This window comes from Artemia franciscana, chromosome 15 (assembly GCF_032884065.1).
Source record: "Artemia franciscana chromosome 15, ASM3288406v1, whole genome shotgun sequence".
Classification (NCBI taxonomy): domain Eukaryota; kingdom Metazoa; phylum Arthropoda; class Branchiopoda; order Anostraca; family Artemiidae; genus Artemia; species Artemia franciscana.
Window position 1 is genome coordinate 31721142 of NC_088877.1, and position 122589 is coordinate 31843730.

General features: G+C 35.8%; 1 protein-coding gene and 1 long non-coding RNA gene across 4 annotated transcripts; one reads left to right on the plus strand and one right to left on the minus strand.

The window, feature by feature from the left end:
* Nucleotides 1–2854: 2854 nt before the first annotated feature.
* On the plus strand, nt 2855–75076 carry LOC136036353 (ATP-dependent DNA helicase PIF1-like). 2 transcript variants are annotated; one of them, XM_065718518.1, is made up of 11 exons: nt 2855–2897; nt 29400–29768; nt 32915–33107; nt 38158–38293; nt 43167–43301; nt 47928–48061; nt 51438–51679; nt 53495–53634; nt 55158–55343; nt 64976–65118; nt 69766–75076. In XM_065718518.1, exons 2-11 carry the CDS (start codon nt 29413–29415, stop codon nt 69949–69951), a joined length of 1851 nt encoding a protein of 616 aa, XP_065574590.1. In that variant the 5' UTR covers nt 2855–2897; nt 29400–29412; the 3' UTR covers nt 69952–75076. The 2 variants fall into 2 exon arrangements, with proteins under 2 accessions (XP_065574590.1, XP_065574589.1); XM_065718517.1 differs by lacking the exon at nt 2855–2897 and adding an exon at nt 7988–8086.
* On the minus strand, nt 43205–106949 carry LOC136036354 (uncharacterized). Of its 2 annotated transcripts, none has more exons than XR_010619713.1 (4): nt 106868–106949; nt 74381–74533; nt 50876–51006; nt 43205–43341 (listed from the first exon to the last, which is right to left on the minus strand). It is a non-coding gene; the product is annotated as an uncharacterized LOC136036354 (long non-coding RNA). The 2 variants fall into 2 exon arrangements; XR_010619712.1 differs by lacking the exon at nt 43205–43341 and adding an exon at nt 49684–50036.
* Nucleotides 106950–122589: the final 15640 nt, after the last annotated feature.

The window sequence follows — 122589 nt, forward strand, 5'->3', positions numbered from 1 at the left end:
TTACATGAAACTAGTCTCAATTTCAGCTATTTAAATGTGTAGGAGCTCTAGCGCTATCTACTTTATCAAAAGAGCATTGCATAAGTAGTTTTATTTATAGTTTCTTAGAAAAAATGAAAAATCAAGGGTTTGGATGAGAAGTTCACGTTCTCTGTTGATTTTCTGAGCATTCGCCTTGGGGATTCTGTCATAAGTCCATCCAAAATAAATTCCTATGCTTAGTTCGGAAAAAAAAAGTCTAAAAACTTGATATTTGTGAAATAAAAAAAAATTGACCATAGCGAATATAAAGTGTGTTTCAGTCCTTTTTTGAATTGCTAGTACTCCTGTTTCTCTCTCTCTCTCTCTTATTCTTAATGATTTCAGGGGTGGATCCACAATTTTCCTTAGGGGGGGGGGCGCATAAGAGGTTGCTTCGGTAAACTTGCGAACAAAGAAATGCCCGGAATCAAAAGGGAACTTCGAATTTTATGTGTTGTAGGTATGTTGTGAAAATGGTCGTAAAACTAATCTAAAATCTGGGGAGGGTTAAATTTCTAATAAATCTGTTAAAATTAAAATGGTATAAAAACACTAATTCAAAAAATAGTAAATTATAAAAACCACCCCGCCATAAAAAATAAAAATCTGTTCACCATCTATATAAAAAAAATATGATAATCAATATTTTCTGTATACATTTTTGCCTTTGCACTTCTGACCGCTATAACGAGTGAGTTAAGCTTTTTACTGTAAAAAAAAATTGGTATTTAGCCATCTTTTGGGGTCATGCACTCTTTGTGAGAATTTGTATTGGTCAAAGCATTTAGCATGTCACCCAACTTTGTGGCATCGCTTAGTAACTATAATAGTAAATGAAGAGTAGGAAATGAGGATAAAGACGCAGATTGTTTATTCGCAAAAGATATATTAAACATTACATACTAGTTCTTTTAGAGATGCAAGAAGAAAAACAGAACGAAGAGATAGAAATGCGTAGAAGACATTTAAAACGAGGGTTTTAAGTATAGGCAGTAAAACACTAATTAATCACTGTTTCTTTTAAAATAATGTTTTAAAAAATAGTGTCAACTTCGACGAAATCTCATAAATTGACTAATCAAAATTTTACTTTTCATAACAGCCTAGCGTATCTTTTCACTTTTTTAAAGTTCGATATATTTCGTTTTAGTTACAGAACTCGCAATTTTATGAGAAAAGTATTGCTCTATTTCCACTCCCACTATAACTATTTATTACACGGCCGATGTCTACCTCAATATTTCGGGAAACATTTATAATGGCTACTTCTACTCATATGCTTAGTTGTAAGTATATACGCATACGAACCTTTATTAAAGTTCTAAAGAGTTTGGCCTTTATTTTATTGTTTTTGGGTGAACAGAGAAGGTGATATTTCATATAATGCAGAGCTTTAATTACATGAAAATAGGCAATAAAGTGGCCACCATTTGCTCACCAAAATCCAAAACTTAAATTAACAATTTTTGCACTTCTCATGCATTTAATTTCTTTATAAAAATCCATTAAAAAAACAACAATGTTTTAAAAACCACTCTGCTTCGCAGAAAAAGCAAACCCCAAAAAACAAAACAGACAGTCAAAAAAGTAGTAATACCAATTTCTTTGCCTCAGTACCATAGCAAGATTGAAAAACAAATTTTTGACAGTAAAAAGAAGTAAAGATTTTGCTTTTCAGACAAGTTGTGACAGCACAATCCTGAAATATCATTTCGATAGCCTAAAGAAGTTAGAATTTTTAATTTCCCCTCCTTGTTATTACGAAATGGAGATTTTCGCCTCATGGTTAGCTTTTGATAAACCTAATTTTATTTAAATACTTTTTGGCGGTACGCGTTATTAGTAAAAACTAACAGAGACCACATAAAGTAACTGAAACCTTGTTTCAATCTTGTTTGCAAAAAGAAACAGTATTAATAATTAAAAACTTATTAAAAACTCAACAATTAAAAACTAATTATAAAAAAAATTATTTTCGTCCCAACCCAAACCAGAGCAAGCGGTCCCAACCATAAATACACCACTACTTCAGAGGGGAGCCCCCTGTGTCTGCCACTGAATGATTTAGACTTTTATTAGTTTTTTTCTAAATGCTTTGATTTCTATGTTATTTGACTTGAAATTCAAATTCGGTAATTTTTATGGTCTGTTGTTTAGTTTACCAATAAAGTATTTATCTTCTCTCGCCCCCGCCTCTTTAGTTGTCTTTTTTGTCACTTATTGCGGAATATTCAGTTTTGTTTTTGGGACATGTACCTTCTGGGTGGTCGATTTTAAAAATTCGTGATAATTTTTTATTGACCATTTGTATGGTTGATAGATTTCTTGTCTGATTGATTTTTGACATTTTTCTTGCTGTCCTGGTTGTTTCTGTTTTGTTTTTCACTTTGACCTATGAATCAAATTCAGCTCTATTGTGGCAGACTTTCGAAATTAACTATTATCTCATTTTATCCTCTCTAGTATTTTATTTATTGGGACGTTTTAACTTTTATACTTCTGAGAAGTATGTATTCGTTTTAACAAGATATTTCTCATCTCAATATCACTGCTGAGTTCGCACAACCTCTTTCATTAAAAAAAATAAATAAATAAAAAATAAATAAAAAATCATTACAAATGTCCGAGGAACACAATATACTTGAACACTAGCAACACGAAAAATTTTGCACATTGGGAACACAGCTAATAAAGAACGACCAGTATTTAAGTGATTGATTGTTATTTCAGGTGTTTCAGTGAAAAGTGCAGTTTGTTTGACGATTGAAAAAGCAAAACGATTGAAAAAGATGGTATACAATACCATCTAACAATCCTGTGCATTCATACTGATGACGTCGAACATATCAATATGAGAAGCCTTGATAAATTACCAGGTGAGAGTCCCGATACACTTGAGAACGATTTTAATGCTGTCGATTTACTTGTCATCGAACGATTCTTTTGAAGTATTTAACTTACTGTTGATTTTATCAACTCTACTTGACAAGGTTAATACACAGCTATTTTAACGTTTCTGCATTACAAACCAAAAATTTATGGTACTATACAAAATAAAATTCTGAATTCACTAGCATAGATTTATTATTTGCAGAATTTAAGATAGGGTAATATTCAGTGGAAAATTTGAAGCAATCGAAAGTGCTATAAATTAAAAAAAAAGTTTTAAGATTAATTGGCCGGATTCAAAATTCTTGATTCTTTTCATTTTTTTCCTCCACAATTTTTTTTTTGTGTTTTATATTTTAGACTCTTGCATGGCATGGATAAAAGCGAAAAAGTCAAAGTTTACTTAAAATTGTAGCTCTTATTTTATTTACTTTGTTCCAAACTTTTCAGCTTTCTAATCCGATTCGTTAATGTTATATATATATTTATGAAAAAAAATTGAATTTTTACTCTTTTTCTCCTGTTTCCCCTTCTGGACAAGTTGCGCATAAAATTTATCGGCCGATAACCGATATTTCTTTCCCGATATCCGATAATGATACTGAACCTCATATTGACCCGATAATATCGGTCGGCCAGTGTATCGATCGGGACTAATTTAAAGCACATGTGGAGAAACAATTTAGATTTTTTTGAAAAATTTTTTTTTGACAATGTCAATTAATTTTTAAAATATCAAAATTTTGCTAAGGTATGTTTAGGGGAAAGGGTCTATGGGAGCTGGGTAGTATAGAGCTTTAAAATGAAGTAACAATCTACTGTAACATGGACTGGGCCGTGGTCCCTACATATCGAAATGGACCCTAACCCGCCCTTTTATTTCCTCTTCCTGATTGCTGAAACACGGAAGGGAAGTCCTACAAGATGAAGGGTCACCTAATATATTCAGGGCCCAGCATAGGGAATAGGAATAATTTTAAGAATATACGAAATTCAGTCATTTTAGCCTTTAACATAATAAAATAATTGGTTAGTGTAATCAAGCCTATTTTAATGAATAATTATCAAAGAGTTTATAATAATTATTAAAGCTTTTATTATTCGATTTTTTTACCAGACAAAAAACTTATATATGACAACCCTGAATAAAATTACAAGGTAGGCCCAGTATTGCAAGATGTAGCATAATTATGCGGAACATAGCATAATTAGGAATCAAAAGCATCCAAGCATAATCCTCCTTAAGATAGCATAATTTTAGCATAATCAAAGACGATTTAGAACAACTCATAACGTCACATCAATAAAACGAACACCAAAGATGGTTTATCGAATTTTTCGACCAAACTAAAGTAAAATTTTCGGCACAGCGACAGACTACGAACCATCTGGTATTTTTTTTTTGTTCTGATCCTGTGGTTTATGATCTATGGCAAAGAAAAGCGCACGCAAGATATTTGAATTTAAAGACATGTGGTGATTGGCTGGATTCGATTGGTGAAGATGATTGTTTGATGAAATTTTGAGATTTAGAGGGGTTTCATGTTGTTGTTGGTGGTGGTGAACGGTGAGAGAATTTTGCGGTGTATTTAGGCCTATCCCTTTCAAACATAGGCAATGGTTCGTGGTTCAAGAACTGGTTGATAGCTAGTACACACCAGCTGACACCATCTAGACACCAAATTATCGCCGAAACTCCAAAAGATTTTGTGAAAAGATTATGCTGTTCAGATATTGTTTTTTAATCTACTAAAATCTATCATTGGTGGCTAGTTACAGTTAGGGATTCTAGTTTTTGGTAGACACTTCATGAATTACAAGTCTTTCCCCAAAGACAAAGGCTAGCTTAAAGGATTATCAGTGCCAATAGGAAAATATCCCTGTTTTAGGAATCTCTGGATGGCTGTCAGCCAGTTCTTCAAACTTGTGTTACTCTGAGCGAATGGCTATCTGAAATTCTGCAATTTTGTCCTTGGAGTGTTTGGTCAGCCTGCTGCTGACCATTACCTCGGTGAGGTGTAAAGATGGAGCTCCAGCTCAACATCAACATCACAGGAGATAATAAAGATCAAATTGGAAACCTTTTCATGAGCTGAACATAGTTTCTGGAAACGAACCTGTGGTGAGAGCTGCATTACCTTCCATGAGGATACCTCGCTCATGGAATTCTGTTCAGATTTTATTCTTATTTATTTTTTTCTCCAAACCAGAGGTAGGCTCAGGGTTACTTCTGTGAGGATAAATTATCTCTGACGGAATTCTAGCGTTTACCATACCTGCGCATCTTTTTGCGAACATTCACCATTCAAGGCTTTTGTTTTCATGATATACTAAGAACCTTTCATGTTTTCCATTATTTTTGTATGTCCCTTTTTGAAGGTTTAGCTGTACATTGACGAATCATTCCTTGCTGAAGTACTTGTGAAATATTTTTGGAACTACTTGGTTTCCTGATCACGAGTTTAACCCATTGTTTAGGACTTCTTAATAGATAATTAAAATTGCTTTCGCTTTCGATTTTTGTCTTCTTTCCAGGAAGCATTTTATGATGCCACCTATGTCTCCAAAGAAAAACGATGCAAAGAAGAAGAAAGACACTGGGCGAGATCAGAAGCTTGTGAAGTCTTGGATGAATGAAAAGAAATTTCAAGGAGGGTTGAAAGAAGCTACTGGAGACCCGTACAGTGCGTTTTGCCGTGCATGCAGTGTACAAGTTCTGGCACGTAGAATTGTAATAATAAAATATTCTGAAGGAATTGGTCATACGAAGAATGTTACTGTTGTGGAAAAAACTGTGTCTGTAAAGGCCTTCATGGGTAGTAATGACAAGGAAAGAGTTCACAAGAATGTCGTCAAGAGTGTGGAGATACAGCTTCCTGCTTTTTTCGTGGAACGTAATATTCCCTTTGCCACTAGTCATCACCTAGTCAAGACACTGAAAGCAATAGCAAAAGATTCGAAAGTAGTCCAAGACATGGAGCTTGGTAGAACGAAAATCACTTCTATCACAAAGAATATTTTACACAAGGATGAAAATTCTCAGATAGTTGCAAAGCTCAAAGACCCGTTCTTTAGTTTACTACTAGACGAATCTACTGACAATACATTGGATAACTTGTGTGTTCTAGTAAAATACGCCAGGAAGAGTGATGGGAAGATCTGCACAGATTTGTTCGGGATAATCAGACTTGAACCTACTAATCTTTCTGCTGATGGTATTTTTTCGTAGTTGAGAGAGTTTTTCGTTGGCAAAAATCTATCTTTGAACCAGATTGATGGTCTGGCCTGTGACGGTGCGTCTGTGATGGCTGGGGCTAACAATTCCGTTTATCAAAAGCTCAAGCACTCAAAGGACTCTAAGAACTTAGTGCTTTTGAAATGTATTTGCCATTCGGCCCATCTATGTGCTGCTGCCGCTTCAGCCGAGATTCCAAAGAATGTCGAGGAATTTGTGAGGATGGTTGTTAATTACGTTTCTTCAAGTCCAAAAAGAACTGCAATTCTTATGGAGTTTCAGGAGTACTATAAAACAATCTTGAACAGGCTGCTTAAACTTCCAGACACGAGATGGCTTGCTGCTTACCAGTGCATTGCGAGACTTCTCGATATGTGGAGTGATCTTGAACAGTTTTTCGTGCTAGCTTCAGCAGAAGACCGCCAAGTTGCTGCAAACAAAATCTTGTTAGAAATGAAAAACCCCTTCACGAAAGCTTATTTGGTTTTTCTTAAGTATGCCCTCAACGATTTCAACTCCTTCAACGCCTTTTTCCAATCGGCAAAGATTCTAATCAGAGATTTGCAGTCTGAGTGTGAAAAGTTCATCAAGACTCTATGTAGCAACTTCATCCAAGAAAGGTTTCTGAGAGACTCTACAAAGATCAATCCGTCAAACCCGAGTCATTTCCGATCATTAGAAGACGTCTTTTTAGGAGATGAGTGTGCCCAATATCTTTTCTTCAGTGCAGAGTGGTAAAATAACCCCTGAGGACGTGATCACTTTCCGAAAAAGGTGTTTAGGTTTCTACATTACCGCAGCGACACACGCTCAAGCGATTCACGCATGGTGACCATTTTTTGAAGTCCCTTCAGTTTGTAAATCCCAAGATGGCCCTACGAACTGAAAGAACCAGTATTCCGTCACTAGGTGTCGTGAACCGATTTCCAAGTCTCATGCCAAAACTCACGGATATTGACTCCCAGTAGCGCAAGCTGCCCTATGCTTTAGTGACTCCGAAAAAATGGATATGAGAAAAATTACTACAGACTTGATGTGGAGAAAAATACGCGAAATGACAAACTTTATCGACGAAAGAGTTTTTCAGATCTGGCAGAACTCGTAGAGAGGTTACTCTCCCTAACCCATTCGAACGCAGACTGAGAAAGGACTTTTTCTTGAATCAGTGATGTCAAGACAAAAAAGCGGAATAGGTTGAAGAAAAAAAAGTATTGAAGCCGTGCTGGTCACAAAATCGCGACTAAGAACAAAAGATACAGTTTGCTACAAATATGTCCCTACAGACAATCAGATCAAGCTCCACAAATCCGAGAACCTTTACGTAGCCACCCCACCTCCTGGTTAAGAAGTCGAATCCGAAAGCGAAGTTGAAGAAGATCATTGAATATGAACCGCATTTTTTCCTTCCTTTTTTAATGTATCTGAAGTAAAACTTTGATGATGATGTAAGACACTATGTTTTTCAAATGCCGCCAACCGCTTGGAGAAGAAAGACGACTTGCGAAAAAAGACGAAAAAGGTGAACCAAATTGTGAACCAAGATCCTTCCCCTGGACATAAAAAAAGCCTTTTTATTTATCTTCTATGCTATTTTACCTTTCTCTTTGCCTCCTTTGTTTATGCCCCGCTTTTCTTCCCTTAGCGAGGTAAAAAATAAATTATTAGGCTATTATTATCAGATTATATTCTATTTAGAACCTTTATTAAGATAAGACAGAATTCAACTTGTCTTAACTGATCAACTTTTTCGTGAAACCTGGGAAAATATAGAAGCGTAGCATAAATCTGTCCAAAAAAGCATAATTTTGGGCTCAAGGAAGCACAATCCTCTCCTCCGATCTGGCAACACTGAGTAGGCCTATTTCAAAATTAATTAAAGTGGCAAGGGGCTAAACATATCCTACTCATAATTATACATTTGTCTTTTCAAGAATATTGACGGTAAATTTCTACTTATGGGGCTTTTTGCTATATTAGAAGTTAGTTTAGCAAATGAAACTAACACGAGTATATTTAAGCATAGCCTACCACTCAATGCCATTTTTATCCTTTTTTTTCTGAATAGGCCTAGGCTATAGGCTAGCCTAATTGCTTTACTGATAAGTTCAATTTCAATCCCTTTATGGACCCTCAAAGATGATATCTTTTCACCCTTAGTTTAGATGCTGCTTATATACCTCTGTTAGTGTCACTCTTGTTTAAAAGTTTATTTGTAATTGAATAAGTTGCAATGAAATCAAGAACCAGACAACACGTAGGTAATAGGCCTACATATTTAGGCTAGCCTATATATTTAAACATGAAGGAGGAAGTATAGTAGAGCTGCAATTTGAATGTCTTGACTACAATTATTCTGTCTACAATAAAGTAAATATTTTTGTTTCCAACCCTTTTATTTAGCTGAAAATAAGAAAAAGGGTATCATCTTTGAGGTCTATAAAGGGCTTAAAATTAAATTTGTGAATAAAATAATTTTTTTGTATACAGAAAAAGCATAAAAATGTCATTGAATAGTATAGTTAACTTATTCCTAGATCAGTAAGGTAAACTGCTTCATATTTTGACTGCAGCCCCACCAAGTTTTACCCTTTCCCCCTTCCAATATCCAAGTATATAACCCATATTATTGGTATGTTACATCTGTTTTCTGTTTTGCTTTTGTTTTGTTTTTTAGTATTAATTTAATTTACATGTAGGCTATAAGGGTTGAAACAAGAATGACAAATATTTAACCACCCAAACCCTTGCTGACAACTTCCTAACTCAGATAATAATTCAAACCACTAGACTTAGACATTCACAACAACCATCATTACTAGACCTCCTTATTACAAATGATTCTGAGAGGATTACTTCCACTTGTTACCTTCCAGCTATTGGTGCAAGTGATCACAAATGCATAATGAATGGCATGAATATTAACCATAGTTGTGATGGTAAACTTAAGAGAACTTTTACCAATTATCCTTTGATCCATAATGAACTAGCTAATATAAATTGGGATGTGGAATTATCAGATAAGACATATGTTGAATCTAGTTGGAATTGTTTTAAATCTACTTTACTAGGTGCATGTAGGAAGCATACAAAGGTTTATTGGTCAGATAAACCAAAGACTCTTCTATACCTTCCCAGGAATATTAAGAAAATTATCAGAAAGAAAAATAGAGCATGGAATAAATATCTAAAATGCAAGTGTGACAACCTTCAGAACAAATACACCATGCTCCAAAACAAGCTGAGAAATATGACAAGAAAAGTTATCTGAGACCATGAAGAATCTGTTGCAAATGACTCAAAGAAAACCACCCAAAAATTCTGGCATTATGTTACAGCCAACAACCCTTCCTGTTGACAAACCAACAGGCTAGATAAATCAGATGGCTATAGTACTACCAACCCAAAAGAAATTGCTGATTGCATGAATACCAGCTTTTGCACAAACTTCACCTCTAAGCCACCTGGTATTACACTCCCAACCATATCCCCTGTAACAGTGTAACCCAATGCCTCCTGTAATAATTACTCATGATCATGTATTTAAAATACTAAGAAGTTTAAACTCCAACAAAGCTGCTGGACCTGATGACCTCCATCCTTGGCTTTTGATAGAATCTGCTGCTCACATTTCCCTCCCCTTTGCCAGAATATTCAACATGTCCCTGACCAAAAAGTCAGTACCAAATGACTGGAGAAAAGCAAATATTATACCAATTTTTAAGAAAGGTGACAAGGATAACCTGGGAAATTATCGACCAGTAAGCCTAACCTCAGCCATTTGCAAGATCATGGAAGGTATCATTAACCATGCTCTAATAAATTATTTAGAAGGAAATACTCTTATTAGTGATAGACAACATGGATTCCCCAGGGGCAGGTCAATCAACACCAAATTTGTTCAGTCATATGATCATGCAACTAAAATTTTGGATATGGGTAAACCAGTTGACATTATCCTACTCAACCAAGCCAAAGCATTTGACAAAGTTGAACACTCATACCTGAAGCTTAAAGCTTGCCAGGTGCATAAGGATTTGTTTGATTGGATTGGAACATTCCTAACTGGAAGATCTCAATGTGTCATGATCTACACTGATAATGGCAATCCAGTTTTCTCCTCCATTTCCCCAGTCATAAGTGGCGTCCCATAGGGAACCATCCTTGGGAACATTGTTCAGCATATATATTAATGACTTTACAACCTATCTATGCAACCTTTTAACATTATATGCTGACAACTGTAGGCTAATTGGGCCTGCTGAAACTGAAGAAGAAAGAGCCTGCATTCAGCTAGACCTTGACAGGTTATCCTCCTGTGGACTAAGATTTAAAATTCCACAGCCACACTCAGGCTCAGGTTGCAAAAGCTAATCAAGCTCTTGGACTCATTAAGCGCTCTTTTGTAACAAGAAAGTCATGTGTGGTTACAAAACTTTATAAATCCCTTGTCTGTCTCCAGCTTGAGTTTGGCCTTCCCCCAAAATAAAATGGACTGAAGAGCCCTTGAAAGTTTCCAAAGGAGAGCAACCAAACTGGTCGATGGCTTAAATAATGCCCCTTACCAGGATTGCCTAAGGTCTCTGAGACTTCCAACCCTCATGTATTGAAGATATAGAGGAGATGTGATCATGTCACACAAAATTTTCAAATCCAGTCACCTGAACTAGATCTTCACCCCCTCCCTGGCTAACAATTCAAGAGGTCACAGTCTGAAGCTTCATCTGCCTGGATGTTAGAGAAGGGAACGACGTGGCTTCTTTTCCATTTGGGTGGTCCCCCTCTGGAATAGCCTATCCAAGTCAACCATCCAAGCTGAGACTCCCAACTCCTTCAAGGCTGGAGTTGACAGGGACTGGGAGAGGGCTGAATGGAGGCTGGACTGGGAAGCTAAGCCAACATAATTACATCACTCACCACCAGTGAGAACCCACAGGAGGATCTACCACCTTATCTTGCTGGCAAATGCGATTTAAGGTAAGGTAAGATAATAACTTTGGTAAGGCCATTTCTTTTACACATAAGGTAGAGCTGTACTCAAAATGTGTTAACCATAGTTATTCTTCATATTCTGAATTAATAATTGATTTCTTATCATGTTTCCTTCTCAACAGGGTATAAATCTAGAATTAGGGGTGGTGAGAAGAGAATATGTTAAGAATACAGTTATTGCTTTATAATATGCTAAAAAATTGTAGTTAAACACTTTGAATATAGTAGAACTACACTTCCAAGATTAAAAGAACTCTTTAGCATTCTATATGAAACCTGTACAAAAAATTTCTGACAATTATCTATTATTATTTAGTACATGTGATAAATTGTTGATTAGTTTGTTTTAATTATGGGCCTAATCACTCTCTGTACCTTAATGTATTGTTTTAGGTCAGGAAAGATAAGCATGTAGCACAGAGAGTGAAGGCTGTTTTGTATTTTTTTTTTAATCTCCTTCAAATTGGCAATGTTACAAAGACCTCTAAAGGTCTAATGTACTTGGAAGAACAAGCTGATATGCTTGCAATTGTGGAAGTGTGCCCCAAATTTAGCAATACCAAACTTACAGAATCTTGCATCAGCATCAGTGGTTATGAACTTTTTTTCAAATTTCTTGGACCCTGATTATAGCAGGAGAGTGGTTATTTTTGTTAGGGAGGAGCTGCAGCCAGATGTTATTATTCCCACAAACAATTATAGACCTGATATCTTAAAAATCATATCTTTTGAGACAATTATGTTTGGTGATTTCAACCAGCCAGAAACTTTGCATCTCATCTATCAATTATCTATCCCAAACTGTGAATGAGCCTACAAGAATCAGTAGAGATCAGAATCCATCCCTTCTTGACCTGGTTATCGTTTCTAGTCCTGAGACATTGATAAGCAATGATTATCTGCCTTCCTCTCCCTTGGAAAAAGCAGCCATGTTACAATTCTCTCTAAAAATAATATTCACAGCCAAAAACCTACTCATAAACATTGCTCATTTATTGATTACAAAGCTGTATGTAGAGATTTTGCATGTATTAACTGGAGCTTTACCACAGATGATGATCTTGAGACTTCTTGGCATATCTTTGAAATTTTATTACTTGGTGCTGAATTAAGACATACTAGCATCATGATTATTAGACAGCCTAAAAAACTGCCATATTTAACTCCTTTTAGTCATAATCTCATCCAAAGAAAATCCAAACCATGGAAAAAGTACCACAGAGATAGGAACTCCTAGAATTTCAAAAGATACCAGGTAGCCAGAAATCTTGTTACAAATAACATTAAAGAAAAATTAAAATCAAATTATAAAAATAATCTGGCTCAAGAAATCAAGGTAAATCCCAAACTCTTTTGGAGGCATGCATCAAATAAAAAAAACAGGCAGACACTCAGTTCCAGATTTGTGGGAAAATGGATGTGTGGTATCTATACCTGAAAGTAAAGCAGAAGTCTTGAACAAACAATTTTCCTCAGTATTTCTTCTTGGTCAGGATGTCCTACCCCCTGCACTCTCTTCTTGCCCTGTCACTACTGCTATGCCAGATATTGAAGTAATGGAATGTGTGATGAATAAGAAACTTGCTTCAATTAATGGAAATAAATTTAAGGGTCTTGACAATGTTCATCCTCGGCTTCTCAAATATACTAAAGATATCCTAGCTGTCCCATTAGCTATAATCTTCCAAAAATCAATCAAAGCTGCACAACTTCCAGTGGATTAGAAAAAAAACATACATAACTCCTGTTTTCAAAAAGGGAAAAAGAAATTCTGCTGCAAATTTCTGGTCAATCAGTATTACCTCTTCTGTTGTCAAAGTGATTAAAGAAATATTTAATGATGCTATTATTAAACATCTTGAAAAGAATGGCATCCATCACCATTCTCAACACGGTTTCCAAAGTGGTAGATCTGTTGACACAAATTTACTGCAGTCTTACAATCTTGTTACAGATCTAATAGACAATGGAATTCCTGTTGATGTTGTCCTCTTTGACCTAGCCAAAGCCTTTGATAGCATCTGCCACAGGAGACTGATTGTCAAGTGTCAAGTTACATGCTGCAGAAATAAACAACCAAGTTATTGGCTGGATTAAGGCATTTCTTGCTGAAAGGACTCAGCAGGTTAGAATATTCACATCTCATGGAATGCTGATTTATTCCAATTCATTGCTAGTCAAGAGTGGTGTGCTGCAAGGTACTATCCTAGGCCTTAACCTCTTCAATATTTTTATAACATGATGCTGATGTTTTTCAGTGCAATATAAATAAGCTTAATAATTGGGTAAATGCCTGGTTATTGAGCTTCAACACATCTAAATGCCATGTCCTTCATTTTGGAGAAAATAACTTACGTTTTGGGTACACTCTCAATGACCTACCACTTGAGGCTGTTCACAAGAATAGAGATCCAGATGTCTTGGTTGATAAGAAACTTAAATTTGATTCTTATGCTGCTATTGCTGCTTCATCAGCTAATCAGACCCTAGAAACAATAAAGAGAACTATCAGCAGCTGCTCTCCCAGAGTCATGACAACCCCATATGTAGCTCTTGTTTGACCTAAACTTGAAGTTGGCATGATGCTTGCATCCCCTTTTTACAACAAAGACAAATTTATCCTAGAAGTAGACCAAAGGCTAGCAGCGAAATTGATTAGCAGATTCCAAACAGTCTCCTATTATGAACGTCTTTGTAGCCTCAAACTACCAAGCCTAACATACAGGTGCAAACGCTGGGATGTCATAACTGCCTTCAAACTTATTTTGACAAACATTGTCCCTGATTTATTCTTGTTTGTTGCCACCTCTTCTACCAAATGTCACTCAAATAAACTGTCTAAGATGTCATGCAGACTCCACCAGAGAAATCAGTTCTTTTCAAACAGAGTCACCAGCCTTCAGAATAGACTGTCAGAATATGCTGTCTCTACAACTGCTCTTGGCACTTTAAAATCAAGAGTGGATGCTGAATGGAATGATGTTGAGTGGAAATATGATTGGGCAGCCCATGAGTCTTCAACTCGTCTTTAATTCTTCATAGAGCCTACAAGGAGGAAATTCTTAGATTGATCCTAGCTGCAATTTAAGGTAAAGGCTCTATTTGATCCTACTCTATTATTTCCTAATCCAACACCAATACTGCCCTATCATGGGTGGTCAAACCAATCTAACTTCACTACAGAAATAAGGCTCATTTGGTGATAGCATGGCTGAGCTTGGTGCAAGTATATAAGTTAATGTTAGAAATGATTTTCCAATGATCTTCTCAATGAGCTCAGTCTGGTCTATCAAAATATTCTCCTGGAACCAAACAACCATTCAATCCCCAATCATTGGCACTTATTTAAAAATGTCACCTGAAACTCCTTTCAAGATAAAAAAAAATTGCTCTCATAAGAGTACTATAGTAGCTTTTAAAGCAATAAAATATACTTTCTGAATGAACATCAACCATGATGACATTGCTAATAGCAATCCAAGATGTTGAATCTCCAGAGAAATCATAAGTTTGGAATCACTACTAGACACTCAAATTAAATCTGCAAACTAGACTGTTTCAATTGTAAAATAGTTGTTTCATTCCACCAGGAATATTCAATTTGGAGCTAAAGAATACGCTCTCTGACTCTACTGGTTCCTCCTTGTGGATCCCCTTCAACTGGTTAAACCAGGTGCTAATGAGTTAAAAGAAGAACAGAGTGCTTTTAGGAAGGGGAGAGTATGTGTTGATCAAATTTTTAATTAGATAGATAGATAGATAGATATTTTTTATTTTCATCCAAAACATATAAATTAAACAAAGAATTTACCATTAACGGCCACTCTTAAGACAAAAAAGTCCTGACTGTGGCCGCAATTCTAACCACCATGAATCTGCTAAATCATTTCATCAAATGATTTAAAAAAAAAACAAAAACAAAATAAGGGTAAAAAAACAAAATAATTAGTATTAAATACTAAATAAATAAATACCCTTTCCTCTTATCACACTTCTCTCCTTTTTAAAAAATGCAATTTAACCATTCTCTTGAATGATGCCAGACTTACTGCCGCTCTGACCGATTCTGGAAGGTCATTCCAGACGCTGACACCTATGTTCCTGAGAACAAATCCTGCTCTCATTGTATTTCTTCTCTCGTGAGTCAAATCCTCCGAATTCTGGGTAAAATAAGGGTGATAAAACGAGTTAGTTCTAAAAAAATCATAAAAGTACTCATTTACACTTTGAAAAATAAAAAACGCTAGCTGGTAATCACGTAGCTCGCCTGTGTTCAAAATATCATTCTTTCTAAAACACTCCACAGTATTCTGCCAGTTTTGAAATTCTCCTATCAGACGCAGTGCTTTGTTTTGTATTATTTGAGTTCGCTTATAATTCATCACGAAATTGCTTGCCCAAATAGAACAACCGTACGTGATGTAAGGGTGCACAATAGCATTGTATAACCATTTGACAACTGCTACCGGGAACACTTTTTTCAGTCTCCTCATCACTCCCAATCCTCTAGCTGCTTTTGCTGACACTATTTCACCATGCTTCTTCCAAGACAAATTACAATCGAATATAAAATCCGAGATATTTACAAAAAACACCTGTGTTATGCTAACACCGTTATAAAGCATATTTTCAAGAAGTTCAGGTACACCAGTTCTACTAAACACCATAAAATTCATTTTTCTTGGATTTACTGCAAGGGAGCTTAGAGCTGTAAAAACATGAAGCCGACTAAGGACGTGGTTCGCTTTTTGCAAAACCTCTTTTGAATTTGCGAGCAAACACTGTGATAGCTGTATCATCGGTGAAAGAGGTTAAAACTGAATCATTTAGGTAAAATCGAAGAGTATCCACGTATACCAAGAAGAGTAATGGGCCAAGGACTGATCCTTGGGGAAGACCACAATTTATAGGCATAGCTGCGCTGGATATATCACTCATCACCACCTTCATTGATCTTCCACACAGATAAGACCGAAATCAACTTAATGCTGTATCTTTAATTCCATGGTTTCGCAGTCTTTTCAGTAGAACTTCAAAATCCACAGTGTCAAACGCCTTCTTCAAATCAATAAAAATAGTTAGAGGGATCAAATTATTTTTTAACGCACTATTTACACAATCTAAAGGGTGATGAACGGCATGCACTGTAGAATGACCCTTTCTAAAACCAAACTGCGAATCTGACAAAAACCCAAGCGAATTCATGTACTCGTATATTTTCTTATGCACTACTTTTTCATAAATTTTTGAGAAGAGCGGTAGAATAGATATTGGTCTCCAGTTGGAAATATCTCTTTTATCGCCTCCTTTATGGAAAGGTATAACTTTTGCCCGCTTTAGTTTGTCAGGAAACACACCTTTTTGAGCAGATAAATTGACTAGATATAATATCACAGGTAAGAGATACGCAGCAACTGCTTTAAATGCTTTAATGTTTAGGCCATCAACACCAGCTGCATTAGATTTGATAGATTTCACTGCTTGGATAATGTCATCCATAGTACATTCGGTAAAGTAAAATGAGTGATGAAGACCGCTGTTATCGTCAAACTCCTCAGTATCTAGCTGTCCGCTTTGATCTTTTGCCTCTTGGTTTATTTGCGATCCTATTTTGATAAAAAACTTACAAAACTCTTCACTAACTTCTTGCCTCCCACTCACAGTTCTTTCACCTATGGCTAACTGTTCAGTTGATGCTGAATCCTTACCATTGCCGAGAACGCTTTTAATAGTCAGCCAGGTCCCTCTAATGTCTCCTTTCTGCGATTTTAATTTCTCTCCGAAATACTCCCTCATTGCAGCTCTTCGTGTATAATTCACCCTATTTCTTGCCTTTCTGTACTCTTCCCAACTGTCGTCACTCTCACAATTGAGATAATCAGAGAATAATTGGTCTCTCTTCTTCATCATTTCCAGTATCTCTTCCGTAATACATGGCTTCCGCGGTTGGTTTTTCTTCTTAGTTGCAGTTTTTAATGGGCAACACTGATCATAGATGGGAGACAAAATACTCATAAATTTATCAAAAGCAGTCGAGTGGTCTTCTTTCTCCGCCATGACTTCTTGCCATGATACTGTGCTGTTTTCATCTTTAAATTTCCTGATATTTTCAGCTTTCATCATTCTGAATTGAAGCTTAGTAGTAGTTTTATGTTTACAGCCAAACCTTTTAATGGTGGAAAATACTGGTAGATGGTCAGACCCAGGGTGTAAGACAACGTGAGCACAGCACCCCACAATTGCATCCGAAGAAAGGAATATATTGTCAATCAGGGTTGCCGAATGATCTGTTATCCTAGTTGGGATTGAAACTGCGGGATAAAGGTTATGTGAAAGCATAAGATTAAAAAAATCAAGGTTTACTCCTTCTAGATTTAAAAGATCGAAGTTAAAATCCCCTAAAAAAAATACATTGGAGTTTAGTACTTGACATTCTTTGAAGAAATCCATCGAATTCTCTAAAAAATTCATCTGGGTTTGTGCTGGGCGGCTGGTAAACCAAAGAAATGATGAACTTTCTATTTTTCTCTAACTCTATTTCTATTGATAAAGTTTCGAGCTTACCTTCATTCCAGAGAGTTAAATCATCTCGAATTACGTAATCCAAAGAATTTGCTAGAAGAAAAGTCAAACCTCCTCCTCTCATTGAACTCCTTGATTTTGACATAAGTTTATAGCCTGGGAAAAAATGTGACGAGAGGAAAGTGTCTTGAGTTACGAACGACTCGCAAATCCCTAATACTTCTACCTTATTTTTATAAAGATCTAGCAGACGGGTGACCTCATGGTGGTTAGAATTCAGATGACAATTCCACTGAGCCACAGTCAAAGACTCCCAGGCGTTCCCAGGCGTTTCAATATCACTTAAGCGAATATATTTGCTACTCCGCAGCGGCTTAAATGGATGACCCACAAAATCATTCGCTATCGATAACGACAAAACATCTTCAGTACAAAACGTCGAATTTTGCAACAAGTCCAAACGGGACTGCTGCATATCATTATTTACTTGAACAGCCATTCATAATATAGTACAGACCGCATTTGACGGTAAGGAAATATACAGAAAAGGGATAACGAAAAAACAAAAAATATTGTAAACTCCAACAAGAAAAAGAAAAAAAAAATGAACGGAAATGAAAACGATTATCACTATCACTGATATTACAGAAGATCATCGATACCCCAAATACGTTGAATGGGACTAACACTAGACTGTCGCACAAAAACTCTCCCGTTATCTGACCATACACATCGGTTTCCAAATTTATATCTGGCAGCATTCAGTAACTCGCGCTTTTTCTTCGTGAGATTTTCAGATACAAAAATTCCCCTATTTGCAAGATTCTTCTTTGCTTTGAAAACGGCGCTTGCAATGTCCTTAGAACGAAATTTCACGAGCACGGGAGCCACCTTGTCCGGTCTTTGTGAGCTACTAGAACCCAGACGGAACCGGTGAACACTCACAACATCGGAATTTGCGATACTAGACAGGCCCATTTGGTCACGTATGATATGATTAATAGCTGGATTTAGATTTTGCGATGGGTTCTGTTTCACACCGTTAAATAAGAGAGAATCTAGCTTAGCTTCCTGCTCATAATCGTCAACTTTCGCCTCTAGTTGAGTTACCCTATTCTCAAGGATTTCAATAGCATACAAGTAACTTTTGAGCTGTTTTTCAATGATGTTAAACTTTGGGCTAAATTCTATAATGATCGCATCGTGTATTTCTGAAACCATGGTCTCTGTCGGAAACTTGGCAGTGCTAGCCGCTGGAGTTGACCCGGTCGATTTCAATTTTTCGGCTATTTTCTTTTCAATTGTCTCTGATAAATTTTTCTTTGTAGCGAGCAAATCCTGCTTGGTAGCATTAACAAGATTTCGCAATTCTGCTGCACAATCAGCAGCAGTATTTGAACCCTTCATATACTGTTTATAAACATCCGGATAATCACGTAATTCATCAAATGCAGCATCTACTCCTCTCGTTTTCTTGGCTAAAGCTTCAGTTACATTATCTTTGTAACTGACAAGCTGCTCAGAAGTAACTAATTGGCGATCATGTTTTTTTCCATAGCAGAAAACGTGATACTTTTTAGGCCCTTTCGAAGTGGGGACAGACTCCAGAATCCGAACTGGCCATAATGGGTAGCCTGCGAACCTAGCTAGAAAGAAATGCCCTGGTTTGGTGTTGACCGGTACATTTGGACTCATTTTGAAAATGGGATAAGGGAAGCAATCGTAAGGGAAGTGTTGGAGGCTGTCTACCTTGTCCCCGCAATTTAAGGGGCAAGCCCGGCGGGTACCACGGCTCTTGCAAACAACTCACTCACCCCTCTTCTGCTTACTTTTCTCCTCCCACCCAATTAATTGCCAATTGCCAATAAATATCGGAAAGTCTATAAATATCAGATAGCCTTAATTATATATATTATACAGGTCACTGATCATGAGAATATCAATAAGAAAATCCATAGTTCCCGAGGGAATTTTCACTCAAGAAGAAAAATAATCCGCTTATTCAAATTATAATCCCTTGGTCACTGAATTAAATATTAGCTTTAGGTCAGGTAGAGACTATAATCCTTTAGTATTAGGTTATATCCAAAAAAGGTCCTCACACCATGAAACCCCTTTCACACCATGAAAGTCATCAAACCCCTTTTCCTCTGTTCTATATATTATGAACCGATCCGAGTGGATTGGTGTGCTGGATTCATGATCCTTTGTCTGAGAGGACGCAGCTTCGAATCCCAATGCTCCCAATTGTTCAGTTAGAGACAGGGGTCAGTGGCGTGACTCTGTAACCTTAGCCAGGGTCGACCCAGCTCTGAGTGGGTACCTGGAGAAATCTGGGGAAGGTAAACAGGAAGGGTGTGCGAAAGCACAGGATGGTTGGCGCCCAACCCCCCATTGCACTTCCTGGCTGAAGGGCCAAGAAACGGAGATCAGCACCGCCGGTAGGGACTGTAAAGTCTAATGCCGTATCCTTTACCTTTACCTTTTTTTATATATTATGAACTAGTGTTTGATTCAGCTGATTGAGGATCTTTAGTGAAGGTCCTATTCAGGGGAATAGCTCCAGCATTTTCGTTTGGGGGCAAGAGGGGGTCCACATCTGGATAGTCAATGGGCATGGGCTCTCCATGAGGAGAAAGCAGTGGTGGTTCTGACCTCTTCAATTTGCTTACACTTACAGTAAGCATTAAGTATTATTATATAAGTATTACAGTAAGTAAGTAATTTACTGCCAACTGTAGCTTGTACTTTATTTTAAGTAGATACAATTTTGAAAACTACAAAATGACTATGAATGTTAGATTATTTATTTCAAATTTGCAGCTGGGGCAACTGTCCCCTCGACCCCTCTCCTCTAGAACCACCTGTGGGGAAAGGGGTGTTAGAAAACTTATAAAAATACAAGCATAAAAGTGCTTTAAAAATGTTGGATTTTTCTATTCTGAATTTTCTTCCCTTAGTCTTAGGGAAAATTAAGTCTCTTTGTTGAAAGGGGCCATCACAAATATGAGCCAAAATTGAGGTTTCCACTTTCTGTTGCCTTATAAAGTTGGTTCTTAGCTAAAGAAAGAAAGTATGGAGCTCTGCCTTTTATTGGTTTTATCAGCCTGTTATAACCAGTTAAAATTGATATAGTTTATATGCTTAATAATGTTATAAATCACATCAAAGTTGACAGCTGGACAAAGCTGTTTTTTACAGAACTGGTTAAGGAACCAAAAGTTTAGCCATCTTACATCACTGAGCCTACAAATGCATTTATTCTGAATTAATAATTTACAGAATATGCAGCAGCCCAGCTGTCCCGATCCTGGGGTTACAAGTGTATGAGCTGTTCCATCTGATAGTGGGGGGATATACCAAGTGCTTAAAAAGTATAGCTCTATTTGATCCTACTCTATTAATTCCTAATCTAACACGAATACTGCCCTATCATGGGTGGTCAAACCAATCTAACTTCACTACCTAAATAAGGCTCATTTGGTGATAGCATGGCTGAGCTTGGTGCAAGTATATAAGTTAATGTTAGAAATGATTTTCCAATGACCTTCTTTAATTCTAGGAGGGGGGAGGAGGAGGAGGGGAATACATTAGAAGATAAAAGGTTACGTGCAAAATAAAATTATCAAGGAAAAAAGAAAAGTACTACCAAATGAAGCAAAATTCAAAAAAAAAATTTAATGGTAAAGATTCCTGGCAAAAAGATCAATTTCTTTAATCGGTACTTATGTATTATACAGCCAACAGTCATGAAGTGGAGTTAGGTTAATTCTAATGAAAAATACCAAAACATAATGAAAATATAATGCTTTAGAAACAAATTTAGGCTATATGTTTGTACATTAGGGAGGAGGTGGGGGTAACCTGACCTAAACTAATCTAACCCCCACGCCACATCCCTAATGTGTAAATATATAGCCCAAATTATATAATTCAATGTATTCTGTCACCCACCACTTGTTTTCCACTGAGCGTAGGCTTATTGTTTCTTAATACAGACAGATAAAACCAGTATGTTCTCGAGTTTTTCACAGCATAAACTCGAGTGTTGGCAGTATAATACATAAGTAGGTACCCTTTAATCTGTCACGCATTCAATTATTATGCATTTATGCATTTATTATGCATTTTTTGAATAAAAGAGATATTATGCCCAAAACCTTGAGTAAAAGAAAATAAGACTCAATATAAATTGCAGAAAATAAGAAAAAAAGGTATGACGTTTATTTTTTGAAAGAGCATAAAAAAACGGTCTCGAGTGGCATTTTCATCTAGTTTATAGGTCGTTAATGAAAGTATATCCAAATTTATCACGGAATCTCCTCCCCCCTCTCTACATAAGTACCATGCTTTACCTTTTTCATTTTTAGAATAATTTTTCAATCAAACTTATATTTTAAGACCTTTGAAAATTAAACAGATTTGCAAAAGAAAAAAAATATAACTCACGATCCAACTGTCTAAAATAACGCTCTTACACTGAATACACTGATGCTCAGAATTAACCTGAATATGGACGTGGTCAAATGAAATTCCTTACCCTGCGTCACAAGAGAATATTTCATGAAATGGTATAGTCTTATAAAAATTATGCTTTTACTAGAATAGGAAGAAAGGTCAGTAATTCTATGATCTACTTTTGGTTAAGTGTAGTAAATAATTGAGACAAAAATTTTGGAAAGTAGTGAAAAAATAATGTCAAGTGATAGTTACTAGGGATGGATTGTCACTAGTGATAAATCACAAGGGGTGGCAACCTTGGACGAAAGGGGATTTTTTGGGAACCGATTTTTTTCGAGAAGACAGATTTTTGGGGAGATCCCCAAAAATTCGCGGATAGTGGAAGCACCGGTATTTTCAGACAAAATCTGCCAAAAAATTTTACTAGGTCATGCAAACTGCCAAATAGCGCTGCTACTATGCTACCCCACTTTTTGCACGGCAGAGCACAACTTGTGTTTTGACAGCTTTTCTTTGAGCAAAATTATTTTTATATGTAAAAATGGTATTTTTCAGGCAAAAACTGCCAAGTAGCAGTGCTACACTTTTGCACAGTGGCCTGAGGGCTGTGGGGGAAAGGGGAGTTTTCATCCTCAAATACATAATTTCCGGTCCTTTCAATTACGTTGAACAAAATGACTATGTCAAAATTTTGATTGGGTGTCCAATCGAATGAACTGTTTTCGAAGTTTCTACGACAGCAAACGGTCGTCTCGAAATTTCAATCAGATGTATTTTGGGGAAATACGAGGTGTGGGGGAGGGCATCCACCCTCCGATCACTCTGAGTCTTAAAAAGGACACCAGAACTTCTGATTATGAATCCAATTAGCCTCCTCCGAAGTTTTTACGGTCACCCTTTCTATATATATATATATACCTTATATGCCCCAGGGCATAACTTAGAGCTCTTGCCCTGAGGGCTGTGGAGGGAGGGGGTAACCATTCTCAAAAACATAGTTTCTTAACCTTTCAATTACGTTGAGCAAAATGGCTATCTCGCCAATTTTATTTAGATAACTTCGAAGACCACACTGCCTTTCCATGACGAAAGTAAAACAGTTCAAAATAGGGATGATACCTTTTTGTTGACAGTGAAATATAAAATTATTTAACTGGATATTTCGAACACATATACGGTGTTCATCATCAGCAGTAAAACTGCTGATGATGAACACTGTATATGTGTTCGAAATATCCATTTAAATAATTTTATATTTCACTGTCAATAAAAAGGTATCATCCCTATTTTGAACTGTTTTACTTTCGCCAATTTTATTGAATTTGTTTGGGGAAATGGTGGGGGTAGGAGGGGGGCTAGTTGCCCTCCAATCTTTTTCGACTATTAAAATGGGCACTGGCCTTTTTAATTTTCAATCGAATGAGCTGATTCCACAACAACAAATGGTCACCTCAAAATCAGATGCATTTCTCGGGAAAATACAGGGTTTGTGGGTGGTTATCCACCCTCTGAACACTCTGAATCTTAAAAAGAGCACTACAACTTCTGATCACCAATTAAATATGCCCTCTCCAAAGTTTATACGATCACCCTTTCTATATATGCCCCGGGCATAACTTACAATCCTTGCCCTGAGGGCTGTGGTGGGTTGTCATCCTGGAAAACATAATTTCCAGACCTTTCAATTACATTGAACAAGATGGCTATCTAAAAAAAATTTTTGGATGTGTTTGGGAAAATGGTGGGCGTTGGATTGGGTTTAGTTGCCCTCCAATCACTTTCAACTATTAAAAAGAGCACTGACTCTTTCAGTTTCCAATTAAATGAGCTGTTTTGAAGTTTTTTCGACAGCAAATGGTCATCCCAAAATTTATATCTGATGTATTTGGGGAAAATACGAAGTACGGGGTGGTGTCCACCCTCTGATCACTTTGAATCTCAAAAAGGGCACTAGAACTTCTGATTACCAATCCAATGATTCCCCTTCGAAGTTTCTCCGAGCACCCTTTCTATATATATATATACCTTATATGCCGCAGGGCATAACTTAGAACTCTGGCCCTGAGGGCTGTGGGGGGGGGGTTACCATTCTCAAAAACATAGTTTCTGGACCTTTCAATTACGTTGAGCAAAATGGCTATCTTACAAATTTTATTGTATGTGTTTGGGGAAATGGTAGGGGTGGGAGGGGGGTTAGTTGCCCTCCAATCACTTTCGACTATGAAAAAGGGCACTGGCCCTTTCAATTTCCAATCGAATGAGCTGTTTCGATGACAACAAATGGCCACCTCAAAATCAAAATCAGATGCATTTTTCGGGAAAATGCAAGGTGCGTGGGGGGTTATCCACCCTCCAAACAATCTGAATCTTAAAAAGAGCGCTACAACTTCTGATTACTAATCCAATGTGCCCCATACAAAGTTTATACGATCACCCTTTCTATATATGCCCCAGGGCATAACTTACAACCCTTGCTCTGAAGGCTGTAGTGGGCTGTCATCTTCAAAAACATAATTTCCAGACTATAAATTCAATTACCTTGAACAAAATCGCTATCTAAAAAAAAAAATTGGGAAAATGGTGGGCGTGGGATTGGGTTTAGTTGCCCTCCAATCAATTTCGACTGTTAAAAAGGGCACTGGCTCTTTCAGTTTCCAATTGAAAGAGTTTTCTTCTAATTTTCTTCGACAACAAATGGCCACCTCAAAATTTCTATCAGATGCATTTGGGGAAAATACGAGGTATGGGGGGGGTATCCACCCTCTGACCACTTTGAATCTTAAAAAGGGCACTAGAACTTCTGATTACCAATCCAATGGTTCCCCTTCGAATTTTATCCGATCATTCTTTCTATATATATACCTTTTATGCCCCCAAGGCATAACTTAAAACCCTTGCTTTGAGGGCTCTGGGGTGAGGTTGTCATCCTCAAAAACATAATTTCAGGACCTTTCAGTTGCGATGAACAAAATGGCTATCTGAAAATTTGGGTTGGATGGATTTGGGGAAATGGTGGACGGGGAAGGGCGATTAGTTACACTCCAATCACTTTTGAGTATTAAAAAGGGCACTGGCTCTTTCAACTTCAATCGACAGAGCTCTTTTCGCAGTTTCTACGACAACAAATGGCAGTCTCAAAATGCCTATCAGATGCATTTCAGGAAAATAAGAGGTGCAGGGGGGGGTATCCACCCTCTGATCACTCTGAATCTCAAATTGGCTATCACAAAATTTTGATTGAATATGTTTGGGGAAATGGTGGGCGTGGGAGGGGTTTAGTTGCTCTTCAATCACTTTCGACTATTAAAAGGGGCACTAGCCTTTTCAATTTCCAATCGAATGAGCCCTTTTCGAAGTTTCTACGACAACTCCTTCGATACGGAGTGCCTTGTTCTAAACAAAAAAAAAAAAATAATGCATTGTGCCCACATCGCTCTTTACTTAAGCAGCGCTATTTTGCTGCCTATGAAACTCATTTACCACACTATCAGCACCTGGGGCCTTATTATTTTAAAATACTAGAACTTTTTGATTACCAATCCAATGATCCCCTTCGAAGTTTATCCGATCACCCTTTCTATATACCTTATATGCCCCCAGGACATAATTTACAGCCCTTGCTTTGAGAGCTCTGGGGTGGGGTTGTCATCCTTAAAGACATAATTTCCGGACCTTTCGTTTACGTTGAACAAAATGGCTATTGGATCGATTTGGGGAAATGGTCTCCGTGGAAGGAGGGTTAGTTACCCTCCAATCACTTTCGACTGTTAAAAAGGGCACTGGCTCTTTCTATTTCCAATCGAATGAGCTCTTTTTGCAGTTTACGCGACAACAAATAGCCGTCTCAAAATCCCTATCAGATGTATTTCCGGAAAATAAGAGGTGCGTGGGGGAGGGTATCCCCCCTCCGATCACTCTGAATCTCAAATTGGCTATCGCAAAATTTTGATTGAATGTGTTTGGGGAAACGGTGGGCGCGGGAGGGGGGTTAGTTGCCCTCCAATCACTTTCGGACATTAAAAGGGCACTAGACTTTTGAATTTCCAATCGAATGAGCCCTTTTCGAAGTTTCTTCGACAACTCCTTCGATACGGAGTGCCCTGATCTAAACCAACATAAACAAATAATACATTGTGTCCACATCGCTCTTTACTTAGGCAGCGCTATTGTGCTACCTATGAAACTCATTTACCACACTATCAGCACCTGGGGCCTTATTAATTTTTCGTACTGTCATTTTAGTTGTCAGTAATTCTTCCTCACAAATTATATCCTCCTTCATGTCTAAAGTGTCATAAACTTTTTCACTCTCCTCTATATCTTATGTACAATAAGGTTCAAGAACAAATATTAGATTCCACGTGAAAAAAATTATATTGGTACTCTGTATACATACAATTTAAATTATATACAACAATTATTCTTATCTAGTTGATTAAACCTTAGCTTCATGTGCTTTTTCCAAAGCAAATTTTTTTTATAATCTCTTCATATGAAAGCTTTGAAGCCATAGCATGCTCTATGTGGATAATACACAGGTTTCTCAACTGCTGTTTCATCATCTTGTTTCTAAGGTAGTTGTATATTAACCTTAATTTGCTGAAGCTCTCTTCATTAGAAGGAACTCATACAGGCATAATTAATACATCTTCAAGGTAAACGTTGCCTAGTTCTAGAGCTGGGAAATTAGGGTTTAAATTTTATTTAATCTATTCAGAAAGTGCCTTACAAGCCAGGGTCCCCTACAACCCAGGATTCAGGGCAGAATACCCTCCCTCCCCCTCCCCTACATTCGTTCCTGTAAATACCAGCAGATAAAGTCCTCAACAACAGCATTAGCGTAAGCTTTGGAATTTTCCATTGGCTATAGAGCCTGAGAGGAATGTCTTATAGCTAGCCTGTCACCCAAAGAGGTAGGGGTGGGGGGGTAGACACATGATATAACTTCACTAATGATTATCTCTTTAATGGCAGAAAACAGTGACATTTTGCCAGATGGTAGATAATAACCATGACACTTAGTCAAATGACAAATGAAAAAAATGACAAGAAAAACAATGCCAGTTTATCCAATGACAAGAAACTAATCCCCCCTTCACGGGAAACCCTTCCGTGAAAATTACATCCAACGTATAGTGTATCCCCGTCCCCCGTAAAATTCCCTTGAGACAGTTCTATCCTTGCTGAAATCCCACCCCGGTAAAATGTCCCGTAGACGATTCAGCATGAAAAATTCTTCTTAGTATACTTTCATTTGTAAAAAGACTAATTTCTAATCAGTTTCTCAATCACGGTTGCTGTTGAGTTTCCGTTTGCTGTTGAGCTGAGTCGCTCCTTACTTACAGTTCCTTACCACGAACTGTTTAATTTACCCCGGACAGTTATCTTCAACATCTCTACGCGTAAAATTGAGTTGGCAAAGAGAAAGCAAGACATAAGGCATGTAGGAATTATGGCGAGTTCCCCCAGTGTAAAACTTCCCCTGAAAAATTCAATCCCTGTAAACTTCCCTCCCCATGGAAAGTTATCCTCATGAAAATTCCCACCAGTAGAAAATTCACCCCACCACCCCACCCGAATAATCTATGCATACCTCCTAATAACAAATACTATAGCCTACATAAACAATGGGCAAATTTTGGAACTTAAAAACCTTTCCCCGGGGGTTGTGTGGAATCATGATATCTCCAAAGCCAGTGTTATTCAGCTTTTCAAATATGCTGAACAAACTGGTTAGCTTAAAATTTGGTCGGACGATTTTGAGAAAAAAGAGGTGTGGAAGGGGACCTAGTTGTACTAAATTTTACACATTTTAAAGAACGTGTGCACATTTTTTGTCTAAGAGGGCTTGGAGGCAGTCATGGGAATGAACTTTTATGCCTATATGCTTATACAAAAAAAATCTTAATATATTAAGTAAATGGTAGTTCCGTTGCACCCAACTTTATTTTGAAAATGCTTGTAAAGTAAAAGTTTTTTACTGCAAAATTACATCATTATGAGCATAATACATGAAATGCTTGCAACGAGGGAGAAAAACATTTTGGAGGATGCTTGCAACAAGGTTCATCTACACTACTCAATGCAAATGCCTGTGATATAATCCATGACAATTATTAGGTTAGACTTGGAACTCAATATAGTAATATGTAACCATAATGTGTATAATAATGTTGTAGCCAGTGTTTATGCAAAATATCCTTCATCTCTGCTTTACTTTATGAATAAATAATATAGTAAACTGATTGTATTATGGTTCTTCCTCCTTAGTATAACTCCTGATATTTCTAAATTTGAAAAACTGGTCAAAGAACTTGTCATTGTCTAGCTTGGTGTCTGGTTAATCCCTCTGAGGACAATTCCCTCTGGGAGTCTCCTCCCCTCTTTTGACAATTCTTCCGTCTGGAAAATTCCTTTCTTGCAGCTAATTATTATCTGTCTATCTGATGTACACCTAGTGGAAGCATTCACAATTACAAGAGGTGAATTGGTGTAACGTAATATGTATGTTGGTGCCAAACCAAGTTCATAGGAAACAATCAATTGTGTTTTTAGTTCTAGCCGAAATTTCTGTACAGTTTCATCATACAACATCCTTTCTACACTTACCATCAATTTCTTATTTCCAGATTATTTTATTTAACCTTTATACTACCTTGCTATGATAGCACCCCCTTCCCCCCCCCCCAAAAAAAAGAAGAACTAGTAGAAATCAATACTGTAGGACAATCTACAGTAGGATATATAAATCCATACTGTAGGATATACCAAATATTCTACGAATATTTTGGAATATGTTTAATGTTTCATGATCACTTTTTCTTCACTCTTTTCTTTTGTCTTTCTTTCTGCTCAATTATTCTTTTTTGCTGCTCAATTATAGATGTTGGGTGAATTTACCAGGAGGCTAATTAGCCTTGAACACTGTAGCTAATACACTTATACAATTAAGGAATGGGGGCTTTGCCCATTTTTCAGATGTTTCAAAGTCTCTATTATTTCTCCATATTTCTCTATATTTTTTCCTTGATTCATCTGCTATGACATTGTCACCACGTCCTGCCAACCTTACAATTCAATTTAGGTCCATCCATAAACCAAGAAATTATCTAGCAACTTGCAGTAAAAGAAAAAAAAATATTTTCTTCAAGTTCCTGATTTATTTTGATAGCACAAATTATGTTAGTACCAAATGGTTCAAGACAAAGTTAAAACTTTTAGTTCATACTATAACAGAATTAAAGTTTATATTTTTTTCTATTTTGTGTTGTTCTTTTTTTAGTTGAAGCTTAACCATGGACAGTTCACCTAAACTAATATGTCCAGAAGTTCCTTGTATTGTACAAGTTCAGCCAGCAAAAAATCCTGGATCAAAAGGCAGAATAATCAAAAATGCCAAAATTAATCTTGGCCGAAATCAATTTCGAGATGTCATTCTCCTTATTACTAGTCAAAACAGTGAGGTCTGTTCTTTCACATTGAATGCAGTGAAAGTACATAAAAACTTTATACACGAAGGAAAGGCTACTATTCTTCTAATTAATGAATCTCTAATGATCTCAAATGCACCTCCAAGGTCTTTACAGCTGTTTGTCAAGACTCTGACTTTCAAAGTTGCTTTGCAGGCAAAGAAAACACCAATTGCTTCTAGGTAAGTCATGTTTGCATAGTTATTGTAATCAGTTTAAAATGTATATATTTTGTCAAATCTCTCTACCACTCCCCCCCTCTCTCTCTCTCTTTACCCGTCCCTACCGCAAGTTTCTTTCTCTACCCTCCCTTAGTACCAAATTTAAATCTTTGTTGTCCCTAAGCTCAGGTGTTTTGGTGCCCCTAGGCCCAAGTAATTTTTTTGGGAGACATAGAGATTGATGGGGAAATCCCCGCAAATTCGGGGACTGTGGAAGCTCTGAACAGAAGGCAACTGATGAGTGATTGGCCAAAAGTAATGCAAGAGAAAGGTGATACTGAACTCTCAACTGTCATTCTTGGGAGACATCTGACAATTTATAAGTGGCCACGTAATTCTGTGTTGTTTTAAAATGACTTAATGTGAATAGGCTGAACAGCAGCAAAGTGCTCATGGCACTTTGACAATAAATCACATCAGTCCTATTTTAGTAAAGAAAAATTCCTTGGTGGGTTGTTTTACGCCCCTAGGCTCGGACCTGTGGGGCCTATGCGTAAATCCTGGCCTGTCCCTTCCCCTTTTTGCTCTATCACGTATTTCTTTGTTTCTCTTGTCTCTCTTATGTTCTTTCTAGTTCTATCTCTCCTCGGTGAGTCTTTTTCTTTATATCTGTTTAGTTCAGACCGCCAGCTGTACTAACAGGTGCAAGGGAGGGAAACCTTAGACCGAGTAATTTTTCCAAAACAATGTAACTTTTTTAAAAAGCAAGCTGACTTTTCAGTAAAGTGGTAGGTTTTTAGAATTCCACAAATACGAGGAAATATCATGGCCCAGTTTCTTTGAAATTTATTTGCAGTAATTTTTTCCTTTTCGATTTTCAACTTTCCCTTTACTTTCATCCGAAAAAACTTGGCTTATTAAAAATTGATTTGTGTGCAGTTTTTATTATTTAAAAGCATAGACGAAAAATCTTGTAAAAAAATCTTTGTTCATCTTATACAAAGAAAATTGGGAAGTCAAGACAGGCTTTGTGAAATAGGGCATTAGGTAGAGGTATAATTTCCCACGTCTTCAAACTTCTCCTTAAAAAATCTGAAATTTGTTACGTAAAGAGTTCATGGGCTGTATTATCTTCGAAATATTCAAGGAGCTGTGATGAAGAATTCAATTGTGTGTGAAATTTTATCACATGTGGAAAATGTGGATGTTGTAAACCTAAAGGAATTCAAAAGAATTTAAGATTTGTAGGTAATATATTTCACTGAAATTTATTTTATTGTTAATTCAATTATGCCATAATGCTTCAAAGAATTTTAAAATTCTCATCAGAAAGCATGCTTTCATTGTTTTTTTTTTTACTTGAGCTTTAACGTCTTAGGAGAACTGATCATTAGAAATAAATAGGTACTAGAAAGAGAATTTAAAAAAGTCTTATCCAAGAATCAAACTTACGATGTCATGGCCTAAACGAAGTATCATAATAGCAGAACGTCAATATGTTCTAACTAACAGTGTTAATTTTATAGTTTTTGCTCTTTCTATTCCGGCGTAGTACATGCTAGAAAGTTATGATAATAAGGTAACCTAGCTTTGACCTCAGCTTTGAATTTTGCCTGCTAATTCTAGTGGTCTTTATTGGTGGATTTTCATCAATTGACACCACCAGTTTAGTTCTATGAGTCAATAGACAGTTTTTAAGCTTATTAAGGGAGTTGGGAGGAGTATCCAAGGTGGAGAATTGTAAACCTCGGGTCAGATTTTTGACCACGGAGAATATGATAGCACTCTTTTCATGTTTCCCTGCCTTTCAAGTCTAGGAATAATAGATGTCGCGACCCATACATTGTAAACCACTGCTCTAGAGCGGAGGTTGCAATATTGCCTTGATAGTCCTATTAGGACAGCCTGGAAGTCATTAACATATACTATGAATAAAAGTGGTCCCAGGATGGAACTCTGTAGGTGACACAAATTACTTTTTTAGCGTTTGATCCATGATCACCAGCAACTATTTTGTTTTTCATAAATAATATTACGTTATAATCGAATTTACTTAAGTTCCATTATCGAAAATTTTACAGAATAATCTTATTCGTTCAATCTAGCCCTAGTTAAGCATTGGTATTTGTAATATCTCATTGTGAATGAGCCTTAAAATATTATGATCCGTGAAATTTAACAGTTTCTTTACATCAGAAGAATTGTTGCATAAATTTTGTCTTAAACTTACATTTTATTAATAAATAAAGTGAAAGGAGAAAAGGCATCCTCAGGACTGTGATAATAGCCTAGTTCTTTTCCGTCGAAGAGTCGTTTTGTAGATCTATGCAACTTTTTATGCCTTTGATTTGCAAAGCTTTCAACAAGTCTGTTGACTTGTTCAAGTGTTTGACTTATCTACACTTCAAAAGCTATCTACTTTTTATTGGTTATCTACTTTTAAAAAAGATACTTACGGTTATCTATACTTACTTACTATGCTTACGGTTATCTATATACGGTTATCTACTTTTAAAAGATGGATGAAGCAAACTTTCTTTAAAATCGAAGAAAATAGATTAATTAATATAACTTGGTTTGTGACTTCTAATGACTTGGTTTGTGTACCGGGTCAATTAATAGAGAGTTTCATGTTTAAGTCCTACATCAGTCAAATTTTTCCTTCTTTGGCGGTGCAGTGGGTTTGATCTCAGCTTGGTAGTGCGGGACCCGGGGTTCGAATCCAGCTTTAGCAACACACTATAGGGCCGATGCAAGGACCTCAGTAGTCAAGAAGTGTCATTAATCCGGTACAATAATAAATGTTCCCTTTAAGAAGGGAATTTAATTGGCTTGGTTGATATCTCTGATTTGATCACCCACCATATGTTTTGTCAACTTTTACAACACTCTTCATAAAACACTTGTATTTTAACAGTAAATTTATTCAAAACAGTGTTACACGGGGTACATTTATAGCTAGTCTGTTTCTTCAAAAAACCCTTTTTTGCTGGTTTGGGCTGTGGTTTACTCTTTACTGGGTTGAAGCTACTGCAACAAACGTGATTGCGTAAATTAAGTATACTGAACTTTTGGCAAATATACTCTGGGTTTTACAATGTTGATGAATATTTGTGATTAAGCAATAAAGTTGACTGAACTTGAATGAAATCATCTTTTGACCTCAGATGCAGACTACTTGCAACGAAGTTGAATCTCACTGAAGAAATAAGTCCTTTAACCTCTAAGGACATTGCTGCTCTATCCAATAAAGTAGGAACTGAGACTACGCCAACGAGGAAAAAAGGGCAACCGTTAAAGCAACTGAATACTCAAGAAAATTGCAACAGAATTGAAGCAATAAAGAAGAGAAGACTGGAAGTGAGTATACAAATCCAATTGTGAACTAGTTAATTCGAAATAAATTTTTGAAATGAATGTCTAAACGGTATGAATGCAAGAGAAAATTTATTTAATATTGAGCCAAAAAAGATTTATTCTGTTTGGTATTACTTTTTTCAAAACCACTTCTTGGGTGTTTTCTTTTGCCACACATGACTAGTCTTAGATTGCTTGGTATCTGATGATAATGTCACTGCATACCAGAGACTGGACATTTTACCAGAAGCCCGAGACCGTAGAAAAAAAGGCTTACATTTAAAGGTGTAGGGTTTCAAGGTCTCTGTAAAACCGCTAAATACCACCTCAAAACGTATTATTGTGAAAAGTCGACTTTTAGGGGAAGGGGTGTACTCCACGGACCTTTCCTGACTAGTGATCCTAAAGGGATAAATTATAAGTTGATAAAACAGTTTAGTATTTACTTTATTGGCGTAAAAATCATCAAATAAATATTTATATTTGCCGTAATTAGGAAAATGTTGACATAATCAATTTTTTGGATTTGTAGAAATTAAAAGACTCCAGTATGACAACCACAATTCAATTTATGGTCCAAATGTCCTGGTTTATGGAAGAAACACTTCGACATACTGCTCAACTCAGATCCACCCGATTGTATTGACCCAGGGCTTGTTGCTTCTGCTGCAGAAGCTACCGCTGCCCCCGACGGTGACAAATTTTCTCCTGAGGAGATCAGATCGGCTGTAAAGAAACTTAAGAACAATAAAGCAGCCTGCAATCGTGGCATCGCTTCTGAGCTACTCACAACAGGCGGCCCTGAAATGATACTCTAGTTGCAGATGGTGTTCAGCATAATCTGGCGCACTGAAGTTATACCATCAGACTGGAAGAAAGGAATCCTTGCGCCAGTGTTCAAGCGCAAGGGCGGCAAGACGGACTGTAGCAACTACCGCGGTATCACCCTACTGTCTGTTCCTGGAAAGCTGTTTGCGATGCTGCTGCTGAAACGTGCAAAAAGTTTCCTACATGCTTTGCGCCGCCCCCAACAAGCCGGATTCATGCCAGGAAGATTGACAACTGAGCAGATTCACACGGTTTGACAGATCGTTGAGAAGACAGTGGAATTTAACAAAAAGCCTACATAGCTTTCATTGACTTTCGCTCTGCCCTCGACACTGTTGAAAGACCGTCCCTTTGGCTAATCCTGAAAGCTCTGGGCCTACCCACAAAGATAGTCAGTCTATTCAAAGAACTTTACAGTAACACAGAAAGTGCCGTCCTGGTTAACGGGAAGCTTTGTTCTTTTTTCCCCATACAAATTGGAGTACGTCAAGGATGCGCTGCTGCACCTTAGCTATTTAACTGCGTCATCGACCACATCCTGAACGAGACGCACCATGCCCACCCTTTTGGGATCAGTTATGCCGGGAGGGCTCTGTCCGATGTTGCCCTCACGGACGATGTAGCTATCCTTAGTAACAATTTCGACCAACTTAAGTCTGCACTCGAGACGCTCTCTTCCTCAACTGGAAGAAAACAAAGATCATGCCCATAGAAAAGACCGCATCACCACCACTTTCAACTGTTGAAATTAATGGCCAAGCTGTCGATGTAGTAAGGTATTTCACATATCTTGGATCAATTATATCCTCAAGTGGCACACTTGACACCGAAATCTCAGCCAGATCAGCCAAGGCAAGCTCTGTGTTCGGACGACTCCTGAAAGCAGTCTTCCACAAACCGCAAATTAGCCGCCATACCAAAGCCCGAATTTGCAACGCCACAGTCTCAAGCATCATGCTGTACTCATCTGAGACATGGCCGATAACCCAGACACAGCTAAGAAGGGTCGATGCTGTTCATGCTAGACAACTGCGTCGAGTAGAAGGCTTCAAATGGTATTACAAGATCCAGAAGACCTTCAAGCTCGCGAACCTCTCTACCCAAGTAGAAGCCCCCTCTCTAAGATGGTACGACCACCTACTCCGTCTCCCACTAAATACCCCCGCAAGGATCATCCCAGACTTCGATCCCTCTGAAAATGGCTGAAAACGCTCTCGAGGAAGGCCACGCACTAGAAGGGCTTATGTAATAAACCAACGCCTCAATCGCAACATCAACCTAAATGAGGCCCATCCTTAGCCCTGGACAAGGCTGCTTGAAGAAGACTGACGGCGTTGTCAACCAGTTCCCTCCACGCTGGTGATCCTGCTGAGCAAGAGCGTTAGGTTAAGTAAGTCAAGTTAGTGAAAAAAACTATAGATCATAGATTTTAATTTTTTTTTTTACCGTAATCAATAATAACAGCGTGGTATCACCTTTGGTGTAAGTTCTAGTTAATCGATCTTCTGTTTCTCTTTTTTTAATATTTTTATTTTTCAAGACAGTTTTTAGCTTTAATTTATGTTTTTTTTTAAGTTTCTAGTGGCGGAAATTCACGACAAATAGCAGGGTGACAAAAAATGTATTTTTCAATTCTAGGGGAGTAATTTTGTTGTCGCCCCCCTTTTTTTCTGAAAAATTAGAAAAAATGAGGTATTTTTAACTTACGAACGGGTGATCGGATCTCAATGAAATTTGATGTTTAGAAGGATATCGTGTCTTAGAGCTCTTATTTTAAATCCCGACAGGATCTGGCGACATTGGGGGGGATTTGGGAGGGGGAAACCTAAAACTTGGAAAACACTTAGAGTGGAGGGATCGGGATGAAACTTGATGGGAAAAATAAGCACAAGTCCTAGATTCATGATTGACATAACCGGAACGGATCCGCTCTCTTTGGGGTAGTTAGGGGGGAAGGTTAATTCTAAAAATTTAGAAAAAAAGAGGTACTTTTAACTTACGAACGGGTGATTGGATCTCAATGAAACTTAATATTTAGAAGGATATTGTGTCTCAAAGCTCTTATTTTAAATCCTGACTGGATCTGGTGACATTGGGGGAAGTTTGGGGTGGGGGAACCTAAAATCATGGAAAACGCTTAGATTGGAGGGATCGGGATGAAACTTGTTGGGAAAAATAAGCAGAAGTCTTACATACGTGATTTAAATAATTGGAACGGATCCGCTCTATTGGGGGGAGGCTAATTCTGAAAAATTCTGGAATTAGAATGGATATTAGGGGGTTGAATATGTCATAAATACATCATTTTTCAAGCTAAAACAGCCGCGTTTATTAAGTACAAACCCATTTTATTCCAGGTGTCAAATGAAGTATTCTTTTCAGATTAAAATTCCTTCTGTTTATTTTTTAATTCTGGCTTGTTTAAGCTTGGAGTCAGACTAAATAAAACAGAATATCTCCAAAGCGGGATTTGTGGGAATACTTACAATAGAGGTCAAATGTATTACTTGACAGCCTTGTCTCAACTCAGTTTCTTCTTTCAGCATTCATGTTCTATTTTATTGAGAAAATTACTAATAGTTCTTTCACGCTACGTCTTAGAACCTTTCACACTAACATAAGACAGTGTTAGGTTATTTAATCCTAACGTTCAATTTTTGTCCGTAAGGTAGGCAATGCTGAATAGATTTTAGTTCGAATTTACGTCAAGTTACGTAAAAGTTATGTCACTATATGGAAAAGTCAATATAGAAGCAATAAAACGGAATCCCTGGATGGGCAGTTAATAAATTTTGAAAACAAATTAATGAATTGTTTGTATACACTAGATAAGAGCTTGAATCTTTATCTCCATTCCACGTTTTTAATTTTTGAACAGTACGCTTAAGATGATCTCAGTGATCATAGACGATGATTATGATGATTTTATGTATTTTTATGTTCGCCTACGTTAAAGTTGTATTCAGTGTATCTTTACTATTAAGCATAGAAAAGTACTTGCACATTATGTAAGGTGTTTAAAATGCTACCTTTGTCTAGACTGACACCCTATAGGGAGTACGTACGCATTGTGTAACGCGTTTAAACTGCTACTTTTGTCTAGACTGACACCCTATAGAGTGCAAGACCGTCACCTGAAAGTCTCCGAAAGTTTTAACTTTGGTTCCCCCCCCGTTTCCTATGACATTGCAGACAGGCTATTTTAATAGCCCGGGTGGATAGGCTGGCTTTTGATTTACCTCAATAATTGTGCCTTAGCAGAGTGGATTGACCTCTGCTTGAGGATACAAGGTCTGGTTCAATTTAAGCTGCCGCAGAAACAACGGAAGCATCTTTGCAGTCATGAAGCGTCAGCAATGCATAGACTAGAGACTAGCGACCTCACTACTTTACCGACATAGATTCAAAGTTCTACTAGGGCTTATGCCAGATTTGCCTCTCATTCAATCGGACTATCTGTCTTGGCTTTTTCTACAATTAGGCATGGCTTGATGGCCACAACTACCTGATTTCAATTCAAAACCAATGGATTCGGTCGAAGCCTTCGACCTCGACCTCGATTTCATGCAAAAACTTTATGGCAAATCGGAGACCTGTATATGTTTGTCCTCACACGTTTACTCCCTCCAAACACGTTTACTCCCTCCAAACACGTTTACTCCGCACGATAAGGTGCATTTAACCCCCCCCCCCTATTTTTTTAGTTTTAAAATCAGATTCCCAACTCCCTGTATACCTAGATATGATTTCCAGCCAATATTTACACTCATATTGTGTGAAATCTACCCTAAGATTTGAATCAAGAAAAAAAATCAAAGGGGATCCATCAGAGAAAGGAGAAGAAAACCTAGATCATTTAACTCTGTAGGCCAGCAATTTAATAATGGTGTCAACGATAAATGTCATATATATGTCATAAATAATGAGAAAAGGAGAAGATCATGAAAGGGTCAAAACTTAATCTGAATTAGATCTAACATACTTAAAATCTGTTTAAAAGTCTCCATTATGCTTATGTATGAACTTCTCAAAAGCCAAATTTCAAGATGGATAATTTCTTTTTTCGTCAGATAATACCAGCTAGCCTAGCTATATGCTTTTATCAGCAGCTTATCTTTTTTCTTGCTTTTTTCTGTTTTATGGAGTTCGTAGTTTTGGCAACTGAACTACCCATGGATTCTACTTTTACAAACTTTTTGATTTTACATTTTAAATTCTTCTGTAGATGAATAATGGAGGAATGAGCCCCCAGTCGCAGGCCAGAGCCTCTTTGAAAAGATTTTTGTCCCCGCATCAACTGACAGAGGAGCAAAAGAATGTCCTCACTATTGTGCTGTCAGGCAAGAGTATTTTCTTTACAGGTAAATATTTGCGCATGCACATTTGTGTTGAAATTGTTGAGTTTTCAGGACGTAAAAAGACTTATTATTAAAGAATATTCATCAAACACAAATAAAAAAAAAATCAAAGAAAGATTCGTCAGTGTAAATGATTTAATTGCTTTGTTGTTGACTATGAATCTCCTCTAGAACGTCAATACAATCAAAGAAGCATTTAGGAATATATGAATGTAAAGATCTTAAAAATTATCATTACTGACCTCAAATAGGCCTGAAACATAAATCAAAGTTCAAAGGAATTTCATAAATGTTTCAATATAAACGTAAAAAGGAAACTTGCTCAATGTGAACCTGATATACATATACATGTATTTCTTGGACTTTTAAAAACAGACATCACATTCCTTCATTGATAAGGCTTATTAAGTTGTATTGAACATAACTGTTAATGCAATTTTTGAAAAATTGACACGTAAAAGCTGAACAGAGGAAAACCATTTTGTGTTTGTTGGTGAAAGATGTGTGTACACAGACGAACAAGCTGTTTATCATGGAATGGTCACAGCTCAAAAGAATCCAAAACAGGAATTCTTCTTTCAAGAAATCTGGACTAATCCTTGATAGATTCTTAAAAAATAAAATTCCATGGCTTACGGAATCCTAAACCAATAAAATTACAAAATCTGCTAGATGACGACACAGTAACGGTTGATAATAACATTCTTCAAATAATAAATGTCAAATAATAGTACAATTTTAAGTGAAAATAAATCGTCAACTATAGTGAAAAGTCAAATAAAAATAAATGGTCGAATATTAGTCTCAATTTGTTTAAACGAAAGCTACCATCAGTAAATTGGCGGCTTAACTTCATGATCCAAAGGCAGCTAAATAATCAATTTCCTTGAATAAAACACGATTTCTCCTAGCTTAACATTCTGAAGGAAATATCCTGCTTACGGTTTGAAGAAGAGACTATTTTCTCAACTTCTTATGTAAGAGGGATTTTTGGAAAAAGTGCATCAAAAATTCGTTTATATGCAGTTCTATTACGTTTTTATGAGTTGGACAATTTTTTGTGGGGAGGGGGGGGGGGGTTCAAACCCTGAAATCCCCTTCCTCCTGGATACGGCCTTGCATGTGCATATAAGAACCTAAAGTATGGAAATACTTTGGCTAGAAGAAAATACGGTGATTCAAACATAATTTTGTTGGACAAGTGAGGGGAAGGTTATAAGTCCTCTCCTTCTACCGCCTATAACTGGACTAATGAGGGCTGTTTGTTGTAATATGACCCTACTTTATCTTACTGTGCAATAATTTGCAAATAAAATGTGGTTCGCCCTTCCTTCCACGAGTTGTTTTGATAACGACGTAGACTTCGATGATATTTTTTTCAAACTCCTGAGCTGTTGTGTATTTTTCTCATGATGGTTTTTAATACCACATTAATTTGGTATGAAGCAAAGTACAGAAAAATAATATTACCACAGTAAAGGTCAGGGGCTTAGTTCCAGCATTTTTAATGGGAGGGGGCAAAAGGGGCTCACATCGGGAGAGTCAAGGGGCAGGAGTTATATAATATTTTTCTCCAAATTATTGGAGGGAGATTGCCGCGCTCCCCCCAAACGACACCACTGGTAAAGGCCAAGCTTGTAATGGTGCATTGGGAAAACGCTGACAACAAATAAAAAGAAACAACAGCCTGGTAAAGTTGGATAAATTTAACAGAGGGAGTGCTTAAATTAGTTTAAGAGTTAGGGGCTGAAGCCATGGATCAGGAGCGTATCTACATAAATAAACATTAGTAAACTACTTCTTTTAAAAACTAGAAAATATTTCTCCGACTCGTAAATTGGTAAAATGCAGGTAATATTAACCTGTGCCCCGCTACATTTTCCCACCACTTCGCACATAGATTTCACTTTATTCTTTTTTAGGGGGGGGGGCTATTTTCATTGAAATGTCGTTTTTGGTATTTTCGTTGGAAAAAATGACAGATTTGCCATCCCCGCCTAATTTTTTGTGAATTAAAATCACTGCTTGTGAGCTCAAAACATAATATCAATTTTGTGTGATTCGAATTCAAATAGACCTTAATTTCTCAGCGGAAAACTTACATGAGCAACAATTTGGTACACATTTCTTTTATTATCAGAAATTGTATCAGCTTGAGAAAAAAAGATATTGACGAAAGCATCTTCCGATTATTAAGCTTAGCTTTCATACCTCACAAAACTTTATAAAACCTTAGTATTTCTTTCATTTATGAAAAAGCTTTAACGACTCCCTTTTTCTGGGAAAACATATATTCAGGAACAAATCATTCCACTCTCTATTCATTATATGCAAATTAGCTATGAAAATGCACTCGAGGTCTTCTTAAAGATAGTTTTCCTTTTTTATATTTCCTTCTGTACGTATATATTATGTCTATACGCGTCATATTTTAAACTTGCAGTGCATATGGGCAAAGCCAGATAAACCCAAAGGCATGGACGCACGTAACTTTTTTCGGCACTGATTTCAGAAGCTCAGTGGGCAAACGATAGCGGTATAAAAACAGTGCCTTTTGCGCGAGATTTTCAAAAGTAAGCATTAAGGTTACCAGTAGTCAACTGCGGTTTATCACTAGATGTATGGTTATTCTCGACTCTCTCTTTTTATTTTACCTGCTAAAGAGAAGGAAAAGATTGAGGATTGAAACAGGCCAGGACTGGGTCTTTCACTGCTCAACTGGGTCTTCCGTTACAGACATCTCTGGCTGACTATGTTTCATGTTTGGTATATTTTGCTTTGTTTTCTTCTTCATTTTTTGATGATCATGATGAAATCCGGGGCTATTTTTGTAGATCAGCATGGAAAAGAATATTTTTAAAGCTAGAGTCGCTGCTGTTTGATTTGTAATTCGGTGCAGATTCGGCAAATCGGTATTGAAAAAAGCTACGTATGACCAGCCCTTTAATAAAGACATAACATGTGGAAAATCAATTTTATCGACATTAAACGCCTAAAACTGGCCAAAAAAGTTTTTCCAATCGCCTTAAGTTACAAGCAATGTTTTCAAAATCAAAAAAAAAAAATTCCTTTGCGCAACCAATAAAGACACATAAGGTATTCTGAAAATTCGGTAAAACCGATTTGGGACACTTAAGATCTGAATTTTTATTTTATTTTTCTCTAATTGGATGGAATTTACTGAGCATGAAGGCAGGGACAACAGGAACGAAAAGACAACATATATGCTAAAATAATGGTTGTATTCATTCATGATGCCAGAATAAGCCCAAGTTTGTTTTTGTCGAATTCGTTTACAATTTACTCGCCATAAATAATAAGCAAAATAAGCTTTCAAAATATTTTGAAAAAATTGACTTGAATTAGTTCCCAGACACCAAAATGTACCAAACGTTATCTTTCTTTAGTCAACTTCATCGACGTCGATAAACCGGGTAAGAAGACTAGGCCTACCTGAACTTAATAAGTATAACAAATCCTAAAAAAGAAAACTCAGTTGCTTCGATCTGCATCGCTCGTGTTTCGACGTGTTTCGTGTCTCGACAAAGCTCGTATTTCTTCTCAGTTGATCTCTTTTAAAACTACGAAAAAACATCATTTAAACGAGATTACTGGAACCTCAATGAAAAAACGAATCAAGAAACAAATTAGGTTGTATTGATACAACTAAGGGACGTGACGACCACAGTACTATACCAAAAATTATTAGGATTTTTAAACCATAATGTCAAAAATCACCAAACCCGGTGCTTAACTAATTTATAATTATATACTTTATATAATTATTTATAATCATAATTAAGTACTGCGCGAAACTACAGCTGATATAACATTTTAATTTAACATTCGAATTTTTTTAAATATTGAAAATTTATCTTTTCAACATTTTAGCGAAGTAACTCTAATCCATGAATGGAAATAAAAAAAAGAAACTATAGAGACACTTCCACAATTAACCGTCAATGAAACCCTATCAATTAAAAGTAAATCCAATTTTTTTTTTTCAAAGGAAAGCTGATAGCAGTATAAAAACCTGAAACGAGCCGTAAAGAAGGAATATTAGACTTTGTTGGACTATATCTACTTTGTTAGGCAGAGCTTTGCCTTTGCACTCTGAATAACATAATACATTTTCAATATGTTCCCTACTTTCTTAGCATCTGTCTTTTAACCGCTCTCTCGCATACTCTCTACTCCACTTAAAAGCTACTCTAGTGTAATTCATGTAACCCAAGATTTTACCTTTTGAATCCCCCGAGGGGCTTAGAAAAACCAAATTGAACAAACAGTAGCTTTTTCATGGCTTCAGTTTAAATCCAGTCTCGAACCGCTTAGTTTTAACGGAGGCTCATCCAGCCAAACCTAGGATATCTACTCTTCTTAGTTTTCTGTTACTTGTAGTTCTTTAATTTTTTTTTCCCTAATTGCATGTTTTCTTTAGCATTATTTTTATAAAATTTTCTTCGTTGTTGTGTCCGACTTTCTCGTAGATATTCTAGTCTTCGCGGTTTTTGATCAAAATTACATCAGCTAGATGGCTTACTATTGGTTTTGTTATGGACCACTGGCAACCCTGGTCTTATATAATTGTGTCATACTATTTTGAATACGCATTGTAAGTTCAATGAAAGTGTTTGAGGGATTGCCCTAAAACTCAGCAATGTATCAGGACAAATGCAGAGGGTGATTTCCCTTCTCTTGTCCTATTTTTTAAGTTTAAATTATCTTTTTTTGGACAGGGGTGCTTAAATTAATAAATACTTTTAGAATAACTTAAGCTTGATATTCTTGCTAAAAAATAGCCTGGGTATTACACGGTTCATGTTTGATTGTCAACAGGTTAAAAAATTATAATTGTTCTTACGATTATTTGAAGGGTCTGCCGGTACAGGAAAGTCTTATCTGCTCAGAAGAATTGTAGGATCGCTACCACCAGATGCCACATTTGTCACTGCTAGCACTGGTATCGCTGCTTGTCATATAGATGGAACCACTTTACACTCCTTTGCAGGTACTTCCTTTTTCTTTCTGCATCTAATGTCGTATAAAGTCTTTAACTAAAAGTCTTGTTATCAGGGTTAATTTACTAGCTATACCGAGACTATCCTCTAGACTACAAAGATAATATGAGTTAAGCTCGCGATATGATTTTCAATTCTTTCATGCAAATTATGCTAACTCTTATAAAAATAGTTTGACAAACTTTACCTTCCTTTTTTGTTATAATGAGCTAGAAAAAAAACCTAGGCAGATAAAAGATACATTCTGAGCTACTTGAAACCCTTCTTGGCATACTTGGAGTCGACATAGCTTATGAACTTAATATATATGTACAAACAATCAACCTTAGGAAACTGATGGAAAATTGGATTCTTCATTTCCTGGTACTATAGCAAAACATATACTATTTGACCAACCAATTGTTTAATCAACTGAAATTAGAATTTTCATTTCTTGGCTCTTTGGCGGAACATGCTGGTATTGTCAACCGGTATGCCATGTCAACGCCCCAGCATTGGAGTCGTAACCAGATGTTACTCGACAGCAGAATACCAAGATCTTTTTCTTCTCCCACCTCTTGCCTTGACCCTCCTCTGATTTCGCCTCGCAGTTGAACAACATCAGTCTGACTTGCTAGTTAAGCCATCTAATAATAATTTGATGCTGATTACTCTTGGTGAACCTATGGCTAACTTTGTATTAAATAAATGTGTTTGGGCTCAAAGAGGATCGTTGTAATTAGTACTGGTAGCATATATTTGATTTTTTTTTTTTTTTTTCAAAAACTTGTGACAGTCACATGGGTTGGAATAGTAACCAAAAACGAAATGACAAATTGTCTCTAGCGAAGATGTTGCTAAATGTATAGAACGATTCTGGCATGTATGCAGGTGCATACATGTAGTGCATCTGATCCTTTGTTCAATGTGAATTTCTTGCAGTGATTTCATATTTCTGCAAATTTCGAATTCGGGATTTAAATTCCTTAAATACCAGCACGAACAAAATCTTCAAATCACAGAATTTGACTAACTGAGAACATATAGGTTTAAAACTGTAAGGCTGAAGGATTTGCTTGTTAATTGAACGGCTTATATCAATTATAATTTTGCAAAAACTATCAATTATCAACTTTCCAAAATTTAAACACTTTTTTGGCATCTTTAGTAACCGTGTTAATATATCCTCTCCTCGGGGCTTCACTCAAACACTGTGTCTGTAGGTGATGCTGTGCCATATGAACGACGAGACAAGAGTGTCTTCATCTCTTACTCTTCAGAAGGTCAGTAACTGAGCGGTTCACCGACGAACTTCCACACTGATGACCTTTTCCTGCGACGATATCTTCAGCATGTTTCCCTGTTTCCATTCCTCCTCACGGTGTAAGACACGCTTCCGAGTAGGACTTTTATTTTCCAGTGTTTGCTAACGATTAGGATTGATGCATTAGTTGGCATCAAAAGTTAAGGGTTGAAACACTGTTCTCGATGAAACAAAACTCGCCTGGAACAAAACTTAAGGAAGTCCCCGTTTACCTTCTTAAGGGAAGTTCTTTAAATCCCTCAAAATTAACAACGAAGGAAAAAAATCTCACAGTCGAAATTTTAATCCGCAATACTTTACTATAATTATGGATATATGCTTAATTTATGCATAAATGACTGTATAAATTTTTGACAGATTTAAAAAAAAACGGCTATAACTGTAATGGATTGTTTTGAATCAAAATTTTGCGAGAACCTTTTTTCTTGGGATGTTTTTGCAACTTGCTTTGATAGTCAGAAGGTCTATTTTGGGGGGTGTGATGATAGTACTCATTGGATAACAATTAAATTTAAAAGAGAAGATTTCAAACTTGAAACGCACACAAATAATACCATTGGGGTAGGGGGTGGGATTTTCTCCCTAAGCCTCTCGTTTTTTATGTTATATTGAGAATTTGATCTTGTATCCAAAACATTTTGAAAGTTTCAGCGTGTTCGAGTATCCTAAGATTACTTGTCTGCCAAGTCTGATTACTGACTCTTAGCGTTTCACGAGACGTAAATTACATCAGAGTTTAGGAGGGTTACTACTTAAATCGGTCTGGATAAGTTTTTGGTAAATTACACCTGCTAACCTCGAAAAATGAAGGATAAGTGAGGCTAAGTGGCGTCACAAATAAAAAAGAATTGAACATTTTTAGAAATAAAAAAAAAATCATGAAAAGAGCGCAACATGCTCTGTGCATATTTTGTGTTTATATATTTGTCAATAAGTTGTGTTTACGGTGGAGAGAACGTGGACGTGATTCAGTGTTGCTGCTTTCCTAGTTATCCCTAGTGCTGGAGCTAACAGCTAAAAAGGCACAATGTGAATACCATCACTGCTTACATCATATGCTACTACTGTTATTACTAACACTTCCCCTATTGCTCTTTTGGGTATATTCTTGAACAAGGTATAAAATAGTTACGGTCGTGGAAAGTTTATGTTGCTTTAAAACTAAATCAAAAGACACAAAAGGCACTGTGTGTCAAACATCAAAAACAAAAAGAACAATAGGGATTTTTTTTTTTGCAAGACAGTGTAAATCTAATTAGAATCCGACCAATAAAACTAAAATGAATTTTTTTTTTTAAACAGTCTCAGCATCCTTACTTCAGTGAAGTTCAACCAGGAATCTAGTTCCCTATTGTTCTTCTTGTTTTGATGTTTGTGATGGAAAGGCAGTGTGGTCTTCGTCGCTATTTATGGCACTGTGTGAATGCTGGTTGCCAATAAGACGTCTCAGCAACATCTCAGGAAAGACTGAGGGTTTTCAGTTGAAACTTTCAGTGCTACTTTTATTACTACTTCTGCTCATACAATTGAGCTAAATCAAAAGAGTGTTTGAATCGAAATTGTCAAAAGAGCATAGATACAATGTTTTGGGAATGGTATCAAGTTTCATTTTTCAAGAAAACTTCAAGAGGTATGAAACTAAATTAAAGTGTCTGTCAAGGTTTTCAAAACGGCGTAAGTTATTTAAAATTGTTGAAAAATTCTCTCCAACATATAAATAGTAAGCTAAACAATAGATTCTTATCGAAAAAAACAAAAGATTTAAAATATTCTTTTCTTTTCCCACAAAAAAGTCTATGTCAGTAAAAAACAAACATTAATTAATTTAGGAAACCGATTCAGAAGGAGGCGCTCCGAAAAAAGGAAGAAGATTTGATAGACGTTTTCTACTGAAATTGCTTACCGATTGTTTTGGGTACCTGACTGAGTGACGAAGTGTTAAACAATTGGCTGTAAGAAAAGTGCGGCTCAATTCCGCTTTCTACGGCTATAATGAGAGAAAGGTTGAAGATAGCTGGGACATGTTCTGCAGATGAAGGATGACAGATTGTCAAAGATTGTCCTTTTCGGCCAACCGTCTAGGGTTAAACGAAAAGCAGGTCGTGGTGTCTTAAGGAAAGATTTTAGGGAACTGTTACCTTCCTGGAGGGTCTAAAGAGGGAGGCTTTGAATAGATTGGGATGGAGAAGGAGCGTGCATAGCTGTTTAGGCCTCAGGCGGCTTGGTGCTGCGGTGGGTTGTTAGCAGCAGTAGTAGTAGTAATTCAAAAGGTGAAAGTGAAAAAACAAAGACGATATTTCAGCAAGGACCTCCGCCAAGCTGTCCTCAGTACTCAACACAGAAAAAAAACATTGACTCTTTGAAGTGAACTGTGACAAGAAGGAGGAACCACTGAAACAAATAGAACAATGAAAGACCATTCAAAATGAGACTGGGCAAAAATTATGTCCCTAGTGACTCACGCAGCCCGTCTACTAACCTGATTTTTGCTAATATGGTCAACTAAACTTTGCTTAAAAAGAGAAATAAAATTAGTTGGTTTTCTTTTGTATTAAATGATCGTAAAATTGGACTTATTGAAATATTCCCAGTATCTCTATTTAAAGTGATGTCTTTATGAATCTTTTTTTTTTAATTTCAATTGCCTTCCTATGTTGTTTATCAAACTTCATGCCAATTGGCCTTAGAACGCATTTATGTCACACCAAAGCTATGAAAACTGCCCTTTTGTAATACAAAAGATTTATTTTGGCCTGAAGAGGGCTAAATACTGTCAACTGAAATTCTGAAATAACAGATCGATACACATTATTATCAAAAACATATATATGGAATTTTCAAGTTGCACAAGCCACAAGGGAACATTGTGCTGCGCCACTAAAGATATGCAGTCCATACTGAAAAAACGGTTATTATTTACTTTTTTTAAACTTCAGTGGGCAAATTCATTCCTACTGGGCTACAATTGTTTGTTGATAGAATTGTATAGTTGCTCACTAATCACTATAGAGCGGGAGGGGGGGATTCATTGTATCTTTTCGTTTCAGGTTTGAGTTGGTTTTGTGACCCGTTTACTTTTATAGCTTAGTTAATGCATAGACTGAGTTAGGTTTTTCTCAGGGGGGGGGGGCAAATGTGTACTTTGCAGCTCCCTGCCAGACCATCAATACTGCAACTATTACATTTTTGTCAATAAATATTACAATTTAAGCTTGTCTTGTCGTCACCGGACGTGCCGCCCGGAGCGTCTGCCCCCTCTCGCCCCCTAGATCCGGTTCTAATTTGATACTAAAATTACCTATCTGTTTTTCAGGTATTGGAAGCGGCAAAGCAACTCTGGAACAATGTTTAGAGCTTGCTAGAAGACCCACTCTTATAAAACAATGGAAATCTGTAAAGCATTTAATCATAGATGAAGTATCTATGGTAGATGGCGACTTCTTTGAGGTAATGTGTTTACTTTTAAAAGAAAATATTAAAATGTCAGCAGAAAAATGTACTAAGAGGCTACCACTCACCTTACATTTCTGTTAGTGCTTGCAACTTTGAAGATGGATAAAATCAATTGAAAGTAATAAATGTGTTCATTATTTTGGTTTTCTAAAAAACATGATTAGCATTTTAATAGTGAGAAAATGAGCTTATTTGGTGCTATGTTGTGCTGGGTCTTGGCTTGATGCAAAAATGAGTTTCAGGTGTAAGAGTAGTTCGAAAAACCCTATACTTCAATATAAAATCTGGAAATACTGTTTTTTAGTTTCAAAAAGGAAAACCAGAAAAAATGTGATGGTTTTTTGCAGCAAATTTGGCTTAATCTAAACATTAGGTAAGGGGGATTAAGACCCAGAAACACCTGATTTATGTATTGAAGTTCGGCTTCTGGGTCACAACGCTTGAAAATAACGTGTCATTAAAGTTTATTTTCTTTGAATAGTAAAAGAGAAGTTTCTTAACAATAAAAGATAAGCATCCTAAATATAGAGTAAGAAGTTTATATAAGCTCGAGTCAAAACTATTTTTCAACGCTTTAAATAAAGTAAAACCTGAAGTTTCTTTCTTTGGCCTGAAATACCAAATATTTTATTACCCTGATTGCTCTAAAGTGCTTGAGTACTCTTAAGTAATCTAAGTACCCTTAGATTGCTTATTTTTTGCTCTTTCTAATTATAATGGTTGATTTTCTGTCTGTGGTCGATTTGCACAGTTTTCAAGCGAATTTTTTGAGCAAGTCTTTTTATCGGAATGGTGTTCTTTTTTATCGGGGCTGTTGATAAAAAAATTTCAAAAAAAATGTCAATTTTGAAATTTTTTATCACCAGCCCCGAAGGGCCGAATTGGAATTTTGGAGTCTTAAAAAATAAGCGAAAAAAATCATAAAAAAAAACGAAATACTTTAACTTATTACCATATAACTTAATGCTTTAACTTATTCAAATAAATTATTTACTTTAATAATAAGAGAAGAGAACCGAACTATCAGTAGAACTTTAAATATAATACCCTTAACTTTCACGTATACTTGAAACAACAAAAGAGAAGTTTCTGAACAATCAAAGAGAAATTTCCTAAATGCATATTTAGAAGTTTACATAAGTCGCAGTTAAACTTTTTTCCGAATGTATATATATAAAAAATGATTTGTAATAAATAAACTATTTCACTAAACAAAGCTCTTAAGTTATCATGGCGCACATTGGGTAGTTAGTGTAGTTAGTGCAAGAAAAATTAAGACAGCGAATGAAAGTCAAATAGGTATGGATCTTGTCAGTTTTTTCATTTGGGGGTGTTAAAAGGGGATGGTGGTGGTGGTGAAAAGAAAGAACTTGTTTAAATCAAATTAAATTATCTCATTCAAGCCAAATATCCTCTCTGACTACAAGTATTCAGAAAATCATAAGACATGCTCTCTTGTGAGGATCATAAAAATATTGCTACTGACTGTATAGGCTCAGGTCCACTTATTTTTCAAATATATACACATAACATACTAAATATACAAAGACAAGCTCTGGCAGAGAGACAAGCTCGTTTTGCACAGATAAAATGTAATAAATAACGAAATAAACAATGTAATGAAGCGAAATAATAACGAATAATAATAATGATGAATATTATATCATATTATATAATAATACTAATAATAGTGAATAAATAACGAAATAATATTACTAATGTAATAAATAACGAAATACATAAATAATCAATCATAGAAAGAAGAAGGAGAATAATAGACATAATAATATAAACACTTAATATCAAGTTGCTTCGAGTACCCATTACAAAGGTTCTCCAAACAAAATCGATTTAAAGTTGAGTCTCTTAGGGACCAGATTAAGGACCAATTTTCCGTGTAAATAACTGAAAATGACCACTAATGACCAGCACCTCCATTCTAGTGAGTTGCCTGTCAACCTTATCTTGCCTGTAATACAAACAAAAAAAGAGACAAAATCAAACGGTAGTACACCCAAAGCGTCGCTTGCGAGGGTGGGTTACTAACAAAAAGAAAGAAAAAGCAGAAAAACAAATAAATTCTATTAGAAACTGGAGGGTGAAACCGTATACTGAACTAAAAACTTACATAAATATTTCATACACAATAAAAGTACAAAATATCATAATCCCGAAGCAAAAATAATAGAAAAGTGACTGTTGGTCTAAGAAAGGGGAGGTAAATTGACAATGGATGTTAGGAATTGAAGGTTCACCCTCAGAAAGTGTTGATATGCTTTTACTGATATTACCACATCTATCAAGGATATTATGTCTTTGGCACACAGCAGCGCTTCGACTGAACGTCAGGTTTCGGCAGTTAAGTTAATTTGGATACCCCTTCAAAATAAATTGTTGCCAGAAACAGTTTTATTATTAAATATCTGAAACGCGAAAATCCTACTTCAGAGGCTTTGAATTTTCCTACAGAGCTAATCTGGAGACCTAAGAAATTTAAGGCTAAATCCTTCAGCTATCTTGTTTTATGGCTCCCACATTTTTTGCTTTGATTACATTTGAAATTGTTTCAACTATTGAAAAAAAAAATTATGTAATGTTAGTTGAATTAATTGTTTAATTTTTATTTGAAATCAAAATTTGTAACTAAAGTTACAGTGTCCTTTCATTTGCGCAGTTTGTCTTTGCCTTCTGAAGAAAATCGAACAAAACCTTTTATTCATATCATAAATTGAGGATAGGTACTTTCAACTGACTGAGTTTGAAAGAGCTTGATAACTGTAAATCATGTAGTACTCAAAATGGACTTACCTTTGTACTATTCGCGTTATTCAGACATGTGATAGGCTCAAATTAGATATGACCTCGGCTGACCATTCCTCAGCAAGATTTGGATGATAATTGACTATTTTGCGACAATCCAGAGGTGAACACAATAAACTCTGTGGAAATAAAAAAAAATGCTCTTAGAATGTGTCCAACGAAAGAGAAATTTGCGGAATCACGTGCACTCGTTGTTTTTAAATTTTTGGAAGGTCGTACTTTTTTCAAAGTAGTACTTTTTGATGATTCTTATTTGTGCTATTATTCTATTTGAGTGCTAACCCCAAGGTATAGAATGAATTTCGTAAAAATATCCCAAACCCTCTCAAAAATTATATCAGATCGAAATGAAAGCTACATCATAAAGAGACTTTCGATGATGATAATGCTTTATGTAACCAAAAATGGTCAACATTCAGCTAAGGTGCTAGTAGTTTTCAAATAGATCTGTAATCAGCGCACCGCATCAGTTCCGGCATTCTAGCTGCTGCAGCACATCCACTGATCCCTAAGTCTACCAGTGAAATAATTCATTTCTTATTTTTTCTAGAAACTAGAAGTTGTTGCTAGAAAAACTCGTGATACTGATCTCCCTTTTGGAGGAATACAACTGATATTATGTGGAGATTTTCTCCAGTTGCCTCCTGTGGTCAGGCGTGGAGAGACACGACGGTATGCTTTTCAGACAGCTGCTTGGGAAAATTCAGTATCAAAAATTGTTGAACTAAAGCAAGTGCATCGTCAAGCTGACAAGGAATTCATTAAAATCTTGTCTCAAATCCGATCAGGAAGGTAGTGTAATTATGGCAAATGTTTCTATTCTCCATTTTTGTGTTAAAACAGTAAGGACGTAGTATAATTGTTCGATTTTAGGGAGGAGAAGACTAAATTATGAAGGATAACATAGTAATAAATAAGATGAGTAACCAGCTTATGCACCAAGGGTCAAAAAAGATTTCAGGGAATATGTCTATTAACATAAAAATCGCAAAAGCCAGGCTGTGAAAGAAGTCGAATTTCGCTTTGGCAATCGGTTTTTACGTCCAGAAGCTGAAAAATAATTCCTTCTAGTGAGTAAATATTCTGTTTGCTTTCTCTTGATTGAAATGGAAAATTAATTTCTTCGGCTTGGGAAATTAGTTTTTACAATAAATACCTGCTTCCTTTGACCGCACTGATTAAACCTCAAATTGACGCTGCATTTTGAATATCTATCTAAATATAAATGAAATTTTAATTAAGTTTAAATAAATGTAAAGAGTGAAGTATTGAGGAGGGAGCAACCCCCCTCATATACGGAATAATTTCTATTCGTTTTAAGTTTAATGTTGCTCCTTACTTTCAGTTGAAAAAACGTGTTTTGTATTTAATTTTTGACCGCTTTTTAAATAATACCGGGAATTAAAGGTCCCCTCCATGGAAAGTTCCCTCCCTATAAAGATTTCAACCGTGGAAAGCTCCTGCCACCTGAAATACCCCCCCCCCTCCTGTGCAGCAGAAAGAACCCTTTTTTAGCCGAAACTGTGTTTACCAGTGTACCTTGCTATTGCTTGGTTGCATAAAACCTGCTACTTTGACAGTCTAAGAACTTTGCTTCCTTTTCTCGTAAATATATATATCAGAGCTTTGTTCAATTCTAGCTCAGCCTGTTGAGATAATTTGTTATACATGGTTATCAATGATAAGTTCACCCGAAATACACACTTGTGTATAGCTCGGAAAAAAAAATCAATAAACTCAATATGTTTGACAACTAATAAAATTCGAAATTCTGACCTTTTTTTCTCTCTCTCTCTCTCTCTCTCATATTCTTTATGATTTTGATTTGTATTAAGTTTTGATTCCAAATGTTTTGATTTTTACATTATTTGACTTGGAATACAAATCTGGCTATTTTTTAGTTTTTTATTTAGTTCGCCAATAAGATATTTATCTTTTCTCCCCCCCTCCACCCCCTTTCGATTTTTGCGACTAATTGTAGGAAGTTCATTATAAGTTTTTTGGACTTACAACTTTTAAGTTTTACTAATTTTCTTTTTTATTGATTTATTATTATTTTTTTATTATTCTTTTTTTTATTATTATTTGATAAATTTTTTTATTTATTTTTTTTTGTGTTTGATTGATTTCTTGTTTGATTAATTTTAAGTATTTGTCTTGCTATCTTGGTTGTTTCTCTTTTTTTCTTTTTTTTTTTTTTACTTAGACCTATGAAGGGAACTCGGCTACATTATAGCTTGTGAGAGACTTTAAGATTAAGTATTATCTTATTTATTTTATTATCTTGTATTTCGTTTATTGGGGCATTTCAACTTTGACACTTCTCAGAAATGTTTGTTCCATTTCAACCATTTATTTTTCAGCTCAGTGTCACAGCGGAGCTTGTACAGCCTCTTTCATTTAAAAAAAAATTCGTTGCAAATGTCCGAGAAACACGGTACACTTGATCATTAGCAACACAAAACACTTTGCACATTTGGAACAAATCTAATGAAGAACGACACGGTACACTTGAACACTGGCAACACGAAAAAATTTTGCACATTGGGAATGGGAACACAGTTAATGGAGAACGACCTGTATTTAAGTGATTGATTGTTATTTCAGGTGTTCCAGTGAAAGCGCAGCTCGTTTAAAATCCACAGCAAAACAAACAATTGAAAAAGATGGTATTATCCCAACAATCCTGTGCACTCACACTGATGACGTCGAACATATCAACATGAGAAGCCTTGATAAATTACCAGGTGAGAGTCCCGATACATTTGAGAACAATTTTAATGCTGTCGATTATTATCGATGTATTATCATAACAATCCTGTATGTCGATGTAACAATCCTGATGTCGATGTATTATCATAACAATCCTGTGCACTCATACTGATGACGTCGAACATATCAATATGAGAAGCCTTGATAAATTACCAGGTGAGAGTCCCGATACATTTGAGAACGATTTTAATGCTGTCGATTATTATCGATGTATTATCATAACAATCCTGTATGTCGATGTAACAATCCTGATGTCGATGTATTATCATAACAATCCTGTGCACTCATACTGATGACGTCGAACATTTCAATATGAGAAGCCTTGATAAATTACCAGGTGAGAGTCCTCATACACTTGTGAACGATTTTGTCGTTATCGGTTTTCACTTTTCATATTACGATTCCTTTTGAGGCATTTAAGTTACTGTTGATTTTTTGAAATCTACTCTAAGAAAGCAAATATACAGCTATTATTCAATAATTATGCATTAAAACCCATTAATTTATGGATTTATATAAAATAAAAATTTGAATTCATTAACATGGATTTGCTATTTGCGTAATGCAGGAAGCGGTAAATTTGAATGAATTTGTCATTTGTCGATTATTGAAGTACTGAATATAAATTTAGTTATTATATTAAAGTTTTTAAATGGATTTATAAAATATTGAAACCACATACACTTAAAAATGATGATGACTATGATTATTGTACAGATATCAAGGCAAATGTTAAATATTTTGAATCCTTAAACTTTCAATGGCAACTTTTCAAAACACAAGAAAAATATAAAGCACATGATGCCACATAGCATGAGAACAAGATGTTGAAATCGGCGAAAATTTACTGCAGCACTTTGAAATACGAAACAGAATCGTTGAAGAGTAGTAAATAATGATTTTAAATAAACAATGTCAATAATAAATAATGTTATAATGTTAAGAGGTAAACATTTTAATGCAAGAAATAATATTGAAGAGTTGCTTTTTTTCAAGTCGGGTTAAACAGCATGCAGAATAGAAAGGAATATAAAATATCATTGGTGTAAGTTTTTGTTACTTTTATACAGCTTTCCATTCTTTTATGATTTACTTTTTATTTTATACTGAAACAAAATTTTAATTATTTGGACTGTTCTGTTTTGGACTCGGTCGCTTCTAAAACATTATTATTTATTAATTCTTCATTTTTATTTAATCTTCAGTTTTATATCTTTCTATAAAATATTTGATTCAATAATATGAGAGAATTCGTTAATCTTTTATTGTTCCGCTACCGAGGAGAGCATCATTTTGGTCATGTCAATTTTGGTCATATATTTCCTTCTTCGGAATTTTCGTTAGATCTGAAAGCTCACTATTATTTCTTGTTACTGATTTCGTTCATTGCTTGTTGTTACTGACTTCAGTCTTAAGATCAGCCTACCCGTCGATCCACCCCTTATTAGAAATGTTTAACTTTCACCCTAGTCTTGTTCAATTTATATTTTAAATGTAGGAACTCCCACTGTCTTCAAGGCCGTTGATAGTGACCCCTACCTTACGAAACAACTTGACCAACTTACTTCAGTGCCATCTACTTTGTGTCTTAAAATTGGTTCTCAAATAATGTTGATGAAGAACTTGGATATTTCCAGAGGATTAGTAAATGGAGCTAGAGGTGTTATTGTTGGATTCGAAAAAGGTATTTTAGCTGCTTATTATCATTTAATTAATTGCATTTTTTCAAATGCCACTAACGTAGTTCCCACAAAACTCACTAGTCTAATTTTTATGCTTCTACAATCTAAGGCATATAATTAAAAAATATTTACTTCTAACTTTAATTCAAATGAAACAAAAAAAAACGGGATAGTTTGTGTAGTTGTCTGTACATGTGTAGGTATAGCTAACACATACCTGATATCGTGTTTCTTTTCTTAGATATTCTTCAATTAGTTCTTCTGAATCGGAGGGTGTTACCTAACGATGGAATATTGTCATTTATCTTCAGATTATGTTTAATACTCTCATTCTTAGACAATAGTCCATCCCTGGGAAATGCTAACCAACCTAGGAAATGTACATAAACCAATCAAGCCATCAAAGTCACCTGCATGTTTAGTTCTGCTAAATATATTATCATTGTAATTTAAATAGCCTGGTTTGCCTTTTTGAGTATTTGATTATGATGCAAATTACTACCTTTGCGCTATATACAATTAACTGTATTCACTTAGAATACATTTTTTTTTTGTTTTTTTTTTGGGGGGGGGGGTACAATATGTTTTTTTAGGAGGGGGGTGCAAAAAAAATTAAAAACCGTATCAGAAATTTGTGAGCAAAGACATGCTCTGCTTTCCTAGCTTTAAGGTCACTGACCCACTCGGTATATTCCTTTTTTTTCGTTCTGAAAAGCTGGGACAGAAGGCCAGATCTTGGCTTATCACAATCACACCAAAGTGAAACTAAATTTGTCGTGAACGGTCGTGGGAAGAAATAATAAGATTAAACTAAATGTTTGATATATAACGATATCAGCTGCTGAAAAGCCCATCAGTTTATTTTTTTCAATGTTGTAATGAGCTCATAAGAAAATATTTGTAATATCATTCATTTTAAGTAAAGGACCAGTGACGCAGTTGGTTTTGGACTTTTACAGTTAGGGAAGGAATTTTGTTTATATCTTGACTTGGATATTTAATTAAAGTTTTGTTCCTTTTAATATCTTTATTCATTTATATCAGCACCTCTTGTATGTTTGTTTGCTATAATTGTTTATTTAATTTCTGTTCGTTATGGGTTTCGTTTGTGCTTCAATATTTTTGTTCATTTTAAGCTTGATTTGCATATTCAATTTAATTTATATTAATACAACAAAAGAATAGAAACAAAAGCAATACGATTCCAGAAGAATGGAACAACAAGGACAATGCAAGAAGATATAAGAATTTTTTATATCTTCAATATTTTTTAAGGAAAACCAAAAGCGACTGACCCCGTCTTCCGCACAAAAAAGCAAAAAAATGTATTATAGCTACTCCAACCCCATCCAGGTAATAAGAGTCTAGCTTCATACAGGTTAGATTTTAATTATTTTTAGTTTTAATGACGAAAAATTTTTATTTTCACCTTCTCTTCTTCACTTGATTAGTTGCAATTCCTTTGTTTCGTATTGTTAGACATTTCTGATCTTTTCTGGTTTTTATCGGCATTGAACATGCCTTGTTTGACGTGTCTAAAGATATTAGCGTTCTTTTATGTCTTTGCTTGTCCCTTTTCGGTGGCTAGCTTGAACCCTCCTGTAAATACCCCTCACCCCTCCGCAGAAAATATCCTCCCAGAAATTACCCGCCGCAGAAAATACCCCCCACGGGAAATGCCCCCCCAGAAAATAGAACCCCCACGGACCCCTTCGGAAAAAAAAAACCCTGCGCCTTTTACTACCTTTTTACTGGGAAATTTTTCCACCCCAGTTTTTCACCATGATTTTAAATCAATCAGAAATTAAAGTGTTTTTCGAATGAAAGTGTGCTAAGAAATTTTTTTTACCCAAGATCATCCGCAAGGAATTTTCTGGGTGTAATTTTCAGCTAGAATAGAATTGTCTTTGGGTATTTCCCTGAGAGGAGGGGGGGGGGGGGTATTTTTACTTGAAAATAATTTTCCATCGTGTAATTTTTCCGTGGGGAAGGAATTTTTCATGGAGGGGGGAGCCAGGTTTCCCGGTGTTATTTAAAAGCAATCGGAAATTAAATTAAAAAAAGCTTCTTCAACTGAAAGTAATGAATAACATCAAAACTTAAACGGACATAAATTATTACGTGTATGAAAGGGTTGCCCCCTCCTCAAGACCTTGCTCTTTATGCTAAAAGTTTGACTTTTTGTCTCATTTCCTTAAGAACAACCCCTGAAACAAAATGTCCGTTTAATAAGAATAATAAACTTTTTTTTATTTCCAATCACCTGTTATGAAAGACTGTCGTTAGGTCCAGACTGGGGAGAGGGGATGGTGCCTGAAACCAATTCTTGGGAGCTGGATTTTCTGGCATGATCTGATTAACAATCAGAAATTAAAATTTTTAAAAATTAAGTTTTTTCAACTTAAACTACAGAACGACATTGAAAAAGGCAAAAATTAATCCATATATAAGTGGGGCTGCACCCTCCTAAATCCCTTGCTCATTGAACTAACTTCTCTATTACGTTGATAAAGCTTTTTATTCTAATTAAACGGCCCTAATGTTTGTGAAGTCTATCTGAAGGAATTTGGAATAAAGTCTTAAGCGTACTTAAACTTAAGCGTAAAGAGAGAGGGGGAAGCCCCCTCATATATGGGAAAAATATTTTTATTTAAAGTTTTAATATAGGTCCTTACTTTTAGTTAAAAACGTGTGTTTTCCATTAAATTTCGTAAAAGGGTTACTGTATTGAAATAAACGACCAAGTATTCGCACAGGATTGTGGTTAGTGGATAATTCTTCTGAGCTTGGTCTATTTTGGTAGGCGTTTTCGGGCTGAAAAAAAATTCTTTGCTAATTTATCTACTATGGGATGCCTCCCCGTAGTACCATAATATTTGTAGGCATGAATATATAATGAGTCGGAGGTAATAGGGTTGAGACTCTGTGTTCAGGATTTTGACTCTTGTTGATAGAAGAGCATCGCCAAGTGCTGAAAACCATGTTGTGACCAAGAATGGGCCAACGATTGTGCAAAGACTCCATTCATCCTGGAGGTTTCAGGGACTTTTTGCTGTCCGGTTTTAAGCCGGCTTAAGCAATTCGATGTAGACTTGGGAAGATGTGGTGGTCACCGTCCTGTATTGGTATCCAGGACCATTGCTTTCTCTGAGGTCAAAATTATTTCAATGATTTGAAGAACATGAAAATTGGAACTTGGAATGTTACGACGTTAATAAAGATTAAATAACTATTGTATGGACATTTTGATTGACGAATTCGAGCTGGACTTATTAGGAGTTTCAAAAGCTCATATCCGAGGGGTAGGAAGCATGAAATTAGGTGATATAGAAGTTGTTTATTCAGGCAGGATGGATGGGTACACAGATAGGGCGTTGGGCTCATGATGAATAAGGAAGCTTCTAAGTCTTGTTTTGGGTGGGAAGGTATTAATAATTGAATACTAATCGCTCATTTTACCATAGGTAAAATGAATAAAGAACGACGATGAGGATGTTGGCATAAAGAACTATGTACGATTTATTTATTTTTGGTCTTAGACCAAGGCACTTCGTATCGAAGGAGTTGTCGTAGAAACTTCAAAAATCGATTAGAAATTGAATGGGCAAGTGCCCTTTTTAATAGTCGAAAGCGATGAGAGGGCAACCAACCATCCTCCCTCGCCCACCATTTCCCAAAACACATCCAATCAAAATTTTGAGATAGTCATTTTGTTCAACGTATTTGAAAGGCCCGGAAATTATGTCTTTGAGGATGACAACCCCCCACAGCCCTCATTGCAAGGGTTGTAAGTTATGCCCTGGTGGCATATAAGATTTTTATAGAAAGTACTGTCGTAGAAACTTGGAAAAGGGCTCATTCGGTTGGAAATTGAGAGAGCTAGTGCCCTTTTTAATAGACAAAAGTAGTCAGAGGGCAAATGCCCTTCCCCTGCTCATCATTTCCTCAAACACTTCCGATCAAAATTTTGATATAGCCATTTATATTATATGTGTTGATACATATAACCACACACACACAGCCCTCAGGGCAAAGGTTGCAAGTTATGCCCTGGGGGCATATAAGGTTCTTTATAGAAAGCCTTGTCGTAGAAACTTCAAAACAGGCTCAGTCGATTGGAAATTGAGAGGACTAGTAACCTTTTTAATAGTCATGAGTGAGAGGATGGCAAATGCCCTGCCCATGCTCATAATTTCCCCAAACACTTCTGATCAGAATTTTGAGATTGCCATTTTGTTCAACGTAGTTCAAAGATCCAAAAATCATGTCTTTGAGGATGAAAACTCCCATAGCCCCCAAGGCAAGGGTTGTAAGTTATGCCCTGGGGGCATATAAGGTTTTTATAGAAAGCGTGGTCATATAAACTTCGGAGGGGGCTCATTTGATTGGTAATCAGAATCTCTAGTGCATTTTTTAAGAGTCAAAGTGATCGGAGGGCAGCTATCCCCCCTCCCGCACACACACACACATACGCATCGTATTGTCCATAAATGTATCTTATAGAAATTTTAAGGTAGGCGTTTTATTTAAAATAGCCATTTTATTTTATTTAAAAAACCCCAGAGTCTGAGGCAAGGGTTGTAATTATGCTGCAGGGGCAAAAGGTAAGAGTAAAAGGTGATAGAGGGCAGCTAGACCCTCCCCTGTATAGCCCTTTTTTTCACCAAACGAATCTGAAAAGCTTTGAAGATTTGCTAGATGTTTCAAGAGAAATTGCCTACGAATTGTTCTGGGTACCCGGCTGACTGACCGTATTTCAAACAGTAGGCTGCACGAAAAGTGTAGTTCCATCTTGCTTTTTTGGGCTATAATGAGAGAAAGGTTGAGATGGTGAGGGTACGCTTTGCGGATGAAGGATGAAAGATTCCCAAAGATTGTCCTTTTCGGCCAGCCGTCTAGGGCTAAACGGAAAGCAGGTCGTCCACTGTTGGGGTGGGATGATGTCATAAAGAAAGATTTAAAGGAAATGGGAATTTTCTTGGAGGTCTAAAGAGGGCGGCTTTGAATATTTTGGTATGAAAGAGGATCATGCGTAGCTGTGTTGGCCTCAGGCAGCTTGGTGCTAGCTAATAAATTCACCCTTCCGCTAGCTAAGGGGAAAGATGTTTACTCAAGGAAATCGTTCTTCTAAGGATGAATAATTCTCAGTTGTTGAAGGCTATTAATACAGACATTAACAATTTTTTCTCTATAATTCCCTCCAATCAAGACAATAATGGCTTCTCGTGACTTTGGATATGGCCTGATCTGTGCTATGTGTGACCATCTTCAAAAGAGGAAAAACGTTATTTTCAAACGTCGCAGGATAAAGGACATGCAAGTCATTGTGGAAGGTTATTGGCAAGAAACTGAACCATTAATTAGAGAAACACCAATTGCCTTTCACGTCAAGGAGAAGTTTCAAGGAAGTTTCATGGAGAAGTCTTCGTCGGTAAAAAAAAAGAAGAAAAATCGAGTTTGCTATCTGCCATGCAGAATCAGACCAAACAATTCTTTTCTACATTTGGAAGATTGGTTCCAGTTCAGATACGAAGTGTTTCCGTATCGTCACCAGTGATACAGATGTTTTCCTTTCTTCGCTTCTGGTTTTCAGAAACTTCGATGAAAAGTGTCATGGCATCAATATTTCCATCGATTTTCTTGACAACGCTTGGAAACCTCTATACGTCAAGAATGTTTAACGCAATGCATGAAATATTAAAAAAAAATTACTTGACAATCGAGTTACTTCGTTTCAGTTTGCACCGGAGTCTGTTGTAACTAGTTTGGTGATAAGTGGAGCTGCAGATTAGACCACTCTTTCAAAACCCTCGTCGAGCACTTTGGAAAAGATTTGGTCTCTAGATTCCCGACCAGGGAAATCTCTATTAATAAGGACGAGTTCCTTAACATGTTGCATACAGTCAAAAATCAACGCTTGTTCCTGGAGATTTCCCTAAAGCCTGACGCAGATATTTGAAAATGGAAAGTGCTGGAACCTGGACAAATTTATCAAAAATATTATCAAAGCAAAGGGATAAGCTGGACGAGTGAAAAAGAATACTAATGTGCAGCAAGTCATAGAATTTGTCAAGGAGGAAAGCTATGGCCTTGAACAGATTCGCAATATCCTCCCCCCCTTCTATTTGAATGTGTTGTTGCATCATATATACAAGTATTACTCTGCAATTGCTGTTTTGATACCAATAGCTACATCAAAGAATTTTGATATCAATAGCTACATCAAAAGAATCGCATTTTAATGCTGATTTTAAATATATAAGTATCATCAAATTAGTCTTACCCATCAAAAGTTACGAGCCTGAGAAAATTTGCGTTATTTAGAAAATAGGGGGAAACATTGTCATAGAATCTTAACGAAAATCACACCATCAGATTCAGCGTATCAAAGAACCCTACTGTAGAATTTTCAAGCTCCTATCTACAAAAAACGAGGAATTTTGTATTTTTTGTCGGAAGGCAGATCACGGATGCGTGGTTATTTGTTTGTTTGTTTTTTCGTTTTTTTTTTGTTTTTTTTTCAGGGGTGATTGTATCGACCCAATTGTCCTAGAATGTTGCGAAAGGGCTCATTCTAACGGAAATGAAAAGTTATAGTGCCCTTTTTGAGAAAAAAATGAAAGAAAAGTTTAGTGACCAAAAAATTGGAGGGCACCTAGGTCCCCTCCCACGCTGATTATTTTCCCGAAATAAACGGATCAAAATTCTGAGATAGCCATTTTATTCAGCGTAGTCGAAAAACCTTATAACTATGTCTTTGGGGACGACTTACTCCCCCACAGTCCCCGTGGAAGGGGCTACAAGTTACAAACTTTGACCAGTGCTTACATATAGTAATGGTTATTGGGAAGTGTACAGGCGTTTTCAGGAGGATCTTTGGTTGGGGGGAGGTGTTGATAAGAGGGGGATATGCTGGGGGAGCTTTCCATCGAGGAATTTGTCATGGGAGAAGAAAATTTCCATAAAGGGAGCGCAGGATTCACTAGCATTACTTAAAAAATAAATATGAAAAAGTTTTTTTCATCTGGAAGTAAGGAGCAGCATTAAAACTTAAAACGAACAGAAATTATTACCCATATGAGGGGCTCGCCTCCTCCTAATGCCTCGCTCTTTACGCTAGAGCATTTTTAGTAGTTTCAACTATTTATTCAACGGCTTTTGAGATTCAGGGGTCATTTTTAATGAATTGGGACAAAATTTAAGCTTTAGTGTAAAGAGCGAGGTACTGACGAGGGGGCAAACCCCCTCATTTATGTAATAAAAACATGAGAATACAAAAGTTCTTTACGTAAGCTAATTTATAAGTTACGTATATCTTTTACTAATAAAAAGATTCGTGAAAAATTAAAAGTTGTAGTTGCCTTTTTAATTAACCGAAAATCGGAGGGCAACTAGACTTCCTCCCCCGCTCTTTTTTTCTCAAAATCATTCGATCAAAATTATGAGAAAGCCATTTAGCAAAAAAAAAAAAATATGCAAATTTCGTTTTAATTATTCCTCTGCGGAGAGCCAAAATCAAAACATGCCTGATTCAAAAACGTTTAACTGAAAGTAAGGAGCGACATTAAAACTTAAAACGGATTGGAATTACTTCGTATACGAAAGGGGCTGCTTCCTCATCAATTGTTTTAAAAGAGTTGATAGAAAGAGTCAAACTTTAGCGTAAACAGCGGGGCGTTGATGAGGAAGCAGCCCCTTTCGTATACGAAGTAATTTCTGTCCGTTTTAAGTTTTAATGTCGCTCCTTACTTTCAGTTAAAAAAACTTGTTTTTTATTTTTTATTTAATTATTAGTAGAATCCATTAAACATTTTAAACGATGATTTGGTCTCTAGAGTAGGCTAGTTTGGGTGCATAGAGAAACACCATGAGTGCGTGCCGACCCTTAACTGCAGTCAAGTCAACCATAGTTTTCACTACAGTTCTGAGAAAAGGATGAACAGACCCGAGCGCTAAAAAACAGGGGAGTGTCCTATTTTGCTTGTTTTCGGGGTATTTGTAGCGTATTTTTTTCTACAGAATTAAAACAACTTTTAAAATACATTTTGGTTGGGGGGATAAAGTGAAATCTTAGCTATTGAAGGATTGTAATATTGTTGTCTAACTTTGGAACTCTTGGACTGTCTTAAAATATTATATTTTATGAAAGGATTGGAATAGCAAAAGTAATTACACAATTGAATTACTTTATACTCTCGTCAGGATGTAATAGGACTTATATCCCTGTATATTAAGTTAAAAAAAAAACTCGAATATTTTAGGGTACATCATGATGGAAAAGAGGTTTTTTCAAACCGTAGAATAATATTCACTTTTCTTTATTTGACTTTTTTAGTATGTCATTGTTATACCACAATGCGAGGCCTCTGTGTAAACGAAAATCTAGCCCTCGCCCTCTCAGTTGGTTATCCTGGCTTAAACACTTCTTTAGTGTACAGGAGGCTGCTTAAATTCAGTTTTGGTAGTATGAAAACGAATTATAATCATTAAAACGCATTAAGATGTTACATAAATAAAATATAATGTCTTTTTCTTTTTCGTTTGTGATTCTTGAAATGGGTACGACACTCAATGGCTTCTCGGTGAGCATGTGCTCACAGGGGGTGGTGGGATGCATGCTATATCTATTTGTCAACACATAAAAAACAAGAGCCAAGAGCTCATATGGCACTTATGACGAGGTCGGAACTTAAAATTAGACTCGGTACTCCGGTTTCCAAGATTTCCGTTTCCCCCAGCACCCCCCAATGTCCCTGGATCCGATCCGAATTGAAAATAGGGTATCTGAGACATGACATCTTTCTATATATCAAGTTTCATTAAGATCCGATCACCCATTCGTGAGATAAACATACCTCATTTTTAAAGATTTCCCTTCCCTCCAGCCCCCCCCCAGATGGTCTAATTGAGGAAACGATTGTTATCAAGTCAATTTGTGCAGGTCCCCGACATGCCTACCGATTTTCATCGTCCTAGCCCGTCCAGAATCACCAAACTCGTCAAAGCACTGGAAATCCCCCTCAACTCCTCCAAAGAGAGTGGATCTGGTCCGGTTATGTAAATCACGTATATAGAACTTGTGCTTATTCTTCCTACCAAGTTTCATCGCGGTCTCTCCACTCTAAATGTTTTCCAAGATTTCCGGTTTCCTCCTCCAACTTCCCCCAATGTCACCGGATCCGGTCGGAATTTAAAATAAGAGTTCTGAGACATGAGTCATTGTACATATCAAATTTCATTAAGATTCAATCACCTGTTCATAAGTTATAAATACCTCATTTTTTCTAATTTTTCCGAATTAATCGTCCTTCTCTCCCCCCTCCCCCAGATGGTCGAATGAGGAAAGCGGCTAATTCTAATTTAATCTGGCCTGGTCCCTGATACGCCTGCCAAATTTCATCGTCTGAGCTTATCTGGAAGTGCTTGAACTAGCAAAACCGGGACCGATAGACAGACAGAAATCGCGATCGCTATATGTCACTACGTAAATACCAAGTGCCATAAAAACTTCTGGTGAAAGTAATATTTGTGTCTTTGAATTTGAGCTAGGATATTTTTGGAAGATTGTGTCTATCTTTCAGTATATAGATTTCTCTCTTGAGATGGCATTATTTTCTGTTCACTTGTTTTTCAGGTGGTATCATTGTCAATTTTGCATGTGGAGTTAAAGAAAATATTTTTCGGGAACGATACGTTGTGAAATGCTCCAACACTTTGGTTACTAGAACTCAACTGCCGATTCGCTTGGCCTGGGCTTTCTCCATCCATAAATCCCAGGTAATTGTGTTATCTATTTTTGATCTTGTATTGCCAGAACATTTCGAATGGAGTATATTAGGGGGGGAGATCGATGAGAAGAATCAAAAGTGGAAAAGACGGTTGCGACTGCAGAAGGAACTAAAATGTATGTTTAACAGTTAGATCACGAAGGCGCAGATTCATGCAAAAGGCCTATATCTTGTTATAATCAATTGGTATGCACAGGATTGTCATCTTCGGCTATTTACCACCGAATTAAGAGATTTTTTCCTCCATTTGCTGATACATTGAATAAGGTATTTTTTTTAATTAAGTTTTTTTTTCAAAAATCGAAGCTGCATTTCTACTTGTTCCAAACGTAGTGTATCTCGAACTTAGAGTCACTCATCTTACTTTTTATTTATGGTTGCAAGATTTATCTTTCAAGTATAAGCTACTATTTAAGGGGGATATTAGTAGATGTATAAAAGTGTACTATTATCTTTTTATAATGACAATAGGTAATAATAATATTAGCAATGGAGTAATAATAATAATAGATCCATTCAAAACCCAAACGCTAGACCTGTCTCTAAACTGAGCGTAGTAATAGACTGTAAGAGAGAAATTAATGTGGACAAACTGAATGGTTGTTGATAATTTTAACATTTACTTCTCAAATTCAGCAGAGTAGGTTGATACTCTGCCTGGCAGTACGGGGCAAGGGGTGTGATTCCGCTGTAGTAAGGTTGAGCAAAGGTCTGCTATATATCCCTGTAGAAAAAAGTCCCAGAAACACAAACGTCGATTTTGCCGTTGCCGTCAATGGCACTGGAGATCTGTATTTTTTATGAGTTTCGAACTTTAATCGCAAAAATACTTTTGTTTCGTAAGCCGAGACACTATTTAGGGGGAGTGAAGAAGGATAGTCCCTCCGTTTTCTCATAGCTGTGCAAAACTATGTATGGAACTAAGAACAATTCAGAAAATTCTCCAAATGGATTTTGAGAAAATTCAAAATTGAATTGCGTGAAGAGCAAAAACTGGCAATTGCAAAAATATTCGTATATATTTTAACAAGAGATTATAACAGTTCAAAAACCTTAAAAAATGAAAACCAAAAGTTTGAAGCTTAGTAGGTATCGTTGTTAAAAATCGAACTTGCTTTAATAATCAAATATCTTTGGTTATAAAATTTCGAATTTTCGGAAGGATTTTTTGGAAGTAAATGCAATTTCATTTAAGTGGAGGCGCGCATTCAACGGGGTAGGAGGTGCCTAATCCTGCCCCCCTTCATCTCCTCGAATCTCAAAATGTTTAAGATTCTCGCTATAATATTATGTCCTCCGTACGATGCCTAATTGGTTTTTTAAACTTATGCATTCCTGTCTAAAGTGCCCCGCCCCATTTTTGTCTCTAGGATACCCAACATAAGTGTATGAGTCAAGTAGTCTTTTTTTTCAATGTTTATAACCAGCCCAGTCTTTGAAACCCGTCCCTTATTGCCTGATAGGGATAATGTGTACATTAACTTGATCTCTAATGTTTCCATTGGTCTACTAACGCCCTTTTATGAAATTTCAACAATTGATTCCTTTATTAATCAGTTAAGCTGGTTATCTTCATTAGTATAACCAGGTGTGCACGCTGGAAGGGGAAGGGGTTTTGACTTTCCTCAATATTTACGATTGTTGCTATTGTTTTTGTAATTCTGTGCAATTTTCAAGTAATTAAATATGTTATTATTATGATTCTTATAAAAAGAAAACTACAAAAAGTAGGTTTATCGATGATTATGTTTACGATCTCTTGAGAGCGTAGAAACTCTAGTATGAAATAGACCTAGTCTGTGTGAACATAGCATTTGCTGGTAGCCCTCTCTCATGATGAAGGTTTCCTTTTTTGGTATGAGGAATTTACACCTTATTACTCCCAATAATCTGGACTCTCTGAAGTCAGTTTCAGTAAGCATGATTCTTCTAAGATTTTGTCCCAGGCCCCATACGATAACAAAGTGCTTGTTTCATACTTAATTTTGAACATCTTCTTAAAATAAGCATTAATAACAAAAAACAAAAACTCAATTTTATCTCTATTGTTGATTTGTTGAAGCTTAATTCGACAAGTCCATATTAAAATATATTAACTACATACTGTGTGTCTATACGCATAAGCAAACTCTATATTGTCCCGTACATTTTTAGTCGGATAATTGATAGTGTGTTTGCTATCAACTCTAAGGATATATCTTCGATTCGAATTATTGTATGGCTTGTTTTATGATTAAATCAATCTAGCCTATGTTTGGCTCAGTTATCTGTTTCGTAATAGTCCTCCAACTTTGTAGTTCAATAGAACTTCTACTAAACTTCCCAATTTCTAAGGATCAGTGGAAAATAGGTTTCGTACATGAAAGGAATATTGTCGCATCTGAAACTTTTCATTTCAGTTAAAGTAAATTTCTGCTTGGAAAATGACGTATATTATCACAGAATCCTCAGTTGTCATAAGGAATGGAGAGATAGTGTTTAAGAATCTTAAAACGGCCAGATACAGGTGTATCTTATTATAGCTTTTTAGCTAGAAATTCTTGGTTGGAGCTCGTTCACTTGATCCTTTTTGTCAGTACTGACTCATTTAAGTTTTAGAGTTTGGCTCAGTGAACCAAACATCTCAAATACAAGATTTGAAGATGTAGGAAAAAAAACTTAAAAAAAGGAAAGGGATTGAAGGGATAGAAAAATTGAAGAAATAGGAAAGCATTTTAACAAGAATTAGGATAGAGTAATGCAAATGATAAAGTATGGCTCTGAAACGTGGATTTTCGGATGGGAAATGTGTAGATGCTTTGGTTACACCTGTTTACTGATATATTCAAGGGCTGTAGTATACTGACCTTGCGGAGGTAACACAATAATTAACCTGTTGATTTGAGACAGGAATGAATGGTCTTACGAGACAATTGAAGCTATACATTAAGTGAAAAAACTTGAATGTCTTGGAGGACGATAAAACTGTAAAAAGGTTTGGTTTTGTTCCACTTTCTAGAAATTTGCTAAAGTAATGTTAACAGTGTTGTCAGGTTTTAGAGATGAAGTATAAATGGTTGCCGAAAATCGTGCTTTCTGATGATCCGTGTTGAGCCAAACGGAAAACAGGAGATCATCGAGTGGGATAGTAAAAGTCATTAGAGATGATTAAAAGGAAATAAGAACTTCGTGATAAGGAGCATAGAGAGAAATTTTGAACAGATTGGGATGGATGAAGAGTGAGTGCGAATGTGTTGGCCTCGGGAGGCTTAGTGCGTGGTGAATTTTCTTTGTAGTAATAGTAGAAACATCACTGTAGACCAGACAACTCTTAAAGCTAATAAACTAGTCACCCAAAATTGATCAATGTGCACCAAGCACGGTGGTCTAGCAAGATAAGTTTCTGGTGATAAAAACCGCTACTAATGTAATAAATCTTATAGACAAAAAAAAACAAATTCAAAGAAAACGAATCGTTTTATAACAGCGAAGTTCAAAGATCCGGGTGATCAGAACCGGGGATATAATTAAAATGAATATAGTCAAAAATCCACCTCAATTATAAAAATTTCTTAGTGGTTACTTTATCAGAAGGAAGCTGTTTGATAACTAGGACTTTTTAAACCATAAGAGAGTGACTAGTTTGCGTTGTTTAAGTTTAATGAACGTGTCTCATTTTGACAGCAAGCTAACTAGAAGCTTTTTTCCATTCGGTGAAAACCTACCAAGCCTAAAACGAGCGTAAAGACAAAATGAAAATTGTTTTGTATTTCCGCACAAAGCCATTCATAATTATCCCGAATTAGAATTTCATAGACGTGGTAAACAATCAAACACAAAAGAAAAGTACACAGAGCCGGAACAGTTTGATTGTTCTAAAATGACCTCTTAACTTGAATTAGGGAGAAAAATTAACGGGATTTAATTTATGATTTTCAGGAAACCAAATTTATTAATATATTGACCGTTTTTATAACCGGATTATCTGTAGAATTTGGTAATTCGTCAAATGTATATCTCAGTTGGCTAGACTAATTATCAAATATCATTAAAATTGTGTTTTGAACTCTCCCCCCTCCTTGCAACGAAATTATATCAGTTCTAGCTCTCCTATAAGGTTTTCTAGGCTTCTAAAGGCTTTTCTACTCATTAGGGTGTCGTTAGGTTTTCTGTAGCCCTCGCGCTCATCTTTTCTATCTGGTGTGGACAGTGATTAGGGGAAGAGGGGGACTTGTCGTCCCGCCTTGTTAGGGGAGACCAGCTTTGAAATCTGTCTTCAGGGACCATGCCTTCCCCGCATGCTGGACATGCCCGAGCCAGTGAGCTGTTGCAGCTTTAGCTTGTCAAGCATTGTTTGTTGAGATGTCGTTAGAATAGTAGTTGAACATTTGGGATTTTACCACAACACATAATCTCAGCCTTTCATCATAGATGTTGAGCTTCAAAAGCAGCGCGGCAACGCTGGTCCTCACCTTTTAAAATAAAAGTGCTAAAAATTGTTTTGCTTAACATTAGTTTTAGAGGCTCGAATGCATTTAAACTTGATAAGCTATTAGAACTGATTGGACTTTTTGTGCTTGAACTTGGAGCATATTCAATTACTTTCGCTGCATATACTGCGCAAAAAATAGAAATAAGTAACAAATTTTTGTTTTAGGGAATGACCTTGGATTGTGTGGAAGTGACCCTTGGCAGAGCATTTGAAGCAGGACAAGCTTATGTAGCCCTATCAAGAGCAAAGAGTCTTAATAGCCTAAGAGTATTAGATTTTAGCACTGAATGTGTCAGAGCAGATGCTGTTGTTTTGGCGTTTTATCGTGATATATTCCAAGATTTTTATTAGTTGTGTAATTAGTGTGCACTAGATTTTACTTGGCGACTTTGTGCGCAACTTTTATGTGCCTTTCGAGTGTGCAACTTGAAAAATATCTGGTAAACTTTCTAACGATCATATCAACTATAAGTGTATTTCTTTTTTTGTGTGTTATTCTTTCTGAATCATGCTTTTTTTTATCTTAACACTTACGATGACGTATATAGGAAGATATTTCAGATTTTATATTTCATTCGTGTTCATGACCAGCGCTTTTTTTCTTAAAATTTGATAGTTTTTGGCTATAGGTTAGGAATACAACGGTTGTGATACCTTTTTAAGCATCTTCAAAAACGCAACCTCCAACGGTTTTAAAATATGTCCCTATTTGCATTTCGATTGACAATTATAAATCTTTACCGTGTAGTTTCAAAATAAAACAAATGTAATAGTTTTTTTTAATTCAAGTAATGACCGATTAAAATCTCAAAAGATTCCAAATTAAGTTGTCTTAGATTGGGGTTATCTCCACTTTCGACCCCTCTCTTAATAACCATACTAGGATAGAATTTCCCTTTACTTAAAACATAAAGTATTTGGAAACGTGTAACATGCGTATTTTAATGCATGACTTGAATCCGTCTCATATTTGGTTGTTTTTTTTATGTTAGTGTTTTAACTAAAGGTAAATTATTTTCTAGTTCATTTTATTCTCATTGATTTGTTTTATTTCTGCAGGTTTTTATCTGAATTCAAAATATGTACTTGTGTGCCATTATAAATACGCTGCTCATTTAAGGCGTATATTTACAATATACAGCGCTGTATACCCTAACTCGGGAACGGAAGCATGAATGAGGGAATCTAGCATCCCTTCATCCCCCTAGTCCTCCCTGTTTGCTCTCCTAATCTCCCCCAAATGTTAAGATTTCCGATTCCAAAAGTTTTCCGTGGGAGAAATTTCCTATGTATTTAAAATAATCCATTTTCGTTTTTGTTTCCCAAATGGCTCCCTGTATGTGGGCCAACCAAAATGCTCCTCTCCCCCTTAAAATAAATATCTGTATACCCACTTGCTCAAAGCTAATTCTTAGCCTCTTATCACCCTCTAAAAGATCAATCCACTGGTCCGCGAATGGGCTTTGTATATCCCCTTTTGAAAGAGTTGATATGTTCAAAATTAGATCAGAAACTAGAACCCACTTACACGCTATTAGTCAGGGGCTATTTAAATACGATCTTACTTATTTTTGAGAGCATCTAAGTTCGGAATGAAAAGGCATGTCATGATTTTCAGCTCAATAGCTAATTAAGGTGTTTGATGTGTTTTCGGATTATAAAGAATTTAACATCTTCTGAAATTTGACTATACCCCGGGAATGTAAACTAATAAGTGGTTTCGAAGCTGCCATGTACTCAAGGATTGAGGAATGGGCCAAAAGTGCTAAAAATAATAAACAATAGGTGATTTACATGTTGTCAATTGGAGGGTGAAGGAGTAATAACCCCTGATATGTTAGCTCCCCTTGATTCAGAATAAGACATATTAACCAATAAAACAACACCTGGTGGAATTTTCTTAGGGGTTTGTAGATTAATAATCTTAGTCCCCCTTGATTTTGAAAAATACTTTTTTTTGGTATTTTCATTCAAAGAAATCAAAAAAGTAACAAAATTATCCCCCCTCCCCCAAATTTCAAAAATATATTTTTGTGAATTGACGCCCCTGGTACGTACCTGTTTTGGTAAAAAAAAATTACTTTAGTGTTTACTTCCTCCCTTGCTAATCGTTTCATGTGCTATGCTGAGATTTATGTATTGATTAATTGATTCAGTTGTACAGTTGAGGCTAACTGTTTTATCACTTTGGTTCCATATTTTTTCTGCAATGCTTTTTATTTTGTATGTTTCATATGCATAATTGCGCACAGTTGACGGTAAAGAGAGCGTGGCATGGGGGCTCTTCTTTGTGTTGACAGTGATTTACAATTGAAGCTATGAATTAATAGATATTTTTATCTTTTTAACATTATAGATTATGATCATTATATTGGAGCATATTACTATGACTAATAACTTATCAAAGTACTAAGCTACCGATCGCATGTAGAGCTACTTATGCTCCGCCTCCATCCCCATCTAATCAGAGCGTCGCTCTTTATACCCACCTCGTTTTTGGGTAAACTCTCATACTTAATCTGTAACAGGCAATTTCACTAAACCGTCCTTCATGATTGACTTGGTCAGTGGAACCTAATTAGACTTTTTCCTAGAGCTGAACTGCCAAAAACGACAGAACACCTTGAATCTAATTTGGCTAATTTATAGCCAAACCTAAATATTATTTTTTAAACATAGTTTTATTATTATTTTAAATAAATAATATTATAGCTTGAATTTAAAAGATATTAATTTATAATAGTTTACGACTAATATACGTAAGTATGTTTGATAATGGAATGTTAATGGGTGGACTGATTTGTTCACCGGTTAAACTATCCATAAGTCAATTAGAAGCCAAATCGACTGAATTTTGATTACCTCCGAAGTAATCTTCCAATTCTGTGGCTTTTAGCCTCAAACTGCTTGTTAACCATTGCGTATTGAAAAAAAGGGATTTGGCCAAAATGGTCAGATCGGTTTTTAATTACGGCGAAGAGGTATGTCTTTCATTTTATTCATTCTGGAACATCTTCAAAGATTTTAGGCTATCTCGTTCTCTACCATTCAAAGCATTTTATCTTAAATCATGAAGTATCATAGAAAAAATTAAGTTTTTTGAAAATTCTAGGCATTTTCTAGTAGTTCCTATCTTTTTAAACTGTCATGTTTTGCTGACAGTTTTTTTTTTCTTTTATATTTTGCTATTGTAAATGCCTGTTTTGAAAATTTCACTGTATTTTTGTACTTGATAAGAATATAAAACTCTCAAAACCTGTAATTAACAGAAACTCCTTGTTTTGACAATAGGTTTAGCAAAGACGAGGCAGTCTTAGTAGAGGAAGCTCTAGTCATTTCATTGTCCTATAGGTGAATTGAGACATAACGAAATCCGCTCTCTCTATAATGTATGTGTAAACTCTGAAGTGTAAAATTTGTGTTTCCTACTCGTTTATTTGATTAGCTATCGTGGCACTTAAAAATAAACGCTAAATCATACTACTTTTACAATCACAAAACACAAAGAAAATGAGAAAAAAAAGGTCACTTGTCAAATACGCTTACAAAATATGGCACGAAAGAGTTTACAAATCTATTAACGCGGCTCTCAACGGGCTGTAGTTTATTGGGATGCCTAGTAGTTCTGCTGATTTGTACAGATGACGAAAAAATAGTTTTATCGTTTGCTAATAGCGTTTTCCTATATTTGGATTGGATAATGTGGACAAGTTCAAGAACACTTTGGTAGTTGTTGAAGCGGAGTCCGAGTGTTATTCTAATAGAACGTTTTTGGACATCATCTAGTTCTGCTGGCATGCCAGTTGTGTTTGAGTTTGGGGATTCCAAACGGGACAGCAATACTCGAGAATAGGCCTGATGTAGGTTGTATACGCCAGGAGGAGTTGGTGATCAGAGTAGCCCAACCTGCGCGTACTTGTTAAACTCTGGATTGAGTAGTGACCTTTGCGTGCAATATTGTCTGTGTTTAAGTCAAACGAACAATCACCTATAAATGATATACCTAGGATTGTTGCAGAAAAAAAAAACAGATGGAAACGGCACATCTGGTGCTGTAATGTCCTGCTGCAATATCATTGTTACTTAATCCAGTGTCTTAAGCTCCTAACAGATTTTGCTAGGATTACAGGATTTTTCATTAAATCTTGATACAGTTTCTAAATGGTTAAGGCCCGATGAACTTTTAAAAGGAGTAATAGGAGTATTGATGGAACCAGATTTATGAAGAAACTGAGTCCTCGCCAGTGCCGCTGTTAGTCTGAATTTTGCATTATTAGCAGCAATTCCATCAGGAATTTTTACATATCGTCTACTTTCTTTTCTTTGAGTAGTATTGAAGCCTCGAGCTGCCCAGTCTACAGTTCTGATGACGGAGCTTTATCATTCATTTCCTTGAAAGCTAGTCGTCACTGCTGCATTTTTGTTGCTAAGAAGACTGACACTGGTATTCTTAGCTGTGATTGCTTTCTGCCACGTCTTCAGCACACATTCTTCACTCAGTTGCACCCGAATATCTTCTTGTATAAAAAACGTGTTGAGGTTTGTTGATAACAGCTATATTGTTAGACAACATTCATCGAAGCTATATCAGACGACCTACATTTGAGCACTAAGATTCCTCAACTTCACCAAGAATTTGGGATGTATATTCACGTAGTACACTTTACATACTCAGCCCCTATTGAATCTTTCCACGGGGTATTTCCACCCTAGGAAGCGATAAACCACAGAGCTCTTCAGCCTAAATACACCGTTATATCAAAAGTTTAATATATGTTACCGGAGCTGTTTATATCTTTTGGAGTTATCATTCTCTGTTCCTTCCTTCTCATGTACGCGAAAGCAGCCTACAAGTTTGTATCTCTTTCTACTGTGCATTCATAACTTGTTCTCTTATGTTTTTACATGATATAAAGTAGTCCCCATACCCTTCCTAAAAATAAAGAAATGACTTCAGCTTATTTAAGTTTTGGCTGGCTGACTAATGAATCAGAAGAACTTTTTCAGATTCAGATTCAGATTCATTTATTCAAAAATTCATATTCATCAAAATCTTCAACTTGCCCAAATGGAGAGACAAGCTCGACTACTGGGCAAGACATATAAACAAAATTTAACAATCCTCATTGATACAGAACAAACAAAAAATGAACCACTAATTCATCAATAAATAAAAAAAAGAGTATCTTTAATGAGAGTATTTAAGGTGGAGTAAGTGGAGTGAGGCCAAAATAAAATTAAGAATTAAAAATTTTTACCAACCGTTCTTGCAAGCAGATTCCATTATATGACTTTTTAATCGTCTCTTGAAAGATCCTTTTGGTAACTCAACAAATTTATTTAATGAATATTTGTTGGCTATTGATGGGATCATATACCGGAGGTTGAAACGGGATCTTTCATTTTTCACCAGAGGAAGTTTGTATGGGTGAACACATCTAGTTGTCAGTGAATTTTGATGTTTGGACAGTAAATTCTGGTCAAAAAAGAAATTATGTACATGTTGAATCTTAAAAAACCAACTAGATAATAGGAGATGAGATTTCTGTGTGAGAGTCATTATGTCTAGAAACAGGTAAGAGGTACGTGTTTGAGAGTGGATATCTGTACTCCTCGGGTGTTGTAAAAACTTATCTAGAATTCGAATAGCTTTGTTTTGCAGGGTTTGTAGTGGTTTAATATGTGATTTAAAAGTCAGCAAAAATATAGCTGAGCAATATTGGATTTGTGCATCAATTAGGCAAAAATATAGGATTCTTAGAACCTTATATGAGAATAAAAATTTTAGTCGGTGGAGCAAACCTATATATCTTGATAATTTTAATCTCAACAACGAAATATGTGTTTTAAAATTCATGGTAGGGTCAAAAACGATACCTAAATATTTTGCTGTGTATACTCTTTTGATTTCATGAATAGTATCAATGGTAATTTCATTCAGAGAAATATTTTTCAACTTTTGATTTGATCTTCCATAAATAATAAATTCTGTTTTAACAAAATTAGGGACAAGTTTGTTAATTTGGAACCAATTTGTGACGGATTTTGTAACTTCAATCAGTTTTTCTTTCAGTGCATCTAATGTTGGTGCTTTTAAACTTGCTGCAGTATCATCCGCAAACATAATTGTTAATGCATTTTCAGTAGTAGAATTTGGGAGATCATTTATATATATTAAAAATAATAGAGGTCCTAAAATTGAACCTTGCGGTACACCGATATTATTATTCGATGTCTCAGACGAATATTCTCCATCAATATCTACCACAAACCTTCGATTGTGCAAATATGATTTGATTAATTTTAAAGGTACTCCTCTTATTCCCGTATTTTCAAGTTTTTTAAATAGAATTTCGTGATTTAAAGTGTCGAAAGCTTTCTTAATATCAAAAAACAATGTAGCTGCTAAACAATCATCATCTAAAGCATCATTAATGAAAATATGTGTTGCGGCGACAGCATCTTCTGTCGATCTTTCTTTTAAAAAACCAAACTGGAACTTCGAAAAAAAATTTATCTTTTCCAGAAATGATGTAAGTCTATATTTCATTATTTTTTCAAAAACTTTAGCCAGTGGGGAAAGGAGTGCAATAGGACGGTAATTATTGGGATCTTGAGCCTCCCCTTTTTTAAATATAGGGATTATTTTAGCCTTTTTCAGAAGATCAGGGAAAACACCATTTTTTATGCTCTTATTTATAACATCTGCAAGAGGTTCATATATTACTCCTGATATTTTCTTTAAGAGATTTGTCGATATATCATCTACTGAAGCCGAATTTCCTCTCTTTAAATCACTAATAGCTTTTTGGTATTCATCAAATGATACTGGTAGCATATACAATGATTTATCTTCGTTTTGGGGCATAAATCGTGTATAATCTGATGGCTTATCCAAAAGATCTCTAACCAATTCTTCACCAATTTTACTGAAATGCTTAGCAAATAATTCTGCGATATCCTTTTTTTCAGTTGATTCATTAGCGTCATTTCCATTATTAAGAAAAGTCGGTATTGATCTTCGTTTATTTTTATTTAATCTATCACGCAATATTTCCCACATTTTCTGTTGGGACGCAGCTGAAGATATTTCCTTCTCATAATAATTTCTTTCACTTTCTCTCAAAGTTCTAGTCAGAGTGTTTTTGTACAATTTGAATTTCTGGATGTTTTCATCAGACGGATAGTTGCATTTAATTTTGTATAGTCTATTTTTTTCATTAATACATTTTAACAGTCTCGGAGATATCCATGGTTTTTGTGGCATTGACTTGGGTGTTTTCCTTTTAACTTTCGGACATATATCATTATAAACATCATTAAATGATTTATAAAACATTTCCAATGCCTTGTTTGCATCCTCAGTACTGACTACTTCCTTCCAATCTATATCTCCTAGCTTAATAATTAAACGCGCAATTGATTCATCATTTATTATACGACCTGTTTTTTCAATCCGTTTATTTTTTTTAGATCTGGCCAAATTAAATTCAGAAATTATCACACCGTGATCTGAAATATCGTTTAATATTACAAAAGTTGAAAAACAAATACTATTAGAAAAAATATTATCAATTAATGTTGCTCCAATATCATCTATTCGAGTTGAAATCAGACATGATGGGAGCAGTCCTTGACAAAGCATTAGTTCTAAAAATTCTCTTATCTTCGAATCATTTTGCTTTGCTTGAATTTTCATTAGGTCTAGGTTGAAATCACCAAAAATAAATATTTGCTTATTCATCTGTGATATTTTATTTAATAAAATTTCAAGTTGCATCAAAAATTGATCTATACTTCCGGAAGGTGGGCGATATAAAGATATCATGATTGTTGATTTTTTATTAACTTCACATTCCAGAATACACGTTTCAAAAATCATTTCTACATTCCAAATCATTAGGTCTCGTCTTATTTTCGATTTTAACTCTTTTCTTATGATAAATCCTAATCCACCATGCTGATGGTGTTTTCTACTCTCGTGAACAAAATCATAATCAAAAAACTTCACATCATTAATATTTCTATCATTTAAGAAAGTTTCGTTTACCGCTAAAGCTTCAATTTTATTTTTATTAATTATGTCATTTATGAACTCAATGCTATTAAGTAAACCTCTGCAGTTAAAGCTAGAAAAACGTACATTACTGCATGTGGGGATAGAATCATCCATAAATGAATATTTGTTTTTCGGGCTATCTTCCAAAATTACTGCTTCATCATCCTTCACATCTTTCAAGCATTCCAGTATATCAAAAGGATTTTCCTCTAACAGTTTAGTTCTGCTTGCAAGATCAGGTAAATTATGTAAACTCAATATCATAAATCAACAAAAAAGCCTCACTCCAGTTAATCAATAATTTAACAAAAGACCACTCAAAAAAGAAAACTAAGCTAATCACATATAACAACCGCATACGTCGGAGAAATCCATTGCGTTTCGGTGGAGGTATGTTCATTCTTTTTCATTCAACAGAGAACACGCATATTTTGGCAACAATGTGGGCACACCAACACATATTTGCGGATTTATATAATGACTGTTATGAACAAATCCTAACAAATCACTAATAATGCGAAAAAAATTTAAAAAATTACACAATTTATTCGGCTGGTGGGACGTTATACCACTTCTTTTTTTGTTTCACTCCGTCTTGGTCTATGTAGCATAATGTGGGTGGTACCGTGGGTGGGATCCATGCAATAAAACCTTTCTCCTTCATTTCTTTCTTTTTTTGATTCAGCGTAGCGCGAATCTCCCTGCAAGTTTTACTAACATCATCACTGAAGAAAACTCCATTGTAATTAAATTTTGTCGCTTTATCAAGGTATTTTTTCCAGGGCTGGTCACGTAATTGTTTATTCGCTTGAAGTACCGAGAATTTGTCATCCGAGTTCATGAGTCGTATTTTCACAAATTTGTTATGTACTTCTTTAACTTCAAAATTAATTTTTAGTTGTAAGAAATTTACCAGCAAGTGTTCCATTTTCGTCGAGGCCTCCGGCACTGAAGCAGCCTTTAAATTCCAAGCAATAATGTTATCTTTCTTTTCCAAATTCTCTAATATGAGGACCTTATCAGTGAGAGGGCCTAATCCATGGGTTTCTTTCATTCTTATATCTTTTAATTCTGCCTGAATCTTTGTAATTGTATCCGAGTGGGTAGCAGTTTTAATTTCAATATCATTCACTTTGGAGGTTAGACCACTAATGTCTGAACGGATTTCGGATAATTCAGATCTCAAACCTTGTATCTCCTCCCGCGTTGCTTTAACTGTTTCTAAAATCTGATGGACCGAACTGGTCAGTGCATCGATCGAATCACGTATTGTCCCTTCGGCTGTTGAATCTTGCACAGATAATCGTGTGGATTCCATATCATTACGTCTCTTTTTCCTGGTCATAATAACTATTTACAGGTGTTCACAAAATTGGCATAAAATAAGTCAAAATGCGCGCTCTCCGATACTGAGATGTTAACTCGAGGAGAGCATTGAATGAACTGAGACGAAATAGACAGTAGAATTTTTGATAAGTACCTTTTTTGTCTACCTGAAAATGCAATGTAGTACTTGTTGAAATTGAGGGGTATTAACATTATTGGACCTGAAAAATTCATCATCTATTTATTGTTTTCTTAGTAAATACCAAAGTCAATGCATTAGCATTGCCTTAGTCAAGGGCGAAATACTTCCTATTTATTTTGTTTTCCTGGCCGCTTCTTATGGAAGGCTTGGTCGTAGGAGTTTGAGGAGGGGGGGAATCATACGATCAGAAATCGAAATTGAAAGGGGATTTGAACGTAACCAGCCAACATCCCATCTCCCCCAATGAATCAGAATGTTGAAATAACTATTTTCATCAGTATAGTTGAAAAGGTCAAATGAAAATGTCCAAACAACCAATTGGGGTATGGAATATTTTATATTAATATTGAATTAGATATATAGATTAAATATATTAATTAAGAATATTAATTAAATATATTGAATGAATGAATGGAATATTAAATATATTCAGCTTTACTTTGTTTTTAAGATATAGTTTGCATCCAACGACTTCATTTGATAATCCTCTCTCTTTGCTTTATCTATCTAATCTCACTATTTTATAATCTCTGAATGATGGATTTAATGGTTTCAAATAAGTCTTTTGAATACAGAACACGTCGATATTATTTTTAATGCAAGAGTCTAGTACTAGATCCTTATTCACTTTAACCAATAATCTTGCATCCCAAGACATAATTTTTATGTTTGATTTAACATTCATTTATTTATACACTGATTCAATATAAGGCTGCTATTCATTTACTTGATTCCCAAACTTTCAATAAAATTACAGAGTTTATCTACCTTTTCTCCGACAGGCAAGTTCTATGTTCTTAAAATTTCTGGTGACAACACTAGACCAATCACAATCTGTTTTTTTTAGTATTAATCACTATTCTTTGCTGCACCTGACTAATTTCTTTATCCCTAAAAGACAAGTTGATTTTTGCTTGTTCTTTACATACCTGTTTGTTAGTCACTTCAGCATTTGACCTATAAACTATTTCAACTCTTCTAAAACTCGTTTGAGTCTTTCCTGCAATTTTGGAATCTCAGTAATCCTTTGTCTGACACTACATTGCATTGAAGTTGATGAGTTGTTACCATAACAATTTTTGCATTTGTATAAATGATATTTTATTTTATAGATTGTTGTACTTCATTTGACACAGTCCAGATGCATGCTTTCCAGCACATCGTAGGCAAATTTCTTCTTTTGCTGGGCAATATTTCTTTACATGTCCATATCTTTCGCACTCACGACATTGTAACAATTGTCTCTTAAATACACATACAATCCGCCTCCCCCCCCCCATCCAGACCGCTGGAGGAAGGAAATTATTTTCAAATGTTAGCAATATTGCCAGACTTTCTTCCTTTTTTCTAATCTCTCTATTAAATCTTTTTTGCCTTTTGGCTCCAATTATTGCAAATGAGCTATCTAAACCATCTAAAATATCATCCTATGAAACTTCAAGGGATACTCCCTTTATTATCCCTCTTACTGTCTCTCCTCTTCTCCTCGCCTTTGAAACCCCGCATTTGACTTTGCTTCAAATTTTTCTCAGCTGCCATCTCATTTTTCATAAAAATAAACATTTTCTTTCTTTTAGCAAAAACTTCAAACTCAAACTTGTTTTCTCTTAATAGTTCTTTTATGCACTTTGAGAAATCTTCTTAATTTCTCTTCGTCCTTTACTTCAATGACCATTCCAATCTTGAAAAATTCTTCTTCTGGGATTTCAAATTCTTGGTTGATGTTAAATTTTGTAGGTTGTTGACACTCCATATCTGTAGCTCTTCTTTTTGTAGCTGATTTATTGTTTATTTCAGTATTCACACCTTCTGCAACATAGGGGTCAACACAATCTAACATGTCTATTTCCTATTCTCTATATGTTTCTCCACTTCTTGGTATGGGTGGACACTCCTGTTCAAGCAGTGGGTTGTATCTATTTTGTGTGGGTACCATTGGTACATAGGATGATACACTGGGTAAGCACATGCTATTAGGGCTATTAGAAGGTTAAATAGGTATAATCATTTGCCCATACTGGTTAACTTTTGCGTGGTCACCATTGGCACATAGGATGATACACTGGGCAGGCACATGTTATTAGGGCTATTAGAAGGTTGAAGTGGCATAAACATTTGCCCACACTGGTCAACTAGAGGCACTGTTGTTAATCCTTGCATATTTTAATAGCCATAGGGGATTTTGACCGGATTTTGACCGGAGCCCCTGAAGGCTCCATCAGTGTCCACTTTCTCCTCTTGCAAAATAAATTTTTTAAGCGTTTCCAAATTAAAAATGTTTTATCTCCTTCTCCACTACAACTCTAGTCCGTCCTTTTCATTTCTATGGCGATTGAATTGGATAACTTTAAAATATCTAAAATTCACATTCCATATTTTGCTTTAATCCGCGTAAAACCATAAGATTTTCAATTCTAAGTTTTTGAAAGGCAATCGGTAAATAAATACTTGTAAGAGCCAGCTGGATTTTTTGTACTCTAAAATACTGTTAGTTAATTGCTAGTTAAACTTTAATGGCATGCTCGGGGGCAAAGGGTAAAGAGCCCTGCACATTAGCAGGATAATTTCTTTTTTCATCTTAAGTGTTAACGCTGGTCTCCATTTGAGGAAAACCGATTTTTTTATAATGCAATAATTGTATATATATATATATATATATATATATATATATATATATATATATATATATATATATATATTAATAATGTTGCTAGGTAATGTCATCGTAAGGCAAAAGGGCAAATGTATATTCTTATTAAAATTTTGCCGTTGGTAGATTATTTAAGTTTGATGGTAACGGCAAAATTTAGATAAAGCATAAATAAAACAGAACTAATAGCAGAATTTTCCAAAATGGGATAGCGTTCGAGAGATAGATTATTTATTATCATCCATCACTTTAGATCCATATATTCTGTTTATTGGCATTCGCATAATCATAGTCAGTGCAATAGCGCTACCTAAGTAAAGAGTGGTGTGGGCACAATGTATTATTTATTTATTTTTTGGTCTTAGGCTAGGAAACTTCGTATCAAAAGAAGTGACGTAGAAAATCCGAAAATGATTTATTCGATTAGAAACTGAAACAACTAGTTTCATTTTTAATAGTTGAAAGCTATTGGAGGGCAACTAGCCTCCTCCCCATGCCTGTCATTTCCCCAAACACATTCAATCAAGATTTTGGGATAGTTATTCTGTTCAACGCAGTTAAAAGGTCTGGAAATTATGTATTTGAAGATGACAACCCCCTTCCCCCCCCCCACAGTCCTCAGGCAAGGGTTGTAAGTTATGCCCTTGGAGTATTTAGGGTTTATATAGAAAAGGGAATCGTATAAACTTTGAATGGGCTCATTGGATTGCTAATCAGAAGTCTTAGTGCCCCTTTTGAGATTCAGAATGATCTGAGGGTGAATACACCCCCCGACCGCACACACACACATCGTATTTACCCGAAATGCATCTGATAGAAATTTTGAGATGGCCATTTGTTGTCGTAGAAACTTCGGAAAAGGCTCATTCAATTGGAAATAAAAAGTTCTGGTGCCCTTTTTGATAGTCAAAAATGATTGGAGGGTAGGCTACCCTTCCCCCCAACGCCCACCATTTCCCCAAATACATCGGATCAAAAGTTTGAGATAGACATTTTGTTCAACGTGATTGAAAGGCCCGGAAATTATGTCTTTGAGGATGATAACCCCCCCCCCCCCCCCACAACCCTCTGGGCAAGAGCTATAAGTTATTCCCTGGGTGCATATAAGGTATCGGCTATATAGAAAGGGTGATTTTGGAAACTCTGGAATGGGCTCATTGGATTGAAAATCAAATGTTCTATTGCCTTTTTTAAGATTCAGAGTGATCAGAGGGTGGATACCCCTCTCCCGTGCCTCGTATTTTCCCAAAATAAATGTGATAGAGAGTTTTAGATGGCCATTTGTGGTCCTAGAAACTTCCAAACAGCTCATTTGATTGGAAATTAAAAGGGTCAGTACCCTTGTTGATAATCGAAAGTGATCGGAGAGCAACTAACCCCTATCCCACACCCACCATTTCCCCAAACACGTCCAATACAAATTTCGAGAGAGCAATTTGGTTCAACGGAATTGAAAGGTTTAAAAATTTTGTCTTTTAGGATGGCAACCCCCCAGAGCCCTCAGGACAAGAGTTGTAAGTTATGCCCTGGGGGCATATATATATATATATATATATATATATATATATATATATATATATATATATATATATATATATATATATATATATATATATATATATATATATATATATATAGAGAGAGAGAGAGAGAGAGAGAGAGGTGATCGTATAAACTTCAGAGGGGGCCAATTGGATTTGTAATTAGAATTTCTAGTGCCCTTTTTAGATCTGAGAAGACTCAGAGTGATCGGAGAGTAGATATCCCCCCAAATCTCGTGTTCTCTCGAAATGCTTCTGATATTAATTTTGAGCTGGCCATTTCTTGTCGTAGAAACTTCGAAAATGGCTCCTTCGACTGGAAATTTGAAGGGCTAGTGCCCTTTTTATTATTCAAAAGTGATTGGAGGGCGAAAATCCCCCTATCCCCTACGCTCATCAATTACAGAAACACATCTAGTCAAAATTTTGAGATAGCCATTTTGTTCAGTGTAGTTGAAATGTCTGGAAATTTGACAGCCCCCAGGGGGCATATTTCCAGCATTTTTATTGGGAGGGGGGCAAAAAAATGGCTGTGGATCGTCAGTTTACGCTAAAGCCTTACGCTCAAGCTTGGCTCTTTCTCTCAATTCTACTAGTTAAACAGTAAAAAAACTTCAGCGTAAAGAGCGGGGCGTTGAGGAGGGAACAGCCCCTTTCATGCACGGAGTAATTTCTGTTCGTTTTAAGTTTTAATGTCGCTCCTTACTTTCAGTTAAAAAAGTAATTTTGTTTAATTTAATTTCTGAACGTTTTTAAATTAATGCAAGTTTGATTTTGGCTCTCCACACATAAATTATTAAAATGAAATTTACATATTAATTTTTTTTTATAAATAGCTTTCTCTTATTCTTGGTCAGACGATTCTGAGAAAAAAGGGGTGGGAGAAGAGGCCTTGTTGCCCTCCAATTTTTTGGTTACTTAAGAAGACAACTAGAACTTTTTATTTTTAATGAATGTTTTTATTAGTAAAAAGATATACGTAACTTAAGAATTAACTTACGTAACGAACTTCTATATTCGTATATTTTTATTATGTATATGAGGGGTTTTTCCCCTCGTTAATACCTCGTCCTTTACACTAAGCTTAAATGTTGTCCCAATTCTTTAAGAATGACCCTTGAATCAGAAAGGCCGTAGAATAAATAGTTGAAATAACTAAAAATACTTTAGCGCAAAGAGCGAGGTATTTAGGAGGAGAAGAACCCGTCATATGTATAAAAATCTCTGTTTTAAGTTTTAATGCTGCTCCTTACTTTCAGTTGAAAAACCTTTTTAATGTTTAGTTTTTCATTGTTTTTTTTTATAATAATGCTAGAAAATCCTGCGCCCCTTCATTGAATTTCTCTTCCCTATGAAATATTCCTCCAGGGAAAGATCCTCCCACATAGCCCCTCCCCTCAAACCCCCGCCCTCCTAAACCAAAAAAATCCCCCTGAAAACGTCTGAACAATTCCCAAGAATCATTACTGTGTGTAAACACTGGTTAAAGTTTGTAACTTGCAGCCCCTCCCCCGGGGACTGTGGGGAGCAAGTCATCCCCAAAGACATTGTTACTACGTTTTTTGACTATGCTGAACAAAATGGTTATCTCAGAATTTTGATCCGTTGACTTTGGGAAAAAGGAGCGTGAGAGGGGGCCTAGATGCCCTCCAATTTTTTGGTCACTTAAAAAGGGCACTAGAACTTTTCATTTCCGTTAGAATGAGCCCTCTTGCGATATTCTAGGGCCACTTGGTCGATACGATGACCCCTTGGACAAAAATAATAATAATATAAATAATATAAATAAAATAATAAAATAAATAAAGAAACACGTATGCTTCATCTGTCTTCTGGCAAAAAATACTATATTCCACATTTTTATAGATAGGAGCTTGAAACTTTTAAAATAGTGTTTTCTGATACGCTGAATGCGATAGTGTGATTTTTGTTAAGACTCTATGACTTTTAGGGGGTGTTTTCCCCTATTTTCCAAAATAAGGCAAATATTCTCAGGCTCGTAACTTTTGATGAGTAGGACTATATTTAATGAAACTTATATATTTAAAATTAGCATAAATCCAATTCTTTTAATGTATCTCTTAGTATCAAAATTCCGTTTTTTAGAGTTTTGTTTACTATTGAGTCGGGTCGCTCCTTACTACAGTTCGTTACCACGAATTGTTTGATATGGCTTGTTTTTCGGTTTTCTCTGTCGTTTTCACTTGATTTGAGAAAGTTCTGGTTGGCCATTAGCCCCAGCTTTTTCACTTGAGCCATGGGGCTGAAAGTGCCATTTTAGCGCCATTCGGAAATTGCAAATGGTGGAATTTATAGGAAGGACGTAGATATGTGCAATATCTCTTACATGAGCTATGAAAAATCTGTCTAAGATACACGCAATACTAATACACCCAATAAAAATACGTCCACGCCGATACGCATAATATCGATACGCCCGATACCGATACAGCGTACAGCCCTTTCCCCAGGGACTATGAAGGGTTATATCATCACCAAAACCATAGAGATTAGACCTTTGAGCTATTTTGAACAAAATGGCTTATAAAATAAGTTTGTTGTCAGCAAAAAACATTTTACAGATCTTCAATTCTTTGTTTTAATATTTAAATAGATTCACTTCCCGGGACATGTTTTAAAAAATGAGCCTAGAAAATGACTGAAAAAACATACAGGATACCGATACCGCAGCGATATGTCCGATACGATATGTGTGATACCGACATGACCGATATCGATACTGCGATGCCAATACGCCCGATACTACGTACAGTCCCTTCTTAGGGACATCAAAACCATATTTATTGGACTTTTGAACTATGTTAAACAAAATGGCTATCTCGAAATTTTTATTGGACGACTTTGGCGGGAGTTGCCCCCCAACCTTTTCGGTCACTTAAAAAAGGCTCTAGAAAATTTAATTTTCTTTCAAATGAGCCATTAAACATCTCTCTATGATGTTCTGGTCATAGCCCTGGTAAAAAAAAGAAAAAAAAAAAAACGGTAGACAGATCAGTGCTACCGATGTAAAAGAGTGATTTTCCTTGTTTTTCAAGGAGGGGATTGTAATTTCCTCAGTTAAGGCTTTAGATCATTCTGATTCCAATGGTACAATTTTTATTTTGATCTGACACCATTTTCAAGGGGTTTTAGGCTTTTTTAAATCACCATAAATTTATATTCGCAATAAACTTTTACTTTTGAGACTAACCGAAATAGTAGCTACCATTCATGAATCAGTATCAAATGTCAATTCTTTTTCAGCAGGTAGTTTTTCTCTAAGCGCATTTTTAGCTTTTGGTTACTATGGACTTTGGTTCGCTCTTTACGAGGTTGCAGCTACCACTCCAACCATGATCACTAAAGATAAACTGTTAAACGACGGTTTACATAGTATTATGAAGCTTGATTTCAGGGTTGAAAAGACATCTTATTTAGACAAACCTCACCGGCATCCCTCATTCCTTTGACTAGGGTGCAGTTCAATTTTTCCAGTTTCTACTAACATTTTAAATAATCTGTCCCCTGCCAAGAGGGGTGACAATACTCCTGGCTAGGGTCCAGTCTAACTTTTTGCGATATTGGTACTTACGTGTTATCGCGACCACACCGAAGAGTAGAAGTTAGGTTAATCCTAATGAAATATGCCAAAATATTATGAAAATATAATATTTTAGTAACAAAATTATGGAAAATACAAGAGAGAATTATGGAAAGTTGGCTTTCCAGAAGGCATTATATTCGATACCTTACTTAACCTAACCACCTCTATATATTAAAAATGTAATTAAAAATATACCTTCATAATTACCGTTTATCTCGCTCAGGCTACACTGACTATCTCCGACTGGACACAGAAAACTGGTTTTATTACAGGTTAAGAACAAAGTGTGGTCGCTATAACACGTAAGTACCGAGGTATTTCCTAACATTGATCTGAACCGGCCACCAAAGTGTTTGCCTAGCCCTTTCCAATACCCTAGATCCGTCATGGGTACCCTCCACACCCATTCCCTCTCCTGTGTCACGGCACAAATTAAGACTTTTTGGCCACGTTAAAATCCTAAAATAAAACATCATCAACAAGAGTCCCTTCATCAGTGTTTTCAATTAAACAATCAAAATGAAAACTCAGTAGCTGCTCCATGGCCTACCCCTTTTTAATTTCTTTAACTCGATTCTGCATTCGGAAAGTTCTGATTTGTAGGCACATATTTGGACTGGTTTGTTAATCGCTGTGTTAAAGCCTACTTTAAAATTATCATCTTAAATATTCTGCGCAATATATTGATAGACTAGAAACTGTTCATGATTGCAAACAGAGCCGTTCCTAGGGTTGGTGGCACCGGGCCAAAATTAATTACAGCACCCGCTCCCGACACAAATATAAGCAAAGAGCCGAATCAAGGGGAAAAATCAGATCAAAGTGGGCAATTCTCCAGCCACTCCCCCTCAAGCCACGGCACCTGGGACAACTGTCCTGGTATCCCCCCCCTCTAGGACCGGTCCTGACTGTAAACTTAATGGTTCTTCCATACTCTGCCGTAGGACCTTTCACACTAGCACAAAATATGATTTTGCGAAAGTTATGTAATCTTGCAAAGCAAACTTGTCTGTAGCATAGGCCAGTGATAAATAGATTCGAGTTTTACAAAAAAATTACATTATGTAAATTTAGGTGTACATTATGCAAAAGTCAAGATAGTAGGAACAAAATGGATTCCTGTTTGAGCAACTGATAAATCCTGAAAAAAAAAATCCAAGAAAGCCCTTAACGATTGATCAGAACAAGAATTTCTATCTGCATTCCACATTTTCAATTTTTAGGTGGTCTACTAATGATTAGTGTGATCATTAAAAACGATAATCTCCATGGTTTTACAGATTTTTTTTTTTTTTTTTTTTTTTTTTTTTTTTTTTTTTTTTTTTTTTTTACTTTATCTTAGTGTAGTTTATACTTAAAGTAATTTAATTTAACAACATAGCATAGAAAATTGTGTTTGTAGTTTGAAAGTCACGCGAGTACTGCGCAAACTAATTTCCCTTTCTTAACCCTCAAAGGTGCATTTACATTTATCTCTTTCACCCCTTTGGAAAGATCAAGGGATCAAAAAAATTTATTCTCTAGTAGAAACGCCACGGTTCACTTCAAAACGATACAAAACGGTAATAATAATAATAAAACATGAAATAATATAAAAAAAGGCTTCAAATCCTTAGGATTTTTTCATAGTGACCACCAAAGAAAATACTCTTTATTGGCAATATCACCATTTAGGGGTTGAGCTGAGAGCCAAAATATTTTCTGGATTGTCTGTTTTTCAAGGATTCTTTATTCTATTGATCGGACGTGAAGTTGAAATATTTTTCTTTATTTCTTTATTTTTCTTTATTTTTTTCTTTAGATTTCTTTATTTTTTATTTCTTTATTTAGATTTCTTTATTTAATTTTATTTATTTCTTTTTAGATTTCTTTATTTTTCAGACTTCGTTGTTGTGTTTTCCCTTGAAAAAATCTAGTGGAGGTGAAGTCGAAATATTTGGATTTCTTTGTTATTCACAGTTTATTGTTTGTTTTTGCACTGCTTTTTTTAAAAGATTATACCCGTATTCCCTATATTTTCATTTATTAAAAGTAGATATAACGAAAAGAAAATCACCAATGCAACAGCACAAACACATTAAAAAAAAGAAAAAAAAAGGGAGACAGAAGGAGAAAAGGAAGACTGTTTTCCTAAATTAGTGTTTAATATAGACCAGCACTTGAACTAGGCCTTAACCCTACTCATCCATACAATCACGTAGGTCATACAGCATAGCCATACACAATCAACCATAAAGAATAATCCATGGACAGGCAGTCATGTCGTCAATAAGTATAAGTCGTCATTTACCAAACAATAAAAACAATAAAGACAAATAATTCAGAGGCAACAACCCAACACAAGGGCTCATCAGGAGATGAGCATATATAATATTATATTATAGGTAAAATTCTAGTTAATTGACTTCTTGCTATCTCAAAAAGGGTTTAGGTTAGGAAAATGAAACTTTCAGGGATGAATCTACAGACTAAAGTATGTCCTGGGAAGGTATTTTGAAGCAACTACCTCCACTCCTTCTCCCTCAAGAGAGCTCTGACCTTTGATGACCTTTAAAAATATGTGTGTTATGAAAGTGAAACCTTGCAAAATAGATCTTCTGCTTAATTGAAGTACAACAAAATTGTTTTCAGCTTCATAACTTTGCTCAATTCCATTTTATAAGGTTTTAAAGATATGCAAATACATTTCCTAAATTTTGAAAGAAAAAAAAACATTGATATGGCTCAAAATTCTACTAAATAAACAGGAATTGCATTTTCAGAACTAAAGACAGAGAAAAGGCAACTAGTAACTGAAAATTAAGGTAGAATGTTGTTTTGTTAAAATTTCAATAGGTATAGACCTGTCATGTAGGCAAATTTCAGGGCCCTCTAGAGGAGAAGGATTGGAGGTGGGTACTTTAAAATAGCTTGTCGGGACATACTTTAGCCTGTAGACCCATCCCTGAAAGTTTTATTTTCCTAACCTAAACCCTTTCCAAGATAGCAAGAAGTCAATTAACTAGAATTTTACCATATTATATAAATATATAATATTATATTGTAAAATGAGAGCAAGGCTATTCGCTTCAAAACATGTATAATAAGCTGTATTTGCTAGGCTTTATTATTTTTATTTCTCTCTGACATACCTGGTTGATAATACTCAGTACACTCTAGTGAGAGCATTTGCAACGTGGAATGGATGAATATCCTCTTGCACTCTTTCTGAATTTGGATCAAACTGATTACTAAGGAGACATGGACTATTATACATAGATCTAAAATTTACCTTTTATTGCCCAATATAAGTCATTAACATTAACAAGATAGAGGAGAGGACCAAGGATGGAACCTTGTTGAATTCTAAAGTAAATATCTGTCTTAAAAATCGTACCCTATATCGAAGGAAAACTAGATGGACAGTGGAATATAAAGTAGAGGAAATATAGATTAACAAAAACAAAATTATTTGTTTTTAAAATATCAACTGAGAAAAACTGATGTAAATGCAAAAAATTCTAGTATTTTTTATTTATTTTCTGAAGTTCTGTTTTCCTATGTTCCGAAACGAAAGATTTTTATTTAAAATAACTCGGGTTTTCGTAAAAATTGGTAGTTTATTTTTGAGAAATCAAAATATTAGTAGCCTGGCCAAGGAAAATCCTTTTTTTTTTAATAAAGAAGTTTCGTGTACACAGATGAACTAGAAATCAAGTACCTGGTTGGGACATGGAGACAGAAATAAAGTGACGGGAGGGGACAAGGCGGCCTAAGGCCCGAAAATGAAGAAAAAAAGAGAAAAGAAATGGCACAAATTGTAAATTCAGAACTTGTTGAGGCAGGGAAAAACAGTTCCAACACTCCCTTTCTTGTGTTCCTGCTTGGCATGATGACTTACATTATTTTCTTTAATTTTAGTTTTTACAGCATTGTCATTGCGCAGAGCACTTTTAAAATGACGTCATTATATCTAGTTGAATATTTGGAATGACGTGATCATAGATGCAACTATGACGTCATTTATCACTTATAAGGAGGTTTGATCACTAAAAATCAGCATTTTAAGATGACAAACTCAAGCAAGAACATATGTGAATTGAGGCCTCAGAGGCGATTTTCATTTTCTGACAACCAAAAAAATCCATGGGAGAATGAGCCAGTAATTTGGTCAACCCTTCCTAGTTTTATGCTTAAAGATGAAAAGAACGAAACTTCCAGTGAAAAAGACGATGGAAATATACCAGGAACTTTTTTAACTGAAGTTAACAAAGAATATGAAGAAATAGGAATAAAGGAAGTTAGTGATCAACCAATACATGAGGAAGCACTAAAATCCTACAAAAATCCTGGTTCTTCAAAAAAAGCATCTGAAGTACGTAAGACTGAAATCATTGCTGATGACCCATTTTATCCTGCTTTTATGTTAGCATTTGAGATGGAGAATAAAAAAAAACAGATGCAGAGGGAGATTAGCGCCGATTTTGCTAATAATAAGGGAAGCCATCACTTGTATTCTGAGAATCAAGGAGTTTTAGCCAGTGAAACCACTTTAGTGACTAGTGAAGACAATGCACAAACCATGACAGGTAGCGACATGCAAAAATTTTTAATCAATTCAGGTACTCCTGACCACCTGTCAAAAATAAGGGATGATAACAATGGCAAAGAAAATATGGTTTCTGAGAAAAAACTGCAGAGAGAAGAAAAGACAGCAAAGAAGGAGAAGAGCGACAGAGATGACTTTGGACTGACAGGCGCGAAAGTAGTTTCTGAGAAATCACTTTCTGAGAACCAAAGAGTTTTAGCCAGCGAAGCCACTTTAGTGACTAGTGAAGACAATGCACAAACCATGACAGGTAGCGACACGCAAGAATCTTTAATCAATTCAAGTACTCTTGACCACCTGTCAAAAATAAGGGATGATGACAATGTCATAGACACTATAGTTTCAGAAGAAGAACCGCAGAGAGGAGAAAGGACAGCAAAGAAGGAGAAGAGCGAAAGAGATGACTTTGGACTGACAGGCGTAGAATTAGTAGAAAATAATTGTGAGGCTGAACAGGTTCAAACAAATGATGACGCCAACATGGAATTGGCGAAAAAAGTTTGCTTTACAGATCTAGCTTATGTGAGAAATATATGGCAGTCAGAGATGGAAGGTGCGTATCTTCAGGAGAATGTAGTCCACAAAGATGACAAAAAAATAAAAGTTACGACTGCTAACAAAAAAGGAGATTTCCCTATCCATGTAGAAGGGACCAAAATAAAATCGAAGCCAGCACTTCTTGGTGCTTTGGAAGAAGAAAATGATCATTTAGGTCTTCAAAAGCAGTTGTTACAAGACAAGTCTTCCAGATCAGAAGACTCATTTACAAACAACAGTGACAATGCTCATAGTGGAGAACATCAGCATTCACTATGGTTTCGCTTAAAAAAATATTTATCGGACAAGGTGGGGAGTAGTAGATTGGCACAAAATCAGTCTGGTAAAGTAAAAGGAGGAAAGAGCGATGATGGAAAGTCAAGCCCGAACGGAGAAGAAATTCCTACTCAAGAACTAGGGTTAGGAGCCACCTATGACGACGCATTTTACCCCAAGTCTATTGGAAATGAGTCAAAAAGAGATGAAATGCGTGACCGCTTACTTTCTATTATTAATAGCTGTAAATCCGCTGCAAGTAATAAACAACTGGCCATTGGTGGAGCTGCTGGTTTGGTTATCCTATCAGCTCTTGTTTACAAGAGAATTCGATAGAATTAAGCAGAATCAGATCAGCACCAATAAAAAAAGAAAACAGAAGGTGCTATATGCAACTGTGCCAGAGAATGGATATACATATATCTAGTATAATCAAAGTGCGTTTTGCTATAGAGTGATATTTTATGACGGGAGCCTAATTAAGTTTGAATGTAAATTTATGTATAAAGTTTCCAATAAAAGTTTCTACGGTACTTGTGTATTCTATGAGAAACACACTCGAGAAGTTGTATCGCGAACATGAGCCATTACCCGCTTTTCACGGTGTTAGTACCGGACAATTAGCTTCGGTTCGGTGGAAAAATACATTGTAGCTATGTTTTAATTAGATATTTAGCTGGTATTTTGGTTAGGTTAGATTAGTTTAGGTTATGTAACTGGATGCACAGTGAATAATAATTTTTTTCGGGGGGGGGGGGTAAATAAAAAGAAAATTAAATGGGAGTTTTGGTTTCAGCGAGGATCTTTCCCTTTCCACCCTGTTTACTTTCCTGAGACCGGTCCTTATTATTGTCAGATTCATGATATTGGCTTACTAATTTTGAGCAGACCATTCATCATTTTAAAGTGATTTTAAAGATTCTGGGGTAAATGGAGAAGAATTACGACCAAACATATTAATCGTTCAAAAACAATGAATCTTGGGTTTTGAAAAAGGGCAGGGGGGAGCAATTGACCACCCCCTTAGACCTTGAAAAATACCCTCTTATTCCTATTTCATAGCTATTTTTTATTTTATTTATGGGCTTTGGGGAGATAGGACATTCTACTTTTAGGGATATGAAGACAGAAATAAAGTGGAGAGAGGGGACTCAAGGCAACCTAAGGCCCAGGAATGAAGAGAAAGGAAATGGAACAAATCGTAAATTTGGAATTTTTTGAGTAGGGGAACATGGTCCCAACCTTCCCTTTCTTAGCGTTCCTGCTTATCATGATGCCTGACATTCCTTTCTATGGTTTAGTTTCTGCAGAATTGTCATTGCGCAGAGAACTTTCAAAATAAAGTCATTATACCTAGTTGAATTAGGAATGAAGTGATCATAGATGCAACTATGATAGAGGTTTGAAACCAACTATAAGGAGGTTTCATCACTAAAAATTAGCATTTTCAGATAATGAATTCAGACAAGAACATAAGTGAACTGAGGCCTCAGATGCGATTTTCATTTTTTGAGAATTTAAATATGTTTTTAGATTAATTGTCCCATCCCAATTGGCGTCCCTGTTTGTAGAGCGTGATGGAAGATGGCACTTTAGCCAACATCTTGGTTTCGAGGGGCTCAACGACGTGACGAGTTCGGAGCGTGCTTTGAATTCGGTCCACTACGTCAAACTTTTCAAGAAGAAAGTTTCCGTTTGACGGGTATAATTTATATACTCTCTCTCTCTCTCTCTCTCTCTCTATATATATATATATATATATATATATATATATATATATATATATATATATATATATATATATATATATATATATATATATATATATATATATATATATATATATATATATATATATATATATATGTATATATATATATATATATATATATATATATATATATAAATATAAAATAAGCACAGGTCCTAGGTACATGATTCATAACCGGAATGGTTCCGCTCTCTTTGGGGTAGTGGGGGGGGGGGTTAATTCTAAACAATTAGAAAAAATGAGGTATTTTTAACGGGTGATCGGATCTCAATGAAATTTGATACTTAAAAGGATACCGTGTCTCAAAGCTCTTATTTTAAATCCCGACCGGATCTGGTGAGACTGGGGGGAGTTTGGGGGGGGAACCTAAAATCATGGAAAACACTTAGAGTGGAGGGGTCGGGATGAAACTTGGTGGTAAAACTAAGCAGAAGTCTTAGATATGTGATTAATATAATTGGAACGGATCCGCTCTATTTGGAGGCATTGGGGAGGGGAGGGTTAATTCTGAAAAATTAGAAAAATGACGTATTTTTAACTTACGAAAGAGTGATCGGATCTTCATGAAAGTTCATATTTAGAAGGACCTCGTAACTCAGATCTTTTATTTTAAATCTCAACCGGATCCAGCGTCATTGGGGGAGGGGGACAGTTGGGGGGGACCGGAAATCTTAGAAAATACTTAAAGCAGAGAGACCAGCATGAAACTGGATGGGAAGAATAAAAACAAGTCTAAGATACGTGACTGACACAACCGGACCGGATCCGCTTTCTTTGGTGGAGTTGGGGGGGGGGGTAATTCGGAAAATAAGATATTTGCAACTTACGAACGGATGATCAGATCTTAATGATATTTGATATTTAAAAGGATCTTGTGCTTTAAAGCTCTTATTTTAAATTCCGACCACATCCTGTGACATTGGGAGGAGTTGGAGGGGGAAATCGGAATTCTTGGAAAACGTGAAAATTGGGGTATTTTTATCTTACGAATAGGTGATTGGATTTTAATGAAACTTGATATATAGAAGGATCTTATGTCTCAGATGCTCCATTTTCGACTCGAATTGGATCCGGTAACATAGAGGGTTGGAAGAGGGAAACAGAAATCTTGGAAAACGCTTTGAGTGGAGAGATCGGGATGAAACTTGATGGGAAGAATAAGCACAAGCTCTAGATACGTGATTGACACAATTGGATCGGATCCGTTCTCTTTGGAGGAGCTGGGGGGTGTTAATTTAGAAAAATTAGAAAAATTGAGGTATTTTTAACTTAAGAACAGGTGACCGGATCTTAATGAAATTTGATATTTAGAAGGAATTCATGTCTCACAGCTCTTATTTTAAATCCCGACCGGCATTAAGCCTCTGGTTTTCCTTTTGAATCAATCTATTGATTCTTAGAATTTGGTTAAAGCTCATACCATATGAGCTCTTGGCTCTTAGCTCTTCTGGCCTCGGCACAAGTGCCATATGAGCTCTTGTTCTTAAGGTTCTGTAGGGGCAGTTAGAGTGGTCCATACAACTTTCTTCATTTTAAAACGTCTAAGTGCAGTTTAAGAGGATAGTATTCTGTTTCCTAGTCCCAGAAGTTGAAAAACTCGAAAATTTATATGAATAGTTGTCACTATGGAGAATTGTTACCCCGCCCCCTCTCCAAAGAATGAAATATGGTGACGAAAGATGTAATGGATGTGAAACCAAGACGTTTTTCTGTCCGCCTGTAGTCAAAAACCCACCCTTATCGCTCGTTAGAGTCCCGATTGGGTAGGTGTTCATAATTCTTCCAGTCTTCGTCAAGGTGAATGACCTCCTGAATGCCTCCACACTTCCGAAAGTCATTGCTTTTTTCAAAAGAGAGTTTAAAGATGTTACAAGTTAAGTATTAAAGAATTTTACCCTGACTTTCTTTGCTGCATTATGCATTTTGAGCTTTTTGAAATAGCCTTGGATTCCCCTGTGGTGGGGTCAAGAGTGGAATGGTTAGACGTGTATTACTTTGTCATAGCTCATAGGTCAGTATCATTTTACCTCTTTTTCTTCCGTAGCTAAGAGAAAGTAGGTCTAGGGTTTGGAGTCTTCTTGTACCTTTTGTTTTGGTCAAAGGAAACTGGAAGAAGAAAAGTCCTAGAGGGTAAACAGAAAGAAATATGAAATTATATCGTGTTTGCTATTTAGTATGTCCAAGAAAACTGTCAATATTGATTGATCGATGTAGCAATATCGATGGAGATTAAAGAATAATATTTTTTCGACGAGCTCACTCAAAGTTAGACAATCTACTGAAATTAACTTTCGATTTTCTATATGGTTTGTGTTCAGAAAGTACATTGTGTTCGTCTTCTTAGGCCTCTGGTTCGTCATGAATAGGAATAATCTACCAAAAAACATAGTAAGCTTCCTTGAATACATATAAGTGTAAATATCTCTATAAATATGGGTTGTAAACGCAATCAACTGAGTTGGTGTGTACAAAAATTGGATAAAAGAAAGCTGCCCGTTTAGTGAAAAAAATGAACATGCCTTTTAATGATATTTTGTGACAGTGTCGTGGGTATTTTCGTAAGATATAGAAAGGGTTATGCCATAATAAGCGGTTTGAAACCGCAAATACGGAGAAGTAGCATAAATTTTCTATCAAACTTTCAAGTACAATGAGTTACCATGACCACCACAATGTACAGTAGTCTGTGTCTGATTACGGAGTGAGATATTGTGGAAACTCTCCTCCTTCTGGAGAAGGGCCAAAAGGCTTACTTCCAATAAGATGAGGGATTAGGGTGTATAAAGACAGTAACAGAACCGTGAGCCCCGCCATGATATTGTATTGTGGTTAAATCAAATTCATCCTAATGTTGGCCCTTTTTTTCTCCGTTTCATTATAGCTATCTGTTACTTTGTATTTTTCAGTAAGTTTGAAGCAACTACCTCCACTCCTTCTCCCTCTAGAGAGCTCTGACCTTTGATGACCTTTAAAAATATGTGTGTTATGAAAGTGAAACCTTGCAAAATAGATCTTCTGCTTAATTGAAGTACAACAAAATTGTTTTCAGCTTCATAACTTTGCTCAATTCTATTTTATAAGGTTTTAAAGATATGCAAATACATTTCCTAAATTTTGAAAGAAAAAAAAACATTGATATGGCTCAAAATCCTACTAAATAAACAGGAATTGCATTTTCAGAACTAAAGACAGAGAAAAGGCAACTAGTAACTGAAAATTAAGGTAGAATGTTGTTTTGTTAAAATTTCAATAGGTATAGACCTGTCATGTAGGCAAATTTCAGGGCCCTCTAGAGGGAGAAGGATTGGAGGTGGGTACTTTAAAATAGCTTGTCGGGACATACTTTAGCCTGTAGACCCATCCCTGAAAGTTTTATTTTCCTAACCTAAACCCTTTCCGAGATAGCAAGAAGTCAATTAACTAGAATTTTACCATATTATATAAATATATAATATTATATTGTAAAATGAGAGCAAGGCTATTCGCTTCAAAACATGTATAATAAGCTGTATTTGCCAGGCTTTATTATTTTTATTTCTCTCTGACATACCTGGTTGATAATACTCAGTACACTCTAGTGAGAGCATTTGCAACGTGGAATGGATGAATATCCTCTTGCACTCTTTCTGAATTTGGATCAAACTGATTACTAAGGAGACATGGACTATTATACATAGACCTAAAATTTACCTTTTATTGCCCAATATAAGTCATTAACATTAACAAGATAGAGGAAAGGACCAAGGATGGAACCTTGTTGAATTCTAAAGTAAATATCTGTCTTAAAAATCGTACCCTATATCGAAGGAAAACTAGATGGACAGTGGAATATAAAGTAGAGGAAATATAGATTAACAAAAACAAAATTATTTGTTTTTAAAATATCAATTGAGAAAAACTGATGTAAATGCGAAAAATTCTAGTATTTTTTATTTATTTTCTGAAGTTCTGTTTTCCTATGTTCCGAAACGAAAGATTTTTATTTAAAATAACTCGGGTTTTCGTAAAAATTGGTAGTTTATTTTTGAGAAATCAAAATATTAGTAGCCTGGCCAAAGAAAATCCTTTTTTTTTTAATAAAGAAGTTTCGTGTACACAGATGAACTAGAAATCAAGTACCTGGCTGGGACATGGAGACAGAAATAAAGTGACGGGAGGGGACAAGGCGGCCTAAGGCCCGAAAATGAAGAAAAAAAGAGAAAAGAAATGGCACAAATTGTAAATTCAGAACTTGTTGAGGCAGGGAAAAACAGTTCCAACACTCCCTTTCTTGTGCTCCTGCTTGGCATGATGACTTACATTATTTTCTTTAATTTTAGTTTTTACAGCATTGTCATTGCGCAGAGCACTTTTAAAATGACGTCATTATATCTAGTTGAATATTTGGAATGACGTGATCATAGATGCAACTGTGACGTCATTTATCACTTATGAGGAGGTTTCATCACTAAAAATCAGCATTTTAAGATGACAAACTCAAGCAAGAACATATGTGAATTGAGGCCTCAGAGGCGATTTTCATTTTCTGACAACCAAAAAAATCCATGGGAGAATGAGCCAGTAATTTGGTCAACCCTTCCTAGTTTTATGCTTAAAGATGAAAAGAACGAAACTTCCAGTGAAAAAGACGATGGAAATATACCAGGAACTTTTTTAACTGAAGTTAACAAAGAATATGAAGAAATAGGAATAAAGGAAGTTAGTGATCAACCAATACATGAGGAAGCACTAAAATCCTACAAAAATCCTGGTTCTTCAAAAAAAGCATCTGAAGTACGTAAGACTGAAATCATTGCTGATGACCCATTTTATCCTGCTTTTATGTTAGCATTTGAGATGGAGAATAAAAAAAAACAGATGCAGAGGGAGATTAGCGCCGATATTGCTAATAATAAGGGAAGCCATCACTTGTATTCTGAGAATCAAGGAGTTTTAGCCAGTGAAACCACTTCAGTGACTAGTGAAGACAATGCACAAACCATGACAGGTAGCGACATGCAAAAATTTTTAGTCAATTCAGGTACTCCTGACCACCTGTCAAAAATAAGGGATGATAACAATGGCAAAGAAAATATGGTTTCTGAGAAAAAACTGCAGAGAGAAGAAAAGACAGCAAAGAAGGAGAAGAGCGACAGAGATGACTTTGGACTGACAGGCGCGAAAGTAGTTTCTGAGAAATCACTTTCTGAGAACCAAAGAGTTTTAGCCAGCGAAGCCACTTTAGTGACTAGTGAAGACAATGCACAAACCATGACAGGTAGCGACATGCAAGAATCTTTAATCAATTCAGGTACTCTTGACCACCTGTCAAAAATAAGGGATGATGACAATGTCATAGACAATATAGTTTCAGAGGAAGAACCGCAGAGAGGAGAAAGGACAGCAAAGAAGGAGAAGAGCGAAAGAGATGACTTTGGACTGACAGGCGTAGAATTAGTAGAAAATAATTGTGAGGCTGAACAGGTTCAAACAAATGATGACGCCAACATGGAATTGGCGAAAAAAGTTTGCTTTACAGATCTAGCCTATATGAGAAATATATGGCAGTCAGAGATGGAAGGAGCGTATCTTCAGGAGAATGTAGTCCACAAAGATGACAAAAAAATAAAAGACGCTTCTACGACTGCTAACAAAAAAGGAGATTTCCCTATCCATGTAGAAGGGACCAAAATAAAATCGAGGCCAGCACTTCTTGGTGCTTTGGAAGAAGAAAATGATCATTTAGGTCTTCAAAAGCAGTTGTTACAAGACAAGTCTTCCAGATCAGAAGACTCATTTACAAACAACAGTGACAATGCTCATAGTGGAGAACATCAGCATTCACTATGGTTTCGCTTAAAAAAATATTTATCGGACAAGCTAGGGAGTAGTAGATTGGCACAAAATCAGTCTGATAAAGTAAAAGGAGGAAAGAGCGATGATGGAAAGTCAAGCTCGAACGGAGAAGAAATTCCTACTCAAGAACTAGGGTTAGGAGCCAACTATGACGACGCATTTTACCCCAAGTCTATTGGAAATGAGTCAAAAAGAGATGAAATGCGTGACCGCTTACTTTCTATTATTAATAGCTGTAAATCCGCTGCAAGTAATAAACAACTGGCCATTGGTGGAGCTGCTGGTTTGGTTATCCTATCAGCTCTTGTTTACAAGAGAATTCGATAGAATTAAGCAGAATCAGATCAGCACCAATAAAAAAGAAAACAGAAGGTGCTATATGCAACTGTGCCAGAGAATGGATATACATATCAAAGTGCGTTTTGCTATAGAGTGATATTTTATGACGGGAGCCTAATTAAGTTTGAATGTAAATTTATGTATAAAGTTTCCAATAAAAGTTTCTACGGTACTTGTGTATTCTATGAGAAACACACTCGAGAAGTTGTATCGCGAACATGAGCCATTATCCGCTTTTCACGGTGTTAGTACCGGACAATTAGCTTCGGTTCGGTGGAAAAATACATTGTAGCTATGTTTTAATTAGATATTTAGCTTGTATTTTGGTTAGGTTAGATTAGTTTAGGTTATGTAACTGGAAGCACAGTGAATAATAATTTTTTTCGGGGGGGGGGGGGTAAATAAAAAGAAAATTAAATGGAAGTTTTGGTTTCAGCGAGGATCTTTCCCTTTCCACCCTGTTTACTTTCCTGAGACCGGTCCTTATTATTGTCAGATTCATGATATTGGCTTACTAATTTTGAGCAGACCATTCAACATTTTAAAGTGATTTTAAAGATTCTGGGGTAAATGGAGAAGAATTACGACCAAACATATTAATCGTTCAAAAACAAAGAATCTTGGGTTTTGAAAAGGGGAAGGGGGGAGCAATTGACCACCCCCTTAGACCTTGAAAAATACCCTCTTATTCCTATTTCATAGCTATTTTTTATTTTAGTTATGGGCTTTGGGGAGATAGGACATTCTACTTTTAGGGACATGAAGACAGAAATAAAGTGGAGAGAGGGGACTCAAGGCAACCTAAGGCCCAGGAATGAAGAGAAAAGAAATGGCACAAATCGTAAATTTGGAATTTTTTGAGTAGGGGAACATGATCCCAACCTTCCCTTTCTTAGCATTCCTGCTTATCATGATGCCTGACATTCCTTTCTATGGTTTAGTTTCTGCAGCATTGTCATTGCGCAGAGCACTTTCAAAATGAAGTCATTATACCTAGTTGAATTAGGAATGAAGTGATCATAGATGCAACTATGATAGAGGTTTGAAACCAACTATAAGGAGGTTTCATCACTAAAAATTAGCATTTCCAGATAATGAATTCAGACAAGAACATAAGTGAACTGAGGCCTCAGATGCGATTTTCATTTTTTGAGAATTTAAATATGTTTTTAGATTAATTGTCCCATCCCAATTGGCGTCCCTGTTTGTAGAACGTGATGGAAGATGGCACTTTAGCCAACATCTTGGTTTCGAGGGGCTCAACGACGTGACGAGTTCGGAGCGTGCTTTGAATTCGGTCCACTACGTCAAACTTTTCAAGAAGAAAGTTTCCGTTTGACGGGTATAATTAATATACTCCCTAAATATACGGGTATAATTAATATATATATATATATATATATATATATATATATATATACATATATACACATATATATATATATATATATATATATATATATATATATATATATATATATATATATATATATATATATATATATATATATATACGAATTTACTTCTGTAGATTTTAGTGCGGGAATATGTGCCTCTCTTCAATAGTATAGTGCTGCAATACTTTTATTTTCAAAGCTCAGACTTGAAATGTAATACTGAAACTCTTTATCTTACTTATTGTGACAGAAAGCAAATCAACGATTCCATCAGGATGTTGTTAACTCTACAGTCATTCACCTTAACAGATTACAACGTCGGGTATGTCTACCAAGGCTTATACAGTTACTAAATTCAGTTTGTGATCCTACTTATGCACGTCAGCAAAACCGCAAACTTCATTTTTTTAAGATAGTTTGCTCATTTTGACTGATGATTTTCTGAGCAAAATAGACATTAAGTATACATAGCCAAAACAGTAGTCGGATTGGGGTATGACGAGGCACAACACCTTATATGAGTGAATAGTTAGCATCTGGATAACTCTCCTTATAACGTTTGTTTTCCCCCACTAATATGTTCTAACAACGTGGCTTCGGGCCTAATTATGCTTCGCTAGGCCCATATTAGGACAATAGGGAATGTAATCCCTTCCCAGTCTCTAGAATTTTATCGGAGGAAAATGAAGTACGCGTTAGAAATGTAGTTCAGGTTTTGTATATCTGGCATGGCGACTAAGTTCAAACAAAAGGTTGAAATAGTATATATATATATCAACGCCCCGCTGTTTACGCTAAAGTTTGACTCTTTCTCTTAACTCTACATCTTTAAACAGTAAAAAACTTTAGCGTAAAGAGCGGGGTGTTGAGGAGGAAAAGCCCCTTTCGTATACGGAGTAATTTCTGTTCGTTTTAAGTTTTAATGTCGCTCCTTACTTTCATTTAAAAAAAGCTTGTTTTTTTTGTTTAATTTCTGGACGTTTTTGAATTAATGCATTTTTTTTTATCTTGGCTCTCCGCGCGTAAATAATTAAAACGAAATTTGCATATTAATTTTTGGGGGCTAAATGGCTTTTTCATAGTTTTAATCGAAAAAATTTGAGAAAAAAGGAGCGAGAGAGGAGGCCTAGTTGCCCTCCAAGTTTTTGATTACTTAAAAAGGCAACTATAACTTTTAATTTTTACCAACGTTTTCATAACTAAAAAATGTACGTAACTTACGAATTAACTTACGTAGCGAACTTCCATATTCGTATGTTTGTATTGCGTGTATGAGGGGGCTCACCCCTCGTCGATACCTCGCTCTTTACACTAAAGCTTATTTTTTTCCCAATTCCTTAAGAATGACCCCTGAATCACAAAGGCCGTAGAATAAATAGTTGAAATTACTAAAAATACTTTAGCGTAAAGAGTGAGGTATTACGAGGAAGTAAACCCCTCATATGCGTAATAATTTCTGTTCGTTTTAAGTTTTAATGCTGCTCCTCACTTTCAGTAGAAAAAACTTTTCATATTTATTTTTTCTTTGTTTTTTTTTTAAATAATGCTAGAAAATCCTGCGCCCCCTCCATTGAAAGTCTCTTCCCCAATGAGAAGTTCCTCCATGGAAAGATCCTCTCACGTACCCCCTCCCTCAAATCTCCCCCCAAACCAAAAAAATCCCCCTGAAAACGTCTGTACACTTCCCAGTAACCATTACTGTATGTAAACACAGGTCAAAGTTTGTAACTTGCAGCCCCTCCCACGGGGACTGCGGGGGAGTAAGTCGTCCCCAAAGACATAGTTATTGGGTTTTTCGACTATGTTGAATAAAATGGTTATCTCAGAATTTTGATCCGGTGACTTTGGGGAAAAATGAGCGTGGGAGGGGGCCTAGGTGTCCTCCAATTTTTTGGTCACTTAAAAAGGGCACTAGAACTTTTAATTTCCTTTAGAGTGGGCCCTTTCGCGACATTCTAGGACCACTGGGTCGATACGATCACCCCTGGAAAAAGAACAGCAAAAAAAAACAAATAAACACGCATCCGTGATTTGTCTTCTGGCAAAAAATGCGAAATTCCACATTTTTATAGATAGGGGCTTGAAACTTCTGCAAGTAGGTTCTCTGATACGTTGAATCTGATGGTGTGATTTTCGTTAAGATCATGTGACTTTTAGGGGGTATTTCCCCCCTATTTTCTAAAATGAGGCAAATTTTCTCAGGCTTGTAACTTTTGACGGGTAAGACTTATCTTGATGAAACTTATATATTTAAAATCAGCATTAAAATGCGATTCTTTGATGTGACTATTGGCATCAAAATTCTATTTTTTAGAGTTTTGGTTACTATAACTATAACTGTTTGATTAATCATATTGTCAAATATATCATACGATAAGGTTTGCCACGCTCGCTAAAGCTGTTTAATGTTTCCCTTGTTTTATAGAATTAAAATTTCTCAGATAGAATTTTCTTTGAAATTACGAAAAATAATATTCAAGGCAAAAGCCGCAGCACTTAGTCTGTCCCAATGACTGGTGAAGTATTTTTTACGTGGGAACTAGGGATAGGGGTACTCCTTAAAAGCTCCGTACGATAATTAGTGATCACATGGGGGACTTTTGAATAATCTCTAGCAGCAGCAACCCCCAGAATGCATATTTAACTTTCCTTGAGAGGACTTGCAGCCCTCTATGCGGTAGAAATGATAATTCTCCTAATTAGCAACATAGCCTCCTTATTTATTGGTGGTAATACATATCTTGCTTTTAAAAATGGTGATTCTCAGAAATAAAAGTAGATACAAAAAAATACAGTTATAATCATTGCTATTCAACATTCTTGTTTTTTACTTTAAATTATCCTAGCTAACTTAGGTATTACCATCTTGTTATATTTTTTATGACAATACAATTTAAGTTTAAAAAAAGAAAAAACTCCATAAATAAGATCGAACGAAATAATAAAAACTGGGTTTTGAACCATAATCATGATAGCAACTTTTTACTGTACATTTTCTAATTTTTAAAATGAGTAAATATTCAAACAGACGACCATATCTGAGACTAAACAGAAGGTCTGGGAGCAGCTATTAATTATACACCACGATGTATTTTTTAAGATCGTTCATGTTTTTCATTACAGGGCTTTAAATAATAGAAGTTCAGAATAATTTTGCTTTTATCTTGTTGACTTCTTTTTATATATCACGTAGATCAGATATTTTACATAGCTTCAGATCGTCAACTTTTTCAATTTACAGTATATAGCAAGCTCATCCTCACAAAATTTATCTAGCTATTTTCAGTTTCTCCAATTCACGAAATGTACATGTAGGGGAAATGTATCTTTCAAAATTAAGGGGATAATTTTGCTGTTTTTTGAAATTTCTAATAAAATTTTTTAATGCATTTAAAAATACATTTTTTTTAGTGAAAATATTACAGTGTTATTAAGAATATTTGGAAGGTGACTCCAGCTATTTTGAAGGGGGTCTATCTTATTCAGAATAACCCGAGAACTAAAAAAAAGCGCTCTTCTGCTAAAATCTAGTAAGATTCTAGAAGTTCATGACTAAGTCGAATTTTGAACGGACGATAACAGGAAGCGATTCTTATCTATACATTTTCCTTGCTTTTTTTGTTTTTCTTTAGGACAAGTTAGATGTCATGCACTCCTATGAATATTGATCAACAAAAAAAGTCTAGCTATTAGGAAAAAAATAAAGTTAAGCACCTTCTGATTGCATATAATTTTGACGGAATGACTGCATAAAAACTATGAATACAAGATGTTAACACGTACACATTGGCTTTTTGCATGTAACGTGCTCGTCAAATCACCAGGAACAATAAGACATGAAGATTTTTAGAAATTGTAGTATGTTTAACTATTTATTTCTAATCCGTTAACCAATACAAAAGTAAACAGTCGGATTACTTAGAGAAAATGACAAAAAAAGGAATAGGAGAAAAAAAGACATCACAACTATCAGAACAATTAGTAAAGAACATAATTAAACAAAACCGATGTTGCGATTATGTTTCGAAACACGTTTTGATAGAGCTATTGCTGGGTCGGCTATTTTACAATTACGGATTAATGCTGAATCTTGGCTCCATAGGGGTAAATGAAGTAAATATTTTGCAAATTTGAAATATACTGAACGGAGTTTACGTTTATGTGTTTGTGAATAAATCTTACAAAATATTGGTGTGTATGGACAATTTGGTAGCTCTGTTGAATTATACAGTTTAGCGAGGATTATTCGGTTGAAACGTTTTTTATTTCGGACAACTGAAGCATAAGACGCACCACATTTTTTTTTTTTTTCAAGGTGGGAATTCACCAGCAAACAGTTTTGCTTTAGGGATGGACCAATTGGTAAACTAAGACAAACATGTTTTTCAACCGGCTTTCCAAAAGAACGTCCCAGTTGGACTAGGTGTGAGACCCGAATATTCTGGGAGCCTGAACTTGGAAACCTTTCTGATTATGTGTGTACCTAGTAAGTGAACAATCAATCGGTTAATTTTCTCTTAGACCAGTATGCGCGACACTAATCAGATCCAAATGAAAAGAACATATTTTTCTCTGTATTCCCAGGTAGCAAGGGTGCGAATCTGTAGAGGGGGAGGGGGAGCAAAATTTATTTTTCAAGACCCTATGCTCAAGGCTTTCCTTATGCCCAAGATCTTGGGTATAGGATGTCTCTGACATAGTTATTTCGAATACCCAAGGCTTTGGGCATAGCCAAGACCTGTATCTAAGGCCATTCTTATACCCAAAACCTCTATATAACCCTATGAAGAAGGTCTTGCGTATAGGGAAGGCCCCTGGTATAGGCCAGTGGTTCCCAACCGATTTTGGGCCATGTCCCACCTAAGCATTTCTAAAATCAAATATAATTTCTTAAGCCACGTTAGCCTACCATAACATAAACAAAGACGATCAAAAATGGGGTTTTAAAGGCCAAATGAAAATACTGACGAAAACACAGAAAGCGAATATTTCGAGAGAACAGCCGCCTCTCTTCTTCAGTGTGAACATAATAATGTGATCAGAGAAAAACCAAAAAACAAACGCGGAAAGTACAACAAAACCGATAAAAAACGCCAAAAAATTAAATAAAAGACTAAAGTTGAAAGAATTAAAATCCAATACCTAACAACAATAAAGTAAGTTATTCGCCAATATCTGCGATTTGCACAAAATCCAAACAAATATGAACTACTATCGACGGACACCAACAAACAACTGAGGAATAAAAGAAACAATTTCATTCACTCAAACATATGAGGCAGCAATTGAATAAATCGGAGAACTAGATCACCTCATTTCTGGTTTTAACCATTGCATTTCTCTCGGATACCCTATGAGACCTAAGTATTTTAAAATACCAAGTATATTAAAAGACTTGAATATTTTAATTCTTTTAATTTCTAATATAATTCTTTTTAAGAGAAAATAATTCTTTTAAGAAAAAAGAAATAATTCTTTTTAAGCGTTAATGTTGCTTCTTACTTTCAGTTGAAAAACCCGTTTTTTATTTAATTTCTGATTGTTTTTTAAATAACTCCGAGAAATCCGGCTCCCATTCCATGGAAAATTCCTTCACTCGTGAAAAATATATCCATGGAAAGATACTGCCACTCAGCCCCCCTCCCAACCCCATCCAACAGAAAAATTCTTCCTGAAAACGCCTTTATACTTCCAAATAACCAATGCTATATGTAAACAATGGGCAAAGTTCATAACTTGCAGCCCTTCCCCTGGGGACTTTGGGGGGTTAAGTCATCCTCAAGAACACAGTTATTAGATTTTTCGACTATATTGAAGAAAATGGCTATATCAAAACTTCAATTATATGACCTCAGGGGAAAATGAGCGTGTGAGGGAGGCTAGCTGCCTTCCAATATTTTTCTCACTTAAAAATGCCACTAGAACTTTTGATTTCCTACTAAATGAGCCATCTCCTGGTCTTCTACAATCACTAGTTCGATATGATCACCGTTGGAAAAAAAAAAAAAAATAATAATAAATACGGATCTGTCATATTTCTTCAGGCAAAAAGAGTGAAATTCCACATTTTTATAGATAGGAGCTTGAAACCTCTACAGTAGGGTCCTCTGGTATACTGAATCTGATGAAGTGATTTTTACTAAGATTAATTTTTGATAGATACTATTAAAATTGATGAATTTTGCATACTTTGAATAAGCATCAAAATTCGCTTCTTTTGATTTATCTATTGTTATCAAGACTATGTTTCTTAGAGTTTCTGAAACAAGATTAGAGTAATCTGGAATGATGAACAAAAAAAAAACATATATTCTGTTTCAAACACTTCGTGGTAACGAACTGTAGTGAGGAGCGACCCGGCTCAATAGTAACCGAAACTCTAGAAAACGGAATTTTGATACCAATATACACATCAAAAGAAATGGATTTTTATGCTGATTTTAAACATATAGGTTTCACCAAGTTCAGTCTAACCCATCAAAAGTTACGAGCCTGAGAAAATTTGCCTTATTTGAGAAAAAAGGGCGAAACACCCCCTAAAGGTCATAAAATCTTAATGAAAATCACACCATCATATTCAGAGTATCAGAGAATCCTACTGTAAAGGTTTCAAACTCCTATCTGCAAAAATGAGGAATTTTGTATTTTTTGCCAGAAGAAAGATCACGGATGCGTGTTTATTTTTTTTTCCCAGAGGTGATCTTATCGACCCAGTGGTCCTAGAATGTCGCGAGAGGGCTAATTCTAGCGGAGGTTAAAAGTTCTAGTGCCCTTTTTAAGTTGCCAAAAAATTGGAGGGTAACTAGACCCCCTCCCGCGCTCATTTTTTCCAAAGTTACCGGATTAAAATTTTGAAAAAAACATTTTATTCAACAGTATCGAAAATATTTCACATATGTCTTTGAGAATGGCTTAATCCCCCCCAATCCCCAGGGGAAGGGCTGCAAGTTATGAACTTTGCCCATTGTTTACGTATAGTATTGGTTCTTGACGAAGTATACTGACGTTTTCACGGGTTATTTTTTCTGATGGTGGGGGGGGGTCAGGGTTACGTCATAGGATCTATCCATTGAGGAGTTTATCATGGGGGAGGAGAATTTCCATGAAGGGGACGCTGGATTTTCCAGTATTATTTGAAAAAAAACAATGAGAAATTAAATAGTAAAAAAAATATTTTTAACTCAAAGTAAGGAGCAACATTAAAACTTAAAACGAACAGAAATTATATATATGAGGGATTCTTCCCCTCCTCAATACATCGCTCTTTACGCTAAAGTATTTTTAATAATTTCAAAAGAGATATTTCTTCTAATTAAACGGCCTTTGTGATTCAGGGGTCACTCTTAAAGAATTGGAAAGAAATTCAAACTTTAGTGTAAAGAGCAAGATATTGACGAGGGGGAGAACCCCCTCATATACGTAATAAAAAATAAAAGAATATGGAAGTTCGTTACGCAAGTTAATTTGTAAGTTACGCATATTTATTACTAATAAAACCGTTCGTAAATAAAATTAAAAGCTCTAGTGGCCTTTTTAAGAAGCCAAAAAATTGGAGGGCAACTAGGCCCCCTCCCCGTTTTTCTCAAAATCGTCCGATGAAAACTTTGAGAATGCCATTTAGCCAAAAAAAAATAAACAGAAATTGTTACGTATATGAGGGGGTTCGTGCCCTCGTCAATGCTTTGCTCTTTACGCTAAAGTATTTCTAGTAATTTCAAAAGAGCTATTTATTCTATTTAAATGGCCTTTGTGTTTCAGGGATCATTCTTAAGAAATTGAAACGAAATTCGAACTTTAGTGTAAAGAGGGAGGTATTGATGAGGGGGAGAACACCCTCATATACGTTATAAAAAATACGAATATAGAAGTTCTTTACGTAAGTTAATTTGTAAGTTGCGTATATTTATTACTAATAAAACCATTCGTAAATAAAATTGCAAGTTCTAGTGACCTTTTTAAGTAACCAACAAATTGGAGGGCAGCTAGGCCCCCTGCCTTGCACTCTTTTCTCAAAATCGTCAGATCAAAACTTTGAGAAAGCCATTCAGCCCAAAAAAAGTAAAACTAATATGCAAATTTCGTTTTAATTATTCATGTACGGTGAGCCAAAATCAAAACCTACATTAGTTTAAAAACGTTCAGAAATTAAATAAAAAAAAATCAAGTTTTATTAACTAAAAGTTAGGAGCAACATTAAAACTTAAAACGAACAGAAATTATTTCCTATATGAAAGGGGCTATTTGCTCCTCAACGCTCCGCTCTTTACACTTAAGTTTGACTCTTTATCATTACTCTACTTTTTAAAACAATACAGAAATTTAGCGTAAAGAGCGGGGCATTGAGGAGGGGACAGCCATTTTTGAATCTAGACCTATGCTTAAATCGTATCTGAAATCTTTTCATTAACATGCTTATCTCATATTTTGTTGTAACTGTTAATTTGTTTACAAAAATTGCATCGCTAAGTTCTTTGCAAAAGAATTTTCTTTAGTTTTCGTTAAATAAATTCAAGGTGTCAGTTATCAAGATAAAAATTCAATTTTTGCAGGGATACCAATAAAAAAGACATTGATGCTGTTAGGGAAGGGAGGCTTGGAAGGGCTATGGGTCCTCTTTATGCTTCAAATCGCACAGTCTAATCATACACGGAGGTCAATCACAAGAAAACACAGACGACTGAGAAATCGCTTTAGGCTTAGGTGCTAGGCAAATAATCTGCCTAGACAATGGACATCACACTGGGCCTTCGAAAACATTGAGTGATTTGCTCGACATTGACCGCCTGAGATTTCTAACTTGATGGTAGCTTGCCGAAGAAGTAACCAAAAATCGAAAGAGAGAGACTCAATTGAAGTTTGGAAAGTGGTTACCTGCAGCAAAGGAGGTTAATCCTTCTAGTTCAGGCACTAGCCGATTTTAATAGTTCCTAGTTCGGAGGATCCACGACCTCTGAAACTATGAAGCCTACTAGTCTCTCGACAAAAAAACAAAACAAAAACGAGTCATATAAAACTTCTGAGAGGAAGTTTTTTTTTAATGTAACTACTGTACCTATGGAATTGTAAGTGTATTTGGGTCCTTAGGTGTAGAGCATAGCTGGGTTCTGGAAACGATGCCTCTTAAAATTTCTCCCCTCTGTCCTTTTGCTCGCGAGCTTTCGCCCAATAAGTTTCAAGTGAATCAGTATACTCTATATATATATCTATATATGGAAAATACTTTCTAATTCTGATTCGAGCAAAGTGCAAAATGCTTACTTCTCTACTAGGCAGCTACCACTGTTGGTGGGAGGGATTTTGCACGGTCCACAGGCATTCAGTCCAGGTAATCATGCAGATTAAAAGTCTTTTGCATGCTCCTGAATTAAAATGGGTGCTGCTTGCCTACATTTCTGCTAAAAGAGCTAGCACTGGGGGTGGACTAACTACAGCTTGGCCAGGGCTAATTCTTGTGCTGTTATAATTTAGCTTACATTCGAACCGAGCCAAGAATTGGTTCATTTTTGCATTATCGAGTCCAATCGAATCCAAAGATACAATGAGTCCACAGCTCATTTTTGCGCCATGTTCGGACTTGATCTGTTTTTGACAGAGTATGGCTTTCACTTATTTTCTCATCGAATAAGGTTTTAGCTAGTTTTCCACCGTGTCAGCCCATAGGTTGGATTAGTTCATAATCCAACGCTGAGTAGGGACTCGACATGCTTTTGCACTGGTTTCTTGAAATCTCCTAGCTTCGACGAAGATCTACTTTTAGAAACGGATCAGTATTTGCATCGTTTTTGCACCAAGTCAGTAGCTAGGTGAATTAGATGGAAACTATGAGAGATTAGCAATACAAATTTCGACATTTCGTAGAAATCACAAGTTTCAACATAGCATATGAATTAATTTGTGCTCATTTTAAGGTTTAATATTGCTCTTTATTTTGTAGATTTTTTTTTTCAACGTAATTAGAAAAAGAAGACACGTATATGCGCAGAACCTTTTGGGGAGGGACGAGGGACATTTTTGGAGCGGGGCGAAACATTGAGAAGGAGGACGAGGGTTGAATGAAAGATATTAGAAATAATAGGACAACTCACTCGAATCTTGAGAGTTTAGAGTGGTGCCGGCACCAAAGACCCGTATCCCTAGATGTGAGCCTGAAAGAAGACAACCCTTTGGATTCAAAGGTCAGCTTTTTTAAGTGATTAATTTAAAATATATTTTGAAAACAAAACCAAAAACAGTAAAGAGCCATGTTAAAACCTAATCAAGCAGATATAATCCTGTAAAAATTCAAAACTAAAACGAATAGTTATTACATCAAACACAAAGACATGAAATGACGCAACAGATGGATATATTACACGTGTGTTTCATATATTCTATATACTCCATGTATCACCCATAGTTTTATATGCTATTTCAATCTATAAAGAGGCTGCCCCTTCCTCAACACTCACTCTTTACGCTAATTCTTGAAGTTCTTTAAAATGCTTCTCGTCCAAATTCAACGGCTCTTGTGTTTAGAGCAGTTCTTTCCTGAAAATTGTGACAAAAAGTCAAAGTTTAGCTTAAAGAGTGAGGGTTGAGGAAGGACCACCCCCCCCTCACATATAGAATAATTTCTGATCGTCTTAAGTTTGAATTTGCTCCTTACTTTCAGTTGAAAAATAATTGATTTTATAGCCTCTGATCATTTTTTTAATCAGCCTAGGATATCCCCCCCTTCCGTGGAAAATTACCCTGGAGAATACCCCCATAAGAAATTCCCCAATAACAAGTACTATATGAATCCCCAAGGACATAGTTATCGGAACTTTCAATTATGTTAAACCAAATGGCTATCTCAAAATTATAATCGGATGTCTTTGATGAAAAAAGAGACGTGGGGGGCTAGTTGCTCCCCTCCAGTCTTTTTGGTCACAAAAAATAGCACTAGAACTTCTAATTTTTGTTTGAATGAGTCCTCTCCCCATCTTCCAGGACCATGGGTTTGATACAATCACCCTGGATAAAACAAATAAAAGTGCATCCGTGATCTGTCATCTGACAAAAAGAAATACAAAATTCAACACTTTTTGTAGATAGCTCCTTTAAATCTGTATCGTACATGCTGAATCTGATAGTGTGGTTTTCATTAAGATCGCTTGACCTTTTTTTTTAATTAGGCAAATTTTCTTAGACTCGAAGCTTTTGATAGGTAGCTTTATGAATTTTATATGTTTGGAATCAGCATAAAATGCAAATTCTTTTTCTGTATCAATTGTTATCAGAACTCTTGTTTTTTAGAGTTTGGTTATTATTGGCCCGAGTCACTCCTTACTTACAGATCGTTACCACGGACTTGTTGATGAGATTGTTCATTTTGATTTTGATTAGATATCTTGGGGGTTACAGTTGCGCCAATTAGTAAAAAAGGGCACCATAGGGAACTGGTTAATCTCCAATATCTTTCGACTTTTATAATTGACACCAGAACTTTAAGGTTTCGAAAAAATTTTTTTCGGAATTAAGAAATAATGCATTCCCATGTATTTTTTCTCAATTCCTGGTTTTCCTCCTGCGGCCACTCTTTACTCTTTAATGTGTGCGACTCTTTAATAACAAGAGCTAACAGCTCATATGGCACTTGTGACGAGGCTGGAAGAGCCAAGAGCTCATATGGTATGAGCTCTAGCAAAATTCTAAGAATTAATAGAATGATTTAAAAGGAAAATCAGAGGCTTAATGCCGGTTGGGATTTAAAATCAAAGCTCCGAGTCACGAGGTCCTTCTAAATATCAAAATTCGTTGTGATCCGATCACCCACTCGTAAGTTATAAATACCTCATTTTTTCTAATTTTTCTCTCCTTTCAGCCCCCCAGATGGTCTAATCGGGGAAAACGACTTTATCAAGTCAATGTGTGCAGCTCTCTGACACGTCTACCAATTTTTATCGTCCTAGTACGTCCAGAAGCACCAAACTCGCTAAAGCACTGAACCCCACCCCCAAACTCCTCCAAAGAGAGCGGATCAAGTACGGTTACATCAATCGCGTATCTACGACATTTGCTTATTCTACCCACCAAGTTTCATCCGCTTTCTCCACTCTAAGCGTTTTCCAAGATTTCCGGTTTCCCCTCCAACTCCCCCAATATCAACAGGTCTGGTTGGGATTTGAAACAAGATTTCTGAGAAATGAGCTCCTAAATATCAAATTTCATTAAGATCCGGTCACCCGTTCTTAAGTTCAAAATACCTCAATTTTTCCAGCTCCCCCCAACTCCTCCCCTAATGACGCTGGATCTGGTCAGAATTTAAAATAGGAGATCTGAGTTTCGAGGTCCTTCTAAATATGAAATTTCATTGAGATCCAATCACTCCTTCGTAAGTGAAAAATACCTCATTTTTTCTAATTTTTCAGAATTAACCCTCCCCCAACTCCCCCAAATGGAGCAGATCCGTTCCAGTTATGTCAATCACGTATATAGGGCTTTTGCTTATTTTCCCCGCCAAGTTTCATCCTGATCCCTCCACTCTAAGCGTTTTCCAAGATTTGAGGTTCCCCCTAACTCCCCTCAGTGTCACCAGATCCAGTCGGGATTTAAAATGAGAGTTTTGAGACACAGTATCCTTCTAAATATCAAGCTTCATTAAGATCCGATCACCTGTTCGTAAGTAAAAAATACCTCATTTTTTCTATTTTCCGATTTAACTGTCCCTCCACCCCCCCTCCCCAGATTGTCGAATCGGGGAAACGACGATTTCTAGTTTAATCTGGTCTGATTTCTCATACGCCTGCCAAATGTCATCGTCCTAGCTTACCTGGAAGTGCCTAAGCTAGCAAAACCGGGACCGACAGACCGACAGAATTTGCGATCGCTATATGTCATTTGGTCGATACCAGGTGCCATAAAAACAACATTAGATCGTTACCTTTGATCTTTATAGCATTTTAGGTGCACAAATTAAAAGAAGAAAAAGAAGAAATTCAAAAGAAGACCCAAAAGAAGAAAAAGAAGAACAATTCTGAGATTGTGCCAATAGTAAAAATCACTTCGGAGAGGCAGGAGGAAAGTTCGGTGCGGTGTTGTGGGGAGCAATGAGTGTCACGAGGAGCCGAGACGGGGACTTTTAAGTTTAGGTTAATTTTTTTTCGCTGAAATTTGACCCTATTTTCTTGTGGAGAATTCCCTTGTCGTTCTTGAGGATCTACCCCTCTTTTTATCAAATGTGTAAGAATTGTTTATGATTTTAAATCTAGATATTGGGTTAAAAGAACAACTTTTTTGATTATCAAATACTCCCACCGATGAGAAAAAGTAGGGAAAATGCGGGAGTTTATTGTATAATTTATGAAAAATTGCAAATAATATACGGCCTATTGTTGGCTAATTTGGCTTAAGAAAAAACCGTTTAATGACTCTTCTACCGTGTTCAAAGCTATTTCATGTTGTTAATCCCGTTTTGAGAGATCGCCTGTATGATACCATATGTCAATTTTTAGCAAAGCAAAAAAAAAAAAAAAACCCACAAAACTCCCAGCTGATTTGAGGATACTCGGTCACTGTAACAACTGGCTGTTAGCCAGAGATTATACATATATGTATACACACACATGTATATATGTGTATATATATATATATATATATATATATATATATATATATATATATATATATATATATATATATATATATATATATATATATATATATATATAGATATATGTATATATATATATATATATATATATATATATATATATATATATATATATATATATATATATATATATATATATATATATATATATATATATATATATATATATATATATATATATATATATATATATATATATATATATATATATATATATATATATATATATATATATATATATATATATATATATATATATATATATATATCTGGCACGTGCGCAGGGGGGGGGGGGGGGCATTCGGGTCCCCCCCCCCGAAACTTTGTGAAATGTTAAATTTCCCCATGGTTTCTTGGGATTTCTGGCAAAAGTAGGACATTTATTAAGAATCTAGATACATGTGTGAAGCCTTTTTGGGGGGATTTTACTGCATGCCATTATCCGGTCAAGTCACTGCCCAATTATTAACCCATTTTTTGTCTAACTTTTTACCCTCTTTGAAGTAATTAGCAATTGTGCTATTATTTTTTATTTTTTTTTGTAAAGAGAGTTTGCTTTCCACAGCAAAATAGAATTATCCTTGATGTTAGGGATTTTGTCCCCCCCCCCTTTCAGGGTAAAGTACAGATTTCAATGGATCAATTTTGGAAACTGTCATTTTTAATTAAAATCTACATTTTTACAATAAAAGAACTACCCCCCACAGCATCCATATTGCACTGTTAACCCTAAAATTTCCCTTTCAGTGGGATATAATAGATTAATCACTGGTTCTAAATCGCTATGAACATAACCCGAGCCTAAAACGTACTTTTGAGGCTTCAGTCTTCTTCCCCCACCCCATCCGCTACAATACTACAGATTCAAGTTAGTCTGTATTTTCCGATATACGTGCTTTTCGCATTACTAAATAAAAAAGTGCTACTTTATATCTGCTGTTTCGAAGGTTTTGGCCCCCCCCCCCGAAAAACGATATATATTACTAATCGTTCTAAGTTCGTAAGAAGTTACTAAGTTACTGAGTTCTTAAGAAGCAAAACCCTTGTGTGCTTACAAACGAAGGACGCCCTCTTATTGGCACTAGCCTTCCTCCGAATTGTTTTACCCCCTTCCCCTAGATTCTGAAAAAAAAAACACCTTTTTTTATATAATTCGGGAAAAACTTTCGAGGAGCAATTGAGTATCAAACTAGAGAGTCTAAAATCTGACAATGTAGAGGATGGTTGGAATAATTTTAGAAAAATAGATTTGAAGTAGAAGATTGTGTCTTGAGGATGAAGGCTAGGAACGCAGCTAGGAATATTGGTGAAAATCTTCTAGGTTTAGTACCAGAGAGGAGAGGCTTGTACTGGAAGTTTTGAGCGATGGATCGTATAAAAATAAGAAGAAAGTAAGGAAAGTAGAGAACGCGTTAAAACGTGAATCAGGAATGTATGATTGCTGAAGATGCAGCCAGACGGCATAAACGTGCAATATTATGATGGCATGTACAAATAGAGAGGGAATCGTCAATCTGAACTTATCCCTGTTAAAGATAGAATTAAGTAAAAAAAATGAGTTTTTTCAGCTGAAAGTAAGGAGCAAAATTAAATCTTAAGACGAACAGAGATTATTAAATATATGAAGGGGATTGCCCCTACTCAACACCTCACTCGTCATGCTAAAGTTTCTTAGTACTTTAAAAAAGGCTTCCTTTTGTTCTAATTAAATGACGCTTGTGTGTCAGGAGTCGTTCTTAAAGAATTGGGACAAAATTCAAAATTTAGCGTAAAAAATAAGGTCTCGAGGAGGGGGCAATTTCTGATTGGTTTTTAAATAATGCCAGGAAGTTCAGCCCCAATCCCACGGAAATATCTTTTAGAAAGTTCAATCCCGGTGAAAATTTACCACAGAAAATTACCCTCAACAACTCAACATGTAAAATTGAGACGGAAAAGAGAAAGCAAGACATAATAAAATGTATTTTGTATAAGAATTCTGGCAAATTCCCACAGTGTATAATTTCCTCTGACAAGTTCACCCCCACCCCCGGGAATAACACAATAACAAACACTGTATGTAAACAATTGGTAAGTTTTGCGACTTAAAGACCTTTCCCCTGGGGCCGTGGGGGGGGGGGGTTCATGTAATATCCAACGGTATAGATATCGGGCCTTTCAACTATGATACGCAAAGTGGCTATCTCAAAATTTTGATCGGACAATTTTGGGAAAAAGAGGGGGAAGGGGAGGGGCCAGGTTGCCCTCTAATATTTTTTTACTTAAGAACGACACTAGAACTTTTAATTTCCGTTCGAAGGAATCCTGTCACGATATTCTAGGACCACTGGATCAATACGATCATCCATGGAAGAAAAAACAAAAAACCACGCATCCGTGATCCTTCTTCTGGCAAAAATACAAGATTCGACATTTTTACAGATATGAGCTTGAAACCTCTACAGCAGAATTTTCTGATACGCTGAATCTGACGATACGATTTTCATTAAGATTCTATGATTTTTAGGGGGTGTTTCCCTTTTTTTCAAATATCAGGCAAATTTTCTCAGGCTCGTATTATTTAATCGGTAAGACTAAACTTAATAAAACTTATATATCAGAAATCAACATAATAAGCCGATTGTCTTGATATATCCATTGGTATCAAAATTCCGTTTTTTAGAGTTTCGGTTACTATTGAGCCGGGTCCCTCCTTACTTAAAGTTTGTTTCCACGAACTGTTTGATAGGTCCACAATTAGTAATAAGAAAAGAGTTGAAGAGAGATGGGTAGAAGATTCTAAGAATATGCTAAACTGTTATAAAATTAGAGGAAATAATGAAGAAAAGAAACAATTGTGACACTTTTGGCGCTTTGGAAATGAAGTGATAAAAATACCCTAAATGCTTATAGTATGATACATGAGTTTCTTTTATAGGTGGTGATTGTGAGGTCAGAAATAAATTACTGAAGATTACGGTATATGATTTTTGAAACAGGGGAAGTACCTAGTGGTCTTAGAAAAACTTTACTTAAACCCCTATATAAGAAAAGTGGTAAGAGTCAGTGTAAATAATAATAGAGGCACTAGCTTAGTTATCTGTAGGAAGCAAATTACTCAGTAGGATATTTTTTAGACTTAAAGATGATGTAGTTAAATTTTAAGGGAAAAGTGTAATTTAGGAAGGGGAGAGTATGTGTTGATCAAATTTTTATTCTTGGAGTAATAATTCAAAAGTGCCTGTGTCATCAGCCCCTTTTAGCTTTCAGTCTTTTGGATTATGAAGAAGCGTTTCATTCAGCCGATAGAAGAGCTTTAGTGAAGGTTCAATCCTTGTATAGCATACCAGATAAACACATTAAGGTTATTATTGTTCTGTATGAGGATAACATTACTAGGGTTAAGGTAGAAAATGAGGTTAGCAGCTGGTGTTGTATTAAATCAGGAGTTTAGCAGGCTTGCGTCCTATCGCATTTCCAAGGATCATTTCGATGGACTTTATCCTAAGCAAGACGGCAAAGGCTATGGGAGAGCTGATGTACACTTTAAATTTTTTGACTTTTTAACTTTAATAAATCAAAAGTATTGAGGCTTTAAGGAATAAACATCAATATATGTATATTAAACTGTCAATCCACATTCGTTTGTTTTTGTTTTCAGTAAAGTGCAAATTATGTTCTGGTCTTGAGAAGGCATGGGAGTTGTCAACCCTAGTCATCTTACTATCTGCTCATTTTGAGTTTGACTCTTCTATTTAATGTCATTTCTGCTCATTTTTGGTTTCATTTATTTATTGATGGTTACTTGTGGTAGTTTTATTCTTGGTAAATTATTCCATTTTATTTCTTCTCAGTTTTTGTTTAACAGAGTTCTTTTATTTTTCTTTGAAATACATATTTCGTTGAAAATTTTTTAAAAATTAATTACAATAAATAACCGAGTCAAACTCAAAACGAGCAGAAACTAATTTGAGCAGGGCTGATTCACCTTTGCCTTCGGAGACCAAAACATTATTTGCCCTTTAGTGAAAACAAATTACATTAAAAATTTTTTTTTTTACTTTTTAACTTAAATTAATCTAAAATTTTTAAGACTTTAAGGAGTAAATATCAGCATGTATATTAAATTATCAATCCACAATCTTGGTTATGACCACTGTAGATATATATAAATTCCTATATTATGGTTATGACGGTGTTTTTCTCTCTCGATATTATGAGAAACAGAAACATTCAACTCGAAATGAAACGTTAATTTCGGAAATTTTAAAAAAAATGTTTGTGAAGGACTGGAATTTTAGTTCTAATGGTTGAAATATGAGAAACAAGAATTCTGTAGCTTATTAAATAAAAGATAATAAATTCACGTGAAAGAAAAGGGCGAATTTAAAGTTTTAAACGAACCGATATTCTATACTCCCCTCAACATCCGCTCTTTATGCTGAAGTTAGAGAAGAACTCTTCTGAAAGCATTTGAAATGCAAAAATATTGCTGCAAATGTGGTAATTGCAATTGTTTTATCTACTGGTTGCCTTCCGCAACATTTAAATGAAACATTTTATTGTTTTAAGGCAATTACATCTAAATGAGCTCTATCATTCTTACGGCGCCATGATAAAAATTTCACGTTATTGTCGCATGGCGTCATTCACGTCAGAAAAGTCATTTTTGAAGCACCAAGATAAATAAAATTCTAACTTACCGTAAAGAATGAGGGGGGTGAAAATAGTAGCATTCCCCGCTATACCAGTGTTACCAGATATCTGTTTTAAAGTTGCGCCGCCATAAAAGTGAAAATGCGCCCAAAAGGCTTTTTTTTAGTGAAAATGCGCCAAATGAACCATCAAAAAAATAATGCGATGAATTGAAAAATTCAATGCGCAACCACCTAAAAAAAGCGCCCAAAAGGTGTAAATGCACTCCATCTAGCAACTCTGCACAATACGGGTCTATCGTACTGATTATGTTTTTTTGATATTGTTTGTAAAGGCTTGGTCTTTTTATTAACTTTTCTCATTTAGTGTCAAGGCTGAAGCGGTAGCTGCAACCTAGTAAAGAGCGAACCACAGCCCATAGTAACCAAAAGCTAAAAAACACGTTTTGAAAAAAAACTGCCAAGTGAAAAATTGCCATCTGATGCTGACTCAGGAATGATAACTATTATTTCGGTTCATATTAAAAGTAAAAGTTTATTGCCCAAAGAAATTTATGGTGATTTCGAAAAAATATGGTGATTTCGAAAGCCTCAAACCCCTCAAAAACGGCGTCAGATCAGTAAGCTAAGTCCCTTCAGTAACCTACTGAAACATTAGCAGGCTACCACACCATTGTAGATAGATGTTTAATGGCTCAGTTAAAAGCTATTGCTTATAGTTACTAGGTTTTGAAAAATTCTACCATCTATTAAATTTCAGAGATTTCAATGTTAACTAGTTTCCGGGTAGAATTAACCTAGTAAAGACCGAACTACAGTCCATAGTAACTAAAAGTTAAAAAATGTTAAAACGGTCTTTTTTTCTTCTTTTTTCCAGGACTAGCGGGTTACTAGAGCATCATATAGAGATGCTTAAGAGATCATTCAAAAGCTATATCTTATATATACTTGGTTTATATAAATTCCACCATCTGTGAGTACCATATGGCATGACAAAAGGCACTTTTTATGCTGTTTCTCGTGGGCTTGGGCTACCAGGCTACCAGAACATCTTAGATAAAAAAATTCGGTACGCTTTATATATTTTTTGGGAACACCCCCACCCCAAACAAAATACCTGGATACGCCCTTGTCTGAAGATTACTTTTTTAACCAAATAAAATTACCAAAGGTAATTGTATTCTTATGCCATTTTTCAAATAAAACAGGTTGAGGAAGATCCGCAGTACCACGTTCGAGCAATATCCCCATTCAGCAACACCAATGGAAGGAGAGGGCTTCCAACCCTCTCACCCCTTGGAGATCTACAATATGTAAAACTACAAGGTTTTGTAATATTGTAGAACAAATTTAGGCCTTTGTTGAAAATAATTTTTTAACCCTCCTAAAATTTTTCAGAACTCTCCCTAGAGAAATTTCTACCTAGCACCCTTACCGAAACATCTGAGATACGCCATTTTTTCCCTCCAACATGCGAAACTCAAGTCTCAATTACTCAAGCTTGTTTGCTTTTGTTTATAAGTTTAATGTATTTGTATTCAATATCGTCATCTGTATATAACTTGTATATTTTCAATCATTAGGTCAAATGAAAGCTTTGATTTAAAGGGTTTATAACTTTTATTATTTATAATAGGCAAAAGCTTATTACAGCAAAAGCTTATTAATGCAATAATATGTACGAGAAAAATATAAAAAGAGAAACAAAATACTTCTCTCTGGAAGGGAAAACCTAATTCAATGTGTTTTTCTATAGTTGGACTTGATGACTCTTCGTTAATTCTTATTGAAGTCAGAGAACAAATTTCGTTTTTCTTAGAAGGTGATGCAGGAGAAAGTAATTCTCTTGGGAGGACAATACTATAAAAAAGTTTCTAGATTATTTCCAGAGAATTTTTTCCTGTTTCGTACACATTTCACAGTGAATATTCTAGACATGCCAGCCCGCAACGTGCAAATTATGTTTCGAAAAACATCATCAGTGACTTTATTTGGAAGGCCCAGGCCCGTGATGGAGAATTTGAGGAAACTTACTATCGAACTTTCTATCATTTTGATTTTAATAAACTCATGATTCTTGCCCCCTATACTGCAGAGACAAGCCATAAATTTGTAAATACGCTACTTACTCAAGTTTACGCTGTGTAAAACTCGAGAAAAACCGGTTTCTTTGGGGGGGGGAATAAAGTATAGCAGGTCTACATGCAAAATGTGTTAGGCAAAATTATTCTGCATATTATGAAGTAAGAATTGTTTTCTGACTTCTAACTGTCTCAATACTTCAATCCCCCCCCTTGTGTGCAAATATATAGCCCAAATTATGCGTTCCCCATCTATTCTGTCACTTATCTATTGAGCATGTTAATACACCACTTATAGTCATTAATATTTGTTTTCATATTCTCTCAAGAATAAAGTCTGTTTGAGAGAAATATTAATATCTTAATTTGTGAGATATCAGTCACCGTAAAGGTCATCTATTATTGGCTTAAAGAATAGGTTTATGATTTACTTTTATCCGAATAACATGCAACAAAAACTATAACAAAATAGCCTTAGACCAGGAAATTCAAATATTGGCAGCTTTACTAGCAAAA

Bases quoted from the DNA above. Each gene is read 5' to 3' on its own strand.
- LOC136036353 (XM_065718518.1), top strand. From the start codon at position 29,413: ATGGACAGTTCACCTAAACTAATATGTCCAGAAGTTCCTTGTATTGTA. The intron at 48,062-51,437 runs GTAATGTGTTTA...TATTTTTTCTAG, and splicing joins TAGATGGCGACTTCTTTGAG to AAACTAGAAGTTGTTGCTAG. The intron at 55,344-64,975 runs GTATTTTAGCTG...CTTGTTTTTCAG, and splicing joins TATTGTTGGATTCGAAAAAG to GTGGTATCATTGTCAATTTT.